We start from the raw sequence: 144,179 nt of genomic DNA on the forward strand, positions 1-144,179 counted from the left end.
GCCAGTCAATCAAAGAGGGTCTGTACAAACATGTGCAGCTGTGTATATGTTAATGTCAACTAGATTCACCAGGAGGTGTGATGAATTGCTGGCTGACGGGGAACATTGTATATGAATGAAAGAGTCAGGGTAGGGATTCCCAGCATTATACACCATTCAGAAATGGGCACAACTTCCATTTCCCTTCATTCATTTTCTAGGGATAAAATATTTTGAAATGAATGCTTGTAGGACTTACACTACTAATAAAATATGTTAGGTCACACTTCTTTAGATGAGAGCCATCATGATGTAGTGGGTAAGAGCAGCAGAAGATTCAGGTTTGATTTCCTATTCCTCCACATGAAGACTGCTGGCTGACCTTGTGCCAGACACAGTTCTCTCAGAATTCTTTCAGTCCCACCTACCTCACAAAAGGTATGTTGTGGGTAGAGGGAGGGAATACAGTTGTAAGCTGCTTTGAGGGTCCTATCAACCTTGGTCAACCTGAAGATAATAAATGTGTTTGTATCTGAAATTCATTCTGGAGTAAGTGGTCAACATTAGGCACTAACGTTTTGTGAAAAGATATAAATGCTTACATGAAATCATTTGTCTAGCAAATCAAAGAATTGTATTTACAATTTTATTCACTATTTTTTGATTTGCTAGATAAGTGATTTTATGTAAGTATTCATAGGCTTTCACAAACATTACTGCCATTGTTGACCAGTTATTCGAGAATGAATTCCAGATACAGAGATATCTACTGTGTTCAGGATGGCCTTGGTTGATAGGTCCAAAACAGGTGAAAGGGTTATTCTGCCTTGGATTACAGAAGAAGACAGTCTTCTGGTTCTTTCAAGCTTACTTAGGAAATATTGCAATATTTAACAACATATTTAACAATATTTCAATAAATCCCTGATGGCAAAGACTACGGGAGTTTCAATGGGAGAACATCTAATTATATTACTCAGATGTTTGACAAGAACATATCATCTCAGTACCAAAGTTTTTCCTTGGATAAAAAACATTTAAACTAAATACTTTGAATAAATTAGCTAACGAAAATACATTAAGAAATACTCAAATGATAATGTATGTGAAAAATGGTCTGATTCTTTTTCTAAAAAAAATTATTTTATGAAAGTAAGTACATTATGAAAAATAAGTACTGGTACATTGATCAATTATGTCTTCAAGACATGGTATTCATTGTTATTATCTTTTGTCTGTATATGAGGCTTAGGAAATGGCTTGACCAGTCTTGAACGCCTCCCACTCCCCATTAGTTTTATTTAATTGATTTCAAGAGTAGTCTGATATAGTTGGGATAAAGCTGGGTGGTGATGCAGATATTTCATAATGACTCCCAAATATCCATCTTTCTAAAGCCACCCGAGATGTATCTATAATGTCATACATCATATAACAGCTGTGGGGCAGAATACAGTTGAAAAGACACAGACATTCATTAGAACTATTAACCCATCAATATTTATATAGGACAATGGGTGACCATAATGTCTGAAGGCCAGCCAGGGACACCTTGGGGGGGGGGAAGGTAGGGGTGCGCGCGCGCCGCCGGAAACAGGAAGTGATGTCACTTCCGGTGATGTCATGCCACCGCCGGAAACAGGAAGTGGCACCACTTCCTGTGACATCATTTCCCCGCGTCACCTGCCGGAAACGGGAAGTGACATCACTTCCTGTGACATCACTTCCCCCAAATGACATCATTTCCCCCAAATGACATCATTTCCCCCAAATGCCACTGCCGGAAACAGGAAGTGACTTCACAGCACTTCCTGTGACGTCCCCAAAAATCCCCCAAATATCACCGCCAGAAACAATTTTGTTCTCAAATCCTGTATATACTTCATCAGTATATGGGATAAGGCACTTTCTCAACTGTGCTGCATAATGCAGCCTATTTATTTTGTCCTGTTTGCTCTGTTGGCTCTATCTGCGCCACCTTCATCACTTTCGGGGTGTGGATCCGCCAGTGGGGTGGTCTCACGACTCCCTCCGCCGGCTGTTTCTGATAGCCCTGCGCCCCCTCTTTCATTTGATATGTGTCCCGTGCGGGTGCCACCCTCCCGCCGGGAGATGCCGCAAAATGAGCCCCCTTGAGGCTAATGACAGCAGGGCTCGGGGGAAGCGAGCTAGACTGCTGTGCTTTTGAGGGGTTATAGAGTGTTTCGAGCCCGTCCCTGTGGCATCGGTCCCATCACTGTGGGACCCAGGGGGCCGGCGCAGCGGCACGCCGAAGCAGCCTGTCACTAATAACACAGGTCGAGATGCAGGACAGGAACCCGGAAGTGACCGACAGGCTGTTTCAGCGTGCCGCTGCGCCGGCCCCCTGGGCCCCACAACGATGGGACCGATGCCACAGGGACGGGCTCGAAACACTCTATGACCCCTCAAAAGAACAGCAGTCTAGCTCGCTTCCCCCGAGCCCTGCCGCCATAAGCCTCAAGGGGGCTCATTTTGCGACATCTCCCGGCGGGAGGGTGGCATCCGCACGGGACACATATCAAATGAAAGAGGGGGCGCAGGGCTATCAGAAACAGCCGGCGGAGGGAGTCGTGAGACCACCCCACTGGGCGATCCACACCCCGAAAGTGATGAAGGTGGCGCAGATAGAGCCAACAGAGCAAACAGGACAAAATAAATAGGCTGCATTATGCAGCACAGTTGAGAAAGTGCCTTATCCCATATACTGATGAAGTAAATACAGGATCTGAGAACAAAATTGCACCAGAAGACACAAACACAAAGCTCCCTTACACTGAATCAGTGCTTGGGTCCACCAAAGTCAGTATTGTCTACTCCAGTCACAAACACAAAGCTCCCTTACACTGAATCAGTGCTTGGGTCCACCAAAGTCAGTATTGTCTACTCCAGCCACAAACACAAAGCTCCCTTACACTGAATCAGTGCTTGGGTCCACCAAAGTCAGTATTGTCCACTGCAGTCACAAACACAAAGCTCCCTTACACTGAATCAGTGCTTGGGTCCACCAAAGTCAGTATTGTCACATAAGAACATAAGAGAAGCCCTGTTGGATCAGGCCAGTGGCCCATCCAGTCCAACACTCTGCGTCACATAAGAACATAAGAGAAGCCCTGTTGGCTCAGGCCAGTGGCCCATCCAGTCCAACACTCTGTGTCACATAAGAACATAAGAGAAGCCCTGTTGGATCAGGCCAATGGCCCATCCAGTCCAACACTCTGTGTCACATAAGAACATAAGAGAAGCCCTGTTGGATCAGGCCAGTGGCCCATCCAGTCCAACACTCTGTGTCACATAAGAACATAAGAGAAGCCCTGTTGGATCAGGCCAGTGGCCCATCCAGTCCAACACTCTGCGTCACATAAGAACATAAGAGAAGCCCTGTTGGATCAGGCCAGTGGCCCATCCAGTCCAACACTCTGCGTCACATAAGAACATAAGAGAAGCCCTGTTGGATCAGGCCAGTGGCCCATCCAGTCCAACACTCTGTGTCACATAAGAACATAAGAGAAGCCCTGTTGGATCAGGCCAGTGGCCCATCCAGTCCAACACACTGTGTCACATAAGAACATAAGAGAAGCCCTGTTGGATCAGGCCAGTGGCCCATTCAGTCAGGAAGGGAGGAGGGAGGGAGGGAAGGAAGGGAGGGAAGGAAGGAAGAAAGGAAGGAAGGGAGGAGGGAGGGAAGGGAGGGAGGGAAGGAAGAAAGGAAGGAAGGAAGGAGGGAGGGAAGGAAGGAAAGAAGGAAGGCCAGCCGCCCCCCCCCCTCCGCCAGCCGCCCCCCCCCCCGCTTTCGGCTTACCTTGATCCAGGGCGGTGGCGGCCTCTCCTCCGGGCTGCTGGCGGGGCTGGCGGCGGCTGCGGAGGCCGGGAAGGCGGCGGAGAGGCCGGCGCTGGTCTCTGGAGGCCCTCCAGGGACCAGCGGCGGCCTCTCCGCTTCCAGCGCTGGCCTCTGGAGGCCTCCAGGGACCAGCGGCGGCCTCTCCACTTCCGGCGCTGGCCTCTGGAGGCCTCCAGGGACCAGCGCCGGCCTCTCCGCGGCCTCCGCGGGCCTCTGGAGGGCCTCCAGGGACCAGCGCTGGCCTCTCCGCAGCCTCCGCTGGCCTCTGGAGGCCTCCAGGGACCAGCGGCGGCCTCTCCGCGGCCTCCACGGGCCTCTGGAGGGCCTCCAGGGACCAGCGGCGGCCTCTCTGTGGCCTCCGCTGGCCTCTGGAGGCCCTCCAGGGACCAGCGGCGGCCTCTCCGCGGCCTCCGCGGGCCTCTGGAGGGCCTCCAGGGACCAGCGGCGGCCTCTCTGGCCTCCACCACCGCTGCCGGACCCCGCGCGCGGGCGGGGAAGGCGGCGAGTGAGGCAGCCAGCGTCCCTGCGCGTGCGCACACCGCCGTGCGCACGCGCAGGGACACTGGCTGCCTCACTCCCCGCCTTCCCGGCCCGCACGCGCGGCCCGCCGGCTCCCCGCTGGCTATACCGGGACTTTGTAATGGTCCCGGTATAGGCAGCCCGGGAGCCGGGAATTGGTGGCCAGAACCGGGAAAGTCCCGGGAGACCGGGACGGTCTGGCCACCCTAAATGAGGCACATTTGCTGCCTTGTGAACTGCAGCCACAGCTCAGAGGAAGAGCAAATGCTGAAAATCAACCATACAATACCCAGTAGCTTTCATTAAAAGTCTCTTGGGCAGAGGTTTCTGCCAGAGAGACTGCCTATCATGGTAGATACTACTGAGCTAGATGAACCAATGGGCTTAGTAAGATGCAGTTTCATCTGTCCGGCAGCAATCAAGGCTAGCATACTCTGATGTAGTAGGCGATCTCAACTTGTGTTCAACAGCCCGGTACCATTAACAGAGATCCATGCTGTAATTCAAAATGCATTTACTTGGAAGCCCCATTAACATCAGTGAAACTTCCAAAGAATAAGATATTCAGGATTACATCCCTGACTCTCCCATCCCAACCATGCTTATATTCAGTTTCACTGAAATTGGTTGGTTAGGCTACATGTGGTTTTCAACTTTAATACCCATGTTCTGGTTTAGATGGTTTGTGGACCATGCCTGGTACAATTTTAAATTAGGCTGTAGCTCTAAGTGCAAGTCTGCACATTATAGGGAGGAGGGAAAAGATCCAAACCTCTGACATTTCTTTGAGGTCCATAGACATGAATATGGTCACATACATGCAACATGCACAAGGCAATCTCATGATCCTGGTTCCCAGGTGTGTTCTAAGTAGGACAATACATCTACTTCTCTAAAGAAAACATCTTTCCGTGTAACATGTGAATCAGCATGAAGGCAATTTTCACATATATCCGGAGGACCATGGCAGGAAAAGGTAAGGCAGCAGGCTATAAAAGGCTAGGCAGTGGCTTTCACACCTTGATCCATGCCCCCTCAGGCAATTTATGGGATGAAGAAGTTATTGAAACCAAGTGTAGTATGAAGTGCAACTCTCTTAATTCCTGTCTTTTCAAACCACAGTAATGATTTTGGGACATTCCTTCATAACCTGGTGCCCCGCCCATACCTATTCTAACTCCAACTTCCACCAGGTTGTCCTATTAAGGCCTCTTTCAGGCATATGCCATGGTCCAATCCCTCTGCTCCTTGAGCTCATTAGTTGTTAGTCCCCCTCTAGCCAATGGCTTGTTTCCATTTGCTAGGGAGCACCCCCCCAAGCTAACCACCCCAGCTCAGGTTCTTCATACATGGTCAGACCTACACAATTGATATCTCCCCCTCTTTACAGTCCAGGAATTTGGATCTCTGTCAGAAGGAATACTGGCTGCTTTTGTCAGCTCCAGCAGGTATCTGGCTGGATAGCACCACAATGGGTCACTTACACATACATTATTTGGCTACATTTGGAAGCTTTTAGAAAGTGAGTTTTTCCCACTTCCCCGCAGCCTTGTAGAGCATTATGGGTGTCCCTTTCTGTGATGTTTCCCAAACCTATTTAAGCATAATGTTTTGAAAAAGATCACACCAAAGCCAGGCTACCCACCTTGTGAGTGGGAAAGTCCAAATTTTCCCAGTCCCACACAAACAGGAGCTATTTTCCTATTCCGTCCCAGGCACACATACACACACACACACATTGCCATGGGAAGGGATTTAAAAGTTTTTCAAAATCAATAATTGCTATTGTGGTATATTGATGTGATCTGGTGATTTTTTTTAAACCCACCTGTGCACTGGTGTGTGTGTGGGGGGGTGATCACCGAAGGGCCTGACGCAGGGAATAAATGCAACAAAAGCCACCATCTGGGAGCTCCATGGCTGCTGTGCTGTATGGACACTGCATGGGCAGCCACAGTGACACAGGGGCTTCCACAGGAAAGAGAGACCATTGGGAAAGACCCTTCTACTTTTACCACATGCAACTACTTTTCTTAATACATGACAAAATGCAACACAAAGCCATTTTTATTCCTATGTACATTCATTCTTGCCCAGGTAAGTTTTACATCACTTATGGATTGATTAAGCCTCCCCCATTAAAATATCATTAACTGGAGTAGTTTTGCTTGAATCCATAAGAAGACCCTTAAGCAGTAAGTGCAGCTGCAGATCTACCAGCCTGGTCAATTTGATGACCAGGGCAGGAGCCTTCACTTTAATTAAACAATTGGGGGAAGTTAGCCGAATGGTAAATTCCTGGGTAGGTTTAGCGGGATTTTGTTTTCTTTGTAATTTTGCTGCTGTAAAATAAGAAAAAATGCAGTGGAACCCCTTCAATCTTTTTGAATTCTGCATGGTTGAACATTTGAAATGAGTTTGTGTCTGGCCCCCAGGCACTGATTCAGTCTTGATTGGGACAAAGCAGGCTCCATGTGCTTATTTTTACACACGTCATTTGGAAAGTTATATAGCCAAAGGAAGAGAAAAATGTGTTCCTCACCTACTAAATTATCAGGTATCCCTTACTTAAACGGGGAGGGCACCCTAATCAACAAGTTGGGTGACCTCCGCACAATGGCAATGTCAGATCAACTTGGGAAAGTGCAGCAACAAATCTAAATACGTGTGTGGGGGGGGGGGTTTAAAAAAGGAAAGGAAACAACCAACAATCCTTATAATTATCATCATCTGCTGCTTTCCCCTCTTCTGGCAAAGAAACACGCCATCCATTTGCAGAAATCGCCTGCGGAAACGTTACATCAAAACTAATCACAACGATTAAAATCAGCTTTTCTGTGCAAGAGGAGAGTAAAACGCAAGTTGGAGGCTGAAATGAGACTGTTTCCCCCCCTTTCGCCAAAAGAAAATGGGGGGGGGGGGTTTACATGCTATTATATATATATTTGTATGCACGTTGCGAATGAGATCAATTTTATGCCCGTGCGATCCGTTAATTTAATTTAAGTTTTATTTTGGAGATTGATTTAGACCGGAGGTAGAGACATGAGCTAATTGTATCCTGATCCTTGCCTTGAGGGGTTTTAAAGCCCCTGGAGCAACTATTCTCTGTATTTTGTTCTGTCTACCTTAGCCAAGCTATTGCATTTCTCTCTGGTGTAGCGAGGAGAACAGATCGCTGCTGGGAGAGAGAAATATCGGAAGTGGGGAGGCAAAAAGAGAGAAAGGGACCTGGATAAAGAGAGAGACGCACAGTTTGCGGCTTCGATGTTTCAGGTAAGATCTGACTCTGTTTGTTATTATTTGCTAAGGAGGGCACGGTTGGGACTCTGGGCGCAACTCGCTTTTACGCATGTGCCAGGCGATGGGTGAGCGCCGTACTCTTCTCGAAACACAGACAAGGAGAGACACCGAACTGGCAAATCTCCCACCTCCCCGTTCTCTGGCACTGGGGCGATGCGGGTTTGCAAAGGCGGGCTGGGCTGAAGCCGGAGCGCCGCTGCCTCGAACCACTCTCGTGTGCCTGCCTCCCTCCCGTGCGCGCATCGTCCAAGCGGCTACTGCTTTGGAAGCGAGCGCCTCTCAGTCTCTCCCCCCCCCCGCATTCCCAGCTCTCCGCTCCACACCGCCCCCTTTCCAGGGGTGCAGCCAATCCACCCCGTTGCGTGGCGCCGCCGCCATGAGCTGCTCCTTGTGCAATTAGCCCAGGCGCTGCGCGCGCGCCGATGAGTCCGTTGCCACTGAGGTTCCCGGGAGGGGTGGGGGGCTTTTGTTTTCTTTCTTTCCGAAGTGAAAGGGCGAAGAGTAGGGCTTCTCTCTCTCTCTCTGCAACCGCGGCAAGTACGTTCGTCATCGTGTCTCTCCAAATGCCCCAGCTGTCTGAAAGAGAGGCGCCATTGTGTGTGTGTAGTATGTAAGAGCGCGCGCGTTCCGAATTTTGCCCTCAGGGGCGCTTGGCTTCCCTGTTGTAGGGGAAAGCTTTCCAATTGGCGAGCGCGCGCGGTGGCGAGCGCGCGAAGGGAAAGGACGGCCCCTGGTATACTCTCTCCTCCCTACCCTCCCTCCTGCCCCTCGACTTTTCATGCCCTCTTAGTTCTCCCTCCTTTTTTGGCCCCTTCGAAGTTTGGGCTGTGCTGCTCTCCCTGCTGGTGAAGGTGAAAGCAGCAAGTAACGGCCTGAGCTTTACACCAAGCAGCCTCTACGGGCTTCTTCAAGGGCCAGAGGAGCCGCCGCTTCCCCCCTCCTCCTTCCGCTCTGGCGCTCCGCTCGTGGCCGCCCTCGGCTGACCAGGTTCCTTAAAGGGCCCGCGGGCTTCCTGCTGCTTCGCTCGCCTGCTCTGCAGGGCGCTGCGGGGCTTGCTCACCGGCGTCCGAGCTGTGCGCCCTGGTTCCTTAAAGGGCCAGAGCTCCCTCGTGGAAGCTTCTCTCTCGCCCGCCTGCGCGAAGGGACTTTGGAAGACGCCGCCTGAACAACTGGCGGCGCTGGTCTGCGCTTCCCTGTCGCCTCGTCCTGCTGCCACTCTCTCTCTCATTGCGGTTCTGGAAGGCTGGACAAGGAGTTGTAAAGCAGTTTCGAAATCAGTGGGCAGAAATCCCCACTGCCTATGAAGAGGCTGAAACTTTTTTTGGCCCGGCTGGAGCTCGAAGGGTACATGGCAGTTGCACTCAATCTCAGTTGCATTCAGTCTCACTGAGTTCCGTGGGAGTTAGGAAACCCTTCCCTGTTTAGCCTGTGTGGGTGGAAGGGTAAACGTAAGCTGGGACACTGGAACGTTCCGGAGCATGTGCAGAGTTATCGTGCCCTTCCCCGACGCTATGAATGAAGCTGCCTTGTATCAAAGTCAGGGTGCTGTTTGTTGACTGGCAGTCGCTCTTCATGGTCTCATGCAAAAGTCTCCTGATTTTGGTATCGGGGATCCTTTAGGTGTTCCTTGGTATCAGGGATCTTTTAGGTTGGAGATGCCAGGGAGTGAACAACCGGGGACTTTCTTGTGTACCTACCTACCATGACATTTTGCCCTGTCTACATGGTTTTCCTCTCTTTTACTCTCACAACAACCCTGTGAAGTCGGTTCATTTGAGAGAGGGACTAGGCTAAGCTATTGCCACCCAGTGAGCTCTGTGGTTGGAATCTGAACCTGGCTTTTCCTAGTCCTACACTGCATGCACCCTGGTTTGCGTGGTCCAGGCTTGGAAACTAAGTAGGGTCAGCTCTGGTGAGTACTTGGATGGAAGACCACCAAGGAAATCCATAGTTTCTGTGCAGAGGAAAGCTATGATAAACTACCTCTGTTAGTCTCTTGCCTCAAAAGTCCCACAAGAGGTTGCCGTAAGTCAATTGTGACATGGTAACATTTTACACACACACACACACACTGCATACTACTGAGTGATGGTGAAGTCAGACCATCAGAGGGTGTAGTTTTAAGAAACTTTGATTGCCCCTCTCGTTTTAGAAACTACCTGTTGCATTTACCATTATGTTACCGTTAGGTGGATCTGTAACTGGTTGACAGATCGCACCCAAAGAGTGCTTGTGAAAGGTTCCTCATCCTCTTGGAGAGGAGTGACAAGTGGAGTGCCTAAGGGATCTGTCCTGGGACCTGTTTTGTTCAACATCTTTATCAATTATTTGGATGAAGGAACAGAGGGAATGCTTATTAAATTTGCAGATGACACTAATTTGGGGGGGGGGGGGTTGCAAACACAGAAGAGGACAAACAGGATACAGGATGACCTTGACAGGCTGGAAAACTGAGCTAAAAGCAATAAAATGAATTTTAACAGGGATAAATGCAAAGTTCTGCATTTAGGTAGGAAAAATCCAATGCATGGTTATAGAATGGGGGAGACTTGTCTTAGCAGTAGTATGTGCGAAAAGGATCTAGGGGTCTTAGTCGATCATACGCTGAACATGAGTCAACAGTGTGATGCGGTGGCTAAAAAGGCAAATGCCATTTTGGATTGTATCAACAGAAGTATAATGTCCAGATCACGTGATGTGATGGTATCTCTTTACTCTGCTCAGGTAAGACCTCATCTGGAGTATTGTGTTCAATTTTGGGCACCACATTTTAAGAAGGATATAGAGAAGCTGGAACTGGTCCAGAGGAGGGCAACGAAGAAGGTGAGGGGTCTGGAGACCAAGTCCTATGAGGAAAGATTGAAGGAGCTGGGCATGTTTAGCCTGGAGAGGAGGCGGCTGTGAGGTGATATGATCACCATCTTCATACTTGAAGGGCTGTCTTATAGAGGATGGTGTGGAATTGTTTTCTGTGGCCCCAGATGGTAGGGCCAGAACCAGTGGGTTGAAATTAAATCAAAAGAATTTCCGGCTCAACATTAGGAAGAACTTCCTGACTGTTAGAGCGATTCCTCAGTGGAACAGGCTTTCTTGGGAGGTGGTGGGCTCTTCTTCCTTGGAGGGTTTTAAACCGAGACTAGATGGCCATCTTACAGCAATGAAAATCCTGTGAATTTAGGGGGAGGTGTTTGTGAGTTTCCTGCATTGTGCAGGGGGTTGGACTAGATGACCCTAGAGGTCCCTTCCAACTCTATGATTCTATGATTTGTTTTCCTTCTGCAAGTTTAATAGTGCTTTCCCAGTCTGGATGGGAATGAGGCTGAACAACAAAAACAAAACATGCAAGATTGATTTCCACCCCTTATTTCAAAATGTCACTTAAATGTGTGGGAGAACTGTAGATTCAGATGTGGTCTAACTTGGAAAGTAGTCATGTGTGGCAATATGATTTTGAGGGATGCCATCAGCAAAGCAGCACATGATTTGAAGTGTGTTTTGTTGTATATTCCACTGAATGTCTCAAAGAATATTCAGGAAGGCCCTGACCTGGATAGCCCAGGCAAGCCTGATCTCTTGAGTTCAGCTAAGCATGGTCAACTGTAGTTAGTACTTGGATGGGAGACTGTCCTTGAAATACCCAGTTGGAAGGCAGAGGCAGCTTTATTCAGCAACCTTCCTGAATATCCTCCAGGCCCCCAATAGAGCTCAGTCACCAGAGATCAACATGATTTCCAAGTGTACACACATGAAAAATAAAATTTAAAAAAACTCTTATGGAAGGCCCTCTTGATTAAGCGGCCAAGGCACTTTAAAATGACCTGGGCTGGTCCTGTGTGTTTTGAGACTTGCAAGTAGGATTGCCAGAGAAGGAGAAAGTTTTAAGAGGGGAAGAAGCTGAGTGATAGAGCCCACTCTTCAGAGCTTCTATTTCTTCCAGTGGAATTGATCTCTAATCTGGAGACCAGTTGTAACTCCAGTATGACTCCAGGCCCCACCTGAAGGTTGGCAGCCTTGCAGGCTTTCTACAGGAGTAAGGTGGGGGTGTTTAGAATTGGTGTATTGCAATAAAAGCCCTTCAGTTGCAAATGGAGGCTGTTTGAAGAAAAAGAGGAGCAATAAGGCAGGAAAAGTGCCCAATATCCCCTTGGCTTTGGGTTCTCTCTTCAGTCTCAGTGGCCCAAAGTAGTGGGACAAAAGTAAATTAGTACAAATACAGATAAAGTCAAAGTGCCCCCCTTTGCATTGCCTTTTCTGAATTCATGCAAACTTAGCTGCTGTCAAATAAGACCCGGATTGTTTGCTTTTTCTCTCATTAGTTTACTAGTGAAAGAAAGAGAAGTTTTAACATCACTGTTCTCTAAGAAATGTTCGCTTTCTGGTTTCAATCAACGAAGCTGGCAGACACATACAAGTTTATTTGAGAACCCTCTGGGTACCAAGCATGCTTGGATTGTTTGAGCAAATTAAAAACGGGGGAAATGGCTTTTACCTTCTCAGCAGTTAGACTCCTTAAGAGTCCTTCCATTCTGAAAGCAGAAAACAAAACAAAAAATGAGTTGGGGGAGTGAAGGAGATTTCCTACTGTGTCTCAAATATACTATTTTCCCTAAAAATGCACAACAATCATTTGTTTACATACATGGACTATGCAAGAGTAGCTTTCAGTTGCACAACATGACCTGCACACTGAATTGGAAGTGAGTTTCTGTGAAAGTGGGATTTACCTTGAATAAGCCTGCATAGATCATGTCATAAGTAGCTAAATTAAATCCACTGCTATCTAATGCACATTTTTAGGCTGTTCAGATCATGCCATATGTTTATATTTTTGTATGTTGCAGTAAGGTAAGTTTAGTTCACACAGTAGGGAGCCAGATGTTTTTTATTTTGCTTTGAAGCATTACTCCTTACCAAAGGAGAAAGGGTTTAATTGGAGCTAAGGTTCAGTCCTGCGAATCCTTTTTCTATGGGTGGGCTCAACCTTCTGTTTGTGAAATAATAAAGAAAAAAAATTGTCTCTAGACATGCCTGTCCTTGCAGCCACACCAACCAGTCCCCAAATAACTGAGCAGTAAACTAACTTCTAGGGCATGCCTTCCTTGATTTTAGAAATTATACATACAGAGTCAAGAAAAATCTCATACCCATGGGAAACAAAATACTGCACATTTGGACAGAGCTTTATTTTTAAAATATTGATCTAGCAGACATACAAGAATCTATTAGGCAAACTCTTTGTGATCCTGGATGTAAAGATCTGAGCACAAAAATTAGGGCATCAGTGACCTTTTCATCATTCAGCTATAAAATTGAATCACTGAAACGGATCAAACGTCATGCAGGAGTTTTGGAAATGCAGGCGAGTTGGTTTCTGCCCAGTCTCCACTCAGCTTCAGACTGATGCCAATTGAGTTAAACCACACACTTAGGAGGACATTTAAAACTAATTCACTCTGAGAGACGCTTACTGAAATTTAATATCACATATTCAGAACGACTGCGGTGATTTTGGTGTATTAATTATGCCTGAAGCACAGCACAAAATGTTCTAGCACACACTAGAGGTCTCTCTCGCAGCTAAGATGTATCTGTGTTTACAGTTCTTTCTGATCTGAGAGTTTGAATAACTTCTAACTAGGACTGCAACCTTAAAAAAAATACTTCAGTGTTGTTTACACTGTAATGAGTACAGGATTGTACCTGCACTTATGGATTCAATGCATTTTCATTAAAACAGTGAAGAATGACATATACAAAGTGATGTGACTGTTTGCCTGTCTCTGAGTCCAGCCATGTATGAAAGATTATAATATGTTTACTTAAAAATCTCTTCACATGGATTAGGTATCCTTCATTTTTTGTTGGTTTTTTTGTGTATGCAAACTGTCAGATATCAGAGAGAGGTAAAAACCGGTTTTGTACATATTTGTACGTTCATGTGTGAGGTGAAGGGGCAACTGTCAGTAATAGTGAAACTTAGCCAAAGGATGGCCATTCTAGATTAAAACAATGACATTTGTCTAAGGCAGGGGTGTCAAGCTAATTTGTTACAAGGGCTGAATCTGACATAAGTGGGATTTTGTGGGGCCAGGCCATGCATCATAAAATCTAGTGGAGATATACTTTGTAAAGGATACAGGAAATACACAAAGATATTATTTTACTTAATTTTTATTTTTATTTATCTGGGATTTATATCCCGCCCTTCCCATCGAGTGGCTCAGGGCGGCTTACAACATATGTAAAACTAACATAAAAATAAGTTACACTGTAAAATTAACATTTCATTAAATAATTAAAATCCAACGTTTGTTATAAATGTACATGTCATTAAAATCAGACAGCGGTCGTAAAGCTACACTCTATTCAAATTCAAATACTGATTCGGTATACCGTCTTCAACATTTCGATGTTCCATATTCGATATTCAGTAGTCGGTATACAGGTATACAAGGATACAAGGCCGGTTAAACTACAAACATGCTTAAAACTCTTGCAATGTTTTATTTAAATTAGGAAGGCAGGGAAATAGTGGGATTTGGCAATGCAATTTTAAAAATAAAACATAAAGAAAAAGCACAAGGATCACAGTTGAAACTAAAAATATAAACCAAAAATATAAAACATGAAATGTTCAGGAAAACATTAAATGACTGGGCATTGCAACAAGCTTCTCCCCCCTGCCCCCAGGTCTACTCAGATTGTCAATGGCTCCTCAGTGTAATAGCCCCCTTTGGTTGTGGATTCTCATGTTAGAGTACTCACTAGGCAGCCGTTCTAAGGTCCATTCAGCAGGGACATGCTGGCTCAAAGCACAAACCTTTTATTTGCAAGGTCACACAACTCCAGCAAGGGACAGCTTCTAACTGGTCATATAAATGTTGAAAAGTGAAACTGAGTCCCACTCCATTAAAATAGATTGCAGCACAGAAAAAGCTGCAAGGAAAACATAAAATGGATTTTCCATTAAGGGAGTAGTCTATCTGGGCACAGAGACCTTAACAGAAAGTCCATTCCACATTTTATTTGCAGCTTTGCAAACCCAGAATTACTTCCTGCTTCAGCCTGCAAAGGTGAGGAAGAAGGAGCTGGGAACTTCTGCAGCCACAGAGCTTTAAAGGGTGAGGACAGAAGGGGGGGAGAAAAGAGCCCTGGAGGCGTAATTAAAGCACTGGGCAGGCTGGTTGTGGCCCATTGGCCAGACATTTGACAGCTGTGGTCTAAGAGCTGCAAGTGCCTCTATTTGGTGGATGTGGGTTCTGTAACTGAAAACCAGAGTACTTTCAGAAACACAGCCACTGCTAAGTTTGACAACATTTAAGTGGCTCTTGATTCTGTGCCTTTCACAGAAGCAGCATCTGCAGATGTAGGGCTATTCCATTTGCTATGAAAAGCTGGCGCTCTGTGGCTTTGAATATTGCAGATTTATTTGCATTTGTACTCAGCATTAAGAAAAACACTTCTTAGAGGCCAAGCTACATATGACATTGGTGAGCCATGCTCGGACCTTTTTTTAAAATAGCCAAAGAGAAGTGTTCATGTCCAAAGTGAGACTGTGATGCTAGGCAGGGGAAAGAGTGAACTTCAATCCACATCAAGACCTTCCCCTGGTTTTTTGAGGAGATCCAGTCATGGGTCTCCAACATAACATCCAAAGAGCTCTGTTTTGTGATACAATCCTAAGCAGAGTTACACCCTTCTGCATCTGGCCAAATCAATGTGCGTAGCAGGGTGTAACTTTGCTTAGGATAGCATTTTTGTGTGGAAAAAGTCCAGAAGGAACTTATTTGCATATTAGAACACACCTCTGACACCAAGCCAGCCAGAACTGCATTCCTGTGCGTTCCTGCTCAAAAAAAGCCCTGGATAGCATTGTCCTCTGTTTTGAATGTAAGCTGGATACATGATTTAAGAATCACTGCCCCTCCCCTGGAATTAATTCTAAGATTACTTGTGTTTTAAACACACACACTACTATGAAACATCAGAATAGGCAAATGAATGTCTGTTACACACAACTGGAGAGAAAGTTTAAGAAAGTTGCTGCTTATACTGTCTTTATATGTGCTTCTAGGGAGAATTCATTATGGCACACCTTACCACTGTGTGATTTAAGAACAGGTGTGCATATGGTGCTTTCCCCTTCATCCTGTAGAGAATCACAGGCTCTGCTTCTTATGGTGCAAGAAACTCAATATACAGTGGGAAAAAAGCACACTGGGGCTGCTTCTACCCAGTGGCAATTCTCCATATAGCTCTTGTTGCTGCTGAGAATGCATAGGCATTTGTAGTGGAAATGGAGTGTCCACCTGGTTGTTTTCCCTGTATTTCCTTGCCTCAGTCTCCTACTTTGTTCATTCTCCCTGTCAGGGGGTAGAGGCTTTTTTTAAAAATGGCAATTGCTGAATTACCATTGTGTTATAACACTAGGCTTCCCAACCCCCCCCCCTGCCCTGGCAGGGGACCCCTGAATTTGCAGCCTCCTCCCCCGCTCTCCAAAAATCCAGAAGCAGGGGGGGGAGAACATGCGTGTAGGCATAATATAGTTGTAGAGCTCCTGATCCGTTTGTAAAATGTATGCCTTTAAGGCTGCGCGGGAAACAGGAAGGGCTTCATTGGAAAGGGTCAGTAATAGTTTCCATGGAGAACGGCCCCTCCCTTTCTTTTGCTTTCGTTTTCACAGCAAGTAGAGTTCTGCAGGAAGAAGATCTAGTAAGTATTTGTGTGTGAGAGAGAGGGAGGGGGCAGGGGATTCCCTGGTTTGGAGGCCCTCCCCCCCTTTAGAAAGCGTGGGGGGAGGGAAATGTCTATTGGGCACTCTATTATTCCCTATGGAGAACAATTCCCATAGGGAATAATAGGGAATTGATCCGTGGGTATTGGGGGCTCGGGGGGGGGCTATTTTTTGAGGTAGAGGCACCAGATTTTTAGTATAGCATCTAGTGCCTCTCCCCAAAATACCCCCCAAGTTTAGAGAATTGTCTTCTCAGTTAAAATGTTATTTCCTCTGACAGGCAGCAGCTCCCTAGTAGTGAATGGTTTTCTCCTTACTTGTTCCTACCTGTGACATTTCAACCAGAGATGATGAGCAATGAACCTGTGCTGTTACTGAACCACAGCACTTTCCTATAAAATGAATACTGAAACTGTAATCTTGAACACATTTCGAGTCTCAGTGAAATAAAAAACCTGGAGATAAACTGTATGTTCAGACATATTTCATGGTAATATGGATCACTGGGATTGTACTATTGCAGAAGTAAGTGAAGAGCTGCACACTCGAATATCATTCCATATCAAAAATTCTCTTCCTGTGGAAAGCTAGCATTTCAGAACCAAGGCCTCTAGCCCCATCTTCTCCTTGATGTGCTGGTTTTCTTTGGGCAGAGTGGAATTTAATGTGTGAAAATATTTATGTAGTTCTGCATCGCACTCTGAAGTATAATAATCCCTGAGAAGGTCATACCATGTGATCCTTAGCTATCACTTCCAACTATATGTGGGGTTAAGATGCCGCTGGGGTCTTTCTATCAAGGTTGTTCTTGGTTTCTCCTGTTAAGCAGCACTTTGAGCAACTGCCAGCATATGAATAGAGGCATTGCCAGTACTTAGGAGCACACAGCTGCCTGGGGTGTGTGTGTATGCACATGAGAAACACTGCTTAACTGGTCTGATGATGATGATGCCTACAATATTATGCAAGTGGATGTTGATTTCTACCCTTCTATTTTAGGGTAAGTATCTTTGAACACAACCATTGTTATACAATGAAATCTCCCATCTATGTATGAAGAATGGAAAACTTCCCTTCTTATTCACAAAGGATGTGCTACATGCATAATTATCACAGGATTCAGTTGATTTCATTATGTGAAGGGAAAGAAGCTTTCACACTTATAAATTTATGTTACCTCAACCTGGCTCTCACTGGCCTTGGTTCCAAACTTCATACAAATATATAATCATGTTAAAGTTATTGAGATGGACATTTTTTTCAGGGTACCTAAATAAAATTAAAAGCAAGAGAAATATTATTTTCTCCTGCATCAACAACTGTACTTCTCTTACAATATGTTCTGTTCACCCTGCTTTTGAAGGGGAGGTGGGGAGTTCATTAGAAGAAAATTTTCTCTGAGACACTGGCTGCTACTTATTTTGGGTGGCTTTTTTGCTGCTGCAATGCAGCCAAGTTGGATCACTTCATAGGAAGAAAAACAGTCTTTGTTTTCACAACCTTAAGTATTTATTTTTAAATAATTTTATTTGAATGCTATGTTGTATGCTGAGCAATATTTTATTTTTGCATTCTGATCTCATTCAGTTTTCATGTAACTCAGTTGCTAATATACCAAGAATTAATTTGCCTATCTCCATTAAAATGCATTAGTCCCTTGTCCTACTTTTCATAGACTATAATCAAATCTTGCCAGTTTGAAAGGAATTAGTCTAAAATGCACATTTTATTCTAATTTCCTCTTCCTAACTTTGGTGAACAGAGCATCTACTTTTATTCTTAAATGCCAAATAAGGAGCAATGAAAACTTGCAGCAATTTAAGAATTCTCTTACAAAGCCCAGTTATAAAAGCAGCTCATACATTTTGCATACAGTGTTCATGTTAATATGAAGCTAGCATGTTCGTATTAATTGAATTTTAATTGTGCTTAAGAACAAAGTGCAATTTATGCCATTTTACATTGAACTGTCGCATTCAAGCCATCTCATATAAACTAACCTGAACATTTTAATGCTTATTAAAGCTACCATTAATATTCTTCAGGTGAATCCCTGGATCTGCGGAGTCTATAGAATTATTATATTTCCTTTTATTTTTTCCAAGTAACTTCCCAGTGAACACATAAGATACACTCTGCTGAGAATAATTCCAGTCACAAAGCAAGTTCTGCTGAACTAAGTGAAAGTTACTTGCAAGCAGGGGTCATTTTGTAGAAAAATAGGTGGTGGAGATCATCCAGGGATTGTTATGCAGCTGCACATACTATCAATGGAAAAGGAGATGGAACTCTCAGAAGGAGGAAGTGGAACTCTCAGAAAGGTTCAGAAACTGTGTTCCTGTGAGCTCCCACTGAATCTGAGGCCTGCTTGCAAGAAAAAAATACTTGTTTGCTTGTTACTTTTTATCCCACCATTCTTCAATGGGACTTATGGTGTACTTTATTCTGCTTAACTCATTACATCCTCACAACAGCTTTGTAGGGCAAGCTTAGCTAGGAGAGACTGATAGGCCCATGCTCACCCAGCAAGCTTCATTGCTGAGTGGATATTTGAACCTCAGTATCCCTTGCCAAGAAAACCCCATGGACAGTAACAAAAGGCTGGAAGATATGGCACTGGAAGATGAGCCCCTCAGGTTAGAAGGTGCCCAGTATGCTTCTGGGGAAGAGTGGAGGGCAAGTCCAAGTAACCACAGAAAGAATGAAGCGGCTGGGCCAAAGCCAAAAGGATGCTCAGCTGTGGATGTGTCTGATGGTGAAAGAACAGTCTGATGCTGCAAAGAACAATACTGCATTGGAACATGGAATGTAAGATCTATGAATCAAGGAAAGCTGGATGTAGTCAAGCAAGAGATGGCAAGACTGAACATCGACATCTTGGGAATCAGTGAACTAAAATGGCCAGAAATGGGTGAATCACTACATCTATTATTGTGGGCAAGAGTCCCACAGAAGAAATGGTGTGGTCTTTATAGTTAACAGGAGAGTGAGGAAGGCAGTAATGGGATACAATCTCAAAAATGACAGACTGATCTTGGTCCATATCCAAGGCAAACCATTCAATATCACAGTAATCCAAGTCTATGCTCCAACCACTGCGCAGAAGAGGCTGAAGTGGACCAGTTCTATGAAGATCTACAACACCTTCTAGAATTAACACCAAAAAAAGATGTCCTCCTCATCATAGGGGACTGGAATACCAAAGTGGGAAGTTAAAAAAAAACCTGACAAGTTTGGCCTTGGAGAACAAAATGAAGCCGGGCAAAGGCTAACAGAATTTTGTCAAGAGAACAAGCTGGTCATAGCGAGCACTCTTCCAACAGCCTAAAAGGCGACTCTACACATGGACATCACCTGATGGGCAACACAGAAATCAGATTGATTATATACTCTGCAGTCAAAGATGGAGAAGCTCCTTACAGTCAGCAAAAACAAGACCTGGAGCTGACTGTGGCTCAGATCATGAGCTACTCATTGCAAAATTCAGGCTTAAACTGAAGAAAACTGGGGAGGCCATTAAGTCGTTCAGGTTTGACCTTGATCACATCCCTTATGAATATACAGTGAAGGTAAAGAATAGGTTTAAGGAACTAGAGTTGATAGACAGAGTGCCTGGCTGTCTGATGAGGCTTTACAAATAGCTGAGGAAAGAAGGAAAGCAAAAGGTAAAGGTGCAAAGGAAAAATTCACCCAACTGAATGCAGATTTTCAGAGAACAGCAAGGATTGCTAAGGAGGCCTTCCTGAAGGAACAATGCAAAGCAATAGAGGAAAATAATAGAATGGGAAGGACAAGAGATCTCTTCAAGAAAATTGGAGAAATCAAGGGAATGTTTCGTGCAAAGTTGGCCATAATAAAGGACAAAAACGGTAGGGACCTAACAGAAGCAGAAGAGATCAGGAAGAGGCAGCAAGAATACACAGAAGAATTATACAAGAAGGATCTCAATGTCCTTGACAACCATGACAGTGAAATTGCTGACCTTGAGCCAGACATCTTGGAGTGTGAAGTCAAATGGGCCTTAGAAAGCATTACTAACAACAAAGCGAGCGGAGATGACGGTAACCCAGTTGAGCTATTCAAAGTCCTAAAAGATGATGCTGTTAAAGTGATGCACACATTATGTCAACAAATTTGGAAAACGCAACAGTGGCCACAGGATTGGAAGAGATCAGTTTATATTCCAATCCCAAAGAAGGGTAATGCCAAAGAATGTTCAAACTATCACACTATTGCACTCATTTCACATGCCAGCAAGGTCATGTTAAAGATCCTACAAGCTAGGCTTCAGCAGTATGTAGATCAAGAACGACCAGAAGTTCAAACTGGGTTTCGGAGAGGTCAAGAAACTAGAGATCGAATTGCCAACATTCGCTGGATTATGAAGAAAGCATGGGAGTATCAGAAAAATGTCTATTTCTGTTTCATTGACTACGCTAAAGCCTTTGATTGTATGGATCACAACAAACTGTGGCAAATCCTTAAAGAGATGGGAGTACCAGACCATCTCACATGTTTCCTGAGAAACCTGTATAAGGTCAAGAAGCAACTTTCAGAACAGGATATGGAGCAACTGATTGGTTTAAAATAGGAAAAGGAGTTCAAAAAGGATGTATATTGTCACCCTGCTTATTTAATTTATATGCAGAGTACATCATGCGGAATGCTGGCCTGGATGAAGCAGAAGCCGGAATTAAGATTGCTGGGAAAAACATCAACAACCTCAGATATGCAGATGATACAACTCTAATGGCAGAAAGAGAGGAGGACTTAAAGAATCACTTGTTGAGGGTAAAAGAGGAGAGCACAAAAGTAGGCTTGAAACATCAAAAAAACTAAGATCATGGTATCTGGCCCCATCACACCTTGGCAAATAGAAGGGGAAGACATGCAAGTAGTGACAGACTTCACATTTCTGGAATCCAAGATCACTGCAGATGGTGACTGTAGCCATGAAATTAAAAAACATTTGCTCCTTGGGAAGACAGCTATGGCGAACCTGGGCAGTATGATAAAAAGTAGAGACATCACCCTGCCAACAAAAGTCTGTATAGTCAAAGCGATGGTATTCCCAGTAGTAATGAATGGCTGTGAGAGCTCGACCATAAGGAAGGCCAAGCGCAAAAGAATAGATGCTTTTGAGATGTGGTGCTGGAGAAGACTCTTGAGAGTCCCTTGGACTGCAAGAAGATCAAATCAGTCAGTCCTGAGGGAAATCAACCCAGACTATTCCCTGGAAGGTCAGATGTTTGGGGCAGGGCTGGAGAGCTGGCATCTGTAGATTGTGTGTTCTGTGGCAGGGAAGCTGGCACCTGGGTGAGAGACCCAGAACCAGCAGGTTTGTTGTGGCCCGTGTTGTTTGGGACAGGGCTGGAGAGCTGGCATCTGGGTTTGCTGCAGCCAGGTCTGCAGAGCAGATTGTGTTTTGTGTGGCAGTGACGTTGGCAACTGGGTTTTATATTGCTTCCAGGCCTGCCCTGCAGGGTTAGAGTAGATAGAGGGATGTAGTGCATTTGGGTCCTATAGAGATTCTCTGATGTGGTTAGGTTTGGCTTTGGGTGCCCCAGGAATTGGACCACCTGGTCCAATTTTTTTTTTGGCCTTGTGGGTTTTGTGTGGGACAGTGCCCTGAAGCTGCACAGCAGTTTGGGGGGCTCTCCTCAAAACCCCCTGCTCCCCAGAGCCACTTTTCCCACGACAATTACAGTGAGGAAGTGGCTAATTGGGCTTTCCCCATCATTGTTAGCAATGGGCCTTTTGGGGAGCCCAAAGACAGGGACCCCCTGGCCCAATCTTTTTGGGACTTGGGGGGGTTGGAGGGGAGAGTCCCCTGCAGGTCCCCTGCAAATTTGGGGGCTCTCCCTCAAACCTCCTGCCCCCCAGTAGCCTCTAATTATGCCCTATGTTGCCATTGATTTCAATGGCCCATAGGGTATAATGATGGAATAGGGGCACCCTCTTTGGGTGCCCCTGGAATGGGATCCCCTGGCCCAATCTTTTTGGGACTTGGGGGGCTTGGAGGGGAGAGTCCCCTGCAGGTCCCCTGCAAATTTGGGGGCTCTATCTCAAACCCCCTCCCCTCCATGCGGCTTCAAATATACCCTATTTGCCATTGATTTCAATGGCCCATAGGGTATAATAGGGCCGTATATTCGGTAATAGCCGTGCATCTACCGTATATGCGGCTATTCCGAATGCGGTATTCAGGAGTATACGGGGATTCCGAATCCCCCCCCCCCCGTATACTTCCGAATCCGTGTCAATCTGAATTTTTTTTTTTTTTTTGCACATCCCTATCCTAAGGTAAACCAACCCAGACTGTTCCCTGGATGGTCAGATGCTGAAGCTGAAACTGAAATACTTTGACCACCAAATGAGAAGGGAGCACTCTCTGGAGAAGATCCTGATGCTGGGAAAGACAGAAGGCAAAAGAAGGAGGGGACGGCAAAAGATGAGATGGCTGGACAGTGTTACTGATGTAACAAACACAAATTTGAGCAGACTTTGGAGGATAGTGGAAGACAGGAGGGCCTGGCGTGATTTTGTCCATGGGGTCGCAAAGAGATAAAGGATTGTTGAACAGATAGCTGAAGCACATAAAATATTCCTTATAAGTGCTAAATATTATTATTCCATTCTTCCCTCAGTTTTGGCAAATATGTCACACTATACACAGAAGATAAAGTTATTACAACTAGTTGTAGTAATTACTTTTGTCTTTATAAAAGCTTGAGATATATTGGTTCCCCTCAAAATCAATTCAGAAATTCCAGTTGGTGGAGAACACCACAGTTTGGCTATTCTCAGGTGCTAGTTGGGGCACAAAAATACTCACATCCTGTAATTGCTCCACTGACTGTGCATGAGTTACTGGACTCAATTTAAAGTATTGGCTTTCACATATAAAACCCTTCATGGCCTTTGATCCTCATAGGGTTGCCAATCCCCAATTAGGGCAGGTGATGTTCCAATTTAGAGCCCCTCCTCCACTTCAGGCCTATCAGAAAGCCGGGTGGAGAGTGGAAGGATCTAGCCACTGAGCACTGCCTGGAATGGCCTGCCTGAGGAAGGTTCCCACTCCCCTGGCTTTCTGCAGAACTGAATTATTCAAGAGGGCTTTTCTACTCAGACATCAGGGTTGCACTGTACTAAATGATTCACAAAGTTGCTTGAAAAAAATATTTGTAGTGTGGTGGGATTGTGGTGTATACTTACTGTGTATAGCTTGCTGAAACTAGAATGCTATGATGTAATTTTTGCATCATTTAAAGTGTGTTTAATGTGTCATGTCACACTTTGCTTCAGTTTCTGTTTTTAGGCTTTTGGTTGGTTCTATAACCCTATTGCATAGTTTATTTAATATCTCATCCTGTCTTTTCTATTTTCTCACTGTCATCTGCCTTGAGTTCAAGTGAGAAAGGTGGACTATGAATAATGTAAATGAAATAAAGTAATGAAACTATAACTAGGCCTATTAGAGCTGTTTCCATTTGCACCAGTGAAAAACACATTTCCTGGCATAATTTTTCCATTTTTTGCCTAGGATTGCCAGGTCCTACTTTTCTGCTGATGGGAGGAATGGCATGATGATATCACCTGGAAGTGATATCATCATGCTGCTGATGTCGTGTGGCAACATTTTGGGTTTTTGGCAAAACACTACAGTTTGAGCCTGATTTTACCATAGAGTTTTTTGCCCAAAAACTACAGCATCACTGCATATTGTTGGTGGTGTAATGGCATCACTTCCAGGTGATGTCATGGTGCTACATTTTGGGGCATTTATGGGTGGTGGTTCCCCCTCCCAGCCAGCTGGCCAGCAGTGGGGAGGAACCCACAACAGTGGAGGAACCCCCACCCAGACTGGAAAGCTGGCAACCCTATTCTTGTACAATTGGAATGAAGAATCTGGGGATTATATACTTCACTCAAAAGATCCTCTGCAGGCAGGGGGTGGGGCATCCCCCCACCATGTATTTTAGAGTAAATGAAAGATCTGCCTTTCAAGGATAGCATGACAACATTGGTGCATTTCCTTTTTTTCTCCATGATGCTGAAATAGTGGGATAGTGAGAAGAGTTGGGTCTTTTTTTACAGAAATGGAGTGCACAGAAGAGGAAAATTAAATTCTTGGAACTCCTCACCATTGCTTGTCTCCCAGTCCTTCAGTGTTTTCAACATTATTTTTGAGCTTGCTAGTTACAATGAAAGTCAGCTGGGATTGGTGGGAGGGGAATGCTGGAAGTACCAGAGTGAAGGGTATCCAATCTGTGCACTACCATTTCCTGTTCCCGTTCAGGAATTCAAGTGCCAATGTGCCAACACACTACCATTTTATATAATATCTTGATTCTTCACACTTGAACTGGTGTTGCTTGAAAGTTTCCACTACCAGAGCTGAGAGCCACTGGAGAACAGGAAATTGTACTGGGGAAAGGGTGTGGCTGCATGCATCAATGCTTTTCCATTAAAATAAAAAGACATCCACTGTGATCTCTGAAACAGGATCCTCATCACTGCCCTTTGAAGTAAAGAAAGAATTTGGGTCTTCCTTCACCCCAGTTTGCTCGTTTTTTTTCCCTTCCTTTGATCGTGGGAGAGAAGTATTGTTCTAGATTGTTCTTAGCTATTTATGAGCGGCAGTGCTTTTGGTGGTGAGGGGGAGGTAACAGAAAACATTAAAACAAGTGGGTTGCTCTTCCGTGACCATCTGACCAGGCCCACTTCCCAGCAGAAGGGAGCATAAGCAAAACCTTTGACTCTCTCCGCTGCAGGTGCAGTGCCTTGCCTGTCATAGTGGGGTCAGGTGAGGAGGTACAGCCTGGCTGGTCTCTGCCTCTGTCCCTCCTCCATCTGCAAAGCAGGAGGCAGCCTGAATCTGTGCCTCAAGCTCTTCCCTGACCCGAGCCATGCATTTCTGCTTACCTGCTAGTGACTACAAGCAACACTATGTCCAACATTGCTTAGCAAGATGGGCACTGCCTTGAAAAGTGAAATACAGTCACTCACATAGACAGGCTTCATACTTACACAGAATTTTAAAAAATATCCCAGTGCCAGTGATGGTGCAGATATGATGAAAAATGGAAAACTGCCTTGGAACAACGATAGGAACAATCCTTTTTAACAGGAACCTTTTGTAATAGGACAGTGTATCACATACATGCATGCGCATACATGCTAAGTTACTCTCTCTTCCTGTTGCTCCTCCCACCTACCCACAGGAAACTGAACCCGTGAAGGACCAGAATAAGTGGGTTTAAAAATATTTAATTAGAATACCTCACCTTTCTGCCCATTGGGGACCCAAAGTGGCTTACATCTTTCTCTTCTCCACCATTTTATCCTGACTGGATCCAGACAGCTTCTCTGCAGAAACCAAAGGAGGAGCAGATCACTTTGAGAATCTAAAAGGCTGTGCTGGGGATCATGGGATCTACCTGGACAAATGGGGCCTGGTAAAGAGGGGAATTAGGTGAGTGAAAAGGCTGCTGGTGCCGATACATTGTTGGGTCATAAATTTTTTGTCTGCATGTGATTGTTGGGTATACAGCTTGTTCAGATTCAGAGTTTTTAAAGCATTAAAGAATGGGCATAATTTGAGTTGGGTCTTGATTAGTTAAGCTCGAACTCCATATTGTTATCCAAAGCTGTGATCTCAAGGAACTATGGCCAAATGGTAATTCCTTCTATGACTATACCTACTGTAGTGTGTACAAAATGAGATACATGTTACGAATATAAAATATAAGTAGCTTTAAAGAGAGAGAATTTGTTTGAACTATTGAGCGATAGAGGCCAAGAGGAGTTTAGATCTCCACATCATCTCCCTTCTGGCATATTGCCAAATCCTTTCACTCAGGAGTCTTTCACTATTGGTGAAGCTGCTGAGGGGTAAAACCTTAGCTGCAAATCAATGGATTCTCTCAGATTTTCAAACTTTAGAAATAGGGGTCCTCTTTGGGCATCTTGCCTCAAAGTGTTTATGTGAATATTTTATAAATTGAGAATGGACTTCATTTGCTGTTTCACCCAAGCAGTTCTCTCTCTCTTACACCCATTTACTTAATACTTTAAAATGTTTTTTTGACATGAAGTTAAAAGGCATCCATTACAGAAAGCAAGATTCCTCACCCCAAGCCCTGACTCCTTGTAAATGTATTTTTCTTTCTGGTTTTGATCATTTCAAACACTTTTCAACAGGCAGTCAAGAGTTGGTATTTTATGAAATACACATGTGTAAAGCTACCTATTTTAAAAGGCTTTGCAATGTATGCCATTTAAATAGAACATTTCCTTGCAAACATATATAGTTCAATGGAGGAGGAATGAATTATACTTATTTTGTACTGATTTTGTACATTAATTGTACTAAAATTCATGTTGAACTGTGTAAATCTTGATGCCTACACATACCACCTTTCTTTAAAGGAACTACAGAATCAAGTCTTTGAAACTTTACATACACAAGTGCCATCAAGTCACAACCAACTTATAGTGGCCCCAACAAGTGTCTTTCAAATGAAATTAGAAACAGAAATGGTTTGACATTGCCTTCCCCCTCACAGAGGACAATGTCATGAATACTTTGCTCCAGAACCCAATCTTTTGGGGAATGCATCATGGAGTGATCAGATATTCATAGCTTTCTTTCAGTGCCTTGAGGAGAGGAGAACTCTTCCTGGATCACATTTTCCTTTCCCCTATATTTAGCAAGTATCACACCTTCAAAGGTCTGTGGTGAGTGCTTCCCTTGAAGAAAAGAACTCTCAGTCATAAGAAAAGACCAATGTAATATGATCTATTATACTGTATTTGTAATTATACTATATATTGTATTATACTATATTTGAAATTTCAAGGCAAAGTGCCCCATGCCTTGCTCAAACCCACAGAGCCAGTCATGTGCTCCACTGTGCTAAGAAGCAAATCTGCCAGAAGGAAGAGGAAGTTAAGTGATTAAGGGAGGAAAGGCTGGTTGGGGGAGCAGCAGCATGTGCAGTTTAAAAAGTCCAAAAGGTTAAGTAGAAAGCCATTGCCCAAGAACATTGAACAACAGTGTCACTACAGAATCATCCAGACCATGGCATCTACAAAAGGCAAAGTATTTTAAAGCAATAGTCTGGCTCCATCATTGGATCGCATGCCTGACCATAATTGCTGACCTTTTGCTTTCTGTTTGGTTCCTGGGTTGTCTGCTGAGGAAATACAGTTTCCCTTGGTCAAAAACACATTTAGTTAAGAGATTCTTCCAGTTGCCTTTGAGATCAGTGAAGAGGAATGACACTAGATACATGATCTTTTGAGTATCCCAGAAAGCCTTTCTTAAGATAGAACTTTAATGTAATGGAAGTATAAAATGTTGGTACCCTTTGGATGGATACAGTATTAAAGAGGTTGGTAAACAAGTCCCAACCATATAAAATATTTGACTAAGTTTTGGAATAGACGAGGGGTGAAGTAGGATGTCTCATGGACAGTGAAATGTAGCCCAAAGAAATACTTTGAACTTGGGGGAGGGGAAGAGTGGAAAAGAAGAGGAGGAAATTAAAATTCTTAGACTCAGCATGGGACTACTTAAACTCTAGCATAATGAGTTGCATAAAGTATGCTCACTGCTAAATTAACAACATGATAGAAAAGGAAGACCTGAATGAACTGAACAAGAAATTTTCAGGAAATGGAAATTCATATCTGGTGCATTTAAAAAGAGGCAGAAAAGAGAGCAAGAATATGCTCAAAGGATATTTGTGTACAATGGAATTCAGTAATTTGGTTAACAAAGAATAATATTTTTTTTAACACTGATGTGCACAAAAGCTTGTATTTTATATCTTGCTCTCATGAGAGCCAGTTTGGTGTAGTGGTTAACTGAGTGGACTCTTATCTGGGAAAACCAGGTTTGATTCCCCATTCGATATCACATTGGTATAACCGATTCCCCACTCTTCCACATGCACCTGCTGATATAACCTTGAGTCAGCCACAAGTTCTCTCAGAGCTGTTGTTGTCAGCAGTTCTGGGAGAGCTCTCTCAGCCCCACTTATTTCACAGGGTGTCTGTTGTGGGGAGCGGAAGGTAAAGGAGATTGTAAACTGCTCTGAGACTCCTAAGGGTAGTAAAAGGCAGGGCATAAATCCAATCTCTCCTTTTTATCCTGCTCTTTGACCAAATAGCTAAGGTGTAACACTTATGGTTCTTTCCTCCTCTATTATACCCTCAAAGCCAATGAGACTGCTTAGACTGAGAGTGAGAAGTTTGGCCCAAGATCACTCAATACGTTTAATGGCAAAGTGAAGATTTGAACCAGGGTCTCTCCAGCACAAATCTCTATACCAGGGGTGGCCAACGGTAGCTGTCCAGATGTTTTTGCCTACATCAGCATGGCTGATGATTTATGGGAGTTGTAGGCAAAAAGCATCTGGAGAGCTACCGTTGGCCACCCCTGCTCTATACCACGTTGGTTCTTTGGTGACCCTGGCCAAGCTGACAAGTACTAGACAACTTTTTTGGCTAAGGAGAATAGTAACATAATTGTGTTGTTGGTGGCTGATGTTGCTCTATTTATGTGATACAGAACTCCATTGTCTTCCTTGCAGGGCTTTTTTTTTTAGCAGAAACACAAGGGAATGCAGTTGTGGCTCAAAAAAAGTCTCCTTTAGAGGAAAACATTCCCAGATTGTGTGCTCCATCCTCCCTTCTGCCTACAGCCTCCAATGGGCTTGCAAAGAGAACAAGAGATGCCCACGAGCACCCCCTTCTGGGAGAAGCTGGGCCTGCCCTCTGCCCACTTTGCTGCACATGGCTCTCTCTCTCCAGCCCTGTTTGGGGAGGGGGAACAAGGTTTCTCATTGCGCTATGTGAGAACACAAATGCATGAAATGCAGCTGATGACACTGAACTGTTCTGTGTCAATATGCGGAAAATAACTGTGAATGGGAGACATCACTTCCAGTGACATTAGGGGATGTAGCCTAATATGCAAATGAGTTCTTGCTGGGTTTTTTCTATGAAAAAGCCCTGCTTTCTTGTATGTGTGCCTCTGCAGTCATTACATGTTCCTTTCTCCCTTGCCATGCTTAGGTGTAGGCCCTTATTAATGAGCAGGAACTTTCAGTGAGCACCCTACAGTTTATGAGGGTCAAGGAAGGCATCCAACAGGAGGAGTTGCCTGCTTGCTATCTCCATGGTAAGGCTGTGTCTTTCCTTGTTCTTCTGTGTCAAGGGGTTTGGAAGATGTTACATTCGCCCGCTTTTTGGCTGTTGCTAGGGTTGCCAGCTTCCAGGTGGGGCCTGGAGATCTCCCTTTTTTACAGCTGATCTCCAGCAGGCAGAGATCAGCTCCCCTTGAGAAAATGGCTGCTTTGAAGGGCAGACTCTATGGCACTGTGCCATGCTGAGGCCCCTCCCTTCCTCAAACCCCACCCTCTCCAACTTCACCCCAAGTCTCCAGGTATTTTCCAACACAGACCTGGCAACCTTAGCTGTTACATAAGCATTGTCTGAGCAACTGCTAGTAGCAGTTTGAATAATGTGAACGGTGAACTTCCTTGTGGTGAACTGTGAAGCCATAGTGGCTTGCAGCCCATCATTTTAAAATTACTGGACTAAAAATACCATGTATAAGGACCAGATAGCAATAATTATTCTTGAATATCCTTCAGACTGTCCCCCAAAACATGGTACTGAATCCAAAGGAAAAAAAATACTTTTTTTAATATGTGTGTTTTGCATTTGGATGCTATGCCTCTGTTGATACACCCTAAGATCTCATTAGCGTTTTTTTGATGCTGCATCACACTGACTACTCATATGTAGCTTATCGTCCACCCATGCCCCAAGATCTTGTTCACATGCAGTGTTGCACAGAAATGTGTCCTTCCAAGTGGTAGCATAGCAACTAGAAAGTTTATCCAGTGGCTCCAGGGTATCCCTCTCTACCTTGTCTGCATTTTAAACGAACTACTTTTGTATTTTTGAAGGGAATTCAACAGGGAGTCTTTCTCTGATTCTAGACTTTGCAACTCATTCTTTAGATAAGGACCATAAAAGCAAAATCTTAAGAGTGGGCAAGAAATAATTTTGAGGATGCTTAGATTATGGAAGCAAGATTTTGATTGCTATATTATATAATCTTTCCTTTCTCAAGTTCCATTGAAAACAGTCAATCTTACTTTTGAGTAAATGTGCAAGATTGGGCTGCATTTGTAGAAAAAACATGATAGCTATGTAATTAGTAGTATGAGTTTGTACATAAATAAATTGTAATACCCCTGTAGTCATTGCTATCTCTGGATCAAAAATCCAGGGGAAATCCAAAAGAAATCAAATAGTATTTGCTTCTTCTTGTTTAAATAGTGTTGGTTACAATCCAGGACATAATTAGGCACAATTACAGAAAAATGTCCCAGCAAACAAAATGCAGCATATTTCAAGTGGATATTCATAGTATTAGGCTGCATGTCTTACAAGCATAACTTCCATAATAATTGTGTAGGTTGTAATTTACATAATGTTGCTCATTCATTTAATGGAGAATCTGGATGATGATGTTGGTAACCTGTTTAATTTTCTGTTCCTCCATTCCCCTTCCAATTATTTTCAAGCCTAATTTGTGGTGATTTTTAAAACTTAAAACACAATTGCAGGACAAAGTGCTACTGGAATTTCTCAAGGCTGCTGTCTCCTTTGTTCCTGCTTCAGCCTTAATTGATTGCATCCTGTTCTCTGGGTACCAGCCACAGCATTCAGAATTAATCATGGATTATCAATTCTTGTTGGGAGAGAGATTAAGTACTGTTGCTCACTTTGTAGCCAATTGCACAAGTACAATAATAAATTAAATAAACAATAATAACCAATTATTTTATTTCAAAGTCAAACACGGTAATTAAGCCTGTCACCTAAGCAAGAGTGCTTAATTATTTATTGATTCACAAATGCCATGTAAACAATACATAAATTAAGTAGAATGAGGAACAAAAAAAAAATGTGGGGAGAGTGGAATCTTGACTGGATGGAAATAACTTCTGATGGGGATGCTGGATTTTTATGCAGAATATAGAGCTTCTGTCTACAAACCCCCAGTTTCATTTCTCCTTGGGGCTCACTGTGGAAAAGTGTACTTAAATAAATAGGACTTAAACTAGTTTAACTGTGTGTTGGTTTATACTCAGTGTGTTTTAAATATCTACACAGACAACAAAAAAGTGGATGAAAAGGTGATTTTTCAAGTTCTCGCATTCTGAATAACATTTTTGATGGAGAGAGTGGTTCCTATAAGCTTTCTGCTCATGAAGATGGCTCTCTCCCAACCTTCCTGTTTCTTCAGCAGCCCCCAGGATATCTTCTGCAGGGGATGCTCATAAATAAAATGTGTTGTAGCATGGGGGCCTGCAATAAGGACAGGGAATCAGGTGAAAACACACACCATCCTCGGGTGAAACCGTTTATAATGTTTTCTGAATTATGACATAGTCCTTTGAGTACACAGGCAGACAGTTTACCTCTTGCCCTTTGAAATACTGCTTGCTGTTTTATATGTTTTGAATTAATAGAAAATCTGAAAGTCAAAGGTTCAAGCCCAGTTCATGTGAGGAGAGGATTAGTGAGATTAGTTCCATCCCTCTTCTCATTCAGCTGGGCAGCCTCATCCTGGCTATGTTTGCTCAGAAGTAAACCTCATGGTGGTCAATGATTTATAGGGTTGCCAACTCTTTGTTGGAAAATCCCTGGAGATTCCTGGAAGGGGGTGGGGGTTTGGGGAGGATTGGTATATAATTTCCTAGAGTCTATCCTACAAATCAGCCATTTTCTCCAAGGGAATAAATTTCTGTTATCTGGAGATCTGTTGGAATTCTAGGAGGTTAGCCACTCTATCAGTGAAGCTTAATCACAAATAAGTACGCATAGGCTAGTATCCTCAGTTTTTGCAGGCCTATAGTTGATATCAAATATACATGGAAATTATGCAGAATGGAATTGTTAGATTTACTATACAGAAACCTTGGCACTCTTCAAGGAACTATTATGTTTTCTAAATGGAATTGCCAGAACATTCATACATTTCAAACATGACAGATGGGTGGTGGCAGGATGGCAGAAGTGAAATTTATTACTTCTGTAGTTAAACAGTATAAGAAACTGAACCCCTAATGTTGCCAAGAAGCTCAACCATTAATCTGTCATTCTCTAAACCCATGCTTGAATGTAGTTTGGGGGTTCTGTTTTAAGTGGTGACATTTTATGGCTTAGGTTGAGAGAACAAGGACTGAGATGATATAGTTAGGAAGAACATAAATGGGATTTTCAGTCACATGGACCTGAGTGTACCACCTCTGGAATAGGCTTGCCAATCCCCAGGTCCCAGCGGGGGTTCTTCCGCTTTCCCAGGCTCCTTCCCGCCCCCAGTCAGCTGGCCAATGGAGGGAAGCCCTGCCCCACAGGACCATGTGCCTTTCCACCTCCGGAGGCTTCAGTCTCCGATTGAAAGGCTTCCTCCTGGGATGGTGTGTCTGTGTTACTTTGAAGAAGTTGGCAGCAACTCGTGAGTAGAGAAGCCAATCCCTTGCTTCAGAGTCACCAGAAATGGGGGTGGGAAGGGAAACGTCTGCTGAGCACTTCATTATTCCCTATGTGGAGATCGATTCTCATAGGGTATAATGAGGAATTGATCTGGAGGTTTCGGGGGCTCTGTGGGAGCTGTTTTTTTGAGGTAGAGGCACCATATTTTCAGTATAGTATCTAGTGCCTCTCCCCAAAGTACCCCCCCCAAGGTTCAAAACAATTGGACCAGGGGGTCCAATTCTATGAGCCCCAAAAGAAGGTGCCCCTATCATTATTTCCTATGGAAGGAAGACATTTAAAAAGGTGTGCTGTCCCTTTAAATGTGATGGCAAGAACTCCCTTGAAGTTCAATTATGCCTGTCACACCCTTGTTCCTGGCTCCCCCCCCCCCAAAGTCTCCTGGCTCCCCCCCCCAAAAAAATCCCCAGATATTTCTTGAATTGGACTTGGCAACCCTACTCTGGAATAAAACGCCAAGTATACAGAGGAATAATAATCTTATACTTCCTCTGGTCACATGCTGCATTATCATTACAGGTTTTTGCACTGCAGAAGAAGGCACCCGTTAGAAATCAGAATGCAAGTAAGAATCCTCGAAAGTGTAGTTAGCACTGCTGATATGAAGTGTGGCTCCTAACATATCAAGGTCCTGTTAGACAGCTGTTTTTCCTTCTTCTGCACTAGGCACCTATGCACTTTGGGACTTGGGCCTGACAAGAGTCATACAATCTATATTTGTTGACTTTGTGCCATGAACTCTTAGAATCATAGAGTTGAAAGGGACCTCCAAGGTGATTATAATCCAATCCCCTGCACAATGCAGGAAACTCACAAATACCTCCCCCATACACATATATCCCCTATGACCCTTGCTCCTTGCCCAGAAGATGGCAAAACCCTCCAGGATCCCTTGCCAAACTGTCCTGGAGAAAAATTGCTGACTGACCCCAAAGTATCAATTAGTATCAATTTCCATAGGCATGTAAGAAAGGGCCACTGGTGCAACCCTTCCTGCCCTCCTCCTCATGATCTGCCTAATTCGTAGAATCAGCATTGCTGTCAGATGGCCATCTAGCCTCTGTTTAAAAATCGCCAGGGAAGGAGAGCCCACCACCTCCCAAGGAAGCCTGTTCCACTGAGGAACTGCTCTGCCAGGAAGTTCTTCCTAACATGTAAGCTGGAAACTCTTTTAATTTAATTTCAACCCATTGAGTCTGGTCCAACTTTGTGAGGCAACAGAAAACAATTCTGCACCATTCTCTATATGACAGCCCTTCAAGTACTTGAAGATGGTGATCTTATCACCTCTCAGTTGTCTCCTCTCCAGGTTAAACATACCCAGCTCCTTCAACCTTTCGTCATAGGACTTGGTCGGCGGACTCCTCACCATCTTCATTGCCCTCCTTAGGACGCATTCCAGCTTGTCTATATCCATCTTAAATTGTGGTGCCCAAAATTGAACACAATACTCTAGGTAAGGTCTAACCAGAGCAGAGTAAAGCGATATCATCACTTCACATGAACTGGACACTATGCTTCTGTTGATACAACCCAACACTGAATTTGTCTTTTTAGTCATCACATCATACTGCTGACATGTTCCCGAGATCCTTTTCACACATATACTGTACTAAGAGCCATGTAAACTCTTGGAGGAATGCCTACATCAGGGGTGTGTGACCCAATATGCAAAGGACTTCCTGCTACAAAAAAAGCCCTGCTACTGCCAAGACAAGTCTCTCCCATCCTATAATTGTTTTTGATTTTTCCTACCTAAATGCAGTCCTTTACATTTATTTCCATTAAAATTCATTTTATCTGTTTTAGCCCAGTTTTATAGCCTGTCAAGATCATCCCATATTCTATCTTCTACTGTATTTGTGACCCCTCCCAATTTAGTGTCATCTGAAAATTTAATAAGCATTCCCTCTGTTCCTTCACCCAAATCATTTATGATGATGTTGAACAAAACAGGTCCCAGGACAGATCCTTGAGGCACTCCACTTGTCACTCCTCTCTATGAGGATGAGGAACCATTCACAAGCACTCTGGGTGTGATCTGTCAACCAGTTACAGATCCACCTAACAGTAGCAAGATCCAAATCACATTTTACCAACTTGTCAACAAGAATAGTATGTGGAACCTTATCAAAATCCTTAGTGAAATCAACATAAATTATGTCTACAACATTCCCCTGATCAAGCAAGGTAGTAACTTTCTCCCCCCCCCCCCCCAAAAAAAAGAGAGATCACATTAGTCTTACATTTGTTCTTGAGAAATTCATGCTGGCTCTTAGTAATCACAGCCATCCTTTCTAAATGTTCCAGGACTGACTGATTATTTGTTCTAAAACTTTTCCTTGTGTAGACATCAAGCTGATGGGTCAGTGGTTACCTGGATCCTCCTTTTTCCCCTTCTTGAAGATGGGGACAACATTCACCCACCTTCAATCTTCTGGCAACTCATCTGTTCTCCAAGAATTCTCAAAAAAAAATAATGGACAGAGGCTCAGAAATTACACCTGCGAGTTTTTTTAGTACTCTTGGAATGCAGTTCATCTGGCCCTAAGGACTTAGTTTAATTTAAAGAAACTGTTTATGTACTACCGCTATGCTGATCCTAGGCTGCAAATCCCTTCCCTCATCATATGTTCTATTTTTGCTGTGTTGAGCACCATTTCCCTCACAAAAGAAGACTGATGAAACACATTAAAAGTTATCTCTGTTTGATAGTACCTTTATGCACTACTGGTTTAGTATACGCACACTGGTTTAGTACATGCACACTGAACCAAGCATGAGACTCTAATACCTGAATAACCTTGTGTGCTGATAATAAAATCTTGCTTAGGAGTGCCTAACCTTTATAAGGCACAATATGTTTATTGGAGGGGGGGTGACTTTTCTTTCTATTCTCTGTAGCTCAAATGCCTCTAATTTCTTTTGATCTTGTTTATGGCCTGTTCAGATAAAATGTGCTTGTGGTGTGTGTCTTCTGATATTTGACTAATGATGGCAACAGAAGTGCTGATGCCAGGCCCAAGAGCTGTACTTAAAACCCACAGTTTTCTTGCCTTCAAGCTCAGAACTAACCTAATTTCTGTAAGAGGAAAAGATGCGATCGTTTGGCTCCTTGTCCACATATCATTGTTCAGATGACCTTTTCCCTCTGAAACTGATGGGCAGTAAGGCAAAATGGAAGACGGCTGTAAGCTATTCTTGTTACTCCTTCTCTTTCATCTTGCACTTCAAATGTTTGCCCCAGACAGATGCTTAGATCATCCTGGCTGGTTCACTGCTGCTCACACTTTCATATGCACACAAATGCAGCTTCAGCCAATGAAAGAAATGGGAGGCTTGCAATATTCCAAAATTTACTGTTGGTTTGGGATTAAGTGTACTGTTCCGTAGACAGGACTAACAGATTGTATTGCCTAGAAAAAAGAAAAATGAGTTAAAAAAAATTTATTCCAACGTAAACTGGAATACCACTGGACTCCTGTTTTATTTTGCTGCTACAGATTAACATGGATTATGGTTTAGAAATACTCTCCAACAATCTTAGAGGAATTTTATTTTTTATTTATTTGGAAGATCTGTATGCCATTTATCTCATAAATTCAGTTTTTAATAAATGATGTAAATAAAGAATGTCTGATATAAATTGCTGCTTAATACTCTTAATTATTTGCCATTAATACTCATTAGCATCTTCTCTCCATGATGCTGCTGTTAGCTTTGCTTGCTTTTATTTGAATGCTGCCAGAGATTCAGAGTCCAGTTGTGCAGATTTCATTAATGTCAGGAATCACAAAGGCCAGTTGAAACTCCTCAGTTTCGTGAGCCAGTTTGATGTAGTGGTTAGGTGCGTGGACTCTTATCTGGAAGAACAGGGTTTGATTCCCCACTCCTCTATTTGCACCTGCTGGAATGGCCTTGGGTTAGCCATAGCTCTGGCAGAGGTTGTCCTTGAAAGGGCAGCTGCTGTGAGAGCCCTCTCAGCCCCACCCACCTCACAGGGTGTCTGTTATGGGGGGAGAAGATATAGGAGATTGTAATCTGCTCTGAGTCTGATTCAGAGAGAAGGGTGGGGTATAAATCTGCAATTCTTCTTCTCTTTGATATATCCAGGGCTTTTTTGTATCAGGAACTCCTTTGCAGATTAGGCCACATACCACTGATGTAGACAATCCTCCAAGAGTTTACAGAGCTCTTAGTATAGGGCCTACTGTAAGCTCCAGGAAGATTGGCTACATCAGGGGTGTGTGGCTTAACATGCAAAGGAGTTCCTGCTACAAAAAAAGCCCTGGATATATATCAGACCTCAAATGCTTCCCAAATTGCCAGGGCCTGAAGACAGCATCTCACAGGGCATTGCTCTTTTATAATAGGCTTTTCATGGCTCACTGGAAAGTTTGGTAGAATCAGGTAGGATGAAATTTATGATAGGTGAGCAGATGCAGTTCAATCTTTGCCCTTCTTCCACCACAGACACACACATAGACACCCTTCACCTCCCCCTATGGAATTATCTCCAAGCTTTTGGTTTTTTCCTCCTTTGCAGTATGAAAAGGAAGACTGATAATAATGTTTGATATCTCTGTCCAAGACTTTCTGATGTTCCAAATGCTGATGCTACTCCCTGATAAATAACATATCTCTTATGACTTGATTGTGTTGTTCTCCTAAGAGGCTGGGCATGCTGCCTCAAAAGATAAGTCACATTGAGTCCAGTAGATCCAATAAGCATGCAGAGTTTCCCCTGTGAGTAGCCTAGGGAAATGTGCACAGCAGGTAGACTTTGTCAGGATGGCAGATACAGTGATGGAAGCATCAACTGAATTTCCTCCTGTCATAGAGCTATTAAATGCACAAGAGCCTTATCAGAAAAAAAATGTTTTGCAACTTTAGTATGTATTGCAATATGGCATAGCCTTCTGGATGGCTGGAAGGTCCTGCTGCTAGAAACCCTTTGGATAGCATATTGAGGAGGTACAAAACAGAATGTTTATATTTTGGGGGATTTGCTTGTAAAATAACTCCATGCTTGTGGCAGAATTTTGTTTGGATTGGGTCTCTTATGAAATGGGCAATAAGAGTTCTAAGCTCTTCAACACCTTAAGCATCTATATTTGCTGTCAGATAAAAGCATAAGTGGAGAATCTGGGTCAGTGTGTGAAAGTTGAAGTTGTCTCAGGGCATGAATTGCCTTATTTGGTATGATCCTTATATGATACTGGAGAGAAGCAAGAGAATTAGCCTACTAGAAAGTAGGTAAAAGGGAACCCAGGGCAATCACAGCCTGAAATGTTTTGATTTGGCAGTATGATCTTTGAGATTAAGATGCAGCTGGAGATCAGATACTATCTGATAAGAGATGGGTCCAAGCCTTTAAAGGACTTTGGGCAGTAAGCTGCTGGTCTGCACCAGAGGTTTCCTCTGTGTCAATCATGCCAAGCTAAATTGGGACTTAGACTCTGGACTGGCCTGCATGAGAGACCATCTCTCTGATGGTCAAGCCATGAATTTAACTTATTAGAGATCTCTAATATAGAATGGGACTTGGGACTTTAACTGAGAAAATGTAGACTAACAGGAACTTAGACTTTTCATAGAATACTTGACTATAGAATGCTTTACTATAATAATAATAATAATAATAATAATAACTTTTAATTTGTATCCCACCCTCCCCGCCGAAGCAGGCTCAGGGCGGCTCACAACATAGACACATCAACAGTTAAAAATACATATAAGTACATACACATTATAAATCATACTACTATAAAATTAATCATTTTGTAATTTAAAAACTTCTAAGATTAAATTGGTGCTAAAAACTTGACGTTATGCATCATACATTTTTCCCCTGGCGACGGTATTCCTTCAACAGTAAAATTAATTGCTGTGAAATTATTAAGCGAAAGCCAGTTGGAAAAGAGCAGTCTTGTGGGCCCTGTGGAACTGGGCAAGGCTCCGCAAGGCCCGCACCTCTTTTGGCAGTTGGTTCCACCAGTGGGGGGCTGAAATCGAGAAGGCCCTTTCTCTGATGACTTTCAGTATGGCCTCCTTCAGCCCGGGGATTGTCAATAGATTTTGAGAACCAGATCGCAGTAACCTCTGGGGAATATAGGGGGAGAGGCGTTCCCTATGGAACTATGCTTGACTATGGAACTGAATTCTAGCTATGTAACTGTATGAGCAACTGTACTAATGTAATTTAGTTTTGCCTTTCTAACTATATTTTAAGCCCTCTGTCTAAAGGAGAAATTTAGAATCTAATAAAGCCTATTTGTTATTAAGTGTGTATTAGCCATCTGATAACTGCAGGTTGTTTTGGTTTCTGGGTTTTAGTTTTGGGTTTGTGTTGCTGGGGGTACAAAATAAATCCCTCAACAATGCCGTAACCCGCCCCCCCCCCCAATATAAAATGCAGAATCTCATATCAGTTAATGTAGAGTAATTTTGTATTATGTTTCTCACATTTAGTCTTGGCTGAAGTACAGCATTGCTGCAAAATATTGCTGAAATATAGCCAGGCTGTATTTCATAGCCATTTTACATATTGTGCAAATTTGCCATTAAGCCGCACACAGCCTCCTCTGCCAGTTTACCCTGTTTGGTGTAGTGGTTAAGTATGTGGACTTTAATCTGGGAGAACCGAGTTTGATTCCCCACTCCTCCAATCCAAATACACCTGCTGAGTGGCCTTGGCTCAGCCACAGTTCTTGAAAGAGCTGTTCTCTCATATGTAGTTCTTGAAAGAGCTTTCTGAGCCCTACCTACGTCACAGGGGTGTCTGTTGTGGAGAAGAGGAAGAGAAATGAGATTGTAAACTGTTCTGAGACTCTTTGGATTAGAGTCCACTGCTCTTAACCGCTACACCAAAGTTAACTACTACACAACACCATTTCTTCATTCTACCCGGTCACGGTGTATTTGCAGACGCCCTCACTAGGTGCCTACAGTCACTAATGGGCTTGGTGATAGCTTACAGTAATTCATAAAAGGGTGGGTGTGTGATTGGAGAATAGATAGTACTCAACTGGTTCTGGATGAGGTTGGGCTTCCACTTAAATAGCAGGTTTACAACTTGTGGGTGCTTTTAAATCTGGTTTTGCACTGGATGTTTAAGTCATCTCTGTTGCAAAAAGTGTCTTTCACCAGCTTCAGTTGGTGAGTCAGTTGCTGCCCTTTCTCAGCATAGTTGACCACAGATTAGTGACATCTAGGCTTGAGTACTTGGATGTGTTATTCACAAGCTGTACTTAAATTTTTTTAAAAATTCCAACTGATCTTGAATACAGAGATAAGCTTGTTGACCAGGGCAGGACAAAGTGCCAATATGGGAACACCCTTATGCTAGGAACAACTGCCTAAATGGTCTGAGACCAGGTTATCAATAGGATGCTTCCTTCTGTATGAATCTGATCAGAAACTGAGATCTTCAGAGTCCTTTTTGTGTGTGTCTGGCTTTCTGAAGTTAGGCAATATAATATAGTTGAGATAACTTACTCTGTGGTGGCTCTTTGGCTCTGGAGCACCCACTGAAAGGCATTTACTTAATGCCATCTCTTCCATCATTTAGGTACCCAGTTTTGCCTAGCCTTTTTTGCCCAGTCTCTTAGTTATAGCTTCTGCTGCTAAGATATTTTTAAAATGTTTGCTAGATTTTATGTTTGTTTTTCTTCTTCATTTTTTTATTGTTCTATACTTAATTTTTACCCTTGTAAAAACCATCTTGAGGACTTTAAAAAGGATATTTTGTTAAGTCTGGTGTCATCAATCTGCTGATGTGATGACATCTAGCTGTATTTCTCCTTTTCATCTGATCCAGGTGGTGGTCAAGATTTTGAATGAGTGCTTGGAAGTTATGGTGGACTGGATAAGAGAAACTGAAATTCAATCCAAATAAATCTGAATTGATTATAATATAGTGGGTTCGATGCATTGATGAAGCGAAGTGATAGTGATCAATAGCTCTTTATTAGGTACAACATAGCATAGGGCTGAACTCCAAGACTGGAGAACTGGGCCAATGGGGCCAACTATATACAACTCAAGGTTCCCACGCAAGTACGTTATTGGATCATTCAAACCAGCAGGGGGCCTGTGATTGGTGCAGGGCAGCAGGGATTTAGAGTGGTAGTGAGCAAAGGGGACAGATTGGGGGCCCTCTGATGGAGGGGCCATACAGTTGGAAGGGGGTGGGGTTTGAAAGGATGGGCCTGGCCCCTCTCAGGCCCCCCTGTAGCTATGGGCCTGAACAGAGGGTGACTCAGTAGACTGGCTGGCTTGAAGGGGTAACGCTTGTTCTAAGTAGAACTATAGTCTCCTTGAAGGATCAGATTTGGTGCTTCTGAACCCAGCCTTGCATATGGAAGAATCTAAGACCATTAGAGTCTTTTATCAGTTTCAGTTCATTCACCACCTCCACCATCTATTGTTAGAACATAAGCGATCTAGCTACTGGCCATCTAGGTTTACTTATTATATATGGAATTGTCATATAAGTGTATCCAGAAATCTCAATTGGTCTAAAAAGTTGCTATTTTTTATGAGTATGGACAGAGAGGAGTAAATTTCTTCAGTACTCCATTGATTTATTTGATTACTGATCTTTGTATGGATTTAACTGCATACCATTCTGCATCTCCCACTGAGGTACTGCTCTGGATAACATCACAGGTAGATTTGCAAGAAGGAAGGCATTATTCATTATCACTACAGCATCATAAAACTCCTTCAGTTCTGCTTTTAGAAGTCAGGTAAAGATGTAATTCTTCTGCCAGGCTTTTAATTACATATTATATTTTGATTGGTTTTATTGATGTTACTTACAGTGCCACCATAAACAGCCTTATGCCCTTCTAAGACTATTGTCTTTGATTGTTTTGTTGTTGGGTTGTTTTGTCACTGTATGAATCTGTACTCTTGTCTGTGAATTATGATTTATTTCTATTGATTTTCATTTGTTTCATTTTTTTACACAACTTCAACTATTTTAACCACAAAGACAGTCAAGAAAACTAGTGTATAAACACCTTAATAAATAGCTTTAAACTGTGGCACCAAGATTACTATAGATCTCTGTTCAACCTAGGAAAGATATTTCCCCAATTTAACCCACAAAATGTAATGAAAATAACAGCCCTTGAACATTTTACTGGTCCTGTTATTATGCTGGAGGGGCTAACAGTATTACAAACAATAGGATGAATTGCTCCTTAATGGGTTAATTCTTTCTGTGGATTGGAGTAAGCTACTTGAAATAACCTGACACATCCTCTCCCAGGATGTGTTAATGGAGAAAATCGGCACCTGCAAATTTTAATTGCAACATGGTGTTTTTCCAAGGTTCAGAAAGTGATAATTGTTGTTTGCTTGTATAACAATGGGCTTGCAACTCCTATAAACTCAGGAGCTGTAATCAAATAATTCTGCAACACTTTCAACCCAGACATTTGTGAACTGATAGCAGTGAAGCAGACAAAATTTATTCTATGCAGCAGGGTTACCAGATGATAATTTTTAAAAGAATAATGATGGAAGAATAATGATGAAAAGAATTATTTTTTTTTAAATCATGATGAGTTTAAATAATTCAGGATTGCCACCTTTTCCCTAACAAGCCTCCAGTACTTTCGAGGGCTGTGTGATAACACATGCTCAGCAGGTGAAGCTGTCCCTTCCATGTATCTACAAGCCAGGGGAGAATTTTTGCTTGTTATAGGGCTAGCTCCCTTCCTGAAATGAGAAATCCTGAAAAGTATGCTGGTACTACTGTATGGGATTGCCAGATTTTCAATTGATTTCTAAAGCTGTACCTGTTGTTTGCATCTATTAGTAATATTTTCAGTTTTGAAGATGTAGTGATTGAAAATGTGTTGAATATATGTTTGTATTGCAGCTACTAATGGCACTGCCAGAAAAGAATAGGCAACTTTATTTTCCACAGTTGAGTAATTATACTATGTAAGACTGTTGTTGCTCAACTAATTTTTAAGCCATTAAGTGATTACAGCCTATTTAATTGAAATACATGGGCAACACTTTATTTTCAGTACAAAAATAATATGTAACTTCTTTATCTTCTAGTCAAATTTTGTTTTTATCTAATGTCCAGTTTTGTGACTTGGTTATATATATTGCTTTTCCGTACCCTCAGCTGCTGATTTTCTTGGAAGTTGGCGAACAAGTATTGGAATTACATGTTCTTTCATTCATCTGCCCTCACGCTGCATTTTCACAGTTGTTGAGTCAGTTTATTTTCTTCAGCACATGTTTTAAATCAGAGGTGTTGAACTCATTTGTTATGAGGATCTGACATAAATGTCACTTTGTTGGTCCTGGCCAGGTGTGCCATAAGCCATAATGCTAGGTCCCAGAGATATAAACTTTATAAAGGACAGCAGCTCACAAGCTCCAAGTTGGTGTGTCCTCACTGCAAAACATCATGGGCTGGAAGAGGGTATAGAGGGAAACCACATGGGTGGACTGAATTGCCAGTGGATGCAGCTCTCAGCAGATTGTCCCATGTTACTTGACTGCTGCAGGTGAAGTTTTTCCACCATGCTGAAACTGCAATTGGAATGGCTCCACCTACTCCCCTCCTTGAGCAGTCTTATGTTCCCTCCCTTGCACCTGTTGTTTGTGGGCTGCATAAGAGCCCTGGATGGGCCAGTTCTGGCCCCCTGGTCTTATGTTTGACACCCCTGCCTTAAATAATCAGAATTTTGTAGGGAGAGTGCATGTTTCTATCACTGCTGCATTTTAAAAGGGACTAAAATATCAATATACTATTATAATGGTGGCTTAAGCACATTCTCTGAAATCACAGTTTTTGGAAGCTGGGAATTCAGAGAATCTACTTAGACTTTCATTACATTGTTGTAAAAACCAAAACCACTCATCTTTGGAGTCCAATCATAAAAAACTGGGCTGAAGGAGCGTATGAGGTGGTGGGACAAAGAAAACTGACAAACATAATGCAAAAGGAAAAAGGTGACTTAAACTTTGCTTGCAGAAAAGGATTGGTGAAAAAGTGGCCTCAAAAAAAACTGGAAAGGGGGGGGGGGGAAGCAAAAGCTAACAGCACAAAAATGCATGCAGAAATCAGGAGATAAACCAAATCAGGATGAGGCCATAACAGACATTTTAATAACCCATGCAGAAAACACCCTACTTTTTTGTTTATTTTAAAATAGTTGAAGAATCACATTCTAAATTATTTGTGGCCAGGGCCGGCTCACCCACTAGGCAAACCAGGTGGTTGCCTAGGGCACCGGGAGGGTGGGGGCACCAAATTGGGCTCCACACCCCCTCCCGGTGCCCCAGACAAGCACCTAGTTTGCCTATCTCCTCTGCCTGCCACCACTGCTGCCACTGTCCACCCTTCCGCTCTCTTCCCTTCACCTCACCCCTCTCCGCCACACCTCCTCCTCCTCCCTCCCTCCCTTCCCCACCCACCCCACATAGATTTCAATGCCGGAACTGGCTCTAGCACTGCATTCCAGCTATCTAAAGCCCCTCTCCCCCTGCCCGATCACTCGATCGACAGGCAAAACCATGCCGTGGGCTGGGCTGCACTCACAGTCTGTCAGGACCAGCGTCCTGAAAGGGTGGCCCTGCTGCTGCTTCCTCCTCTTCCCACTTCCTGGATGGGAAAGGAGTCAGCGGCAGTGGGGCTGCCCTTTCAGGATGCTGGTCCTGACAGACTGTGAGTGAGGCCTGGCCCCGCGGCGCAGTTTTGCCTGTCGATCGAGTGATTGGATGGGGAGAGGGAGGCGTTAGCTGGAATGCAGCTCCAGTTCCAGCATTGAAATCAATGTGGAGTGCGGAAGGGTCAGGAGGGAGGAGGAGGAGGCATGGCGGGGAAGGGAGGAGGCGCAGGGGGGCATGGTGCCGTGGGTGGGAGGCGCAGGGATGCTTTTTGGAGGGGCGCCAGGCAGCGAGCCTGCCTAGGGCGCCATGGAGTGCCGAGCCACCCGTTTGTGGCAACAGGCAAAACCTGTGATTTCAATATGATGTAAGTATCTTTTTTTTTTTAATTATAAACAATCTTTTATTGAAGCTTGTACATGATACAGAAAACTTGTAATATCAGATTAATTCAAATAGGAAATACATTACAGCAATCAATACACCCCCACCACCCTTCCCACCCCATCACCAAGAGCCTAAGGGGGGTTACCAAAACATAAATTCAAGTTCCTCATTTCGATTCCCACACTTTTTATCCATAGATACAGCGGGTTCCAAATTTCTTTAGTAGTTGAATAAAACTGTCCTCTCAGTTTCATTGTTAAGATATCTAATTCTACTGCCTCAAATAGCTTTTGTACAAACTCGTCCCTTCTTGGGATTTCCAGTGAGTTGAGTAAGAATGGATATTTTATTGGTAAGGTTCTATCAAATGGCAGGTTAGCTTAAAAGATTTACAGTGTGGTCCTAAACAGAATGACATTCTTTTAAGTCCATTGAAGTGAACAGGCTTAGAAAGGTCTATCACTGTTTACTTATATAACATTTATCCCTTCCAGCATGGGATTCAAGGAAGTATAGCTAGGGTTCCCAGGAGCAGTGATTTCTAAGCACTAACCAGACCCACACCCATTTAGCTTCTGCAAAATTGCTGTGCCAGACAATAATGTGGAATATGCTGATTTATCTCTCAAAAATGCATTTTTACTTACAACTGAAACTTTTGGCCAAAGTTATGTGGGAGAGCCAGATTTGTTTTTAATTGTAAGCAACCCCAGGGGCTACAAGTGTACAATGGCACCTAATTATTTTCCCTATATTATCTTAACAATCTAACTCTTCATTGTGGACACTAGATTTGCTAGCAGCAAATACATTAAGAAAATATTGCAGTACGAAGTGTTTAACACATCATCTCAACTGTTCCAGTAATTTTGAAGCCTCTTGTCTTTAAAAACAAATATGTTGAGAGATTTTCTGAAACTTTCACAAGGTTCCATATTCTCTCCCACTAGGAGAGATCATTCAGGGACCTGGAATTGTCACTAGGTATGCAGATGACAGTCCTCCTTTCATTTGAGAACCTGTGGATAATCTTAACTGGGCTCTAGTAGCCATAGGATGTAGGCCAACAAACTGAAATGAAATCTAAATAAAATAATAGGTGCTGTGGATTGGCACTAGAGCTGATCGGGGAACAGATGTACAACTTGCACTGCATAGAGTGAACTTACAGTCTGGACATGTTTTTGGATGCCCTGTTGACCAGGCCCATAGCCAGGAATTTTTAAGGGGGCATTTAAATTTTTCAGGGGGCACTTAGCACTGGCTAACTTAAATAATTCCATTATGAAATAAATAATAAATAATGAAAGCTTACACACTCATCTACTAACAAAATGACCCCACCAACCCAGAGCCCAGAGCCATCCTTCCCTACAGGCTCCTCAGTCTTCTCTTCCTTGGCTTGTGAAGTGGCTCCCCGCAGCCCTCTGCATGAGGTTTGCTTCATCGGAAGCTGCCAGGCAGAGTGAACGGAGAAGAAAATTCTCCATTCTCCACCGTCCGCCCCTGGTGGAATGCAGCAGCACAACGGCCCTGTCTGGAGCGCAGGACCTTAAAAGCACCACAGCAACTCCAGCTCAATGGGTACATATCCAAACCATCTGGATCTGGAGGCCAAGGCTTTCCTGAGGCATTGAGGTCAAAAGAGAAGCTTGAAGCAAGGAAGCTGTTCTTTTTGCAAAAGGGAAACAACCCTTCCTTTTTTTACAGAACACCTTCCCAAACCCTACCCTATAGCCAGTTTCCTGTTTTTCCTTCCCAAATGTCAATGATGGAGGGAGGGAAAGTTCCTGCAGCCCAGGAGAACCAAGCCACAGTGTGCTCACCTCCTCTCCCTCCAGCTGGACACTTCCCCAGCAGGGCCCAGTCAGGTTGCAGAGGGCTTCACCCACCCCCTAGGGCTGTGATCCCATGGCACTGCTGAGCTCCCGGAACATCTTTGGTGGCCTGCTCCGCTTTAGTCTTCTGCACAAGGCCAGCTACATTCTCCAGAGTGGACCATTTTCTGCTTTATTTTGCCACTACAGTCTTCACAGAGGACCCCCAAACAAGTGCTGCTATTTCTGTGTGAATTCTCGCCAGCATGTGTGACTTTCCAGTGGCTTCACTTCCTATTCCTGAAGGCAGTGCAGGGGGTGTTCATGTCAGGGGCCATGCCTTGCCAACTTGGGTGGCCTTTGAACTAAGTTGAGGGCCCAGCCCCCAGATGCCCCACCATCATTATGGGCCTGCTGTTGACCCTAGATGCCCCTGTGAATTCCCATGTAAAATTTATTTATAACATTTATTAGTTGGCTTTCTTTCTTATGAAGCTCAAGACGGCTTACTACAGAGATACAATACTTAAAATAAAATACAAAACCCAAAATTTAAAAACCACAACTTGACCAAGTGCAGTCCTAAATAAAACCATCAACAATGAGGTGGCCAGGCATATCTCCCTGGGGAGGTTGTTCTATAATTTTTTGTTTTATTGTTTTAATATTGCTTACTGTTTATTTTTTGTTGTTAGCTGCCGTGAGTCTGCATAGAATAGGCAGGATATAAATAAAACGTTAATTAATTAATATAATTGTGGAGCTGCCAGTGAAAAGGCCCTCTCTCATATACCCACCAAACAAAGTTCTGATTTAGTGCTGGCCCTAGGGCACATGGTGCCCCAGGTAGGCTCCCTGCCTGGCGCCTCCCTGCCGCCTCCTGCCCTCCCTTCACAATGTTGCATTCCATTGCCTGCCCTCTCCTCCCCCCCCCCCCTGAAGTGTGACAAGGCTGGGAAGGGGCTGGTGGTGGCTGGCAGCAGTAGCAGGGGTGGCAAGCTTTGGGGTAGGGGGAATGCGGCGGAAGGCAGTTTCACCGCAGAGTGATTCGAATTACAGTATGGCAGTCTGATCGATAATATCCAGAACAAAGATATTCGGAACAGAACTGGGTCAGTTTAACACGGACTCAACACGCTGTGTGAACAGGGTCCAAGAAGACCAGAGTGCATCTTTCCAGTTTAGGTTGGTTCATCTATTGCAGCCTGGTAGGAAAAAGACTGACCTGCCTACAACCACCCCTTCTTGGGTAATATTACAGGTGGAACACAGTAATGTGATCTGTGTGAGGTTGCTTTTAAAGGTTTGGAAGCTTCAGTTGATTCAGAAGGTGGCAGCCAGGATACTTATGAACAAATTACTCCCATCATGTGCCAGCTGGTTGCTACAGTGCTTCCAGATGCCAATACAAAAGTCTCTAAATTGCTTGGCTGCAGGGTAGCTGGCAGACTGCTTCCACCTAAGGCAGGTGTGGCCAAACTTGCTTAACATAAGAGCCACATGGAATAAATGTCAGATATTTGAGAACCTCAAGACAGGAAGGCAGGCAGGCAAGCAAATGGATGGGGTGAGGGGAAGGTGGAAAGAAAGCAACTTTAAATTCATTCTCCAAGCCAACTGACGGGGCAGTGGGGGCTTCAAGAGCCACAGTTTGGCCACCCCTGAACTAAGGGGAGGAAAATATCCCATCCCTTTAATAGAGGATTAATAGAATATTATTTACTAGGTGATATTACTTATCTCCATGCAGTGAAATCTTTCAGTGGCCCATTTTCCTTCATTAAGTCTGTACTACAGGGGGCAGGATCTTTTTCTCCAGGCATGTTGGCAACCCTACCTCCATATGTACGTGTGTGTGTACATGTTCTTAGATTAGTCGAAGACTTATTGTAAAAATCCCATTGGCGAAATCTGATCAGTATGAGACTATATAAGGGCTTCTACATCAGTTGGCTGCTTTTTGGCAGTCACTCTCCCTTTGCTATTTGTCACTGTCCCTTGACATACATATGGTTTCTTCTTAGAGACCTTCAGAAACATCTGAAAATACTTTTTTTACCTCCCCTTTAATGAATGGTGGTCCTTGAAACCATAGCTTTATCATGATTTTCCTGTTTAGCCATGCTTAGTGGCCCCCTCTCACTGAAGTGATCTTTCTAAGCACTCAGAGCAGTCTTGTTGGCCATTTGGACTCCTTAAGAGGGTCCATTTGCTTAATGGAGAATTATACTCCATGGGGGGAGAGATTAGTCCTTCTCTTCCTGCCCAAATCTTGGCTTTTGCCCATTCTGGAGAGAAAGTGTCATCAATCTCAAGTGAGGGGGCAAGGGCTTTGGGCCAAAGAAAGCAGGTGAACTAGGGACCAGTTCAAGGGAGTTGTGTTAGGGAATTATTTGTGATGTTCTTGCCAGGCTTCACTGTACTGTTAGCCCAAGGAAATATTTTTCTGTGATCAAAGTTCAGGCAAACTGTTCATTGTTTTGAGACCTGCAAGTTATTAAACAACTGTTGCATTTTTTGTTTTGCCTTACATGCAATCCTTTAATAAAAGTTTTTACGCCCATCTGAGATTTATTTTTTCTTTCTCAGGCTTGGTTCCATATCTAGGCAGCATTCCCCATCCACACCTTGTAGGAGGCAATGGTCTAGGAAGTAAGCTCAGGATGGACAAAAAGAAATACTGCTTTACACAGAGAGTGATTAAAATGTGGCATTAGCTGCCTGAGGTTGTAGTGGCAGCCACAGGAATAAACTGCTATAAAAGGGATTTAGATAGATTCATGGAGGATAAGTCTGTCAATGGCTACTAGTCATGTTGACTGAGGGTAACTTCCACATTCACAGGCACTAAGCCTCTGAATCCCAGGGCCAGGAGGCAACATCAGGGGAAGGCCTTAACCCCTATGCCCTGCTGTTGGCTCTCCAGAATAACTGGTTGGCTACTGTGTAAGACACAAAATGCTGGACTAGATGGACCATTGGTCTGATCCAATAGAGCTCTTCTTATGTTCTTAGGTAGAAGGGAGTACCCTAGGTCCTCTCCAAGTTATAGTAAAACCAGGTTGGTGGCAGCAGAGTAAAATACCTGACCTACTTCAAAGGTTAATGGAGTAGGAGAAAGAGTGGGGAGAGGTTCATGTTTGTCCTCTGCTGGAAAACTGTTTCCTCCTATTCAAGTGCATCCTGCTTCTCTGACATCAGAACACTGCCTTTAGTTAAACCAGGGGTGTCAAACCTATGGCCCATGGGCCAGAATTGGCCCACCCAGGGCTTTAATCTGTCCCACAAGTGGGCCTCTCTTCTCCCCCCCTTTCCCTGCCCATTCTCACCCTTATGAATTCAAGCTGCCTCAGTGCAGGAAGCAGAGGATGGGGCTGCAAAACTTTCCAACTTGCTCAACGTTTTAGTGCGTTTCTCTCTGCCTCCTCCTCACAGATAGGGTTACTGATAGCGTTGCTTCTTGTTTTATTTTAAAAATGACATTGCCAAATCCCACTTTCCATTTTAGGCAGGCATCTTTTAACGGTGGTGGGAGGGAAGGTTTAGGACCAACCACAGCTAAAATATAGAATTCTATAAATTCAAGGAACTCCAGTTTTGCAGAGAAATATTAGTTTTAACACACACCCTCCTAATGTGGGGTTCCAGTGGAACAGCAGAACAAGTGCTGAAAAGGTCAACCAAAATTATTATCTCAAACCACCCTGTAAACACCTAAGAACCTGGAGAGCCACTCCCATTTTTTTAGTAGACCAGAAGAGAGAGAAGCTTGCAATGCTCAGCCATTTCATGCTCTCCCCTGGATTCTAGGTTCAAAGTATTTATATTTTTAGTTTCTGCTGTGATCCCTGCACTTCTTGATGTTTTAAAGTGGCATTGCTAAATTCCAATATTTTCCCACCTTTCCATTTTAGGCAGGTGTCTTTTCTGGGGGAGGGAGGGAAGGTTTTGGACCACAGTTAAAATATAGTTTTACGAACACAAAGAACTCCAGTTTTGCAGAGAAATATTAGTTTTAAACACACACACACCCTCCTAACATGTGGCCCCAATGGAATATCTCCACTACCTGGCATTACATTTTATGACACACATGGCCCCAGTCCAACAAAGTCCCATTCATGTCACATCTGGCCCTCACAACAAATGAGTTCAACACCCCTGAGTTAAACCTTGTCCCCAGTGTTTGTAAGTTTTTCATAGCTGTTACCTATTTTAACCGGTGTGTTTGAATTTTAATAGTTTAGCATTGTAAGCTGTCTTGAGTATTTATCTTTAAATAGAAAGATGAAGTATAAATATTGTAATAACTATGAAGTGTTGCTGTCCTGACCCAGATAGACCAGGGAGACCCCAAGGAAGTCCAGAGTCGCCACGCAGAGGCAGGCAATGGCAAACCACCTCTGAACATCTCTTGCCTTGGAAATTCTACAGGATTGACCTGGCAAATAAATAAAGTGTCACTTTTTAAAGTTTCCCTTAGGGATGATCTGCAGTGGAAAATTGACTAGGGAAACTCTCATTGATTTGTCTGTGGCTTATGATGGCATCAGTTATAATATCCTTCTGGGCCATCTTGGTAGGCTGGAACAAGAAGAGACTGTGTTGCAGTGGTTTGTCTTTTCTGTTGGCTATACCACAGAAAATGAAGGCTGCTGTTTTGATCCACAGCCTTAGTATTACAAGGTTCCATTTTACCAACTTTGCTGCTCACAGCCTTATGAAGCTACTGGGAGAGGTTGTCTAAGGATATGGGATGTCTTTCACTTTCACCTTTCTGCCTAATTCTAAGGCAGTGGAGACTCTGAATCTATGTCTGGCTGTATGTTATAAACTGTATGGGATTGTTGTTGCTCTTCTGAATTTTTAGAAACCTTGCACACACACACACACACACACATATATATATATATATTAAATTCACCATCAGGGCTTCATATCAATAGTCCTTTTTTGCAAAATGTTTTCAAAGTCCCAATGAACCTACTGGGAATTCTGAGGAAACATGAAAACAACCCTAAACATATTCCATTGTAATTTATAGGGGCCCTCCTGTTTAGTATAATTGTTCCTTTTAACTCAGCATTCAATTTGTTTCTTGAGATAGATTTCAGCTCTCTTCCTTTCCTGTCATAACAAAAATTATGCTGTTAGCTTGACTTTAGAATATTACTGTTAAGTAATTTGCTCGGATTTCAAACAAACAGTCCTGCCTTTGGTCTTTTTAAAATGTTATATGGCCTTTCCAAAATGTTTTGCATACTTTTGCAAAAATACACTTTCTTGCTGTCAAATAACCCTTGAATCATTTTAGGGATCAGGCCAGCAATAAACTGTCATCTCTGACCCTATCTGTGAATCATATCTGGGATGTTGTGATTGCTGGTTGCGACTTGTCAGTAGTCTGACAGGATTTCCCCACAATTTTGTTCCAGGTGAAAGTACACTACTAAACAGGAGGGGGTGAGACTGAATGAAAACTTGTTCACTTAATATGAACTACAATGCAAAGAAATAATGTTGCTAGTTTAGCTTTACCAAGAAGGAAGGAAAACTGTGTGCATATGTGTGTGTGTGCGTGGGGAGAGGGCAAATTCACAGAACATTCCCCAGTCACAGATCCTGGATACTCACATACGCATGTCTTGTTTCTCTTAGTATCAATCTGCTTTTGTTGTGAATGAAATTGTCCCAGTACCCCATCCTCCTTTCGAAATAAAGGGGGTAAAGTATTGAGAAATGTTAACAGGAGCTGGTTAAAAGTACTAGTGCCACAGCAGTAGCTTAAAGTTAAGGAGGGATTTGTGGCATCTGGAAATGTTTTTGGAAATGAGCTTCAAAGAGGGAGGGGAGAAAGGAGGGAAATTGGTGATTCCAATGGGTACTAACTTCAGGACGGATTTCGGCAGTGTGAGGGCTTGCAGAGTCCCGTACAGCCGGAGGGGGAGATGCCTGTTTGAAAACCTAGAAATTGGTGGGGTGGGGGCAGGAATGATTGGGGAGGGGGGTAAATGAGCCTGTGTATGTGTGGGAGAGAGAGGCAGAGAATGTTGATGGCTATGCTCTGCAGGGCGAGGGCTGTGCCGTGTGTGTGCCTGCGTTGCAGCTGCTTGTCCCCGCAGGCTAGAAATAGCTCTAGATTTGCCTCTTGGCTGCGGACTGTGTGGGTTTTACTAGCCCTGGCGGCTTCCAACGCTACTTGCTGCTAGCTTCCTACAGCTTATTAGCGCCAGACAGGAAACAAGCGGGCTTCCTTCTTTTGTACACAGCCTGCCTGGAGTACTCTAAGAGGCTCCGAATCTGCAGCGACGGCCCCTTTGGAACGCCGCTTTTCCTCGGTCCCTTTCCGAAGAGTCTGCTTGTAGTCTTGCCAGATCCGCCGCCTCTCGGTTCCAGCCGCATCCTAACGGCGTCTGCCTCCCTCGAGGCTGCTCGATGCCTTTGCCGTGAAGCCAAGGAGGAGCGCAATCGACACGCCTGGTATGCAACCAGTGTGGCTTTTTTTTTTTTTAAGGGGGGGGGTGGTAGGTGGGATGGCCGGGTAGAGACAAGGGAGGGGGGAGTGAGCGAGTCACTCAAAAGTGCTGACGATCCGAGAAGTTTCTCTCCTACCGGAGCGAGCTGAGCGCCGCGCCAACTGCTGAGCCTGGACTGCGATGCCGCCTTTCCGTGTTAGGCTGCCAGAAGTCAGCGGGGAGGAGCTGCCTTGTGCGATAAGCTGCCTGCCCCCTCGCTCTCCCGGTGGATCTCACCTGCTGCTGCTGTTACAGCTGGTGCCCCCGTAGTCCTCGTTCCCCAGACTCCATTCCCTTCCTTCAGTTGCAGAATCTCCCTTCCCTTCCTCCCGTAAGCAATGAGAGATTGGGGGCTGGCGGGCCGCTCTTCAGGCATCACTTAGCGGACAGCAGCTTGCGCCACACTGGGGCTGGGTAAGTGAATCTTTCATGCTCAGTCGCCCTTTCTGCCGGATAGCATGCACGGGCCAATATAAACTAACTCTTTGCATTGCGTTAGCCTTGTGTGTAGTCCTAGATTGGGGAGGGGAAGACTTCCAAGCTGCCGTGCCTGTCTGTGGTTCCGTATTTCTTTCCCCCCCCCACCCCATTCATCGCATAGCAGCCACAGCCACTGGGAGCGCGGCCCCTTTAAGAGCCCAGCTTTGCCTCCCGGTAGCTGAAGGTCATTAAACACAAAAGCTCTCCAGCGCTGCGGTCCAATATAGCGCATGCGCCCTGCCCGAGGACTGGCAGGGAGACGGCAATATGGCGAGAATGCCTGGCAGCGGCGGCGGAGAGTGGAGCACCGGGGGCGGCGGCAGCAGCGCAGGAAGCGGCGGCGGAGGTGCAGGTGGCGGCGGAGAGAACAATGCGGGGGACCGGCACACCGGCCGGGCTGGCCCCCACCGGCCCCTCCACTATTGCAGTGCTGGGGAGGACGAGGACGGGGAGGACGAGGATGAGATCCAGGAGGTGCAGATAACGGGGGACGAGGAGGCAGCCGATGGGGGGATCCTGCTCCTGGACGAGGAAGAGGAGGAGATGATGATGGGGTTGGAGTGGGACGCCGACGACCAGCCGGGCCATATGATCCGTATGGACCGGGGCACCGGAGCGCTGCTGGACTCTTCTTCGGCTGCCGTGTGCAGCGTCAGGGGCCGCTTCGCAGTCGCTAGGGGCGGCGGCACAGGCGCCAGCAGCGGCGTCGGGGCTTCCGCAGGAGGTGCCCCTTCGGTCCCAGTTAGCGCCCGCGGCGTTCCCGCCTCCGTCGCGGGCAGTGTGGCGCCCGAGGACTCGGACCCGGAGGCGGAGCTTTTGCTGCAACGTCCCGAGCGGGCCCGGCTGAGCGAGAACACCCGCCTGGCCACCCGCTACGCGGTGCGCATCTTCCGCGAGTACCTGAGCGAGAAGGCGCAAAGCCCGGACTTCGAGACCATGGACAAGGGGGCGCTGTGCCGGGTGCTGCGCTCCTTCTATGCCGAGGCGCGCTCCAAGAGCGGCCAGCTCTACTCCAAGTCGTCGCTCATCAGCATCCGCAGCTCCCTCAACCGCTACCTCAACGAGCCTCCTTATTGCCGCACCCTCGACCTCACCAAGGACCCGGAGCTGCGCGCCGCCAACCTCACGCTGGCCGCCGTCATCCGCAAGCTGGAGGAGCAAGGCGCCGGCCCCGTCGTGCAGAAGCAGGCCATCACGCGCGCCGACCTGCGGAAGCTCTACACCTGCAGCGTGTTCAGCACGCAGAGCCCCTTCGGGCTCCTCAACAAGGTCTGGTTCGAGACGTGCATGTACTTCTGCACGCGGGGCCGGGAGAACCAGCGCGAGCTGGAGGAGGATTCCTTCGGCCTGGCCATGGACGAGGACGGGCGCAAGTTCGTCTACTTCAAGGCCCTGGGGCCCTACCACAAGTCGCGCTCCTCGTCGTGGAGCAAAAAGCGCGCCGAGAGCAGCGACGAGGAGAACCTGCCGCGCATGTACGAGACGGGCACCGAGTTCTGCCCTTATGCCAGCTTCGTCAAATACCTGGCCAAGCGCAACCCGCTCTGTAAGGCCTTCTTCCAGCGCCCGCGGGACCACTGCAGCGAGGGCGACGTCACCTGGTACGAGAACAAGGCCATCGGCAAGAACCTGCTGGGCACCCGCATGCAGATGCTCTCCAAGGCCGCCAAGCTCTCCAAGACCTACACCAACCACTGCATTGGCGCCGTCTCCATCGCCACCCTCAACAGCATCGCCGGTATCGGCACCAAACTGCCCCCAGGCGCCCCCGCCGGAGAAGGCTGCTACGCCCTCAACGGCAGGGCCCGCCCCTCGCCCCTTCCCGCCAACTCCTACGTCCTCCCCAAAGACGGCGACAGCGCGCCTCACGTCAAGGCTGAGACGGCGGCCGCTGTCGTGCCGGCCAAGCGCTCCCTCTATGAGGTGATGTACGCAGCTGGGGGCGGGGCCGCGGCTGGGGGAGACGCCTGCGGCCCCTCCTCGTCCCCCAAAAGACTCTGCCTGAGGCCCGCCGAGCCTTTGGACGCCGCCGCCTCTGTGGTGGTGGTCTCAGTGAAACACGACCCTTTGCCTCTCCTCATCCCTGAAGCCAATTGCCACAGAAGCACCAACTCTCCCACAATAATTTCACCTGCTATTGTTTCCCCCGCACAGGTAACAAAAGATACCCGCCTACCCTTGCTTCCTCCCCCTCCCTTTCTCTATACACATCAGTTCTTTTCAAGTTGCTTCAGTCAATCTAATGGAATCACCTGCCCAAAAGGTTGATGCGTGTTGCTGTCCAGGCAGGCAAACAGCTGCTGTTGCTGAGCCTGCACTGGTGTTTAGATCAACTTTGGCTGCTCAGTAGGCATGAAGTTATTCTGATGCAGGCTTGGACACTTTCCTAGTCCTCCCTCCCCCTCTTGGGACAACTTCCTGTATTCTGGTTTTTAGTTTTGGACTTTCTAGGAGAAATAATTTTAAATTTAAAATAATCACAGACACCACCATCCCCATCTCGCCCCATGCAATTTATGTTGTCCCAGATCTCTGCTAGAATTGTGCATACACATTCATCTGTTGTGCATACACAAATGTGTGTTTCCAGATACAGGATTAATAGTTGTTGAGGAATGTTGGCTGCTTTCTTTCTTTAAGAGAGAGACACAATTTAGACAGTTCCTAGATTAATATTTTAAGAGTTATATTATTAAGCTAATGAATTGTTTAATTTTGAAAGTGCAGGAAACAGATTAGAATAATGTCAGCAGAGAAAGCAATTTTAGCTCTTAGGAGGGTGCTGATGCATTTCTTTTTTGTCAATGGTGCTTGTGTTTCCAGATCTTTAAGTTACTTGACTTTAATCATACACTGTCCATTCCTGTTGTATCAATATATGCAGCAAGATGAGCTGCTTGCTGTGTTGCTTATCCCAAAGTCTTAAGACTGTGGGGCAACAGTTTTAGTTCAAGCCACTGCAGTTGACTCTGAAACCTCCTGGTGGTCTGGACTCCAGCATTAACAATGATTTCAGTCTAAACTCTGAAAGAGCTGTATTCTTTGAAATAACAGGTAGACATGCCTGAGCAGTTTCCGAAGTGGAAATACCAGTTTTGTACAAACTGACCCTTTCAGAGGAGTTTGCCAGCTAATCAGCCAGCCTGAAGGCTAATTGAAGACAGGGTCTTTTTGTGAATGGCTGCATCAGCATCCGTCTTTTGGTAAAACACACGTGACCTCCCTTTTACTGTTTGGAGTTTGGGGCCTCTGGAGTAGAGAGAGTATTGTACTTTGCTCTCCTACTGTGTATATCTTATGGTCATGAATAACTGGAGATCTGCTGGTGTGTAGATAATGTCTTTACTCATGCTTGTTGATGAAAAAAACTACCTTCTCATTGTATTTTTAGCATGAAATTATTTAATTCCCATTGTTGGGATGGTGGTAAAAATGTGTTCCAGAGTAGTGTGTATTGCATTGCATGACAGTAAGCAAGAAGAAATAGACAGTCCACCTTAAATTTCTATGCATGTCAAGTTTGTTAGCAGTTAGTGAGAGGATCTGCTCTTCCAGCTGAGGATAATCTAATGTTTTCCCCAATAACCAGTTAAACCCAATAATTTATCACTATATCCCCTGAACTACATGGAAAGCTTACCTAAGGTGAACTTCATTTGCATAGTGATTTTAAATGTTAATGACTCCTAAGTCAGACACTTCAGATAGGGGGAGAAACCAGACAGCTTGAGAAAATTATATATGCAGTAGAGAGAATAAAGACATCTGCTGTTTCTTGCTGTTGATTATTTTTCCTTACTCAAAATGAGCAGTTAGTGGCAGACTACTAGATATTAAAGGTAGTTTAATACTAATGTCATTTAGTTTTAATCTGGCTCTTGATTATTTGAGATAATTTGACTATTCATTTCTGCGGGGTGCAGTAAAAGTGTTCTTCTTTGGTTTTGCATAAAAATGTACGTTTTATTATTTAGCAGAGGAAACAATTTGTTGCTTTTGCTAACTATCTTAATAGCAATTAATTTTCCTCCAGTAATCACAACTTTCTATATTCGCAGAAATTAGAGTAAACTTTTAAAAGGGCGGAGGTAGGAAATATTGGACACATATTTAGAAAGAGTATTGTAGGAATGAAAATCTCAGCATGTTTAGAAAAATGAATGACTGTTTGGCTTAATAGCCTAAAAGTGTTGACTTGGGCAATCTACTCTTTCAGCTGATCATTAATCCCTACAAAGTGACCTGACCCACAAAGTTACTGCTTAATTATAAACATAGACTTCAAGGCCTTATTACCAAGTTGATTTCATGAAATGGCATGCCCCTGAATTCCATGGTTGACAAATACTGCTACTTTCATTACAGTTTCAAGATCTTGAAGGTCACACAGACTAGACTGAGTTTTATTGACTGCTGGTGTTATGCCAGTGTTACATGATGCTACCCATAGGGCTCTAAAAATGAACAGTGCATGCAAGTTTTAAGTGAAGATCAAGAGTGAAATATAATCCCTCAAATTAGGAAGGAAAAGATTTACTTGATTAATCTATTTGATGTCGACCTATATCTGCTTATAGTAACATGGGCATCCTATGTTTATGATATCCGAAATGGGCACGCATTGCACTGAAATGGTAGGTCACAACCAGTGTTCCCTCTAAATTGAGTTAGCATGAGCTAGCTCATAGATTTTTAGCCTCCAGCTCACATATTTTTGTCTTCGCTCAGGAAGGATGACCCCAGAACACAATAATCTATGCAGTAGCTCACAACGTTAATGCCAGTAGCTCACAACTTCAATATCAGTTGCTCACAAAGTGGAATATTTGCTCACAAGACTCTGCAGTTTAGAGGGAACATTGGTCACAACCCCAACATTTTTTGTATGAAATTTAAATGCGTTACATCTGGATTTCTAGTGGCTCATGTGGATTTCCAATGGCTCATCGTGTGGTACATTTCTCTTCTCAGAAAAGATTTAACTGCTTGTTATACTGGTCATTCCTGTATAGATTGCAGAGTAGTGTATTTTATTTCCCAGGTAGTTTCTTATCCGTGTTCTGACCTGTTTAGCTTTTGCAATAAAACTATGTTGTGCATGTTTAGCCCCTTCTCTCAGAACAGAAAAACCATATATGTATGTACTGGACCATAGGAGCTCAGGTACTGCATGTAAGCAAGGGTAGCCCCCCCCCCCGGCAAAACCACTATATAGAAGAGATTAATTGCTATGTGGATATTAGTATTAACCAGGGCTTTTTAAAAGAAAAAGCCCAGCAGGAACTAGTTTGCATATTAGGCCATACAGTCCTGACTCCAAGCCAACCAGAACTGTGTTCCTGCTCAATAAAAGCCCTGGTGTTAACACTAGTGTTTTTCACAAAAATCATGCAAATATGTTATCCACATTTTACAGCTTTAAAGATCTCTGTACATATGGTGTTCATAGATGGATGAAGGAAATACTAATATAACATCAGCAGTGCTCCCTCTAAGATGAGGAATCTTGTGAGCAAAAATTCTATATCATGAGCTACTGGCATTAAACTTGTGAGCAAGCAGTTTGGCTACTGCATAAATTAGTTTGCTCTGGAGCCATTTTTCCTGAGCGAAGGCAAAAATGTGTGAGCCAGATGCTAAAAAACTGTGAGCTAGCTCCCACTAACTCAGCTTAGAGGGAACACTGAACACTAGGATATGTCTAACAATTCTGTTTGCCCTTCATTGTATGAAACCATCTTAAGGAAGATATTCTTGGAGCTTGTATTTTTAGAATTAAGGTACCATTATGCATTGTGAGAGGTGAAAGTGAGGATATTTTAAACAAGTTGGAATTTCAGGAATGTTGCATTGTCAATCCCTGTCGCTGTTCTATGCCCATTTTTTTGTTTATTTTTGCTTGAAGATGCATGCAAGGTGCAGAGGCGCTGTAGGAGACAGTAGGGGTGAGGGGGTGGTATATTAAATGTTTCTTTGATTCAGGTATTGCTTTAGGTAGCAGATCCAGGAAACACCACAGTATTTTAATCATACAGGGATGACCCTGCATGACCTTGACTTCAGTTTTTACATCTTATGAGGTGTAATGATGTTCAAGCCCCAGATATAGTGGTTACTTTTGAGGCTAAGGATTGGTTAGATGACTATTTGTCTGTTGCGTAGTTTTTGTACATTAATTAATTAAAATATAATACTCCACTTCGTCTGCCATCCACAGTGGCTCAAAGTGACTTGTGCATTAATTTATCAAGATCAAATATTACAGTATAGCAACTCGCATGATTTATAAAATCAGTGCTTTTAAAATTTAGCCACAACACTTAGAAAGTATCCAAGAGCCTGGATTCACCTCAATCAGGGTCACGATGGCAAGGTAAGGTGCAATTTCTACTTTGCTTCTCTAGCCTTAAGTGTGTTGTTCTGCTACTTCTAAATATTTACTCCATGATTTTTATAAAGAAGTTATCAGATGTATGGTTACAGTAAACAGCTGCTTAACATTTCACTAGTTCATTCTGTCATTGGGTACTTAGGGGCAGAGAGAGACCCATGCGTAACTATGTTGAGCTCTACATATAATGAAAGAAGATAAGCATGACTGCAGTGATGCATATTTTCCAGTTAATTATTTGCTTTGTTTGTCCAGCACTATCAACCTAGATATTGGAGATGACCAAAGACAATACATAGCATTAAGCTTGATGGGATTCATAACAGAAAACAAGAGTAACTATTTGAAAATGGTGCATAATAGCATTTCAAGGTCTAATTAGTTTTTATGTGTGGATTCTAAGCATGGTAGATTCACTCTTCATTTCAAACTATGAATGCAGATAGTCTAGAGACGAATTTCCACAACTATATGGAAAAAGCCTGCCTGTATCTTGAAAGGCAATGCGATGTAGTGATTAGAGTGTTGGATTACAATATGAGAGATTCAGGTTCAGATTTCTTCTGTGTCATCGAAGCTTTGGTATGATCTTGGGTGAGTCACACATTTTTTCAGCCTAACCCCCCTCACAGGGTTGTCATGAGGATAAAATGGAAAAGATCGTGATGTAAGTCAGGGATGTTAAGTGTCTGGCCTGTGGGCCATACCCAGCCCACCCAGGGCTTTAATCAGGCCCCTGGGGCTCTTTTCTCCCCCCCTCCTGTCCTCCTCCTTTGAAGCTCCAAGGCTGCCAAACTTCCCTTTCTGCCTTGCCTTTGCCAGCTGCAGCAGGAAGCAAAGCTGCAAAGAAACTGCTGAGTGGATTTTCCATTAATGGAAATCCATTCCATGTTTTTCTTGCAGCTCTGTGCTGCAGTAGGTTTTAATGGAGTGGAGCTCAGTTTAACTTCCCAGCATTCCTGTGGCCAGCTGAAGCATCCTGGAGTTCTGTATTTGAAAATAAAGGGTTGATGCTTTCAGACAGCTTTGTCTCTGCTAAATGGACCTGAGAACTGTTGCCTAGTGAGTACTCTAACCTGGGAACCCATAGCCGAGGGGGAATATTACCCAGGAGAGCCATTGCCAATTTGAGTGGAATTCTGGGGGTGGGGGGAGAAGCTTGCAATGTCTAGCCATTTCATATTTTCCCAGATTGAGAGCATTTTATATTTTTTTGTTTCTGCTGTGATCCTTGCACTTTTTCTTGCATTGCAAAATCCCACTATTCCCCCACCTTCCCATTTTAAAATTGCAAAATCCCACTATTCCCCCACCTTCCCATTTTTAAACAAAATATTGAAAGAGTTTTAAGCATGTTTGTATTTTAAGTTAAAAAATTATGTCTTTAATTGTGTTTGCCTGTGTCATTTTTAAAGTTTATATCTCTGCTATCTGGCATTACATTTTATGACATACATGGCCTGGCCCCACAAAATCCCATTTATGTCAGATCTATCCCTTCTAACAAATGAGTTCGACACTCCTGAAGTAAACTGCTTTGGTCCCCTTGGGAGAAAAATAGGTGTAAATGGATAAATAAATCACATGAAGTTGGATGAACCCACGGTGAGACAACTGTCAGTGGTGGACTGGCCAGGGTGTCAGCTTGCCCGATGGCAAGTGGGCCCCTGATGAAGTGGGCCCATTAGACATTAGACAATATGTTAAAAATGTTAATTTCTTTTTAGTAGCTTGAAAATATAATAGAAGTTCCAGTATTACTGTAATGCAACTAAAATTTACATTGTATTTTGGGTTGCCAGCCTCCAGGTGGGGCCTGGGGATCTCCCACTTTTACAACTGATCTCCAGCTGGCAGAGATCAGCTTCCCTGGAGAAAATGCAATCTGTATTTACATTTAGTATCTACTGCATACTGTCAGTAAAATGTACAATATATGTACACTGTAATTACTAAAAACATATATACATTTATTTCACAAAAGTTTTAATTACACCTTTTTTCCACTTATGTGTTTTTTGAAAAAAATTATTTCTTATAAAAATTAAATGATAGCCTTATAGTTGTGGGTGGGCCCCCTTTGTCTCCTGGCAACCAATATTTTTAGACCCAGTCAGCCACTGTACATCAACATACACAGAAGTTACTTTTAGTTTACTGGTTAGTAGTGTGTCAAAAATTGAACTGAAATCCCACACTTGTGGGTAAGATTCTGATTACTTGATTAACTATTAGATCACTCGACTGAAAGTTGGGACAAGATTGTTTTTTTTCTGAGACTGCACAAACTGAAGTGGCTGTTAGAATTGGCCCTAAATTTAAACACAGACATAAAACTAATAGACCTCTGTGGGTTTTTTGATCAATTTTTCTGTTTCTGTAGTATTTATTTGATAGATTTTTATTCCTCCCTCCCTGCTAGCGGGCTCAGGTTGGATCACAATACAGTTGTTAAAAGTCTAGTAGTTCAGAAATTAAAACAGGTAAAAGCATCTAATATAAAATCAGGTGACAAAATGAACTATCAGTCTTTTTTCTCTACTTCTTAAAAACAGGTATTTAATAGGCCAGAGAAGCCCAGTATTATATGTTTAAAACAATGAAACAGATTGTAAATAAGATACTGTTATAAGACTGAGACTTTTGTTGGAACTGTAATATGTCTGTCTTTTCCCATTGTAAAGAGGCATAGTAGCATCTCAACAAACAGCAGGTACGACTGGGCCAGTTATGGGACTGAATTTGTACTGCTTTGGATTAGTTGAGAAAGCAGAAGGCCAACAAGTTGTTTGGTGGCAGTGTCCCTACGATATAAAATATAATTAATCTTCTGTATCCTTTCATCTGTGTGATCCTTTTCATAAGCCCATTTCTCACATATATCGAATGCAATATTTCAACTGAACCATTTCCCCCCTATCTTCAATGGTCTTTTTAATAGCCATTTAGCTATTGTGTTAGAAGTTGGATCCTAATTAGATATATTGTTGATTTTTCAGCCATGTTGGACAACCTGTCCTCCTTTTTTCCTTTTTGTTGTGTCAGAAGGATGTGCAATTTTTCTCTCCTTTTTAGAAAGGAGAGAAAGTTTAATCAGACTTGAGTGAACTTCATGTTACCATTGGGAAAGGAAAGGAAATTATAAATGCTGAAGAAATACCTCACCAATCCCCTCTCTTCAAATAGTTAAATAATTCACTGTCCTTAGTATAGGAACATCAAAGCCCTAATGCATAAACTAGAATGGTAGGTGCCTGAAAGCATTTTCCTTATTAAATGAAGCTTCTCTGTTTTTTTCTGTGAAAAAGGCTTCTCTTTGCTCACTGTTCTCCTTGCAGAGACCCAAAGATCAGAAAATGCTCAGTTTTAATTGATGAATCTGTATGACAGTGAGATGCTTTATTTTATGTATGGTCTAGAAATAAATGAGTAGTTAAACCCTTTGAAATACACCACTGCTGCAAAAGCCATGGGCTGTAATTAAATTGAATGTGGGGTTGTATTGTCTGTTGCCTTTAGCTATAAACTTGATAATAGACCCCAGTACATCAACTATTGTGTTAGAAGTTGAATCCTAATTAGATATATTGTAGATTTTTCAGCCATGTTGGAAGACTGGCCTCCTCCTTTTCCTTTTTGTTGTGTCAGAAGAATATGCAATTTTTTCCTCTTCAAAAGAAGCAAGAAGTGAGTGTGACTCTGAAATCTCAGAGTGCCAGTTACTGTTTATGTGCTACATGTTATAGATTCAGCAGAGGTGATATCAGTACACTTTGGATTCAGTATCATTTGCAGAAAACTGTCAAGTGTATGCCAGAGGGAAAACTGTTATAAGGTTTGACTTTTGTGCACCAATTTTCTAAATAAATGGTAGCTGTGTATTATACTTAATATTGCCCAGTTGTGTAACTGTGCAGGTTTTAGCATGCAAAAGATTGAAAAACAGGATTTAATATGAGCTACTTTCTTTCTCCTTGACCATCCCATCAGCCACTATGTTCATAGCTTGAAAAGGAAGGTTAAATAAAAACTTAGATGTTCTAAACATCAGAATCTTGAGGCATGAGCAGTTAAATGCTTTTGTTAATTTAATTTGTGTTTAATCTGAGGTTGTGCAGAGATGGTACAATGGATTTGGAAGAATGCAGATGGTCATTTACCACCTGGTGACTTACCACTGAAGCATGTGAGAGAAGTTATCTGAAGTATCCGTCTTAAGTGCTGAGAATTCTACTACATACTAGGCTTCCCAATCCCCAGGTCCCAGCGGGGGATCCCCTGGTTTTACAGGCTTCCCCCCTCCCCCAGCCAGCTGGCTGGCGGGGGAAGCTCCACCCCCACAGTCATTATGCACCTCCAGGAACAATTCCCATAGGGAATGATGGGGAATTGATCCACGGGTGTCAGGGGCTCTGGGGGGGCTGTTTTTTGAGGTAGAGGTGCCAAATTTTCTATATAGCATCTAGTGCCTCTCCCCAAAATACCTCCCAAGTTTCAAAAGGTGTGAGCCCCAAAAGAAGGTGCCCCTATCCTTCATTATTTTCTATGGAAGGAAGGCATTCTAAAAGGTGTGCTGTCCCTTTAAATGTGATGGCCAGAACTCCCTTGGAGTTCAATTATGCTTGTCACACCCTTGCTCCTGGCTCCCCCCCCCCCCGATGTCTCCTGGCTCCACCCCCAAAGACCCCAGATATTTCTTGAATTGGACTTGGCAACCCTACTACATACTCACATCTCAGAGAAGCGAGGGAGTGGTAAATTCTCTGCACAATGTAAGAGGATGCTTACAGGTGACCAACTCCCCATGAAACATAATGCCCACCTTGGTAAGTGACTGCTTAGCAAAAAAATTCACAATTTGTTTGTGAAATTATGGGATAACTGTTGAACATTTGAGTGAGAGTTAGCATTTGGCCTTATGCTGAAATTTTCAGAAAACACTGTCTCTGCAGTTCATTAAAAAAAACCCAAATAAACTATGCTGCACTGAGACTGAGATCCCAACTATATAAAATAGGATCAGCTTTGGCCAACAGCACAAACAGCAAGTTGTGTGACACTCTGTTAGTGTAGTGGCCTTACTTGCCTCAGAGTGCATGATCTGTGGTTCCAGTTGCAAGTCTCTTATTAAATAAATAATGTTAGTTAGTTCTTGAGAAACAAAGTACAGCAATGTGAAACAGTTCAGTGGCACCTGAAAGGCTAACAACATTTATTCCCACATAATAAGTGTTCATGAGTTAGAGCTCACGTGGTCATAAGTTATTTGCATCTGATATGGTGAGCTCTGACTAACGAAAGGTTAGGAAGGATGGAATAAATGTTTTTAGTCTTTTAGGTGCCGCTGGACAGCTATCATATTTTGCAGCTGTAGCCTAACAAGGTTACCCATCTGAAATTATGTCCAATAAAAATGGGAACTTCAATCTAGATGGGAAATCCTTCAAATATATTGGTATAAAGTTAGGATGTAGCATTAGAGAGATGATTAACTTTTTTGTAATAATTGGTAATTAATTGGTAAGCCATTTTTACTCCGCTCCAAGCTCTTTTCATCTGTCTCTTCTGAGAAGCCTCTGGCTTTTAGCCTTTAATCGATTAAGTTCTCCGCTGCAAATCATGCTAACATTAAACCCCATATAGCAAGCAAAGAAATATGCTGAAGATCCATTATGCCATATTGTGTTTCATTATGCAAGTGTAATTGAGACAAGATTTTTATTTATTGTTTGCAGTAAATCATACAGTGCATATGAGCTAGTAGCTAGCTATGAATGATGTGTATGATGTTGTAAAAACAGCATCACAATGTTCTAGGAAGAAACTAGGCCATCAACAGGAAAAAGATTCTACTTGGCTTCCCCTGAAAGCAAGAAGTCCTGTTAAAACATTTTGGAAACTAAAAGTAAAATGGGGGTGGCCATACTACATTTGGCTTTGGCTACTTTATTTCCAGCCTCCACTTTTTGGCATCATGTGTTCATAGGGTTGCCAGCTCTGGGTTGGGAAATAGCTGGAGATTTTTGGTGTGGAGCTTGAGGGGTTTGTGGAGGAGAGGGACTTCAGTGGGGTATTATGCCATAAAGTCCACCTCCCAAAGTGATAATTTCTCCAGGTGAACTGATGTCTGACCCTGGAGATTGTAATTCCAGATGTTCATTTACCACCTGAAGTTTGGCAACCGTATTAAGCACAATGTATTATATTATCAAATGGGCCAGGATTTCTGTGCATATCCATCATTAACAATATTGTCAAATAAACAGATTTTTAAATGAGGGAAAATAGGATAATTATGTTTCCCTACCCCACCCCACCCACCCCTGGTTGCTGTGTTTGGGTCTGAGATTCTCAGATGTGTGAAAATAATAAACGTTTTCTTTGAGTTTGCTGTTTATTGCAAAATTAGTCTCAACTCATGCCATAATGATCACAGAAATAACTTCTTGTTGCTAGTCTGTACATTGATGCAGGGTGTTCTACATTAGTCTTTTTGGAGAGAAAAAAAGGATACACTAGTATGTATGTAGTGGAACAGTATTTGAATGATCAAGGCTGTTTCAATATCAAAATTTTAAATTGTGGGGCCATTAAAGCATTGGCTGTTTTTTTAGTCCTGTGCATCCATTATGGAGTGGACGAGCATGCTTTTTTTCTCTTAAAAATAGGATGATTTGACATAGTTTACATATTACCTTGTTGAACTACTGAACTTATTTGTTTGTGTATGCTTCACCTGCTTTCACCTGTGGTTATGGTGGTCTATTTATAACACAGTGTTGGTCTAGCAAGATGAATTAAACTGGTTCAGTTGCTTAGCCAAAATAGTTTCAAAACACATTTCCATTATTGTGGATAAACCACATTCACAATTCACTGAAGGAAGAGAAACTCCACTGATATCTTCACAAGTATCTGCACATTGTTTTATGTCTGATAGATATTTCAAATTTATGGTATCTTAAATCATGCACTGAAAATTCCCAAATATTGTTTTGTGGTTCAGAGAAAACTGTGAAACAGGCCCACAAGTTGTTATCCATCAAGTCCAACACAGCGCACTAGCTATGTATGGTGACTACTGGGGGCTCAGTGAGCATTCTAATTTTGTTTCCTGCCTGGACTGTAGAAATAGAAATGTTTTAGCTTTTAGCACAGCATATGGTTGATGGGCAGTTTGTTTGTTTGTTTTATTCAATTTTTAACCCACCCTTCCCGTAGAACAGGCTCAGTGCGGGTTACATTATAAAAACAATCAACAGTAAAAAAAAATTTAAAATACATAAAATCTAAAATTACAGAGTAACAGTAGGTACTAAAATGGCAAATTCTGCCTCACAGACATGGCCTGTTGTCCAGGTTCAGCAGGTCTTTTAGCACTGGGATGGAATGAAGGGGGGAGACCGGTAACAAGTGATGTCCCTGCTTCAGCTGAAGGCCTGGTGAAAGAGCTCTGTTTTACAGACCATGAGGAATTGAAGTAGATTCCACAGGGCCTGGATCTCCTGGGGGAGCTCATTCTACCAGAAGCCAGATGGACGTCTCTGGGGCTGGGTATCACCAGAAGTTGTTGGGCTGCTGATTGTAACGACCTGTGGGGCTCATACAGGGAGAGGTGGTCCCGTAGGCAATGTTCCCTCTAAGCTGCAGAGTCTTGTTAGCAAAGACTGTATAAGGCTTTAAATCTAAGTACCAACACCTTGAACCGGATCCAATACTCAATGAGTAGCCAGTGCAGTTCATGCAGCACAGGATGAATCCATGCCTGTATAGGCGATGATGTCAACATCCGTGCAGCAGCTTTTTGCACCAGCTGGAGTTTCCAGAGGAGGGTCAAGGGCAGCCCCACGTAGAGAGAGTTACAACAATCTAGCCTGGAAGTACCATCACATGGGTCACTGTGGCCAGGTCACGGAGGGCAAGATACAGGACCAATTGTCTGACCCGCTTCAGAAGGAAAAAGGCCAATCTGGCAGTGGTGGTAACTTGGGCCTCCGTAGTCAGAGAGGCATCCAGGAATACTCCCAAGGTCTTCACCCTCTACGTGGGCATCAGTAGAGCCCCATCAAAGGATGGGAACCTGTTTTCTGATTCCAGCCCCCTGTAACCTAGGCACAGGACCTCGGTCTTCGATGGATTCAGTTTCAGCTGGCTCTGTTGCAACCAACCAGCCATGGCTTGCAGTGTCCTACCCAGTTGCTCTGGGGCCGAATCCAGGCGGCCATCCATCAGCAGATAGAGCTGGATGCCATCTGCATATTGATGACACCCCAGCTCATACCTCTGGATAATCTGAGCAAGGGGGCGCATGTAGATGTTGAATAACATTGAGAAAAGACTTGCTCCCTGCAGCAAACCACACTGTAATGGGTGCCACTGGAACAGTTCACCCCGAAGTACCACCCTCTGTCCCTGACCTTGGAGAAAGTTCCATCTTTGTAAGTCACAAGCTGCAAAAGCCTGCTATAAATCTCTGTTCTCTGACTTGGATCCATCTCAAGAAACATTAAACCATCCTCTGTAAAGTGTTTTTTGCTTACTTGTGTTAGTTATCTGGGGCCATTTGCTGTGCACAAAGTCCCAAGGGTACTTGTAAGATACCTTTAATATAATTTCTTTTCAAACATTCAACATATTTCTTGCCCACACAGGCTCTTCTTCAGGGAATTCCAAAACTGCTACCAGGGGAGCAGTTTTGTAAACTTCTGAATGCTGCTGAATGTTTGCAAAGTACCTTTGGGGTTTTCCTGTTTTTGTAGCATACATCCCTCCTTTTCTTTGGGTTGTTTGCTGTGTAAGCACCTTTGCTTAGGGATGCCAGGTCCTTTCAGGAAACTGGTGGGAGATAGGAGAGTGACCAGAAAAAAGAGAAAGGTTCAGGCCATGTCACTGGTGTCATACAGGATGTGATGTCATCCCTCCAATGACTTCCAGGCAATGTTCTGGAAAAAGCTCTATGGCAAAACTGGCTTCCACCATAGAGTTTTTGCTCAAATACCACTGTGTTGCCTGGAAGCGTAATGATGTAACTTCTTGTGCAATGCTGATGACATAGCCTGGGGCATCTTCTATTTGTAAGTCCCCGTCAACCAGCTGAGCAGTGGCTGAGGGTCAGGGCCTGGCAGCAAGGGACCCATGCCACATCTGGCAACCCTACCTTTGCTGCATATGCTGCTTATGACACACGGGATAGTCTAACTGGAGCATCCTTTCTTTGATGGGGACAGTTCTAGAAGGATTCTTGTCTTCTTTCAGTTTTGTGAGTCTTTGTAAAATGATACTTCAGATCAAGTAAAAGTGATAGTGAATCATTGTGCTCTTCCATAACAGTTGGTGTACCACATTGCAGGAATTCATTTGCAGTCAGAGGAAGATGTATTACTCAGCCAAAAATCTTCAAGCTGGCTGGCAGCAGTTGATACTGATGCCTTACAAAGAAATTTCATACTAAAATATTTGCAAAACATTGTTTTAAATAATGGATAGTGGACTATCAACGTTTCCCTTTATAAAGGTATGCACAATTCTATTTTTTAAAATAAGCTCTTTCATGTAAAATTTACCAGACTGTCACAGATGACAGGGATGGCTTAGACATCTGAATATCTACAAAATATAAACACTCTTTTGTAATAAAGATGCGTGCTTAGCTGCAAGAGATGAACTATTTTTTAAAAGTCATTAAGAAAGCCAGTATTTCCCATCCTTGATGGATAGTTGCAAACTTCTGCATCTTATGTTACCATAACACATTAAATGAGAATAATTTTGGTAACAATTAATGTGCTATAGTATGTTTAATTATAATATATTTTAAAGAGTTTGGTGATTTCAATGTTACAGAGTTTTACTCAATATCCCAATATACTGGTAGTCCTGGTTAAGCGTATACAATAATACATTTTATTTTGTTTACCAGAGAATTGATTTTCTACCTTCCACTTTTAATTTTTCCTACTTCTCAAAGTCATTATCAAAGATAAACATTTTAATAAACATACTGTTGAAAATGTATTGCATGTGTCTACAGTAAACATATAAATGATCTAATGCTGCATATTGTCTTACATAAAAGTTTTTATAAAACACCTTGAGTAAAATCTCTTTAGAAGCATTTTATTCATTCTAAAGAAAATATTTCACAGGATTTTTTTAGCACATTCCAAATTTACCTAGTTTTCTATTGCAAACATTTTGAGTGAAAATGTTATCACAAGTAGCATTTCATTCATTCCAAAAGAGAATGTATTTCATAAGAGTTTTTTCCAGTGCTCTCCCAAATTTCAGTATCCCTCCCCCCTTCTCAGCCTTTACATCACTAGAGCAGCAGTAACATTACTGCCTAACTGATTTCATTTATAGCCTGTCTTTTCTTTCTGAAACTCAAGACAAATTATACAGCGTAAATACAGTGCAATCCAAAAAGTGTGAGACATCCAACAAACTAGGATCTCAAAAATTAGAAACAACATATCAGGGCTTTTTTAGTAGAAAGAGCCCAGCAGGAACTCATTTGCATACTAGGTCACTCTCCCTGATGTCACCATTGTTTACATAGGGCTTTTTGTGGAAAAAATCTTTAAACCTTAAATGGCTTAGACCCAGAATACATGAAGGACTCTGTCTCCACCTGCATCACCCAACTCAAGACCAGGGATCAGCCCAGAAATCTTTCTCCAGGAGGAAAACTTAGAAGAGGTTCATTTGGCAGGAACCCTGCTTTTTTACCTATTCCCCCATACTTCGATAGTTCCTCCTGCACAAATTGAGAACAACTTTTTCTCTCAAGGCTTTTCAGCCGTTGTTTATTGATGGTGTTATGGTAGAACAGGTGAAAGAATGGAAATTTTTGGGAATTACTATGAAACAGGATCTAACATGGGGGGCAAATACTTTAGAGAAAAAGGCCCAGCAACGACTATACTATTTAAGACTCTTAAGATCACAACAACTGTCAGGGAGTCTGCTGGTTGCCTTTTATCGCAGTTCCATTGAGAGCATTTTATCTTATTGCCTCTGCGTGTGGTTTGGGAGCTGCACGGAAGCAGAGAGAAGGGTGCTCCAAAGAGTGATGGTAAGAGCACAGAAGATTTGTGGATGTTCTCTCCCCTCATTGGTGGATCTGTATAATAGGGGATGTAAAAGGAAGATACAAATGATCTTAAGGGACCCTTCACATCTGGGCCACTTGCTATTTGAGATCTTACCGTCAGGTAGGCGATATAGAGTGTTGAAGGCTAAGACAAATAGATTCAAGGGCAGCTTCTATCCAAGTGCCGTGGTTAGGCTAAATGCAGGGTTATGAATGGTTATTTGTTTTTAGATGCATTTAAATGGTCTATGTATATGTCCTTTTTGGGGGGGTGTTGATGCGTTGGTATGTTTGTGGAAGAGCACCTCATTTCGTTGCTCTCATTTTCTTTTTTGAGAACAATGACAATAAATTTATCTATCTATCCATCTATCCATCTATCTATCTATCTATCTGATTTGTTTTTTCCAGAGGTTCTTAGTTAGATCAATAAGAATGCATGATGGACATGGCTGTGTTGGAAAAATTGATTATAACAGAAGTTCTTATTGTGTATAGTGCTATAATATAGTGTTGTAAATCAGCTTGGGGACTTTTTAAAAGTCGGACAAGTTCTGTTGTAGTTTATTATTCATACTTTAACATGTAATGTGATGCAGTTTTCACATAACTCTTCAAATCCACTATTTTTTTTAAAAAAAACTCAGACTAATGTGCTTCTGAAAATGCTCTTTTGTTTGGAGATGCAAGTTTACTGTTATAATGGGGACCCAGGAATTCAGCTGGAGGTCACTATTTGGTGCTACTGAGTTCACTGACCGTATTTCGCTTCTAGCAGTCCCAGCTGTGGCCCCTTTACACAGGTCATTGCCATGCTAACCCCATTCATTACTACTCCTCAGTCTGTTTAACATAGTTCAAAATGAGAACCAAAACCAACAATTCTAATTAGAGCATCAACAAAACTCAAGCAGTATGATTTCTTGAGGTTGGTTTTAAACATTGCCCCCCAATTTCAGATTAATAGACTTTTGAAGACTTATTTATGGATTATGTAAAGTGGCCGCTTTATAAGGTTGATAGATTCTGTGGAGCATAATCTACTTTGGAGTGTTCCTGGTTAAGCCTTATTGAATGTTATTCATCTAACTGGGGCTTGTGCCAGAAAATGTTTGATCCTTGACTCTGGACACTTTTAAGCTTCAAACTGAAGGGTGACTTGTATATTGTATTATCTGTTTGCAAGCTTAGAACCACACAATTGGTCATGACACCTAAGAATGATTTATTCTTCACTTTTAAAATTTTATGTTTTTATTTATAAATGCTGAAGTTACTCTTTCAGCATGGTCCATAATGGCAGAAAGTAAACTGATGATTCAGACTTGCATTTCTGGAAGTTGGCAACCTTCTTGTCATGAACTCTGCCTCCATTGCCCTCATATCATTGATTGACAGGACAAAGCAGACTGGTTTGGATTGGTGGAAGGCATGTGACTGTGCAATACTGTCTCCCATTCTTTGATGGGGGGATTATTTAAAGAAGATAATGGGAAATACTATTGCAGCTTTCAGCATAATCATTGCTTCCTTGACCCTGTAGTCCAATTTTGGCTTAATAGTTTGCCAAGAAATAGCTTTGAGCCTTGCAATGATGATTTTTTGAGCAGACCATAGCTGAGCTCTGCTTTTGTTCCCGATCCCAGCTTGAGCTGCACAGATATGTGCTTGCTCTCCTTATGGCCTTGGTATTAGTATCTGTGTGCTGTTTGGAGTATGTGCTGCCCTGTTGCTTTTGCAGTTTTAAAGTTTGTGGGAAAGGAAGGTGTGATGGACTGCACTTTCTAAAAGCTTAGAAGTGCTGTACAAACAACTAAGGGGCTGTGAAGGGTAAACCTTGAGTGACAGGATGCTCCCAGCAATCTGGTTAGCATAAACTGAACAGAGAAAGACTTCTGAACTAGATGCTGAAGAGAATTCAGTCTGATTTCAACCCCAGTTGAGAAGAGTTGAGTACTGACAATTTCAGAATTCAGCTCTGACTTAGAGCAGTTTAACACAGACAGGAGAACTGGGGGAAAGTTGGCAAGGAAGTTTGGGATGTAGGAAGACTCACCAATTAAGCTGAAGAAATGGGATAGATCTTCTAGTAAGAGGCGAATTTCCCTACCCAGTCTAAACAAGGTGATACCACTGAAGAGTGTGGAGATCCCTGGTCTGGTGTAGTTAGAAACTGCCTGTGCAAACCTTAAGAGTAAGTTAAAAACTCAAGATGAATACTGGTGTTTCAAGAGAAGGGGTTTGAGTACTGGAAAGAGTGTACCAACCTTCTAGAAACCAAGAGAGTCGATAATAATCAAAGTGTACTAGAGTGTTTGGGAAAACACTGGAACAAAAGCCTCTCAGCATAATGATTTAAGTAATTATAGCTAAAACAAACTCTCATTAGCCTGAAATACAAGAACTAAAATCTGTTCATGCACTAGTTTTACCTCAGAGTTATCTATATTGAGTTACCTCAGAAATTTCAACCCCTGGTTTCACTTGATCTTCCCCTTCTAGGTTGAATAAAATATTTTATTAATTTTGAACTTCAAAATGTCTCAAGTGACATTGTCAGTGGTTTAAGGGTGTTTCTGACTCTTCTCTCAGGTTTCTGGGCTGAGCCAGCAGTAAAATACAATACTGTTGCATAGTGGGACAGCCAAAGCTATTCAGGAAAGAAGAAACCAGACCATTAGGGCTGCTCCATCAGAAAGGGAAATAAAAACGGGAAAATATTACCTCTGAGGGACGGATATGGACAAGGCCATCATAGAAGGCCTTTATGTCCTGCTATTTTTATGCAAGGCTAAGTGGACTAAATCTATGCTATTCTGCTCTGCATCCACATGTGTGCTTCTTGATCTATATAACTTCATATGTTGGAAAGAAATCTATTTACAATAGCAGTTGTGAACACTAAAAAGACATTTCTCTCTTATTATATGCAAGATTCTGATACCTTTATGAATGCATTAGCAAATAGATTTACATTTTTATAGAAGTTTAATTATCATGCAGTCCTAAACAGAGTTCCAATCTTTTAAGCTCATTGACTGCAGTAGACATAGAAGGGTGTAACTTTGTTTAGCCTTGCACTGGTAGCTGTGCTATTTTCCACTTATATGTTTTTTCTACTGTTTAGGAAAGTACAGATGTGAAACAGATAATGATGCAGTATCATACCATAATGCAAGTAGGAAGCATTTGGAGTGGCAGTCAGAAATGCAGCTGTTTGCAGAAAGCGGTCTTTAGTGGTACATTCTACTCTCGTGTATGCTGTATATGTACTTATATCAAAATGCTTCTGCCACTGAACTTAATATTGTTGCTGCAGGGATCATTTGAAATATGTACATTAATAAGAGCCAAGAAAAGAAGAGGCTGGTTGAATCAAAGGGAGAGGCTTTTAAAAAAATCTTTATTATTTTAATATGTATGATTCAAAAGAGTCAGTGGATTGTAAAGACAAGGCCTCTGTCACCCCAGAAGCTTCCAAATCAGCAACTTTCCCAGGGTGAAATTATCTCTTGATGCTTTCTCAGCAGAGATGGCAACTGGCACTGTTTATTCCACTTCTGAGGGTGAAATTGCCAGGGGGGAAATAAACATCTAATACGCCTCTGGAAGTTTTATGATGGGTGTTAACTATTTGCTAGTAGGTAGATTATCTGGAACAATCCCAAGGGGATGTGCTTATGAAGATCCAAAAGAAATCATATGTGCCTTTTAATGCTTTATAAATGTAGACAAAGATAACACTTTTGTGAAAGGTTGGGAGCGTTAACTGGTTGTTACAAGGCAAGAGGTAGGCCTCCCATCCCAAAGTCAATCGGCATTTTCTAGAGCAGAGTGAAATGAAAGGGACTCAAGATTCACAAACTTTTTTTTCTCTTGAAAAGTGCTCCCTATCTTCAGCAAGTTTGTGATTCAGCAAGAGGTTAGAAGTGAATGTGTGCTTCAGTTGCAGTAATAACCCAGAGGAAACTTCTTGCTATTTGACAGCAGTGAAAACTTTTGCAGCATTGTAAAACAGGCACATTGGCTGAGATCAACATCAGAATGCACACTCATTACTGTTGATGGAATGTCTGCTTTGAATACATATTCCAGAGTGCCACAGTGGATTAGGGATCAGAGTGAGCATGATAAAACTTTGACCTAACTGATGCTGCCATATAGCCCAAGCTAGGGTTGCCAAGTCCAACCCCAGAAATATCTGGGGACTTTGGGGGTGGAGCCAGGAGACTTTGGGGATAGAGCCAGGAGACACTGGGGTGGAGCTAGGGGGGAGGGGGGAAACGGCACCGGGGAGCGTGGCAAGCCGCCCCGCAGCTGCCGCCTTTTCTCCGCTCGCCGTGGCTGCTCCTCCGAGATGGGCTCAGGCTGAGCCCATCTCGGAGGAGCAGCCACAGCGAGCGGAGAAGAGGCGGCAGCGGCGCGGCGGCCTCACCCGCTCCGCCTCTGGGGTGGAAGCGGAGGGGGGGTGGAGGCGGGCCAGGGGCGTGGCGAGCCGCAAGTCCGGGTCCTAGAAGGGCCCGGATTCGCGGCTCACCAAGCTCCTGGCCTGCCTCACCCTCCCCTGCGCTGCTGCCGCCTCTTGGCTGCTGCTCCAAGATGGGCTCAGCCTGGGCCCATCTCGGAGGAGCAGCTGTGGTGGGCGGGGAGGGGGCGGTAGTGGCGTGGCGCCCAGGATCGGGCGGCTCGCCATGCTCCCTGGCGCAGTTTCCCTCCCCTCGCTTCCATTTTTGGGGGGAGCGGGGGAAGAGGGTGGAAACCCTGGGGTCCCCCGCCAGGGCGGGAGGGTTGGGAAGCCTAACCCAAGCTGTGGAAGGTAGGGTATTTTAAGATTTTTTTTTTTTTAAAAAAACAAGTTTTTAAGCAAGCTCAGTAATGGTTGAGATTAGACAACCACAGCTCTGTTTTCAACAGCAGCATTTTCTAAAGCTGTTACTAATTTCTATTCGACTGGTACCACATGACATATTTAAAGGTTGGAACCATTCAGTTTCTATGTCATGAGTCTTTCATTGATTATAACAGTTAAACTTACTTTCATACAGAACAAAGAACTGACTGCCATTTGGTTAATATGTTTAGATTACAGGATAGAAGAAGAGACAATTTTAGACATAAAGTCAAAAGAACAGATTTTGCACCTCTAGAGGTAGTTTATTATTGCCTTCCCCCTAGCTGCCTCTTTCGATCACTGAAAAGGTGATAGTGAAGAGGGACCCTCATGGCCAAAATCTGAGATTGGAAAACTGCACTAAATGGGGGGGGGGTATCTGGCAAAACTCCCCCCTTCCTCTTCGACCATTGGGGAGGTTGGAGAAAGGTCTGTGCTACAGCAAGAGACAGAGGATCAGTTTTCCCCAATCCCCACCCTTTAACTAGCCTCCCCCCCCCAATCCGGGTTGCATGACATTTTGTCTGTACAAGTCTCTTGAGCTGCTGGATGAAGGGGAAGTAAAATGGATTAACCAAGAGGATTCACTCAAATTCATAGCGTCCAATCTGTATGCCTCTGGTTAATTCTTTTCTTCCACCTCTACCTGAAATAGTGTAAATATATTGTTATATTCTATAATGAGGTTCAGTATTGAAACTACTTTGGTGGCTCTGGCTCATGATTTCTGTCAGGAAGTAGATGGGAGGAGTGTGACCCTTTTGATTCTCTTTGATCTTTCAGCAGGTTTTTTTTTTAACCTTGGTACCCTTGGCAAAATCAGCTGAGAGATATGGGAATTAGAGGCAGTATGTTAACAGAGGGGTTTTTTTGGGGTGGGGGTGGGGGTAGACTACTTACGAAGACTTCCAGAGACTGTTATTTTCCCATGACCTGTAACATCTGCCCAGAGCTGGTCATCACATCTGGTGTTTTGAAATAGGTTGTCATCATCATGAGGGTGGCATTCAGCTCTATTTCTGTTTTACATTGAAATCAAATGAAGTTTATAGTGGTTCTGAACAATTGTTTGAAGACAGTAATGAACTGTGACAAAAAATCAAACAATGCAGACCAGGCAGCATTGCCTCTACTTGGTAGTCTTACTTTGGCAAAATGCTAGAAGTGCCTATTAAGTGTAGTTATACTCAGAAGATCTGGTTCATAGTTTGTGCACACTCTTGTATCTGGGTCTCCCCTTAGATTTCAGGGTCAAGACGGTCAATCTTCAGCTGACTGACTGACTGTGTCCTTTCCTGAAACTGATGGACTGAGGCATGCATTAATAATTTCCTGGTTGGAATACTGTAATGCAGTCTGTACCAGGCTATACTTGGAGGCTCTTTGGAAGTCACAGATGGTATAAAATGTTGTTGTCATGGTAATATATGGTGGTAGTTGCAGGATATAACACTGGTTTTATACAAATATTCATTGGCTGTAATGTACTTTTGGACTATCAAGGTGTTTTTAAAAAAACTTTTAATGGTTTTGTCCTGCAACATTTGAGGGATTGTCTTTTTCCATGTATTCCTTCATGTCAACTAATATAAGGTTCAGAAGTCTCTTGAAAGTACCCACCTCCAACTACTGGAGATTTGATCAGTGACTTGCAACTGCATATATGTTTCATTCTTCAAGTTTAAAAAAAGACTTCAAAAACTTTTCTTGGGAAGACATAGCCAATGTGAAAAGGAGATGCATAGTTTAGCAGAATAGAATGGCATTTTAAAATAAGATGGGGGGGAAGGGCAAATAGTACAAACAGTGGTTTGTTATATATCCTATTGGATACAAACCAGTATTTTAATCCCAAATTGTAATCAGTACAGCCTATGATTTACTATATCTGAACCAAGTTAGTGTATTTACAAAAAGAAATTCATTTATAAATAGTCAGTCTTAAAAGGATCCATTATATTTTTGTCTGTGAAAGGTGTTTTTTAAAAAAGATCATCATTTAAATGGAAACATCTAAATACATCCTTTAATGAAAAGTTAAGATAGGATAGGAATATTGGTTCCCCCTCTTTATTTTTCTGTTGACTTTCTTTCTTTCATTGGGGAAATATTTAAGTAGCTACACTTATATTTAAGAAGTAGCCAAAAGGTAGAGTAGTAGGAATACTGAATACTGAAATTCACAGGTTGATTGGAAATTAATCCTTTGGTTAGAGCAGCAATTCTGCCTTATTTATTCATGTAAAAATTCTCTTCCCATTCAGAAAGAGGAACAGAATTTGCCAGTATGGTCACATGATTAGAGCAAAATTTTTCAACATTCTGGCATATTTACACTTATTTTGATATCAATGTACAGTTGCACTCAGGGTTTTTCCTTATAGTTTGTAAAGTAATCTCTTTATACACAGCAGTATTATGTATATGTATTATTAGCAATATAGAGAAACTCTTAGTGCAGTTGCTTTGCACTGTAGCAATTGCTTTGGCTTCTAGGATCATGCAAATCAGGAAACGGAAGGATTTCACATTTTAAAAAAATTATATTAAATATTATATACTTACATGAACTATGTCAATCCTGATAACCAGCCTGCTTGTTTTTGTAAAAAAAAATTGAATAGAAAATTGAAATTAGTTAATAGTTTTAATTCTTCACACCTATTTGCCTGGACCTTTTTTTGGGGAGATGCCAGGGATTGAACCTGGGACCTTCTGCTTCCCAAGCAGATGCTCTACCACTGAGCCACCGTCCCTCCCCAATTCTTCCCTGTGGACTTCCTATTAGTGTTGGGAACTTTTGGACTAGTGCGACCAAATATGTATATATACCTGGCAGCATTTTTTGTATGTTAATAATATATTTGCTTTTTTACCAGCAATGGAATAATTATTTTAAAAATATTTTAAATGGCTTTTGCAAGCCAAGCTGCGCATGAGTGAACGTGAAGCAGCGTGAGTTTTCTGCAAGGCTCTGCTGGGGACCCACTATCAGAAAGGGGGGGGGGGGGGAAGATCTCAGATCTCCCCCCCCCCCTTTATTCTGCTGGCCTTGGAGACAGCTCTCCCCAGAGGATCAGCTCCTTAGTGAGCTCTGTTAGGCAGACCAACTTCAACTGGGCAGCCCAGCAGAGCCTGCAGGGACAGTTCTCCCCACAGGACCAGATCCTTAGCAGGTTCTGTTGAACAATTCAGCTTCAACCGGGAAGCCTAGCAGAGCCCCAGGTGAGCCTGTGGGGAGAGTTCTCCATGTAGGATCAACTCCTGGTAGGGCTATGTTGGGATGTCCAATTTCAACTGGGCAGCCTAGCAGACCCCAGACAAGTCTGCAGGGAAACTTCTTTCTTCTGGTAGTGGGGAGCTAAACCAGTCCATGAAATGGCTGCCAGCCATTTATACCTGACAATCCAACAAATCTGCCCATCAGCAGCTAGGTTTAAATGACTGCCAGCTCTGTAACACATCCAGGATGGAGTGAAAGAGATCACTGAAATGTCTGGCAGCCATTTTAGCCTAATGGGGCAGATCCACCTGTCCACTATTAGGCTAAAATGACTTTTCAGTGCTCTGTTTCACTCCCCCTGCTTTGCAAGTAAGGAGGGAGCAAAATCGGCCCATGAAACAGCTGCCAGCCATTTAAACTTGACAGCCCAATAGATCTAACCGTCAGCTGTTAGGTTTAAATGGTTGGCAGCTGCTATTCAGTCTTACTAATTAGACCCGAACAAAAGCCAAATAGTTTTAGCTTTTATTCAGGATCAGTATATCAGTAATGGAATCAGATTATCAAATCTGATTCAGTTTAGGAAATACCTGAATAATACTGTTAAGGTATTGTTTGGGTGTTTATTAGGTTCAGTTTGGAGAACCAATTTGGTGTAGTGGTTAAGTGCATAGACTTTTATCTGAGAGAATTGGGTTTTATTCCTCACCCCTCAATATGCAACTGCTGGAGTGACCTTGGGTCGGTCATAATTCTGTCAGCATTGTTCTCTCAAGAACAATTTCTGTCAGAGCTCTCTTAGCCCCATCTACCTCACAGGGCGTCTATTGTGGGAAGGGGAAGGAGATTGTAAACCACTTTGAGACTGGGAGGTAGTGAAGGGTGGGGTATAAATCCAATCTCCTTATTCCCCTACTACTGCTACTCTTATGTTGAATGCACACCCCTAATCCAGATACATTACTATTATGGAAAGTTAATTCCAAGGTTTATAATGAATCAGATGTTCGTGTAGTACTTAAGCTGTGAGCCACAAAGTGTCTTCAATTTAGAATTCAATAGAGGATCTTAGAGAAGTTCCTATATACAACACAGAAGGCAAACCACTGAAATGTTAGAGCAAGAGTCCAGTAGTTTAATTTAGGTTAGTTGATTTGATTTATATCCCACCCCCTCTGCCAAAGCAGGCTCAAGAGTGGCTCACAAAAAGCATCTTAAAGTCTAATAAAATTTGAGGCAAGGTATATGTTTTCATGAGTCACTGCTTACTTCTTGATCTGTCTCCACAGAAATGTTGTAAGCATGAATGACAATTTACAGTACGCATTCAGGGAAAATACTGTGCAAAACATAAGGTATTAGTATTATATGAGGGATTGCAACGTTTGTGACAAGATTAAAACAGGAGCATGGTAGATGTCTATAAGCCAGTTTCTGCATAGAAATATGAGGCCGTAGTTGCAAATTGCAGTGGGGACTTCCTGGGTGGTAGGTATTTATCCTTATTAGAGCAGAGAGGATTTAACACTGTTTCAAAACTCTTATGATAAAATCATTTAATCCGTTCACTCAGCAATGAACAGATTTCTCCAAGATTCAGGGAAGTGATGACATTCATCAGAACTTGTCTATATTACATAATATTTGCATGTAGGCACTGGAACATGTTGTGTATATGTGTATTTGCCTGAGGGTGCAGAACAGCATGAAATCTGTCATACTTTAAGATGTGCAAACATCAGTTTTTTAAATATTTATTGTGTATGCTTACTTGGTCAAATTTTCAGTTTCACATATAATGTAGTTTTTAAAATGTGCAGATTATTGTTGCAAAGAAGCATGCAATATCAGATTAAGAAATAAATTGAGATGGTTTGGCATGGACAGCATTTTAGAGAAAGAGTGTAGAATCAAACACACTGGAACTCCATTAATCAGAGTGAACAGTGAATTTGATGGTGATATGATGGTAAACTTTTTTCTTTAAAAAAAATGGAGTAATAACCAGGATTTTGCAATCCACCTAAATTTTGCTACTTGGGATTTTTGGTTTAAGTATCAGTGTCATTTCAGGTGTTTATTTTTTTGCAGCTAGTTTCATATACAGAAAGCCAAGTGCACTTTTTAGATTCCATTGACCACTGACCATTCATATGCGGCTGTTATATTTAGCTTTTTAAGTGGTATATCTCTTGCATAGTATACTACATTGTAAGATTGCTTGCCACTAATGCAAAAGTTCAATGCAAAAAAATTTCATTATTTGCTGCTGTATATATTTGCAAATGTGAAGTGGAAGCAGGAGTTACAAGCTACTTGTGGGAGACAGAATTTTTCTTTGTTTTGTATGTTGACTTTGACTGGACTGTCAAAGACTAAAGCGGATTACCCGGGAGAGTTCAGATAGGTCCAGGGGTCATGTGCACCACCTAGGTGCTGCCCTCTTTAGCCAGAGCGGCGCAGCTGCAGTACCATTCTATACTGTGGTATTTATAGTGTCATTGCCAAGTGTACTTAGAATCTTATGGTTGTTTTAAAGCTGGGTGTGCATGGAATGGGCATGATCTTTTTTGTGTTCTGGGGATAGTTGTTTGCTTGTAGTGAGAGGCATCTCTTCCTGGGTCTATGGTTGTCAGTAACATCAGATTATTAAAAGATCATAAAAGGTATGATGGTGGGAAGAGTGTAAATGCAGAGAGATATTCTAGCTCATTGCTCATCCAGTCTCCATTTTATTCTTGAGATGAGGGAGTGATGACTCCCAAAAGTTCCCACACTTCAGCTTTGATGTTGTGTAATGCTGCTTCTGTAAGGAATAAGACCTTATTAGCATATAATCTCCTACAGGAAAATAGGATAGGCTTGGCATGATTGATGGACACCCGCTGAATGAGACAGATAATGTGATTTTAATTCCGTGAACTACAGCTGTGTATGCTGTCGTTAACCCCAATCTTTGGAAATACAGGGGGTCTGCTTAGTCCTTTGGGTGTATTTGCCTTCTGCAGGATCTCAGTACCATCTATTTGTGTGTTTGTATGTATTTTGCATTGTGTTCCAGGGAAAGATTGTGTATCTTGCTGGCGTACCACTTGGCTATTTCTTCAATGAGTGCTTTGTCTGAGCCTGCAAAGGTTATGTCTTTTCTGGTGTGCAGACCCCAGGAATTGTGCTTCTTGAGGACTTGTTGAATTGGTTAGGTTGATCCATCCCTGGAAAACTGGTTGGCTTCCAGAATGTTCTGAGGGATTTGGAGAGTCTTACTAGTGACTTGGTTGATGCCTTTATGTGGGCCTGGACAGATGCCCCCTGCTGCAGATTATGGCAGCAAAACTGATACCAAGAGTTAACCACCTTACATACATATCCTGAAGTTTGAAATCTTTACTCTGATTGCCAGTTTGCCTTTGTGTTCCATTCAGGGCATTGGTTTTAACCTTAGTGCTTTCACAACCTAAGGACCCTCATATCTGAGTTGTTTTCTCCACCTGTATGCATCCATTATGGCAGCTCTGATTGCTATCCCAAGGTTTGCTTCTGGTTCCAGCCATCAGGACAGTTTTGGCTCATGCCAAGGGTATTTTAAGTGCCTTCTGTTCTATGGAACAGATTCCCTGAAGTGATGGGGAGAGATCTCCTCTTCAGAGATCTGAATGTTGTGTAAAGCTGAACAGCTTAACTTGGGTGATTCTTGAGTAAAAGATAGCTATGCTGTAGGAGGAGCTGTGTATTTTTGTGCATCCTAGTTTTAAATTGTAACTAGAATTGGCTTTAGACACATACATCTTGCTGCAAATTTTCTGAGCAGTAAGCCTTTAAGCTTTAAGTTGACTTCGGATTCAGTGCCCACCTTATGCACCATTCTTTTCCTCCAGAGTATTTATTCTGCAGCTACAATTAAACACACACATGCACTTTTCTAACTTGTGACATATGAGGGGTGCTGTCCAAAGGGTTTAAAAAAAAATTATACAATTGCCCTATTGCAGCTGCACAATAGTTTCCAGCAAGTGCTTTCTATTTAAATCCTCATGGTTCAAGTATTGTGCATGCATTTTTGTATTCATTTGTTGAATGAAAGGAAACAGAAAGAAAAGAAAGCAAAAGAGAACCCAATGTTGAAACTGGACAGACTTTTTTTTTTAAACTGACAGGCAGCTGCCAAGCCCTATTTCCATATTGCCAAGCACCAGGGCAGGGGTGTCAAACTCATTTGTTACAAGGGCGGAATCTGACATAAATGAGACCTTGTAGGGCTGGGCCATGTGTGTACCAATTTAAGATTAGGTAGCAGAGATTTAAACTTTATAAAGGACACAGACAAACACAATAAAAGATTTTTTTAAAAAAAAAAAAATTAAAACATGCTTAAAACATTAGCATTTATTGGTCTTAAAGGTGTTTTCTTTATATTTCTCCAATGGCATCCAGGGAACTGGGCAAAGGAAGCTCTGGCTTTTTCCTTCCTTCCCTAGGGAACCAAGAGGGGGAGGAGCCCCAGCCAGTAGAAGGAAGAGAGGCTTGGCTCAGTAGCTCTGCTGTGCGATTGAGACAGCCTGGCAAAGCAAGCTATCCCTCCCACTCTTCCTCCCCAAGAGAGGAGCCTCAGCCAATGGAGACAATAGAGGATTTGCTCTGTATCTCCTGTGCAATTGAGCAAGCCTTGCCAAGCAAGCTGTGATGCAGAAGGAAACAAGAAAGATAGAGAGGAAAGCAGAAGACAGCCAGTTAGTTGGGGGCCTAATAGGAGCCCTCCAGGGGCCTGATTCAGCCCCTGGGCTGCATGTTTGAAACCCCTACACTAGGGGATTCTCTGCTGTGTTATAGGCCACTGTGAAAAAAGAGTCATAGTTTCATAATATTGGGAAACAAATTGAGTGTACAGAAGCCATGGTAGATCTCACTGACATTGTAAGATGTGATCATTGGCAATTGGTGTGTGTGTATGTGCCTGTGCAAAGTTGGCTGCAACTCCCCCACAATTTGCATTGACCTGCATGGGGGAGGATTCCTCTGGCAGAAGCTCTAGAGAGCTTTTTTACTCATGTCACTAAATTGTGAAAAATGGTATTATCTGCACAGTAACATTAATTTCCTGCCCTTCCATGCAAATAGACATGGTTTTCTCTTTATGATTCTCTAATTCGATTCTGCTTGTTGGCTGTGATCTTGGCAGTTTTTTTTAAAGACTCTCCTGTGCCAATTGCAGTATTTCCTCCAAATGGATTGATTCCAAACAATTTCTAAGTTCAGCAGTTTGCAGAAGATCCATGTGACTCAGCTGCCATTTTAATGTTAGGTTTCCTGAGACTGCCAAAATGTCACCCCTTCCCCCCAAAAAATTGTTCACTAAAGCATTAAAGGGGAAAATGTTTTCAAAGTTTTAGGCTTCCCATGCCAGTATCTCTCTCCCTCTATTTTACATCTCATGTCAATTTCATTCTGCATTGACGAGTTCGTTTTTATTTTGTTTGGATGAAGCACTGAAATATTTTTTTTTGCACTGGGAATACTGCCCTTTGCCTTCTTTCCAGTCCCCCTTTCAAGTTAATACCAGCAGGGAACTAAACCTCGTGCAGCTCTTTTTAAACTTCCCCTGTCATTTTATTTTTTTTATTTAGCAATCTGAGACTAGCAATAGTTTCATTGCTAGATTTATGCCACTTGTAAAAAAAAATTAAAACAATGAGGGAAAAATAATCAATGGAGTTTGTACACTGATGAAGGGGGGTGGGTGGCAGAATTGCAGAGTGGGAGGAACTATCTTGAAGTGGGCAGGGGGGTTGACCGAGGGGCGGCAAAAGGGTGGGAGGAAATCCAAGGGAATCTTTATGCTTTTGAATGACCTTTGGATTGGAAGCACAACAAGGGGGGAAATAGGCAAAAAAGCATTCTCAGAAAATTTGGGGAAACAGCAACCAGAAAGTGAACTGAGCACTGAAGGGAAGAAAATCAGTGCAGAATGACAAAGAAAACTTAATGGACATGCATGGTGAAAACGAGGGAAAACACCCATGCATAAGAGGCCAATATTTCAATTGTTGACCCTCTTGTCCTTTTTTGTTTAAGCCAACATCTTGTAAGAGTAGTATTATTTAGTATTTTCCTTTTAAGTATTCCTTTATCTCTAGTATAGTACAAACTGGACAGTTATGGTTTGTCCAGTATATCCTGCTGCCTCTTGTTAGGGGACTAGAGCAAGAGCAACTGTCCTATGAGGATCTATTAAAATTCTTAAGGCTGTTTAAACTAGGAGAAAAAACGTGAGTAAGGGAAGGCATGATGGAGGTTAATAAAAATTATGCATGGCATGGAGAGAGTGGACAGGGAGAAACTTTTCTTCCGTTCCCATAATACTAGAACTCAGGATTGTCCACTGAAGTTGAAGGGTAGGAGATTTAGGACAGACAAAATAAAGTATTTCTTCAAACAGAGTATACAATTTGTGGAACTTGTGCCACAAGATGTGCTCATGGCTGCCAACCTAGAAGGTTTTAAAAGGGAAATGGGCAAATTCATGGAGGATTGGCTACTAATCAGGATAGGTATTTATTCCCTCGAGTACCAGAGATAGTATGTTTCTTTAAATCAGTTGCTGGGGAACACACAGACAAGATGATGCTGTCACAGTCTTCCTGTTTATAGGCTTCCTAGATGCAATTGGTTGGCCACTGTGAGAACTAGGTTGGTTTGATCCAGCGTGGTTCTTCTTATGTAGCCATTACATGATCCAAACAGTGCATACTTGCTGAAAATACAGGCAGATCATTAGGAAAAATATTGATGCTCCATAATTCTGGTGCAAGAATATTTTAAATCGTAAGCCTGCAGGTAGGGATCCATCTTTTAAAACAATTTATTGTACAAAGTTCAGTAATTTTAGATGTTTCACAAATATTGTGCAATGATGAACGTTGTCATCCTTCCCAATGTACAGTAGCATAAGTCCTATAGCAGAGGTGGCCAGCGGTAGCTCTCCAGATGTTTTTTGCCTACAACTCCCATCAGCCCCAGCCAGCATGGCCATGGCCGGGGCGGATGGGAGTTGTAGGCAAAAAACATCTGGAGAGCTACCATTGGTCACCCCTGACCTATATTGAGGCTTAAGATGGTTTTATCCATTCCACAGTACCTATAGTGCGCAAAATGCTGTACAGTTCTGGCTTTACAGTACAATCCTATGCATAGCTACTTCAGACTAAGCCCAAGGACAAAGTAATTGCATCATGAAAGTAAAGTAATTGCAAAGTAAATCATGAAATAATTTTCATGATTAAAGAATAAAAATTTAGATTCAAAGATCATAACATAGCCAAGGGAGATCATATTTGTGAAAGTTTTGAACCCAAGTGCATGGACCACTTGCTTACCCACTAGATCATTAATCTTTTGATTAAATGGATTACAAGGCAAACAAAGCATATTTGATAAATAGGCATGTCTGAATTAATATTTTGCTGACAGCCTAAATGGGGAAATTTGGAAAGTGATCAGTATTCTCTGCTAGCATGTTCAGGTGACATTCATGAGAGGATATACTGGGAGGAAGTCAGGTTGTCTTCGAAATGTGGCCAGGTTTTGTTTTGTTTACATTCCAGAACTTTGAAACTGGTCTGCCTTGCTGGCTTCAGCAAAGTGCTTCGCTTCGCTCTGCCCCACCCTAACGTTGTGCACAGTTCTAGAGCTTGCAGTTTACTGACATTGCATTTCCAGTTTGACTGAAGAGTTGCTTTCACCTGCATCTGCTTGTGTTGGTCCCTTTGGGAGTTTGCTTTCTTTGAGAAACTGCTGGGAATAGCAGCCTAAATTGGGTGCAGAGGGGCATCTGTCGCAACTTATATAATACTTACATGGAAAATGTCTTTCTCAATGGCTCTCGGTGCCCCATGTTTTACAGTACATGAACAGTGGGCTAGTCCAGGTGTTTCCTCTTCTGTTTGCGTGATATGTGAATTGGAAATTCAAGAGAAGAGTTGGCAGAATGGAAGAGCTAAGGGTTTGTATTTACCTATTCTAACTGCATAGCAAATAAGAGGGTTTGGGGCACAGCAAAAATCCTATCTTTTCCCATATGCTGATAATAAATTTGTTTGATCTCAGATATAAAATAATTAGAACCTTAATGATTTTAAGAAGCTCTAAAAAGAAATGTTGTCCTGTTCTTAATGAAAGCATGAATATATTGTCTTTTTATAGTGTAGATTGAAGTGACACTCTTTACTCTGCAAGAGAAAAATTCAGTAACTACATGTCTCAGAAGCTTAACTGATAGTTGTAATGAAACTGCATTTAAAGAATGAGACTCAGTTTTGTGTTGGCAATATTTTATTTTTCCTGTGTCCGTTTTCCTGTTTGTGATGTAGTTGTAGCTTTCATATATAAAGTAATATTCCTAACAATGTTTGTGTGTCTTCGCAGGACAGTCGGCCCAATATGTCAAGACCTCTGATCACTAGATCCCCTGCGTCTCCTTTGAACAATCAAGGCATTCCCACGCCAGCACAGCTAACAAAATCCAATGCACCAGTACATATTGATGTGGGTGGGCACATGTACACCAGCAGCTTGGCTACTCTTACTAAGTACCCTGATTCAAGGTAATTCTAAGGACTGTGTTGCATGTTTCTGGTCACTTTGTTACTTTACCCACTTGTCTCCTCCAAAATATACTCTTTACACAGTGTAAAACCTCTTTCTTTAAATTTGAATTCCCTATTTCTTAGTGCTTTGAAGTAGTGATTGGAAAACATTTTGTTAAATGAAGCACAGCAACTGAATTCTTTTTTATCTTCTCTCAGTGCCACATACATTTTGGGTTTTGGCTTTTGGCTAGCAACTGGAGAGTTCTCCCAAATGGCATGCAGCAGCTTGTCCTACAGACTAGTACTGTAGAGACTATGGCAAAAGGATTTTCTGGAGCAAGCAAGGAGAGGAGAAAAGGAAAAGGGCAGAAGAACAGCTTCTCAAGCAGGATAAAAAGCATAGAATCAAATAATTGACATGTACTATTAGAATATGGTACTATTATTTGGAAAATTCCAAATATTATATATTTAACATTCATCTACTGAAGGTTCAGGTGGATCCTGAGTAATGTTACTGAGAATCCACAAATTGCATCTCAGTCATATTGTCAGCGTTAATAACCTGTTCAGTGAGGTGGAGGCTAGCAAAACAAGTGTAGATTCAGTCTCTCACCACCCACCCACAGGTGATTTGGCAAGTGGTGACTGAAGTTGTATGTACAGTATCCCTTTGCACTTCACTTCCAGCTGGGAATCTGCATGCAGAAGCCAACTTCTGCATAGTTGCATAATCGGGCAGATGTATGTAGTCCAGAGATGAAGACAAAAAGCATCCAATCAAAAAAGGAAACCTGAATCTATTTAAGTAAAGTGATATCCAGAATGACCTCATATGTTTAGTATAGTCTCCCATGTTGATGTTGTAATTTCTCTTTAGATCACTATAAATATCAGTTGGGCTTTCCTGTACAGTGCATTAATTGAACTTGTCATAGTCGGATATTTTTTTAACATATATTTTAATCTGGTTACAGCAATTGTGTAAATAATGAAATTGTCAGGTGACATGTTATACCCTCTGCTTCTCTACTGGTAGAAAATAATTGGAATGATTCAGACTAATTGAATATGTTATTATGTTACTGTCTCCCCAGCATGATACCTTTTGGTTTCATGGTGTCCTCAATATTTCCTGGTTCCCACTTTCCTAAAACATCTGTTCCTCAAACCAAAAAGCCCAACCTGACTTTCTTCCATCTCATTGAAGCAGGAGAGGCTTCAGAAAACCCAGGAGGAATCACCTATGTGTCTGCATGGAGCACCTGTTCAGAAACAGCTACTGTATCATAGCAGGACACCTAGCTTGGAACTTCTCATTATTCTGTGATTGGCCCCATGGCAGCCATTTTGTGGTCAACTGTACCCCACAGATCACCACCATTTTGTGGTGGTGCCCACTGGTTTCAGAATCCAAAAATACTCACAGGCTTAACAAAGTTAAGAACCCCTAAAATAAAGAGTAGATTTTGAGAAAGTTTTAATAGAAGTCATAATTATTCAGTTTTTGATTTGGGGAAAAATTTGGTCTTTTAGCATAAGGTGTCACAAGTGGAAGTTTTGTCTCACATTTAAAATTGTTTTATTTAGTCTGAGTAACTTCTTCCTATATTTTGAGATGTTGTCTATGTATTTTGTTGCACAAAGTAACAATTATAACTCAACAGTGTGGGAATGAAGGCAATAGGCACATTAAATGTATGAAAACTCTTAACAATCTATTGGGGTGTTGTTTTTTGAGGAACAAAATTGAATGGAACAACTAATAATAATAATAATATTTAATTTATATCCTGCCCTCCCTGCCGAAGCAGGCTCCGACTGTACAATATGTATATTTTCAAATGTTAACAGTTCATCTTTCACCTAATTGGTGACTAGCAATGTGCACTCAGTCTATACCGAGCCAAATAAATACCTGAAAATTGCCTTATTGGTATTTGGGGGGTATTTATTCAGCCAAATCATATTAGAGAATCTGATTCAGGTACCAAAATAGCTACATACAAATAAAAGCCAATATTATTCAGGTGCATCTAGAAGGCATTTAAAGTTTAAAAGCCTTCTGAACTCAGAGTCGTACCGCCACCATGGCATGACTTGGTGAGCGGACTCATTACTTCTGAATTTCATTATACACTATAGGGATGGTCACCATAGGGTATAATGGAGCTGAGTGAATTTGAGTTTCCTGAATATATACCCAAATCCCAATACAACACCAATATTGGGATTTGGTAAGATTTGGGAATACAGATATATTTTAAGTCAAATATTCCTGAAAAATATTCATAGGTTTGGGTGAGGTTTTTTTTAACCTGATAGCTATTGCAATGACAGAATATTTTCAAGTACCTATAACATCTTGTAAGTCCATAGTGTAACTAAAACTGATCTGGTTTCTTGAAACAGTCATATACCACTTTGTGCTGGCTGTGAATTGTAATCCTATCTTAAAGACATCATAGTAACTGTGAAATTTTGTATACTTTTTGCATTTATTTCCTCTGAGTGGTATGATTTCTTCTTGTGGAGGTATACTTCTTAGAGATACTTGGCATGTTTGTCGGAATTTTTCCTCTCAAGCACTGGCTGAGATCACATTTTTCTACCCTAGCTTGTGAAGTGCAGGGCTGACAAGTATTACTTTAGTAACTGTTGCCCTTTAAATCTCCAGCTGACATGGCAGAAGAGGCTCTTGAATTCTCATACTCATTTCCGTCCGTATAACCACAGCAGGTAGAGTGAGCAAAGAGGTGGGATGTCTATTTTCCCTTCTTGCAACAGGGAAATATCTACTGTCACCCTGGGTAAGAGGTAGCCGCTGTTTAGGAGTGAACAAAACATGCTTGCAAGACTAGTGTCTGGAACTCTTGGAAGGAAAGAAGCATAGCTGTGCATGTGTTGCTGTGTGGTCTGTCTTGGCGCTGTGTGGTCTGTCTTGTCCTTGCACAGGAAAGGGACTTCTTGAAGAGGCAGAAGTAGGGATGTTCTATTGTTATTATTTGTTGTTATTTTCAATTTCTATACTGCCCATTCCCTAAATAAGGTTCGGGATGGTGTACAAATAGAGTTCTCTATTTTAGAGAGCATTTAAAATCTATCATCACCAGACTTAAGATAAGGTTGGCTGCTGCTTTTAAGACCTCCAAGTATTTTGGGGATGGGTGGGGAAATTCTCTTTACCAGAAAATGAAATTAAAAGTTATTTTGAATAAGTCAAGGTTCACAAATCTAATCAGGCTGCAAATCTGATCACTTGATGGGCACCTTTATTAGGTTATCTTTTCTGCCTTGTTAGGAAGTACCTTAAATGGGACACAATGCCATATGCTCAGTGTGGGGAATTAGATTTTAAGGATGATAGATATTTTAAATGACTTGCATTAGTTTATTATCCTATTAAAACTTATGGTAGATTCACTTTTTTTGCCCATTTTCTGTACTGAAGAAACATAAAATTCACATATTACTTCCAAATGAAAAGGCTTCTACTATGCTGATATCTCCTAAACTGCTGTATAGTTGCTAAGGAGTTTAATATACACCACGTGTGTAATTGCAGGACTAAACAGACTCGGCTTCTAGCTTTGCAGCCAACACCCTTGGCCACCCACAGGGCATGTTTGAAGCTTCAGGGTTTAGCTGCCAAGTTCTAGAATTTTTGTTGCTGGCTGTGTTCCATTTTTTTGCTGGCTTTGCATTTGGAAAGGTTGCCATTTGTGGGATTCCTTTTTCAGGAAAGGAATGAAGTGAGGAAGATACTCTTGGATCACATAGTGTATTATCTTCAAACTCATGTTTTATGTAAGAGTTCTTGAGTAGCCTGTTCACAACATGCAGGTATTGTGATGTAGCACATTGGTTGTCCAGTAAAATGATATTACATCTCTTATCTCTGTTTTTGTATCCAGTGTTTGGTTTCTAGTCTCATTTCCCATTCTACTAATATCTGCTGTGTTTTTTCATTATCTTTGTACATGCAGACTGTCTTGGTTTTTGTCCAAGACATTTCTCTGAATTCCATGAGTACAGTTCTCAGAGAAACATGATCATATTCAGATTCTAAGCCCTTTTGATTACTAGGTGGTTAGATTTGAATTCTGGTTCATATACAAAGGCCATAAACCAGCTCATGGCAGTTTATTTATTTTCTTTCTTACTTGATAGTTACCATAATTAGTGTCCCTTCCTGTCCTGGCATGTGCAAAGCTGAACGTGGCTGGGCTGAGCCTTTTCATGCTCAGAGTAGAGAGGAGGGCAGGGATTGTTCATCCACTTACGTTATGCTGTGAAGATGTTCTTATGAATGTCCATGTGACATGGGAGGCAAGACCACATTAGTAGCACACATGAACTTTGGCTGGCAGTGAAACCCGACCAAAAGTTGTAGATCTTTCATCAGCTACAAATGGTTTGTGAGATTCCATCAAATGATTTCTTTGTCATGAACCAATGTTTGTGGCAGATTTTTTAAAAACTAACTTTATTGCATCAGTTAGTTGACTTAGTTGACATTAGTTAGTTTCACAGAGCCTGTAAAATGGAGCTTTTCTTCCAGGACTCTGGTTGAGGTGGCAGACATCTAATTATTTTGCCTCCCTTGCTAAAAACTGCCCTATTACATCTGCCGATGTAGACAGACACTATTATTATCTTTGCTGTGACTCTTGTTCTATCATCTGTCCAGCTTATACAACCTATAAATTAATGTATATTTCGCTTTCATTTGATTGGTTTTTAAGTAATGTATTGTGATAAGTTGTTTTAATTACTTTGTAAGTTTTGTTGTTGTTATCCACCCTGAGCCTGCTTGGGGGGACGGTGGGATATAAATGTAAGAAAGACTTAAAGAATTGGTCTTACTATGTTTTTATTCTTTCCCTCTGTTCCCTGTAAAAATGTATAATTTCCACTGCCACAGTTCTAATCATGACACCTTCCTGCATCTTTCCTGCTTTCTTTCTTTGGTGTAGTTTGGTTGGTTAAGTAAGTGCGTGGACTCTTATCTGTGAGAACTGGGTTTGATTCCCGACTCCTCTACTACTGCTGGAATGGCCTTGGGTCATCCATAGCTCTTGCAGAGCTGTTTTTGAAAGGGCAGCTTCTGTGAGAGCTCTCTCAGTCCCACCTACCTCACAGGGTGTTTGTTGTGGGGAAGGAAGATAAAGGAAATTGTGAGCTGCTCTGAGATTCAGAGTGATGGGCGGAATATAAATCCAATATAATCTTATTATATTCATTGCTTGTTCTTGATTGCTTTCATCTGTTCCTCCCTTCTATCCCCACTCCGTTTTATTCTGATCACCTCTTCACTTTTAATCATCCATCCATATTTCAGAATAAAGATAATGTTTTGTTAAAAGATAGCCAGTTTTTCTTTTTAATAATGTTAAGCACACAGGTATTAAATGTTAATAAGCATATAGTATTAGTATATTGACACTGGAAGGTATTCAAGATGTATATAGTATTTTCTTAAGAGCAATGATAAATTTGGGTATTACAGTTATGTGCTCCTTATGTAATTTGAAATATTACTCCTTTTTTATGACCTAGTCAAGTTTTGCCTATTCAAACACTGTTAACATTCTCCAAAAATCTATAATTAGAAGAATAGACGCCTTGGGGATCTGGTGTAATGCAAGACATGGGCTACCTAAAAGGTTTTTTATTTATTTAAATGTCAGAGTTCTTCCTTTAAGAATAGAGAAGGTATTATAACAACTGTATAAACATATATTACCCAGTGTATGTTGAGATGATAGGATGAATTTATTTATTAAATATAACTGCTTCCTTTCTATTAGAAATAGCCAGTTTGTTTACAACAGTGTCTAGTAAAGTATACAAAAATAAAAGTATATCAAATCTAATCATATTAAGGCAGGGGTCCCCAATGTGGTGCCCATGGGCATCATGGTGCCCACCAAGAGTGTATATATCTTCTAATTGGCCACTTTGAAGATACGTCAGCTGTAGGCGTGCCAGTCTCCAGGTCCCAGCGGGGGTTATTCTGCTTTCCCAGGCTCCTTCCCCAGAAGCCCCGCCCCCAGAGGACCATGTGCCTTTGGAGGCTTCAGTCTCCAATTAAAAGGCTTCCTCTTGGTCTGTGTTACTTTGAAGAAGTTGACAGCATCTCGTGAGTAGAGACGCCAATTGGTCGCTTCAGAGTCACCAGAAACGAGGTGGGGGGAAGGGAAACGTCTGCTGAGCACTTCATTATTCCCTATGTGGAGATCGATTCTCATAGGGTATAATGGGGAATTGATCTGGAGGTTTCGGGGGCTCTGGGGGAGCTGTTTTTTGAGGTAGAGGTACCAAACTTTCAGTATAGTATCTAATGCCTCTCCCCAAAGTACCCACCAAGTTTCAAAACGATTGGACCAGGGGGTCCAATTCTATGAGCCCAAAAGAAGGTGCCCCTATCCTTCATTATTTCCTATGGAAGGAAGACATTTTAAAAGGGGCTCTGGGGGAGCTGTTTTTTGAGGTAGAGGCACCAAATTTTCAGTATAGTATCTAATGCCTCTCCCCAAAGTACCCCCCAAGTTTCAAAACGATTAGAACAGGGGGGTCCAATTCTATGAGCCCCAAAAGAAGGTGCCCCTATCCTTCATTATTTCCTATGGAAGGAAGACATTTTAAAAGGTGTGCTGTCCCTTTAAATGTGATGGCCAGAACTCCCTTGGAGTTCAGTTATGCTTGTCACACCCTTGTTCCCCAATGACTCCTGGCTCCACCCCCAAAGTCCCCAGATATTTCTTGAATTGGACTTGGCAACCCTAGTCAGCTAGGCAGATTAAAATAATATTATTCCAGTGGCAGCTGCTACCACCATGTTGGTTTTATTCTTTCTCTCACTCCTCTTTCCTTGTACATTTTATACATTACCTCCCCTACCCTTGGGCTTCCTATGCATGTGTGGCTCAAGCTACCATGGCAGCCATTTTGTGGCTGCATCTCTCCCACAATGTGTTAGAACTCCAAAGGTGCCCACAGCCTCAAAAATGTTGGAGACCCCTGGATCCATCTTTTTGTTCTTTAATCTTAGCAACAGACAATTGAGGAGAGATGCTTGTTCACTGCTATTATGTCAGGTAGATACAAGAAGGCAGAACAAAAAGTTATCTATGCAAAAGTAGCTGCATACTGTAGAGTAGGCCTTGACTAATCTTTTTTGGCTTTATGACCCATCCCAAATATTTAGGAACCAGATTTATTTTTGTCTTGTGGAGTTTTATATTTTAATGACCATACTTTCTAATTATAGCTACCAAAAAACCTAATCCTAAACTCCTCACAGTTTATTGTCATTTTAAAAAAAGCTTTGACAAAAGTGTTGTAGTTATAATTAAATATAGGGGTAATGCTGGTTGTCATCCCAACAAAAAGCTAACCTCTATCCTTTATCTAAATAAGGTTTGTACTTTCTTTGAGAACCACCAAAAAGCTCTTACGATAAATGACTGCTGAAAATATTAGGTGCCATAATGAAACTTCTAGATGCTGTGGCATCCTAGTGCCTGGGATTTATCAAGGCCAGCTGTAGAGGATGTATATGAATTGTAGTTGCTACAACAGTTACACAAATTCTGAATCCTTTTGCGGCAAGAAGGTGTCTGTTAGAAGCAGCCTGAATATCTTGCACTGGTGCATATCTTGAACAAGGTGATCTTGGGGAAATCCCTGTTCCAGATTCATATTTCTGTGGAATGTTCTTGTCTGTCACTTGGCATCCAGCCAGGAGAGCTGAGAACTGTCAGCACTTCAGAAATATGGCATTGGAGTGCTTTGTGTTCCTTCTGTTAGAATCTGCCTGCAGTCATTGATATTGGGCAGAATTTCCTGTCAGAGTTCCATCTCAGGAACAGAAGATACTGTGCTTTCTGCACATCCTTGTAGCATGCATCTAGTTTTACTTTTATAGCAGAATTTAATTTTGGAAAGGTGCTTTATCCTCTAGAGAGCTTTTGGCTTCTCCCTGAAATAACTTGAATATAATTGTTACAGTGCAGTATATTATTTATGTACCATGTTCACAAGATAATGGTTTCCTCCCTTTAAGTTTCAAATCTGGTTTGCATAGTAACTACCTTTCCTTTTATCCTCATTAGTGGTAACAATTAATTTGCATTCTTGTGCAACTAGATAATATGTCTCAAGTATACAGACATTAATTTATGGCTTTACTTAAGGAGCCATAACCGCAAATTCTAAACAGTAGCAACAAACATTTCCAGCCTACAGAGTTTCTCTGCTGAAAAGTAGGTTCTCAGCTTGCCTGGCCTTGTTGAGATTCAAATTGAATGAAGCCCAGAACTCCCTACTCAAGTTCATTAAGACTCTTCTGGGCACCTTTTATACATCTGAAAAATTGATTTCTTTTTAAACTGTTTAAAAGGAAGCCTTAGGGCTTTACAGCTTATATTTAAAAAATGGAATTTATTCCTGTCTTGGAGCAGCACAAATAGTCAATACTAAATTGACAAATGATCCTTTAAGTTTATCCATTGAAACTATTCTCTTCAGGCCCCTGTATAAGACACTTCATCAAAAACATCAGCATCTTGATGATACATAGCAGAAGAAACCAGGTGAAAGATAACTTGCTTCCTCTCCTCCCAAGTAATTACCATTACAGAGGGCCATGATGATTGGGGTAAACTGAGAAAAGCAAGAATATGTTAAGAGGAAAAGGTTAGGATTGCTTTCCGTTCTTGCTGTTAATTCCATTACATTTAAAGTATTTAAAATAGAAAGAACGTAATGGGGTGAACCCAGTTTATGTGGTGAAAGGCACTTGAAGTCGTGGACATTTGCTGCCTCCCCACTCCTTCTGTGAACCTTGGAACTCCTTCAGAGAAGGGGGGGATTGCTGTGGGAGGAGAGATGTATTTTTTGCTGTCAAGATGTGGTAGACAGAGCTTGAACATATGAACATATGAAGCTGCCTTATACTGAATCAGACCCTTGGTCCATCAAATTCAGTATTGCCTTCTCAGACTGGCAGCGGCTCTCCAGGGTCTCAAGCTGAGGTTTTCCACACCTATTTGCCTGAACCCTTTTTTGGAGATGCCAGGGATTGATCCTGGGACCTTCTGCTTCCCAAGCAGATGCTCTACCACTGAGCCACCGTCCCTCCCAGCTTACTGTCCTCCTTCGTTAAATTTCTGCCTTTGAAGTTTTTAGATGTAGTTCAAGTGAGCCTTCAAAGAACAAATTGCATTTAAAACCAATTTGAAACATTGTATTCTACATAACACTAGCATGTCAGTATGGCAAACAGTCTTTCTTGTGCCTCATAGTTTGGATTCTTGATTCTTTAAATTCAAGCTGTTTTAGCATTAGTTTTCCAAAAGGAAGATAGAAACCTGTAGTGCTTTGGTTTAGGCTCACATGCCAGATTTAAACTCCTGGGCAATGATTAGGGATTAGTAATATAAAACCCACTGATATATTACAAAGTTCAACAAAAGAGTAGTTTTGAATTAAACCTTCCATGGGAAACCTTTCCATAGGAGAGATTGGCAGAGAAGGGGGTACAGGGGATGGATGAAACTGGACTAGGATAGAAAGAGTGCCTAAAAGGAGAATAAAAGACTGAGAATGTAGGATTGAGGATAAGAACTTATAACACCAGTGAGCCAAATGATCACTTCCCTATTTGCCTTCCAATTAAGACCCTGTTGAAGGCTGCTGTGTCATCCTGAATTCTGAGATCTGGCCCAAACTGGTTAAAGAGAGGAACACTATTTATTTCTACCAAATTCTATCAAAAGTATTTATTTCTTTCAAATTTCCTCATACAGGCCCAAGCCCAGCATAGTGATAGGGTGGTATGTAAAGAGCGTACTAGCAGTCTTTCTCTATGTACAGATTTGTGGGCTCCTTACTGTATAAACAGGGCTGGAATTTCTGAGTTAATAATTTTAAAGGGATAGTGGAAAGACTGAGATTTTTGTCATTAACTTTGCTTGGCCACAAGTTATGTTTGGCTTTCCTCTGTCTTCTTTATGGCTACATGAAAATTTCATATAGAAGTGACCTTAGGGTAGAAAGCAAAATTAGTATAAAGACTTGTGTTTTCCTCCATTTTCCATATCTTCAGTGTATTTTCTGTTAACTGAATAAAGCTGGAAAGGGGAGGATATCGTTTTTAGAAAATATTGGCAGCTGACATATTTCTAGAAGATCTATGCAGCTCTCTTCATTTTGAAATATTTCCTAACCCTTATTTATTATTTGTTCATTTATTTATGGGCTTTCTTCAAAGATAGCCTTTCCAATATAAATCTTTGATCTTGTTAAATCTGTGAACAGTCATTTGCCTCTTGGGCTGCATTTTCAGTCTGGCACAGCTACTTTCTGCCTTGAGCCACAGTAAGTCTGACAAAAATTATCTGTTTCCTTGTGCCGGTACTTGGAAGTTCAGAAGCAGATGTTAATCTGGGTCAGATGCATGTGAGAGAATGACCTCTCGAGGAGGATGAGGTGCAGAGAGAAGTAGAATGGAGAAGGGAGGCATAAGCACCTAGTTGAAGGTACCTGATCCTGCAACTGTGAGAGGGGTGAGTAAACAGAGTAGCACTGCAAAGAAATAAATAACACTAGGTCACTGAAGCGGACATAAAAGTAGTCTGCCTTTTCCACAAAGGAAATCATTTGTTAAGAATCTCCTTTTGACCCAGAGTTAATGGCAGGTCGCTTTCTACTGCTTGCTTTATCAAGCTGAGCTGTATGCTTAATAGAAAAGAACCACAGACCCACTACAGATGGAGGGTCTGTGATACTATTGAGGTGAATAGTTTTTGCCTTCCAAATGTTAGAGGTTCAGTACTAAGCATTCATCTCAGTTTACAAATGGAAGAGAAATAACATCATAAGATTGGTGTACTATAATCTCTCTTCAATATATCATTTGTTGAGTTGTATCCAAAGTAGAGTTGAGTTGTATCCAGAGTATTGCAACTAAAGCACATGTTCATGGATCAAAACTTTCCTTCCTCAGTCTTCCCTCTGCACACCTAAAATGCTGTTTCTGAGGATCAGGGTATTCTTGGAAAAAGGTGCTGGGGTAATGGAAAAGTGTGCAGTGGGAAATCAGCAGAAACCACCTCTTCACCACAGGTGGAGGTGCCTTGCTGTTGGGGGAAAATAAGGTTAGAATTCAACACATTATTGAACACTAGTGAAAGCCCAGTGATGGTATGAAATGAAGGAAGCATGGTTTAAGATGTAAACCACAATTATATGAAATTTTAATATCACAATCCCTACTGGGCGGTTTCTGTTTGTTTTGTTGTTCCACTACCTAAATTGATAAACAGCTGGGAGTAAAATAAGAGACCCATTGTTGTGTAGTACCTCAAATACTGATTAAAGATCCAAGTTCAAATCCCTGCTAGTTCAGAAAGTTTGCTGGGTGGTTTGGATAAACCATTATTTCTCAGCCTCACCTCCTTATATGGTTTATGTGAGGATGAAATGAGAAAAATCCCACGGACAGTATCTGGAAGTCTTAGAGTGAGGAAAAGATGCAGATGTGACAAATATATAAGCAAAATTAATGATTTTTCTCTTTGTTCAGTGTATGGCGCAAGAGAAGTCTAACCTTGCATCAGAATTAAACAAGTATTTAAAACCAACAGAAAAATAATTTCTAATCCCTTCTGTTTATATATAAGCTGTTTTCATTTAATTGAAAGTAAAAGACTATTAAACATAGTTGCTGCTACATTGACTGATATGTCTGCCCTGTAGCGCAGAGTGGTAAAGTACTGTGGTCTGAACTCTCTGCTCACGACCTGAGTTCGATTCCGGCGGAAGCTGGATTCAGGTAGCCGGCCCAAGGTTGACTCAGTCTTCCATCCTTCCGAGGTCGGTAAAATGAGTACCCAGCTTGCTGGGGGGAAAGTGTAAAAGACTGGGGAGGGCAATGGCAAACCACCCTGTAAAAAGTCTGCCATAAAAACGTTGTAAAAGCAATGTCACCCCAGAGTTGAAAACGACTGGTGCTTGCACAGGGGACCTTTCCTTTCCTTTTCCTGATTTTACAGTGATGGTTCTGTTTTTTAGAAGTGTTTGGAGCCGGTTAAGTGCCACTCTACAACATATAATAATTACTAGGCTGTTTTTTTTCTGGACAGAACTATTAGCATTTTAAAAGTGTTCTGTTTTGATTTGAAACAGTCTTTATTTCTTGACTCATATTTTCCTCCAGTGAGCGAGCAGTGAGTATGGGAGAGAAGGAGCACAATCTCAAGAACTGAAACTTACATGTCCAGTCTGTAAGAAGCAAACACAAATTATTACCAGACCTCCCATCCTTGGATTACTTTGGTTCGGAGAGGAGGTCTGCAAAAATCTAAGCCTGGAGGGTTTATTTGCAAGATGTTCTAAACAAGTTAACATCTCTCTGCATGGATGGGAGTACTTAACAGGGATGCACTTTCATCCAGAATCACTTAAAAGCATGTTTGAATAAACTGTGGAAATTGAGATATATCTTAAAACGATCTTCTCATTCCATATTGCTCTGTTCTCATCATAGTTTTGGCATTTTTATCCAACATAAAATCTTTTTATTGCTATTACTATTATTATTATTATTATTATTATTATTATTCACTTTTTCTGCCCATTGTGCTATGTTTCATTATAACAACTTTTTTTCTTCCACTGAACTCTCTTACTACTGACCTTCATCTGGTGCATAAATGTGGAACTGAGAAATTTGGGTGGCCTTGGTACTCAGTAGCTATAATTTCCTCCTGTTAACCTACAGCAGATTGATGTTGGTATTGACTTCTCTTTCATTTTCAGAATTGGACGGCTTTTTGATGGCACAGAGCCAATTGTTTTGGACAGCCTAAAGCAGCACTACTTCATTGACAGAGATGGCCAAATGTTTAGATATATTTTGAATTTTCTTCGAACGTCAAAACTTCTTATACCTGATGATTTCAAGGTGAAACTTTATGCATTGTAATAACATTTTAAATGTTTACTGAGGAGGCAATTTGGGTAATCAAAACTAGTGAGCAAAGGAAGCAATGTTTGTGGGCTGCATTGAAGGATGGCAGAGATGGTTCAAAGTGAACATTTAGAATTTGCTGATATAAAATTGATCTTCTTTGTGGTCTCTGCGCTTCACACTCATGGAATAGAGCGCCTGTGTCAATCCCCAAATCGGTACCTAAAAAGCCCGGGATTTTTTCGCACTCAGCACCAATGGGCATGCGCAGGCGTCCCAATGTGCATGCTCACCGGCGCCAGAGCAAGGATCCCGCCAGTTCCTTTCTGACCACTGCGCTGAGAGGATCTCCTTTCGTGTCCCTGGTCGGTAAAGTAATCTTAGATTGCTTTTTTCCTGTTGTATATAGCCTATTTGTTATTTTCTTAGTGTAGTTAGTTAGTTAGTTGTTAGATAGTTAGTGTTGTTTAAAAAAAAAGAGAGAAGTTTGTTGGACTTGCCCTTCGGGGCTCAGTTTCCCCCCATGTTTTCCCCCTCAGAGACTTTCCTGGGTGGGTTTTTTCCCTGGGCGTCTATGGAAAGATGTTGGGGTTTTTTTAAGAGGTGCCGCTCCTGTGGGAAGAAGATTGCCCCCCCTGACGGCCATTCCCTCTGCCTCCTCTGTCTGGGCGAGGGACATCGCATTGACTCTTGCATGCACTGTCTGAGTTTCTCCAAGCAAACTCGTAAGAATCGAGCGGCGAGGCTTTCAGCGGCGTTGGTCAAGTTGGCACTTCGTCCTCAAACGATGGCATCGGGCCCGTAGGTATCGATGGGAGAGGCCGCGGCCCCTACGGTCACATCGGCTGAGGTTTCGCCGATCAGGACCGAGACGCCAGTCGAGCGCGGGCGTTCCACAAAACGGCCTTCTGAAGGGTCAGTGGACACCCCGGCTAAGAAGCGTCGGGATGATTTGGGGACCCAATCATCCGTGCCGAAGAAGGTGAAATCGAAGGAGAAGCAGAAGAAGAGACCATCCCGCACCCCTTTGCATGACGCTTCAACATTGACAGCTCCACCGAGGAAGATCTTGGCGTCCCCACGTTGAAGCCCTTCAGTGTCAAGAGGCAGTGCTTCGCAGCTGCGCCTATCGGCATCGGAGCAAGAGATTGACCTGACTCAGCATTCCCACTCTTCAGGGTCCAGGCATCGCAGCGAGAGCGACTTGGGCTTGGAGGTAGAGGTGTCAGCGCCGATGGAGCCTTCGGCACCAATGGATCAGGCGAGAGGTCAGAGAGAGCTGGAACCGACTACAGTAGCTTGTCACTTCCCACCGCTTCCACCATGGGAGCAGTGCCAATGGCCTCCTTATGCCTATCCCTACCCACCGTAGGTACCCTCCTTGCCAGTTCGCAGACTGGGACTAGCAGTCCGAAGCATCCCATATGTCCAGGCTGTCTCAACACACTAGATGGTGTCTTTGGCATCGATCTCTGTCCCGCCTGACAGACGCGGCATAGTGGTGGAGGAAGTCCAACCTCGGTCGTTGGTGTCGATCCAGTCACCCATCAGAAGTCAACGCCGGTGCTCTCAGAACACTCTCTACGCAGAAAGTCTTCATTGTCGGACTCTGAGGTTGGTACCGACGATCTGGACCGGGCTTTGGAACCTTCGCCAGTATCTCATACAGCTGAGGATCTTCCCATCTCACCATCGGAGGATCTGAAGTCATACAGGGACCTGGTGAAGAGGATGGCACTCTCCCTCTCGCTTCCAGTGACACAGCCGCAACCCGTTGTAGACGATACCGTGTTCGACATCATGCAGCGGGATACATCTACAGCGGTTGCCCTGCCGGTGACGAAGGTCATCCTACAGGCGGTGAAGGAGCCCTGGGCGAAGCCTGCTTCTACACCCATGTCATCGAGAAGGTTGGACCATATGTACCGTGTCCAAGAGTCCGGGGCTGAGTTGCTTTTTACACACCCAAAGCCCAATTCGGTGGTCGTTTCCTCCTCATCAAAGGCTCACAAGACGCACTCCTCTCCACCAGACAAGGAGGGAAAGAAGCTGGATAATGTTGGGAGGAAGTTCTACTCTGCTGGGGCGCTGGGAATAAAGGTATCTAACTGTGCCGCGTGCATGGCTAGATACCAGTACTCAGTGTGGAAACAACTTACCCCCCTCCTGTCTTCCCTGAGTGAGGAGAAGAGGTCGGCTGCAAAGAAGTTGCAGAAGGAAGACTCTGCTGTAGCCAAACAACAACAAACAGCAGCAAAGCACATGGTCGACGTCTCAGCAAGGACCATCACTTCTGCCGTCTTCCTGCGTCGCTACTCCTGGCTCTGATCCACGGCTCTCCAGCGGGACACCAGGGCCTTCATTGAAGATCTGCCCTTCAAGGACGAAGGCCTGTTCAGCTCTACCACTGACAGTGCGCTCCAGGAAATGGATAAAACTATAAAAACTTCCAGGAACCTGGGCATACCGGCATCTTCCAGAGCTGCAAAACAGAAACAGTGGCATAAGCCTTGGGCAAAGAAGCCATACCAAAAGTTCTCCCTGGAACAGCAGTGGAGACCTCGCTCTGCTCAGCCTGAGAGTAGGTCCCCATACAGGGGGAATAACAGAAACCGTTACGTTTCAGCACAGACCACCAGCAAGTCCAAGGGCACTCGCCCTCAAAAGCAGGGCCTTTGACTTTCTGGCAGCACACTTCACTGTCCCCTGTTCCTCTTCGCCTATCCACCTTCGCCCATTCCTGTCGGCCTGGGAGTCCATCGCTACAGACAGGTGGGCGCTTTCCATCGTAGCGGAAGGCTACGAAATAGATTTTGCTCAGATTCTGAACCAATCTGTGGTAATTACCACTCCTCCTTCCCCACCTCTGCTAGCGGAGGTGAGCAACCTCTTACAGAAACAAGCCATAGAGAGGGTCCTGATGGTGGCCAGGACAGGAGGCTTCTACTCTTGTTACTTCCTGGTTCCCAAACGTGACGGGGGTCTAAGACCAATCATGGATCTTCGGAATCTGAACAAATTTATTTTGTACCAAAAGTTCAGAATGTCCACTCTGCAAACAATTCTGCCCCTCATCAACCAAGGGGATTGGATGGCAACGCTGGACCTCAAGGATGCATACTTCCACATCAGCATCCATCCTGCATTCAGACGTTTCCTTCGGTTTGCAGTAGGTTTTCAGCACTTCCAGTTCAAGGCTCTTCCATTCGGTCTGTCCACTGCGCCTCAGGTGTTCATGAAGATGATGAGCGTTGTGGCTGCCCATCTCCGGCTTAAAGGGATAGTCGTCTTTCCATACATCGACGACTGGCTCCTTGTGGCGGAGTCGAAAGAGAGTTTGTCATCCCACATTGCCATCACTCTTCGTCTTCTCGACACCTTGGGTCTGCAGGTCAATTTGGAGAAATCACACCTTACTCCATCAAGGACAGTTCAGTTCATTGGGGCTTTGCTGGATACCACCTTCATCACGCATTTCTGCCTCAGCAGAGAGTGATGGACATTATCAACCTTGTGGAACTTCTGCAGAGTCTAAAGTGGGGCACGGCGCAGCATCTGCAGCAGATGCTGGGGCTGATGGCGGCAACTACAAGCGTGCTGCTCTTTGCGAAGCTGAGGATAAGAGGCCTACAGCTGTGGTTCCTTCATCAGTTTCACCCGTTAAGGGACTCACCTCGAAAGAGGTTTGTAATTCCACCTGTGACACTTCAAACACTGCAATGGTGGAAGTCAAAGGACAACATTTGTCAGGGAGCTCCCTTCCATCTACCTGCACCAACTGTGACTATCACAACAGATGCGTCTTTATGGGGTTGGGGGCCCCACATGGACGATCTCTGTGTGGGGGGTCCTTGGCCTTTGAAATTGACTGCCACATAAATTACTTGGAACTGCTGGCAGTTCACTTTGCTCTTCAGTCTTTCTGCCCCATGGTGGCGGAGAAGATTGTTGCTCTGCTAACAGACAATACCACTGCCCTGTGTTACATCAACCGACAGGGAGGGACAGTCTCTCGACAGCTTTGTGCGCTGGATCTGTGGTCGGAGTGCCTGGATCACAACATCTTTGTGAAGGCAGCGCATCTCCCAGGGGTCTTCAACTTGCAAGCAGGCTCTCTCAGCAGGGGTGCGGCTTCCTTGCACGAGTGGGAGTTACAGTGGCACTTCCTTCAACCCTTTTTTCAGCTCTGGGGGTATCCTCAGGTGGATGTCTTTGCCACAGCCGAAAACTGGAAGTGCCCTCTGTTTTGCTCCAGAGGGGGCTCAGATCCAGAGTCATTGGGAGATGGTCTGCTGTTCCCGTGGGAAGGTCGGTTCCTTTATCTGTTCCTACCTCTGCCACTACTGACAAGGGTGGTCAACAAGATTGTAAGAGAGAGACCATGCTGTATCCTGGTGACTCCCTGGTGGCCTCGCCAGAACTGTTTCCCGATCCTGCTCCAACTGGCGAGGGGAGTCTTCTACCAGTTTCCGGCGGAACCAGACCTTCTGTCAGCTCAGGACAGTCATGTACTCCATCACAACGTGCCCCACCTGAAGCTGGCAGCGTGGTTCATCGACCCTGTGGGTTCTCTAGCAGAGTCCAACATGTTTTCTTGAACAGCAGGAAACTTTCTACCCGCGCTTCCTATGATAGGAAGTGGAGGAGATTTCTGCAGTTCTTAGTTGATCCCTCAGTTTCACCCTAAAGGGTGGGATTGTCGGTAATTTTTGAGTTTTTGTTATCTCTGGTGGATGCTGGCCTTGTTTTTTCTTCCATCAAGGTTTATTTGGCAGCAATTTCTGCGTTCCATGAACCGGTTGAGGGGCACTCTGTTTTTGCACACCCTCATTCTAAGAGGTTTTTGAAGGTTTTGCTTAGGCTTCATCCTCCATCGAGATCACCCCCACAGTTGTGGGATTTGACTTTAGTGTTGGACAGGCTGACTTGACGTCCTTTTGAGCCGATGGCCACATGTTCATTACAGCTTCTATCTTGGAAGACTGCTTTTTTGGTAGCCATCACATCAGCACGCCGTGCAGGGGAGCGCATGGCTATGCGTTGTGACTACCCATATCTAGTTTTCCAGGAGGCTGGAGTGTTGTTAGCTCCTGATATTTCTTTTCTCCCCAAGATGGTTTCTCAGTTCCACCTCAACTTAGAAGTTTGGTTGCCCACTTTTCATCCTACACCTTCCTCGGATGAGGAACGTAGGTTGCATGCTCTAGATGTGAAGCGTGCTTTATTGTTTTATTTAAGTCGCTCCAAGAGTTTTCGTAAGGACCAGCAGCTTTTTGTTTCTTATGCTGCGCCTAAGTTAGGTTCCAGGATATCGTCTCAGCGACTTTCGAAATGTCTCACTGAGACTAATAAACTGTGTTATTTGTTGGCAAAGAAGCCGTTACCTGGGCCTATTCACTGACACTCTACAAGAGCGATGGCAACGTTCCTCTCCACATACCTTTATGAAGCACTACACGCTGGACGTGCATGCTCAGCAGAGGACTCGTTTGGGAGCTGCGGTGCTGCAAGCTCTTTCTTCCGGTTGACCGTCTTAATACTGGTTAGTCAGCAAGACAAAGATTGTGTGGTTTATTGAATAGTGGTTTGCCATTTTAACCAGAGGATTTTGGTTCACTCTCATTGCCAAGTTTCTGAAACCAGAAAGTTTGAAAATGTTTTTATGCTTCATAGAATATTGGCTATCAGTTCTGTCAAACGTTAAATACTATGGCATGTCAGATATCAAATACTGAATATCATGTGCCAGATCTTAAAATCAAAGACAAATATAATTGGTTGTTAAACACAGATACAACAATCTAGGTTTGTTGCGGGGCGGGGGGGGGGATATCCAAGGCCTCTTTTTTTTTTTTTTTTTGCTGTACATACATACATTCCTGCCTAAATGTCATCATTATGAATCTATTTAAATAACTAGTTTCTTTTTTTATATGCTTTTCTGCTTGTTAGGACTTCTGTCTTATTGTTATTCTTTCTCTGGTATTGCTTTGAATTTGAAACCTACCAAAATTAATCTTTTCATATTCTTAACTCATCTGCTTTTTAGAATGATGTGCCCTAACATGGTATTTGTTAGCATTCAGATGGGATTTGTTTATAATATGGGATAAGGGAGGAACCATGAAAAAAGGTGAAGAATTTCAAGATATTGTGTAATTGTTTTATTCCTGTTGCTTAAGGGCCATATTTTCCAAAAAGGTTTTGTGTGAGAACTTCCAAAAAGCCAGCCCATGGTTATTTAAACATCTGGCCCTATTTATCTACACAGTAGGGAAGTCTAAATGTGTTTTGACTGATGAAATGTGCTCAAGCTCCAGTTGCAGAACTAAGCTGCAGCCTGTACAAAAGTCTGTAGTACCAGCTTGCCCTTCACAAGCATTCTTAGGGCAGACTTTTCTGAATGGCACTTTGTTTCTAAAAATAGCTTATAAGCACATATGTCCTCTTGAGACTCAGCATCTGTTTCTCCACTGACCCTAACGGTTTTCTTTCCTGGAGGTAGGTCAATCTTAATTTTTTTTCAAGCATCCCTTTGTGTTCAGCCATTCATGTTTGGTTTTGATGCAGGTAAAATAGAAAGCTAACTTAGACCTTAAGAGTGCTGTAATGGCCAGAACTATTTAGACAAAAGGGTATCCTTGGTATTTGATCAGCCAGCCAGCTATTTGAAAAAGTCTAAATGATATTCTGCAGTGTTTTCCAAGCAATATACTCCATATTTAGTCTTTTAAAAAGCGGTTAAAGGCAGTTGTTTGCCAACTTCTGTTTTTCTGGGAACAGCTGATTGTTCCACCTCCATTTTCTTTTTGTTTCTGAAAGTTGCATTTTCCTGTTTTCTGTTATCATAAATATTGGGTAGAATCAAAGGCACTTTTCCTCAAATGGAAAGAGGACAAGCCCCCCCCCCCCATTTACATCTACCATTGTAGACCCCCAAGTTTCTGTTAATACTATTCTTAAGAGCCCCCTATACCCCAGGAACAGCATTTTAGGAAGCACAGTGAGCTGTAGTGGGGTGAGAAAAGCAGGAAAGTTCTAACATGTGATTTCCATTAAAAGGAAAATTACCTTTGGAATTATTTATTTCCATGTCACTTCTCCAGATATTCTGTTCAAGGGAGCTTATGAACTTAATAAAAGCACCATAAAAGTTGTAACTATTAAACCAGCATTAAAAAACCACCAAGAGCATAAAACAGCCTAAAACATAGAGCAACTTAAAATCTCATAAAATACTTCTCAGGCTAGAGTAAGACTATATTTTAAACCCCTTTTCTTCTGGCTGTTTTTGATTCCCCCCCCCTTTGCTAGTAACTTCATTTAATACAAATAACTCACAAATATATTAACATTTGTATCCCAATCTTTCTCCAACGAGTTTAGGACAGCATGCATGGTATCCTCAAGTGTGTAGGGCTACAAGATGGTGACTTACTTTAGGCCATCCAGTGAGCTCCTTGGGAGAGTAGGAGTTTGAACTCAGTTCTTCCTGATCTTACTCTGACACTAGGCCCAGGGCAGAGTCAGCAGCACATAGTGGTGCTGCCTGGCTGAAATTAAACATAGAGTCTGGTTGGTAGCTGGATGGGAAACCATCCTCCTTGACTTCCATGATGGAAGAAAGGCAGGATGTAAACAATACTGGCTCTTATTTACATCAATTTCATCAACAGATTTCTTTTAAAAAGAGAGTTTATAGATTTAAGTGGAACTTATCCTGATTTGGGCATGTCTCAATATGGCTGTTTTTTGACTGCATTATCTGTCTCTGTCTGTCTAACTATCATCTAGCTATCTAACTTCCCTTCCCTTTTTCCCTTCCCCCTTTCCCTTCAATCAGAAATGTTCAGTATGCTCAGCATCAAAAATATATATTTAGTTCTTCATTTTTAAATATAATGTTTAATTTTGTTTATTTGTATTTGTTGTACTGTATCTGGAAATTGCTGAGGCAGTGTACAAACCTTAAACGTGGATAGGTTTTAGCCTATTTGTTGTTGAGGAAAAAAGGTTCCTTAACTATGCTGCATGGTGACATTTTGCACTTTGAATTGCATGTTTTTCAGGATTACAGTTTGTTATATGAAGAAGCAAAGTATTTTCAGCTTCAGCCCATGCTAGGGGAAATGGAAAGGTGGAAACAGGATCGGGAGACAGGCCGATTTTCAAAGTCCTGTGAGTGCCTGGTTGTGCGAGTTGCTCCAGATCTCGGAGAAAGGATAACAATGAGTGGTGACAAGTCCTTGATAGAAGAAGTTTTCCCAGAAATTGGTGATGTGATGTGCAATTCTGTCAATGCAGGGTGGAATCATGATTCAACACATGTCATCAGATTTCCTTTAAATGGATATTGTCATCTTAATTCAGTTCAGGTAGGTAGTCATTTATAACATCAATTTATGGTTAGGCTGGTGAGTGTTCGAATTGGGGTTTTTATTTAACATGTGTAATCTGTTGAGTTTTTAAGTACCCATTTATAATCTTGTAGCACAGGCTTCTGAGTTACCTACTGAAGGATTGGATTTCTCCAAAACATTTCTGGAGCACCTGACCCCTCTGCCTTTACCTGAAATGGTGGACATACATTTCAGAACAATCCAGCTGACTTGAACCAGACGTTGAATCCAGGTTTTTTGGTTTCGAGGTCCATATCCAAATTGAGGATTTTCTCCCTGCAAACCCTCTGTTTAAAACGCAAAAAAGGTTATTAATAAAGCAGAATGTTTTGAGTACAGACTGTACCAACTCACTTTTATAGAGAAAGAAGCTTCAAAAATTGCCCACTTGGCAACTAGTTTGCCTTTCCATTTATTTTTAAATATAAATAATGATACCCAAACTGCTTGGAGCTTCAGTTATAGTTTTCTTTTCATTACATTAGATTTAATTGCATGTTTTATATCCATTCAGTGAACAACGGAGTATGCAGATAATTCTGAGAATCCTATGTGTTTCTGGAGTTTCTAGAGAGTGTACCAATATCATCATCTCCTTGGATAATGTTTCTGTTTTATGATATATGGAGGAATCATATACCATGTATCATACCTTGGCTTAGTAAGCAAATGTTACAAATAATCAGTTGGAAGAATATTTAAATAGTTAGGCATTGACAGGGATTAGAAAACTTAGAAAGCTAATTATTTATGGAATGACTTATAGTGATATCTTCCAAATGTGTTTTGTTTGGTTGCCACATCAAGAACCTAAAATCTTTGTGAGCCCAGTAGGTCTATCAGTAGACACCTTTGTCCCTTTACCCTACAAAGCCTGGGGAAAGAAATTAAGCTTGCTACTATGCCTGGAGGATCAACTAGCTGTTATAAAATTTCATGCATAGTTTTGCGATGAAAGAATCCTGAATGAGGATCTGATTGGGACTGGTTAATACTCATCACCTATATTTTAAGCAGTTACATTTTGAATGGAGTCTTTGCTGGGCCTTTATTCTATTTTTATCAGTGTATTGTTGATTACAGTGAACTAAAAACATTAAATATTTAAACCTGCAGACCTTCCAGCCACAATTAAAACCAAGCCTAGACCATTTAAACTTGGCCACTAAATGTTCCTCCAAACAAAAGAAATGCAGAGCATAGAGGGCTAAGGCCTCATGCCCCAGAAAATATTTCTGTGGCCACAGAAAAGAATATGAGAATAGTCTAGCTCTAATTCAGGCATTATGGGTATCTGTACTACAGTTCACAGTATAAAAGTAAGAACACGCACAGTAAATCCACAGTTAAGGAAGGAAATTGCTAGGAAGTCTAGAATCAAATGGGGTAATGGTAAGTAGCTAGCCAGTAAAAGCATGTTCTGCATTTTTTGCCTTGTGTTATGGCAAAATTGGATGAGGCATTTGCGGTTCCAGTAACATTATCCAGTGAATCAAGACTGCTCATTGTGTGTCAGAGCAGTTGAATAGTGATTATTGGGGAGAGGTCAACCAATATTTTTAATTTATGGAATTAGAATTGAAGAAGTAGAAAACACAGTAAAAAGCAGTAAATGAAAAAAAATACTATACAGCAAATGGGGCAAACGGTTTACAATGTGGTATGTTCCAGTGTGCGAAGTGTAAAAAAATGGCTCTTTTAAACATGAATTTGAAATACTGTTTTCCCATTCCACATATCTCCTGTTAGAATCTAGGAGCATGGACACTGCATGTATAGATGGCTGGTAGACCATGTTCTAAAAAATGTGTTTCCTTCTCCTGTTTTGCAGGTACTTGAGAGGTTGCAACAAAGAGGGTTTGAAATCGTTGGCTCATGTGGAGGAGGGGTGGACTCTTCCCAATTCAGTGAATATGTACTTAGACGAGAACTCAGAAGGACATCTCGTTCATCCTCTGTCATTCGAATAAAACAAGAGCCTCTGGATTAAGGAGATTTTTGTTTTCTTACACAAGAACAAAAAACAGGGACCTTTTCATGTGCAGTTGGGACACCAAAACAGCCCTGGAATGAAAAAATGAATAAAGACACATTTATATTGAATATAGAGACCATACCTGTATTCATATGGAAGCATTTGGAATAGTAATAATAACCTCAAGGTGTAAAATATGTATATCTGAAAAGTTAGATAATGCAAAAAGAAAAAACCTAAAAATGGTAGGTGAGGTTGGTGCTGTGATGGCCATTAAGTGTCCTAGGCCTTAGCTAAGCCTAATTTAACAATAAACAAGCCATTGCTGTTGAGGAAGACCACAACTACTTTTCATTTTCCTTTGCCAGCTGGCAATCTGGCTCTTCAGTGTATGCACCTTGACTCAAGTTTGTTTGCAGATGTTTATCATAGAGGTGACTGGGCACAACTTCAATCCATCCATGACATAACAAAGTTCATCAATGGGAATTTTAAATGTAGCTTGTACAGAAGTCATACCCTTCCATTGGCCTGACAGATGTGAACATTTTTCATGTTGGGGGTTTTTCCCCCAAAAAGGAGCCAGAATTTATAACTACTTGGTAGAGTTGCTCTGGTTTGAGTCCAGTGCTTTTGTAAGTTTATTCAAACTTTATAATACATAAAATACAATAATTTCTGTTAAAATGTTCTGTTAAGCCAACACTAGCCAAAAAATATAAAATAAAAACTCAGAATTAGCTTTTAACTTGCTCTGTTATGCATTTGATATGTTCAGTGGACAATAGGTGATGTTGAGTTCTGTGTGCAACAAAAATATGAAGGCATAAGAAAGTGAGTTACAGAAAAATGATGTGCTTTATTTTTAGTATGTCATAGAAACAGTTCTGATGCACCTTATACTTTCTTTCCATCAGTGATTTTTCCAGCCTTGTTTAATAATTTGACAAGTGGTCATTTTAGAGGAGCTTTTCAGTTCTGTACAATATTTTATAAGTGATTAAATTGAAATCTATACAACTAATTTTAACTGCTTCCAACACTAATGTCCTTGCCTAGGATATTCTCAGCACTACTCATAAAGTCAGATCCCTGTAGTTCATGCTGAAACTTTCCCCCCTCAGTTTTTCAGCCTGTATTACTTGCTGTGCACAGTTTCATCTAAGTTACTGTCTTGGGGTTGCACTACATGTGACACTTTAAAAAACATTTGGTCCAGATTTCCTGGACCCGACTCATTTTTCCCATAGCCACATGGCTTGCGACTCTGGCGAGAGGGGAGGAGTTGCTTCTGCCTTCCCTATCCAGCTGTTTCCTGAACTGAAATGGCCTTGAAATGGCTGCACATGTTCAAAAATGTGGAATACCCCTACCTGCTCACTTTAAAATGTCACATCTAGTTCAACAGTTAATGGGAAAAACATAGGGTTGGATCCAGCCAGCTTTCTCATTGTCACCTAATTCCTTCCCTTACTACAGCCTTTTTTTCCATATGGCTTTTGCCCATGCATGCATGTCCCATGATTCTCAGAACAGAATTCTTTGGAGGACATGGGGAATATCTCTTCCCCTTTTCAACAGTAGAAAAGCTAGTTGAATCCAACCCAGGCTTTTCAGCCACTAAGTGGTAATATCCAATTTGGCTTCTGTTGAAGGGGCCTATACGTTCAATTTCTGCTACAGAGATGTTTGAATAACAGCTAGGTTTTATAACAAAGTTAAGAGTCCAATGCCACCTTTAAGACCAATGAAGTTTTTATTCAGGGTGTAAGCTTTCATGTTTGTGCACACTTCCTCAGACAATGGAATGGAAACCGAAATAATCTAACATATACAAGGTGGCCAGTAAATTAGCATATAGAATAATGAAGATGTTTTTAACAGATTAAAAGAATAATAAGCTTTGTTATATAGACATCACCTGTTAGGGTTCAACTGAAGAGGAACAACATCACAAGAACATAAATATGTCAGCATTGGAAATTGATGTGTCTTTGTTGGTGAAAGGCTGTCATTAGGTTTCTTAATCATAAAGAGTAATACATTTCGAGTTCCGGTTTATATTTTTGAAGTGAAAGCAGCTATTAATTACTTGCCCAAGTACACCTTAGTGTATCCTTTGATTTAATTTTGTGCGGACCCAACCTAATCTAATCAGGAAGTTTCCTAAATTACTATCTAAAGTCTGTAATGTATGTCAGAATGGCTTTCACTATGCTTTCTACCAGCATCTTTTTCCCTCCTCATTTTGCATAGCACACTGGGCTGTATCCTGCAAATTAGTTCTGGTGGTAGAGCTGCCTTCATCCATCTAGTGGAAGGAGCTTTCCACTAACACAAGATCAACTTACTTGGAGAAAGCCACATTCTGCTGAAAAATAGCAACTCTTCTAACAGAATGGATCTTTGGGATCCAACCCTCTGGAAGTTGCTAAAGTTTGGATTGAGTTCAGGTTCAAAAGTTTGTTTTTTTAACTCTCCAGGTTAATTTTGGTCAGATAGTAAGTTTAAAAAATAGTTTGGTAGCTGTTTCAGTAACTTTGGACTAATTCATTTCATCTTAGGAAGAACATCACAATTGCCTTACAATAGTCTATAAAATGGGTGGGAAAGGAAGCTCAGTTTCAACTGGGGACCAAAGTGAGATCATGTTAAGCCATTTTAACCTGATTATTTTCTTAATCACTTGTAACTTTACTTGAGGCTCTCCTGAGGGACTAAATATTTCATCTTTGGCCACTATCAGGGTGCGTTCAGACATGCCTTTAGTGGCGACACAGCTCCGTCTCGCTGACGGATTAAATGTGTTCATCCAGACATCCACATCTGGCAATCGAGCGTCATCTAGGGTCATCCCGGCTTGCTCCAGATCAATGCCGCGTTAATTTGATAGCACAGAAAGTCCGGCGCTTTCCTGTTTGGTCAGCTTACTATTCCTCCCACCTTTTTTTTTTTTAAAAAGCCCCAGCAGACATACGCATTGCCAGATCATCTGGGAATCTGAAGTGACACTTCTGCTTCTCTGATCAACACAGGATTTTTTTTTTTTGGGGGGGGGGGGAATGTTATCCCACTATTCAGAACAGGAAAAAAATCTTTTTTTTTCCAAAGTGGAGGATTTCCAGATATCGTCACTGCCAATTTCCAGGAAAGTAGTTCCTGGCAGTCCCCTGGTTTGAATTGGCAATGTTAATTCCGGAAACTTTCTCCCTTCCCCCCCCCCACCTTTGAAGCAGTGTTTGATTTCCCACCTCCAAACAGTTGGGCGCAATGGACCCCCCACCCCTAGGAATCACCATCTGATCACTCATGCTCCAAGAAAAGAGTGTGATGGTATTGGATGTCTGATCGCTCAACAGGATGAGTCGCATTCTTGGATACTCGTCTGATTGGCCCTGCATCAAATCAATATTCAGTGGTTCAAATTTGAGTGCTACACACCCACTTTTAATGTTACGTGTGACTGCACCCTCAGAGAGACTTTCCACCCAGGAGATAATCATTGCATAGTGCTTGCTTGGGTTTTGCATGTTTTGTACAATTTGTAATTTCCTGTTACATAAATCTAGTTATTGAACTATATGCAATATTAACATAATGTCACAATTCCTTTTTTTCCTTGAGCCTTGATTTTTTACTTTGTCTGTGCTTCATGTATTAAAACAGCTTCTGCACCATGAACCTTTAAGCCTTAATTTTTTAAAAAGTAAAACAAGCAATATGCAATTATAGTGGGAAAGTCTCTCCTGAAACCCAGAGGTAGTTTTAGGCATAGCCAGCCAGGTAGGTCTTGAGCAAAATAACAAAGATTATTTTATTAATCAGCTTAAACCAGCTAAACATCATCTTCCCCCCACCCTTTCTCCACTTTTACATAGCATGCCTTCCTTAAAAAAAAAAAATGCTCCATACCCAGCTCCTTAGGGCACTCTCTTTTCTTTCAAAATCCCTGCTGTTGGCAAAAAGGGGGAAAGAACTTACCCTATATAGGTAGGGTGGAATGACTGCAAGGAGAAACTACAGAGCCAAGGACGCACAAGAGCCTACTAGCCTCAGCTCATGAAACCTTCACACTGAGGCCTTGTTTTTGCACAATAGCTCTGGGTGGGCAAGCCTCTACTTGAGCACCAAGAGGCCTACCAATCTCTCCCTCTGCTCCCTCACTTCAGAAGATTCACTGGGAAATACAGTTTCTCCAAATATAACCAGAGCAAAGAGGAAGCTTCACCGCCCCTCCAAAGAGTCTTCTGAATGCCTGATTAATTGAACCACTTATTTTGAGTTGATTGCCACATGTTTACATTTAAGAATTTGGTTCTGTTTTGCAGCAATCAGGAGATTTGAGGTTAAGTTTCATTTCACTGAAAAACCTCTCTAGACCAGTTTTTGTGATGTTGTCTTCTCCCCTTCCCCCAGTTCAGAACCAGCATGGCTGTTTGACATCCCCTTTGCCTGTTACTCCAATTGACTACCAACTTCATTTATTTTACCAAGAGATTACAGAGTAAATGTTCCACAGAAGGCTTAAATTGTTCATAGAAAGATATTTTGATGCATAACACTTAGCAACCCCTCCCCCTATTATCCATCCTTTAGTTACCTTTTTATATGCAAGACTGCATTATTTGACTACACAATTTTTTTTTGTAGCACACTCCATTGAAACAATGGTGCAAACATTTCATTCCTTTCAGTAAGATTTTATTTGGGAAAAGCTGAATATAGAGCTCCATGTCTGCATAATAGACATCTAACCAAAACAAGTTAAAGGTTAAACTGTTCGTTTAGTTATATATTTTCACAGAAAGTACAACAGTATGGAGAATAAACCCACATAGAACTATTCAGTGTGTTGTTAGCAAAAGAGTTACATTTGATGTCCCACAAGGCTATGTTTATAAAATAAATGCAGTTTTGTTTATCCAGTGTGTCCACACAGCATGATTAGTATAAAAAACCAGATAAATGTGCAGTGACATTAATGTAGAGATGCACTAAGAAATGGGCTTGAGTCAATTTGGATGTTCAAAGGTCTGTCAAACTGATATTTTTGGATCACTATTAACCCCTTGAAGTTTTCAACAATGACAACTAGTTCTGATGAAATAAATGTATGTGCATTTTTATTTTTATTTGCACTGAGGTGAAATTGAAGGAATCTAAAAGCTAGAAAATCAGCTTTTAAAAAATTGTTCTTAGCCCGTGGGAAATTCTGCAAAATATTAGAGAAAATACTAATTTAATATCTTCTCTTTAAGGAACATTGAGTGTTACACCCTTGCCCCACTTACCTTTAAAAAAATGGCACAGAGCTGGAATTGAAGAGTGACTGAGGCTCCTTGAAAAGTGCCTGCTGTTTGGGGCCAGCAGGCTGTGCTTGGTTTTGAATTCTGCAAGGGGAGGAGCACTATGGCACAAACTATTGTAAGGATTTGTGCTCTATAAATGCTGCAGCTTAACATTATTGTTGCTTTTTGTGTGTTGAATCTGATAAAGCCTTGAGGTCCTTGTTGGGTTTATACATTATATATACCTGTTCAGTTATTGGAAGCAAAATTAACATCTTGCTCTTTCCCATATCTCTAAGTAGATAATCACGTCACTGGATGTTGTTCTATGAATTAACTCAAAAATTGTGGAGGTCTGGAATGTTTACCATGTTGTACCTTAGGTCATTGTCATGGAATCTGAAGTCATGAAATGAATAAAAATGATGATGCAGGGGTAAACAAAATGTAGACTTGTAGGTGAAACAAATTAACCCTATACAAAAAAGCAGAATTTTTAACTATGTGTTAAATGTCATTTATTAAACCCGATCATTAGATCTGAGCAATAAATATATTGAATAAGAAAAACTTTAAAAGGCAAACAGCTCTCTTTTTACAGGTTAATAATATTGTGATGCACATTAGTAATTTATCAAGGTTTTAATAACACAGTTGCATTTTATAAAATCAGTGGCTGCTATATTTTGTGTAACACATGGAAACATGAGAAGGAATGCCGACATTGTGTGTTCTGTTCACATGATGAAGGGGTAGCAAAAGGACTCTGAGAACATACACTGGAATGGCATGTAATATGTCTTTCCTTGACAATAAAAATACAGCTGGAGGTGGTGTGAATAAAATTAGGTTCCAAATGCCAATGAAGGCATTGTTGCTTGTACCAGTTATCAATACAATTTATCAATACAAATACCTCTTTCTAGCTCACTGTGTGCTCTGATTTTTTTCCCCTTTATCAGACTACTCTCTCAAGTAAAAATTTTGAAAACCCAGTCCCAAATGACAGCCTGATCTGATCACAATCTATTTTTTTTGTCTGGGTGATAATTCAATGCATAACTATTTAGCATGTCTGTTCTGGACAGCATTAATGATGGGAAAATGCAATGGAAAGTAAGCAAGATGAAAAGCTGCCAAACTACTGTGTAGTCTAGTTTGGCGGCAGGCATGACAGAGGACAGCACTGCTGGACACTGACTAGAAGAGGGATAATCTACATAGGTGCTGGCTGGTAAGGGATCTCCAGTTAGAGGGCATCAGAGTGTTCAATAGGACCTGCTTTATATTTGGTTTCTCCTCACTTTTGTGCTGTATCGGCATGTCTGATGCTTTCATTCTGCTTGATTATTGTGTCAGTCTTTGTGGGATTAGATGGACCATACAGTCCAAATCTTATTTGCTGTTTGGTATTTTCCAAACTTAAAGTACTTCATTTCCTCATTTTCTGTCTGGTACTGGTGGAGGCAATTGCCTCAGCCACTTGGAAACTGAGTAGATTGGACTGAATAATTAAATTTTCCAGTCTTATTTTGCTCCTTCCTAAAGATGCACAATGATATGTTATAACCCTAACACTGATTTATAACTAAGTAGTTTATACAACCTCAGAGGATACACATTGACCGATTCCCCACTAGGCTTGTTCGGGAGTCAGAGATCTTTTCCCCCAGTGCTTTCGTCCGATTTCACACAAGCTGCCCCAGGGCTGCGACTTGTCTCTTTCGTGCGGCAAGCAAGATCCTCTGAAAACCAGTTTCTGCTTGCCGCAGGAAAGAGGTGGGACGAGTCACAGCCTTGTGGCAGATTGTGCAAAATCGAACAGAAGCATCAGGGGGAAAAGAGCTCCAAGCCTAGTGGGGAATTGGTCAGTATGTTTCTTAAATGTAACAATATTTTACTAGAACTCTTTCATAAATAATTTTTTGTGTGTAGAATTATCACTGAAACAATTGTTCAGGAGGACATTTTTATAAAGGTAACATATTTATTATAATGGAATGGTTTGAGAGGTTTTGAAGGAAGGGAATGGGCCTGTGGACTTTACTACTGTGTATTTTGTGTGTTATCTGTTGCTACATGCATTATCTTGTTCTCACTGCATTGCATTTCTACTTTGTGTAATACCATCTATTGTTTGTTTAACATGTCATGTTTAATACTTCTACTTTGTTCAAGATTTCTGCAACCCCAGTCCTATTACATTGCTTCTTAGATGTTTCATCCAATTGATCACATTGATTTCAACTGTGTAATCCACCTCCAGTCTCAGTGAGAAAGGTAGACTATAAAATAAACAACAACTATTAAAGAGAAAGAAGGCAAATTCTCTATGGGACTGGGTGGCAGCTTAATATTCTAAAAATGATGCATACTTTTGCCCTCTGTTTTCTGAAGATATAATGCAGTAATTTGTAGTAAAGCCAAATATTACGAACCAACTCCATCTATGATAAAAAAATTCCAATTATGGTGGAGTATATTCCCACCATAAATCAATGGGGTTAATATTTATGCAGCATAAATATTACATTCTTGAGATCTATCTTTGTTGGGAGATGTTTTAAGACTTAAAAATTTTTTCCTGACAATTTGTCATTAAAATGTTGGTTTCCTGCATGTGTGTCTACAGGATGCAGTTACATCCCCAGCCACTGGGCAAGTACATCAAAGTATGCCTTGGGGTTGTTACCCTGGTCAGGAGTGGAATGGAACAATAGAATGGCACACATAATTGTTACTGTTGTGTGAACCAGCATTGATGACAAATGAGTTCCTCTGTAATACACAAAGCGTACTATATTATGATGTTTGTCAGCAGTAGTTTTCTCCAGGAAAATATATTCTGTTTAGGATGCCAAGTCTTGCCTTGTGAACGCTAGTTCTAGCAGCTCATGATTTATAGACATGCTGCATGTTGCCTTTACTTTGCACCCAGTGCATGCATCCAGCCTGTTTAAAGCCTACCTTGGCCCTGCTGTCCAATATATGGACTATTTGGTGCATTCCTAGTAAGTTGGGGTTGGGTTAAATTCAAATTATAATAAAGTTTGCATTTGTGGTTGGCAGGTCTCATTTTGGGCAGGAGCTCACAGGAGCAGAGCTCCAGAACCTCTAAATTTCATTGTGCTCTTTCTTACCCCCCCCCCCCCCAAAAATTGCTTCTGGGCTCCATCGTTCAAACTCTCTGTGAGAATTTTGCTGAACTCGTAAGATCTGACAATCTTTCTAATATTGAAATAACCAAAACATATAAAGCAAACGGATGGAAATCTTCATCATGCCATTGCATGGGAATAAGGTTTTATTATGACAATGATAATTCAAGAAGCATTTTAAGGTTGATGCTGAGCTGATATAATTTAGTACACCTTCCAGTTATGTCAGGGGTGCGGGGCATACGCAAATGAATTGTGCTAATGAGCTCTGGCACTTCCTTTTCTACAAAATGAACCCTGATAGTTGGTAGTTGCCTTAAATGGAACCAAGTGATATGACTGCCTCCCAGACACATTTTAGTGCTTTTTTTTCTTAAAAAATTATAATCTTGGATATACTTGGCAGCTCCATAATAATGTGAGTAAGAAATAGATAGTGCCAATAGACAAGTTATTTACATCTTCAGAAAGATGCACCAATTGCAACTTAAATAAAATCATTGCAGCTTCCAGATGAAGTAGGTGACATTATACTTTTAATGGAACATAGACCAAAAATGGAAACTAAAGTGACTCATCATATTTGCAGAGCAGCTTTGATGATCTCGATAATAGCTTTTACAACATAAATTCACACGAGTCACTTAATGCACTATTGGTGAGCCCTTATTCAAAACAAAAACAAATAGGCAGTTCTAAATGCATGCCTATCAGGTGTCTTGTGTGAGGAAAAACCATGGGGAGGTCAATTTATGATTTTATTTTAACTTTCCTGCACTTCACCATTCATGTGTGAATTTGGTCATAGTCCTAAGTTTAGAAAAAAAGATTTTTGAAGTGCTACAGTTGATTGAAGCTTTTACCGCAGTGGCATAGCTGAACATGTTATTGGAATAGCTGAACATGTGTCAGCATTGTTTCTTCTATTTTTAGCATCTTTGTTCATAAACTAATATTATATCTCTAACGCAGAATGACTAAATGAAGCTGGATATGAATTAGCATAAACAAATTGTTTAAGGACATCAGAAATTTAGGAAAATGCAATTAATAGAGGTGTGGCTTAAGGTTTGGTACATGGAGCGGGGATAATTTCAGTGCAGTGTTAATATATGCAATTCAGTGCAATATATGATTCAGTTTCATAACTAGGGATGGGCATGAACCGGGAAATGTTGGTTCATGATGTGACCTGTTCATGAACCACAGACTCAAAATTTTTTAGCTGCTTTATAAACTGGTTCAGTTTGTGAGGTTTGTGACCCAATATAATGCCCTCCCTAATACGTTAGAGGTGCCAAATTTGCAGGGGATCTCTGTTTGACTATCCTCTACCTGTGCTACAAGTTTGCTGAGGACTGGTTTTACACGGTAAGAGTTTTGCCCCCCCCCCCAAAGGAAGTGCCCTCAGGAAACTGCTTTCTGGGGAAATGACTGCCCGTCATTTCCCCATAAAGCACTTTCCTGGAGGCACCTTCCTTGGGGAATCATAGCTCAGATTTCATAAATCTAATCATCACCAAAGTTGGACAGCAGGTATAGAAGAGTGAGATGGAAATCTCCTGTGAGTTTGGTGGTTGTAGCTTGCGCAGGATCCGTTCTATATGCTCCTGAACATTCTGAACATGCAGCTGTCAAAATTACTTTTGACAGGCAGTCATTTAGACAGGTGCAGGTTCAGGAGCATATAGAGCAGATCCTGTGCAAGCTAGAGATAATCTTGGAGGACATGTAGAGGAGCATCCACAGGAGGTCCACTGCAAGTTTGGTGTCTCCTAGCTTGCATCTCCTGGATGCTCCTCTGCTTGTCCTCAAAGTTGTTGCTTTGAAGTTCAGTAAATGTTTTGATTGAGCAGAGACTTCACTCCACTCACAAACCTGCACATACTTCCACAAACAATATCAAAGTTTGTGCCAAACCCCCTGCCCTGAACTTGACTTTGTGAACCACAAACAGTAAAATTTGTGAGGAATTTTTTGCTTTTTGGTTCAGTTTGTGCCAATCCCTATATCTGTTATTTCCTGTGTCTATAGATACTTGCATTCTGCAGACTAAATAAACTCTCTTCTGTTCCTTTTTTATAGATCAGAAACTGAGGCTGAGAGTCACTTGCTCAAAGCCAGCCAGTGAGTATCCCTTATTTTGCTGGCATTTTTATTTTTGTCTGTTCTTTTTTTTAAAAAATCCGTATACTCTCTCTCTCTCTCTCTCTCTCTCTGTGTCTTTCTCTCCTGGTGCACTATTGATCATTAAAAGTTAAAGCCACAAAGCTTGCAGCGTTATCAAGCAATATCTACTAAATCCTGGAAGCATGGAAGATAACTGAAATGTAATCTACTACATAGCAGCTCTGCCAGTGATGGATAGTGAAAGAGAAGCAGGACTAATGAAAAATTAATGAAAACAGTTAGTTCCATAAGAAAAATGATCTGTTTTCTTCCACCTTTGTATTGATTTTAACTGCCCCTGTAATTGGAAGAGTATAATTTTATCCTACGGTAAATCAGAGTGGGGGTGAAAAAGGGAGCATAATATTCTGGCTGTGTTGCTGACATGGTTTTAGCTACACAAACCCAACCTTTTCCTTGGGATGTTGGGCCTCATGTGTATCTAGATTTAAGGTATTTTTGTTTCCTGTTCAGGCAAACTCATGAAGCTACCTACTGCACAAACAATAGAATTTTAAGTATGCAACAAAATATTGTAGGCATTTATTTTATGTGGCATGATGAGTTTTAACATTTGCACTCAGGATGGTAGAAATGCATGCCCATACATGGTTGAAATGCATGAAAGCCTTCAAAGACTTTGCTGGACCACTACAGTGTGGCTGTTATGAGAGAAAGCAATCCTAACTAACCCTTGGTTGATCATTGCTATTGATTAGCATGTTGTAGTTTAATATCCCCCCCATTTTTGTTATGCCTACCTGTACTTTCATACTATTTTTTTGCCTTCATAACATGAGCCACTGTACTTTTTCTACAGTCTGCCTAAAATTGTGCTCACTGTTCCTGAAAATGAGGTTATTTAGCACAGTGGTTTCCAACCTTTTTAATACAGTGACCCATCTAGGGTTGGCCCGATGATTTTTGGTATCCTAGGCAAACTATGACCTTGGCATGCATCTATTTCAGCATTATATTTTTCTATAGTAACCAACCATGTTTTGAAAAAACAACAAACATCGCACAAAGGTTGTAGCTGTCCCAAGATTAACTTCAAGCAAATAGTTCATCTCCTCCTCCTCTGCAAGCTGAGCCAGAGCTGGAATTTAAGGAGGGTTGCTTGGGGTGTGCTGGATTGAAGAGAGATGTGAAGAGGCAGATGGCAGGGAAGAGGTTGGTGGCAAGGGACTTGGTGCAGTATCTCTTCCACAGCAGGTAGAGGGAAGTGAGGACTGCACAGCAGTTGGCAAGAGGTTGGGCTAGTAAGGAGCAGCACCAACATGCAACCCACCAGGGCTTTTTTGGTAGAAAACACAGCAGGAACTCATTTGCATATTAGGCCACACCTCCTGATGTCGCCATTGTTTCACATGGGGTTTTTTGTAGAAAAAGCCCAGCAGGGAATCATTTGCATATTAGGCCACACCCCCTGATGCCAAGCCAGCTGGAACTGCGTTCCTGTGCGTTCCTGCTAAAAAAAGAGAGAGAGAGGAAGAGCCCTGCAATGCACAAATGCTCCTCTGGTTTTTCCATGGCATACTGAACAGCTCCCACCTACTCTCCAACCTTTCCCCTCTCTTCTTTCAACTACTACTGTAAAGTTCCTGGTTGCTGGATGGGCTTGAGATTTTAACCCTATTTAGAGGGCAAAGAAATGGAGAGAGATCATCTTTACACTGTGTGTATTTGAGTAGTTTTGTTGATTAAAAATTAATATTTAACGGTCTCTCTATAAATGATATTATATATATTGTGTAGAACAAATTCTTAGTCTGAAAAATACTTTACTGGAATCTGGCAATTTATATCTAATTATTTTATAACAGTGCTACCAGCAGTGGACATTTCTTTCTGGGGAATGAACTGATGAACATCTAATTAAAATTAGATATGTTAGTAAAAGTATATATGTTAGTAATTAATTCATTAATAACATCAGACAATTAATGTTTTCATCCCCACTAATCACTTATACTTTGTAACCCAGAAATCAGCAAGGAGGATATACTTAACATCTAAAATTATGTGATTTACAGAGCCATCCTAAACAGTTACACCCTTCTAAGCCTATTGACTTCAACATACTTAGAAGGGTGTATAAAATACATTCTAAGTCTTTGATATTTAGTCTTCTGCTGAAATTCAAGTATGAATTATTTCCCTTACTTTCTATCTGTCAGGGCTTTTTTGCATCGTTAAAATGTCACAAAAGAAAGACTACCCTGTCTATTCAGCAAGACACCAGTATGGATACTAGTATGATTCTGATTCTGCAGTGCTTCAAAGCTCTGCTGACTATTATATTTTTGAGAACTTCCAGAGAGAGAAGTCTTGGAGGCTTCTAATGTGGAAGTCCCTTTCCCTAATTCCAGATGTATGAGAGCTGTTCATAGTTATTGGAGAAATGCATCTCAGAGATGCTTTATTTATATGGCCTTCATCTGAGCCCTGGCATTGGTATTTGAATGAGTTCTGGTTCAAATTAAGCCATGTCTTGGGAGGAAATAGTAATAGTAATTTGGAATGTGTCTTGAGCAAAATGCTTTTGATTCTGCAAAATGACTATGAGGGTTGGAATAAAGTGGCAATAGTGTAAAACAGGCTATCCTTTCAAGATGAATGAAAGAACAACAGCTTTAAGCCTATAAATAGGGCATGATTAACATTTAAGATAAACTCCTAAATTTAGAGGGTGACTTTGTTTAGATTTTCTGTCCTGTGGCCTCTTGTCTCCCTTAAAATTCTCAGGACATGGTATGGAACTTGTGGTCTTATTTTTGATTTGTCATGTTTTAAATCATGGTAATCTGCACAGCAGTGCTTCCCCATGAGTCATCTCTCACTCCATGCATTTCCTAGTGCCCACTTCCTCAAAACACCTCTTCCCAAGAGCAAGGAGTCAATTTTCACTGGGGCAGGAAGTGCTTCAGAAGATCTAGGAAGAACCATGTTTCGGGGTGCAGGGACCATTTGGAAATAGGTGTCCCGCATAACAGGATGCTTGGCTTGGAATCTCACAATCTTTTTGTAATTGTCCCCCCACGGTAGCCATTTTATAAGTTATGCCTCCCAAGGCAGCAGTTTTTGTGTGGGCATTTATTACCCTTTCTCAGAACTCCAAAAATGTCCATAGCTCAACAGCTGTTGTATAGGGTTAGGTAGGCTGTCTGCATTGTGGCTTCTGGCCTTGCACAAGGGCAAGTAGAAATCAAGGCATGATATACATAAACCAGGAGGTTAATCCAATGCAGTCTGCACAGTGTAGAGTCAGAGATGCCCAAGAGTCTTGACAACTGAAGGGAAGCCTTTGGTCCCATCAGCTAGTGCTAAAGCAAATGGAGTAGTTGGAATTCATCATACACAGCACAAATCACCACAATGAAAATAACTATGTGCATGCAAGCATTTCAAGGAACACATTTTAAATTGGTTATGTTCAGTTAGAAAGGCCAGAGGTGTTACAGCTCAATTGATTTGGTTTCTGAAACACCAAAATGTTTTATTTTCTCAGCTGTGAATCCACAGTGGATGGGAAGCATCCATCTTTGCTGGCACCATTTATTCTGTCCAGCATTGACCCATGCCACAGGGGCAATGGCTCAGTGATAGGGCACTTGCTTTACATGCAGATGGTCACAGATCCTATCCTCAGTTAAAGGATCTCAGATAGCAGACACTGGGAAAAGCCGTCCTCTGCCCAAGACTCTGGGGAGTGGCTGCAGTATTGAGGTAGAGGGACCAATGATCTGACCTGTTGTAAGGTCCAAAATTCCAGGGCAGGAAATGAAGGGACACAAAACAAACAGCTGCAATGTTCTGCCAGTGCCTTGAACAACAGATTTCAAGCTTGAGGACCTGCGAAGCATCACAGAAAGGTGGAACAGTTTTGACATCCTATTCACCCTCAATCTCCAATATTCGCTCGAAAGCTTGAGAAGGCTAATTCCCCTTGACCTTTACATGACTCTGACCTGTTCTTAGTATCAATTGTTCCTGAAACATGTTTAATTCTCATAAAACCATTCCATCCTCCCCTTTAGGTTAATTTGGGAAGACAGTTGGACTGAGATCTGGTAACCTTTGATCCCTGTCTCTGCTCTGCCATGAAGCTCACTGTAAGACCTGGAGCCAGTCATTCACTCTCAGCCTAACTTACATCACGGCTGTAGTGTTACACCTCAAACAACTTTTTATTGGGGAATATTAATATTTCTTAGCTCAAAATGGTAGGCCTACGAGAGGTGAGGTGTATGGGATCTATGTCTTTGTCTACGGAGATAGACCACTGAAAATCCTTTGGTTAATAATGGATTTTATTATAGCATAGGTTTCAAATAGTTACATCTCAATCAAACAATTTCAAGCATACAAGAGGAATACAAGAGGTTAGCTGAATAAGCAGGATGGGGGAGGGTGATACAATACCTAGATCTTTGCAGGGTAGACTCAGTCAGAGGAAAATGCAAGGCTTCTGGAGGGAGATTTCTCTTGAGAGGAAGGGGGGGGTGAGGGTAGGAAGGGGGTGGAGGGAGGAGAGGATGAAGGGATTCCCTTTTTCCTTCCTTTTTCTTCTTCTGCAACCAGCATCCACGAACCCTAAACCTGACAGGTTGGGTTGTCTGTTTTCTAGGGTAAATTACGTCACATCACTCAATTCCACTACCCAATGAGGGGGCAGAGTGTCACACCAATGGAAAGTCGGGGTGTCATATGTGTAATAGCCAATCAGAGACCATTCGTATCATAGATCCATACCCCAACATAGGCATTTTAATTACACTGGCCAAATGACTTTATGGCCTTGTTTTTCCCAAAACTGGTTCCTTTGAAGCTCCCCAAAAGTGATAGATTTCTCTCTTAGTGTCAAACATGGATGGGCATCCATCAAGTGGTCAGGGGACTGAATGACTTTGATGGCCTTAGCAATTAATTAAAGAAAAATAGAAACTTTGTTAAAAGTCAGAATTGTGAGATCAGTTTACAGGTTATAACACACATTCACAACAAAAGGAGTGCTTGGCCTCTAACCTCGTGTTTCTGCCATCTTGTCCTGAGGATTACCAGATACAAGCCATTTATTTGTGTTGGAGGTTTCCTGGGTCATTCTTATTTCCTTATGCTGTGATAACAGGACTTTTAAAGGTTGCCAAAAGTGAAGGAATTTTTATGGCACTGCCCACACCACCTCTCCGAGCCCGAAACTTTTTCACTCCCAGGAGCAGAAAGATGGACGCTTCTCAACCTTTCAGCTGGCATCATGTTGTTCTGGCCTGTGAACCAGAATCACATTACAGACCTGCTTTGGGGTCAAGAAGGAACTGGATTTGTCTCCCTTATGTGCAAGAAAGACCATTCCAATTCAAATGGGCATTGCTGTATCCAATTAATATTCTAGGGTTACATTGCAATATCACATTCCAGGGGTGCATGGCTTGGGAATAAGTACAGGGGTGTCTTCCTGGGTATCAGTCCCCCCCTTGAAAATGGAGACGAACTCTCAGTGAGACTTCTTTTTCACATCAAGGTACAACCATTCATACAGATATAGAAAGAGAAAGAAATGTCAGGCCATAAAATATGATTGAGAACAGAGAGAGAGGAGAAAAAAAAAAGGTTATGGGAGCTTTAAAATTTTGCAGCCAATTAAAAGGTAAAAAAATAATAATAATAAAAACTGCAGGCCAGTTCAAAAATTAACTGGAACCTTTAGTGGGTTAAGCTGAATTCATGGGGTGTGCATATATGTTTCTGATAATGAACACTGAGCCTCTGAGGTTGCATGTACAAAGAACATGGGAGTCAAAACCATATTTGGATAGGTGCTTAGGGGGAAGACAGTTTCTTGCCTTATAAAAGTGAGAGTATACATTTTTACCAAAACCAATCCTCCTTCTATACTATACTATGCATATATATAAGGTCACTTAATAGCTAATCATAAGTTCTAATATAAATGAAGTACAAAACAGTAACTAAACTTATATTGCTAATTAACAGGATATCAAAAGTTGCATAGTTACACACAAAGAAAAAAAAATGTTCAAAATATATGCTCAATGTTTCTAAGCTACCAAACAGGCAGTTATTAACTCATTGCTAAAATATTCTTATCAAACTTGAAGACAAACATAGAATATCATTTTCTTGAGGGGGAAGGGGAAAGAACATAGGATTCTATATTAATCTAACTCTTAATGTGACAAGTACAGCACAATGGGGTTCAGTAACAGATACATAGGTACATTTACATTGACATTTTCCTCTTGTAGGCTTTGTATATGCATCTACAAAATTAACAGGCACATTTGAAATCTGTTATTCTTCCCCGTGTATTCTTGCAGCAGGGATGTATCTGGAACCATCATTTCCGAAGGGACAGGGTTTTTTTGCTGCACACCTTTGTTTGGGCAAACTGAAGTCTTCAGGGTCATTTTTACTGCTGGCGTGTGTGTAAATGAGCTGGAAGATATAGCACATGAGGTTAAAATGCCCTCTGTTTCTTCAGGGCCATTTGTAAAACAAAAGGTTGCATTCCTTTAGCTACATGCCACAAGTAGGCAATTCATTGTCCCAGTGGGACTCCACCCATTTCCTGCTCCTCTTCTTCTTCAAAGGACAGAGGAAGAAAGATGGCTCTGAGCACATGTGTCTCTGCAATGCTGGTATACTTTTTGGTAAAATTTCCTGTTTTTCCTTTTAAATTAAGTCAGTCCTGCCCCATACAAAAATGTGGGTTGCAGGGCACTTTTTCCTTTTCTCATTTTTGGAAAAAGAGATGGCTTTGTCTTTCTCTATGATTTTTTGTGATCTAGAGAGAAAAAGCAGTCTGTTTTTCCTTTATTTCCTTATTGAACAAAGGATTTGTTTTCCCTGCATGGAGCAGAAAAAAAAGGAGAACACAAGGAGATAAGAATTTCAAAACACCCGGTTCTTTTGTAAGTATAAACGTCATGCAATGGAGGGGGGAAGAGGGAAGCTGGTATCAGCCATTGCCTGGCTGTGAAATCTGTAGCAGCATATGAGAGGCTTAAAAATTCTGCTTGCAGTTCCCAATTTCCAGCAAGGGGAAATAAAAATTGCTTTTGGCTGTTTGCAGAGAAAAAAAAATGGTCTTAATTTAAAAGGGAAGGCATTTAAAAAAAAAAACTCTGTTCAAACTTGGGTTAAAAAGAATTTCCTTTCAAAAATACTAGATTCTGTTCAAAACTCATTGGATCTATTCAGAAATCTATTCAAAAATCTCACTGGCTTCCATTCAAAACTGGATCCATTCAAAAATCCCTGACTTCCACTCCACAGTACTAGATTCCTATTCAAAAATCACTGACTTCCCCCCCTAGTTTTTTTCTGTACTTAAGGGAGAGAGGAAGAAAAAAACTCTGTAGTTCTTTGCCTTTCCTTTGTCTAAGGTATATCTCTGTGCTGACCACATGGTCACTGGTCTTTGTTTTAATTTTAAAAAGTTTTTCTGTGGGGGAAGTTTTGTAAAAAAAAGTCTGGCTGGGGTTTTCAAAATAATGCTGTTTGTCTGTTTGCCTTGGCATTAAGGCTTTTTGGACTGTTTCTCTGTTCTCATTGCACACACGTGCTGTTTGTACCTGGTCTGCCTTGCAGGGTTGGCGTGCAAGTACAGAGCAGAGTTGTTAGCGATGAGGGGAGAGAAATGGGTAGGTGTGGCAGTTGCTTGTAGTTCCTGCTAAGCATGCAAGGGAGAGACTGCAGAGAAAAGGGGGGGGGGAGAACATGTGGGATTTCTGAAAAGGGGGGAAACATGGCTGCTCTTGTTAAGGTTGCCAGTCTCCAGTTGGAACCTGGAGATTACTTCCTCCAATATTATATCTTATGCTTGGAGTTTAAGTACCATGTGTCTTTGGGGAAAAAGGGCTTTAAGAAAAATAAGACACCATGTGTTATGGTTTTTCCAATGCAGTCTTCAAATATTTGGAACCTCCAGGCTGGAGCTGGCATCCCAAAGTTTCACTTAGAGCCAATCCTTTGCTAAAAGGAAATGCTCAGAGGTTTTTTTTTTTTTTTGGTTTTTCTCTTTTGAGTTTTGAATACTTTCATTGGCTGCTACATTAAACACAAAATCCAGACTTCATTTGCATGTCTCCAGGTCTCGGCTGGAGATCTCCAGGTTTGCCCTGGAGGTTGGCCTTTTTTAAAAAAAAAAATTCCTAAAAAAAATTCTGTTTGTTCTTAGGTGTATATGCACATATGCCTAAATATATGCATATATAGATATTTTTCTGGAAATTGCAATGCATTCATAGTTCTTCTGAGTGACTATATTTGATTGAGTTTGCCAAGGCTTCTAGTCTATTGAATTGACGCCTTAACCAACATACCAGATAAATTAAAAAGACTACCATGCCAGCTTGTATGGCAAGGATTATCACTATGGGATGCATTACAATATTTAAAAATTTAAAAAGAAAAACAACCTGGTCCTGAAGTGCAATCCTTGGAGGAGAGTGTATTCTGTAAGGGAAAAGGGTTATGCCTGGCTGCATAGTACTTCTAGCTGAAGATCAAGAAATAAACATATACACAAATAGCAGAGGCTTGCCCCCCCCTTGCTTGCTGCTGGGGTGCAGGGTCAAGTTTCCTATATTTACATAGTAGCTCAATGCTTGTAGCCTCAGAGAGCCACAATAGTCTCAGCCAGATCAATCAGAGCAGGTGTAGGAGCATAATTCAGCGAGATCTGTCTGATCTTTATAGAGGAGGCTTTTCCAGGTTTATCTGGGGGTTGCTTTTCAGAATTCTTCTGGGGAGAAGTTGGAGCAGAGTTGGCCACAGCGTCAGGGGGTTTCCCTTTCCAGTCTTTCAACTGAGAGCAGTGGAAGAACTTGAGCCAGGTACCTCCTGACTTGGGGATGGCAACTTGGTACACAGCAGGGCTGATCCTCTTTGTGATTGGGACTGGTCCCTTCCATTTGGCAGTGAGGGCATGTTCTTTTTCAGAAAACTTTCTGTACATTACAAGTTGACCCTCTTCCCATTGTCTGGGGTTTCTTACCCATCCCAGTCTTTTATCCATTGCTTGACGGGCTATGCCTAACTGCAGGGCAACCTTTTTATGAATGGCAGAGATTTCAGTGACCAGGGACCTTACCCATGCATCACTTATTACAACTGGTTCCAAGTCTGATGGGAGGCTTGTATCTAACCAAAAAGCCTCTGGGAAAAGCATTTTTCTGCCAGTCATCACTTGATGTGGTGAGAAACCATGAACAGCTTTAGTACCTCTAAGGGCCATGAGGATGATGGGGAGTTTTTCATCCCAGTCCCTGCCAGAGGATTTAACCATTTTGCACAGAGCCTCCTTGAGCGTTCTGTTTGTACGTTCTATATTTCCAGAACTTTGGGGATGACCAGCCACATGAAATCTTTGCTGTATGCCTAATGCTTTGCATAATTCCTTTGTGATGTCACCAATGAAGGCTCCGCCCCTATCACTATCAATTTGACGACTTATGCCCCACCTAGACCAAACATTGTTAAAAAGAAGGCGGGCTGCAGTTGCTGCTGTGTTATTTCTGCAGGGAAATGCTTCTACCCACTTGCTGAAGGGATCAATTATTGTCAGACAATGGCGGTTGCCACGGGATGTGAGAGGGAGGGGGCCTATGAAGTCAATCTGAATCCGTGCCCAAGGACCCTCTATTCTCTGGTGTTGTATGGGTGCTTTGGCTCCTGTGTTGTCTGCATTAACCATTGCACAGGCTAGGCAGTTGTCTACCCATTGCTCGATGTCCTGTCTCATGTTTGGCCACCACCCTGTGTCTTTAACTCTTTCTAGGGTGAGCTCTCTTCCTCTGTGTCCTTGTTCATGGGCAAGTTGAATTAAATCACTTCTGACTTCTACAGGGACTATCCAGTGCCTGTTGCAGTTCTGATTGCGCATTCTCCACCACTTTTGTTACACCTCAAACAACTTTTTATTGGGGAATATTAATATTTCTTAGCTCAAAATGGTAGGCCTACGAGAGGTGAGGTGTATGGGATCTATGTCTTTGTCTACGGAGATAGACCACTGAAAATCCTTTGGTTAATAATGGATTTTATTATAGCATAGGTTTCAAATAGTTACATCTCAATCAAACAATTTCAAGCATACAAGAGGAATACAAGAGGTTAGCTGAATAAGCAGGATGGGGGAGGGTGATACAATACCTAGATCTTTGCAGGGTAGACTCAGTCAGAGGAAAATGCAAGGCTTCTGGAGGGAGATTTCTCTTGAGAGGAAGGGGGGGGTGAGGGTAGGAAGGGGGTGGAGGGAGGAGAGGATGAAGGGATTCCCTTTTTCCTTCCTTTTTCTTCTTCTGCAACCAGCATCCACGAACCCTAAACCTGACAGGTTGGGTTGTCTGTTTTCTAGGGTAAATTACGTCACATCACTCAATTCCACTACCCAATGAGGGGGCAGAGTGTCACACCAATGGAAAGTCGGGGTGTCATATGTGTAATAGCCAATCAGAGACCATTCGTATCATAGATCCATACCCCAACATAGGCATTTTAATTACACTGGCCAAATGACTTTATGGCCTTGTTTTTCCCAAAACTGGTTCCTTTGAAGCTCCCCAAAAGTGATAGATTTCTCTCTTAGTGTCAAACATGGATGGGCATCCATCAAGTGGTCAGGGGACTGAATGACTTTGATGGCCTTAGCAATTAATTAAAGAAAAATAGAAACTTTGTTAAAAGTCAGAATTGTGAGATCAGTTTACAGGTTATAACACACATTCACAACAAAAGGAGTGCTTGGCCTCTAACCTCGTGTTTCTGCCATCTTGTCCTGAGGATTACCAGATACAAGCCATTTATTTGTGTTGGAGGTTTCCTGGGTCATTCTTATTTCCTTATGCTGTGATAACAGGACTTTTAAAGGTTGCCAAAAGTGAAGGAATTTTTATGGCACTGCCCACACCACCTCTCCGAGCCCGAAACTTTTTCACTCCCAGGAGCAGAAAGATGGACGCTTCTCAACCTTTCAGCTGGCATCATGTTGTTCTGGCCTGTGAACCAGAATCACATTACAGACCTGCTTTGGGGTCAAGAAGGAACTGGATTTGTCTCCCTTATGTGCAAGAAAGACCATTCCAATTCAAATGGGCATTGCTGTATCCAATTAATATTCTAGGGTTACATTGCAATATCACATTCCAGGGGTGCATGGCTTGGGAATAAGTACAGGGGTGTCTTCCTGGGTATCAGTAGCTGAAAGGGAGAACCACATAACCCACCCCCAGCTCTATGGAGGAAGGATGGGATCAAAATTTCAAAGCTTCAGCATACCTATGGAGTCCCTTTAGTATGCAAAGACCCCTATCTTGCCTTTGCTGCTTTCATGGTTGCCATGAAAGCCACCCATAGTAGTTTTTGACATGAGGACCCAGCACCTCGTACAGTGTAGTGATGTGAATGGCATGTATATACTAGACCTTTCCAACTTAAAGCAGTGGGGCCTGTCCTGCACTGGCAGGCTTACTGAAGGCATCAGCATCCCCACCCCCCACCTGTTCATATTGCCTTCTTGCTCAACAGATGATTCTGCATAATCAGTCAAATCATACTACGGACACATTAAAGCCCTTTGCCTGATAGTGCCACAACTGCCTTTTCAGAGACAATAGCATACTATCCTGCACAGTTTCCTGCAGGATGCCTGCTGCTCTCTTCCCTTCTTCAGTTGGGCCAGGTGCATACTTAGGCAGGAAAAAGGGACAGCACTGTGTCCAAAACATTCAGGTAATGATTCATACAACTGTACAAAACTGAAGGCTGGAAAGAGGAGTCCTGCTACAGTTTTGCATTTAAATATTACCCCTCTCCTGGAGTTGTAGAGTTGGAAAATGAAAAGCTTCCAGAGGAATCAAGCTAATATAAATGTAATAAAAGAGTCAGCTGATGGATTGGGGAAGAGTTGGGCCAGTCACTCCTAATGGCATTTAAAAAACAACCACCACAAAGTTTGCCAACAATACTTTAGCAAACACATTCCAATTAGGGCTTATGGTAAAAATGAATGTATTACTAGAACAGGTATGTCTTTTTCATTGCAGTCAATACACTGCATGTAGTTTTAACAGAAAATTGCCTCTGCAACAGAAGGAAATGTGAACTAGGTGTAACAAAAGACTGCACCAATGGCAAGGCTAGATTGGGAGGAAAAAAATCAGTTCTGGATAAGGTCTCTGTGCCCTCATTTGCCCACAAAAAAGTGGGAGGGAAAGAACCACCAGTCTCTGGCAGCTCTGCTGGGCCCTGCACTTGGTTTGCCTGGGCTAGAAACAGCTTTTCCTGGACCATGCAAGGTTCACACCAGCCAAGAGCTGCTTTCCCTATGTCAGGTGAGTCTTGTGCATGCTGGGAACCACTTTCCCTAGGCTGTGAGCCATCTTCACCAGCCTGGCAAGGCTCTGCCATCTGGGGCTGCTGAACCTAGTTGGGTTCCACATCCCAACTGAAGGGGCACAACTGAAATTCCCTAGTAGCTATAATGGCCACCCCCCTAATGAAAGGTTGCTTAATATCTTTGTTTTGAGAACAAGCCAGTCTCCCTTTTAAGCTCCCTGCTGCCAGCACAAAGGTCAGACTTCTGGGTCACACCTTCCTCTCAGCCCTGCATGTATCTTTAGTAGTTCAAAAGCCTCACACCCCACCCCTTCTTCCTGTGTTGCTCCATCTCTTTCATCCCACTCTTGCCTTGTGGCTGTTTCCACACCACTCCCCATGTGTGGTACAACTTGCCATTCAGCTGTACTAAGCTTCCATTTCCACAATCATTCTTCAGGCACCTCCCAGCCTCCGTCTTCTTTTCCTCCCTCCTCCTGATTCTGTACAATTATGATTCCTTACTATCTTTTTAACAGATCTTGTCAGTCTTTAATGTCTAAAATATAAAGTATGATGAGATCTTATTCCGGCTTTGTAGGCAACCATTTATTTATGATAGTAGATGACATGTTTTCACAAGCAATGTATGAAGATGCTGGATCATCCCAGTGGCCCATTTAGACCAGCATCCTATTTCACACCAGTGGCCAACTAATTACTATAAGAGGGCCAATAACAGGACAGAGAAGCTGAGGCCTTCCCTATTGTTGCCTGCTGGAACAGCTGTTCAGAGGTTTACTGCCTCTGAATATGGAGGTTCCCTTTAGTCACCATGGCTAGTAGCTGCTGAGGGGTCTATCTTCCATTAATTTACCTAACTCCCCTTTAAAGTCATCTCCACTTGTGGCCATCTCTACATCCTCTTGCAGTCAATTCTACATTTTAATTATTTGTTGAGTAAAGTAGTACTTTATTTTGTTCATCCTGAATCTATTGCCCCTCAACTTCATTAGTTGCCCTCAAGTTCTAATATTGTCCACTCTCTCTGCCCCATGCGTAATTTTATAAATCTGTCATGTTCCCTCCTCAATTATTTCATTTGAATTTTACTCAGTCATTTCACTTAGCCTTTCCTCCAACCCCTTGCTTGTATTGGTTGCCCTCTTCCATACTTTTTCTAGCTCTGCAATGTCCTTTCTGAGATATAGCAAGCAAAATTGCACAGAGTACAGGCAATGCCCAGTAGGGTGGGGCATACAACAAGGTATATGCTGATTGGGTTTAACCTTGGCAAAAACTGAGAGGGCTCTTGAGACTTCATAGCTCATATCAGCCTGCAAGGGTGAGGGAAAGATGGTGTGTTCCTGGGTGCTTATTTGTCTGTGTGAGGTTCAAGCTATTTTGCTAGCTCCAGCGAGAAAGCTGTTCAGTGCTTCCTTGCATGGAATCAAGCTCCACCCCAGCAGCACTAGCAATACCACAGTGGCATGTCAATACTTTCTCCTCATTCTACCCAATGGTTTGCAAGAGAATATCTGGTCTGCCAATCTGAGGGAACATGATGTGGAGAGATGCCATGAATTTTGCAGAGAACATAGACGATAGCTGAACATACCAGATAGGTGTGCTCACCTGTGAGCTGAACATGTAATCTGTTTGCTTGTCCATTGACCATTTTGAATGACTGCCAAATAGCTTTGAAGTAGTAGCGTTGGTGATGGAATTTCATTTCCTTGCAGTGGTGGAATTTAATTTCTTTGCTTTATGAGAGATTTGCACCCAAGTCAGAAAAAGTCATTAAATTATATGAGGGGAGAGCGACACCTCCCACAAAGCTATGCAAAAATGCACGTGTAAAATAATGTCAATAATATAGACTTAAACAAACACTAAATGGTAAGATTTTTGGTTGTTTGTAATGGAATGTTCAAAACATTGAATGCTGGCTGGCTGATATTTGTGCTCATTGTTTATTACACCATTGTTGCTGAATGGAGTACAATGACAGCAATGATAGCAAGTCTGTGAGGGAAGAGGGGAAAGTAGGACTGCCATTGGGTTCTGTGCAAATCAGCATGCATGAAACACTAGTGATGTCTCTGTACTGTATTTTCTCATTGAATAGTAATGAACAGGCTCAAAATGATTGCCATCAATGTACAATCAGCTCCTTGTTCACTGCCTGCAAACAGATGGAGCTGAATCAGGTGTTTGAGCATCTCTAATGGAGTGCCTTTATTTTTACCTTCCTGAAAACGAATACATCACCTGAGTTTAAAAAGAAAAAAACACAAACAAACAAACAATCAGTCTTCAGTATTTGTTTGAGTGCATCCCTCAATCACATGTACAGAAACAAATCCTAGGGGCTAGTTTAAGAGGTTTTTGCATTATCCTTAATGATCGTTTAAACTGTTTAAAAGATTAGGGCATTTTGACATGTGCCCATTTAAAATGGCTTTTGCTATTATTGATTCATATTATACAATCAACACTACCCAGAATAATCCTTCACATCTGCCACTGTTCTATGGGAACACTGGTCAGATGTTAACATCTGTTGTTGTGAAACAGGCTCAAAGGCTACTAAAGTCACCTAGGAATTCTCTCAAAATTTCTAACTAATCATTTTTTTCTCCATGCTGTTGCTAAAATATGTCAATAGGAAGACTTTGTTCCAACAATAGTGATAACATGTGAGTGCAATGTTAGCATTTGAGAGGAACAAATCTCTGGTACAGTGCAGTACCGTAATCTCTGGTACAGTAATCATGTGGCTACCATTAGAAACAATTTCTCTATATTAGCATCTGAGTTTGTGACTGTGACATGGACCAGCCCAGTTACATTTCTACTTCAAGGCCGTAATTTAGATAAACCACCAGTGCTGGCATGATAGCACTTATCTTTGACAGGCTGTTCTGTGGAGCTCCACTATGTTGAATCATTTTTGTTCTCTTCCATCTTGATGGTCTTAAGTCTATAAAGAAACATCAGGAGATCTTTCAAAGTCTACGTTCAGGTGTCTGACTCTTGATCCTTAATGAAATACAAAGGAGAGACTGATACAAACAGCACTGGTAGTTCTACCATGTGCTACATAAGCCATAATTAATAACACATGACTTTTGGTGTCCAAAGGCTGGATTCGGCAATAATTTTTCCTATCTGAAATGATTTCCATCAGCTCAATGGAAGTTTCTTGCCTCCTCATCCTGATGTTGCCTAAAACGCTGCTCCTGGGGGACAGGGGCCTATCTAGGAACAGCATGAGGGGGGCAGAAGGTCTACAGCAAGAAAAGTGAATTGGCAAAATCCTCCCCCTTCCCTTACCAGTAATCTATCATTAGATGCATAAGAATATGTATAGAGTATGTTTATATGATTCATGAGTGAACTTGCAAACCATTGACAACAGAACTTCATCTCTTATTGACCAGTTATTTGGGATAGGGCTATGGGTTGGTGGTCGAGTGTGTGCTTTATGTGTGGATGGTCCCAGATGTAATCCTCAGCTTTTCCAGTTACAGGGATCAGTAGCAGGAGATGTGAAAGACCCTGAAGAGCTGCTGACAGTCAGTGATGACAATTTGAAAGAATAGTGGTTTGATAAGGACATACCTCTAAAGAAGATTATCTGTGGATTACTAGGCACTATAGGTCAGCCACCACAGAGGCCAAAGCTCACAGTGAGCTAAAACTGGCCAGGCTTGCTACAACAAGAAAATCTTCAGATATGTGAGGAGCAAATGCAAGATAAAAGAGGCGATGGGCCCACTGTTGGGTGAAAATGTAGACACTCCAACAAAAGACAGAAAGAAAGCAGAGAGGCTTAATGCCTATTTTGCCTCAGTTTTTTCCTTGAAGAAGAGAACAGGCTCATATAAAGATGGCAGCAGGCAAAGGGCAGCATCTAGGCTGCTGGTTGACAAGGAAAAAGAGGTAGTTGAGAAGCACCTGACTGCACTGAATGAGCACAAATTCCCTGGGCCAAGAGTGCTCAAAGAACTTTCTAGAGAGCTTGAAGAGTCTTTGTCTATCATCTTCCAGACCTCTTGGATGATGTGGATGTGCCACAAGACTGGAGAAGTGCAGATGTTATCCCAATTTTCATAAAAGGAAGGGGAGGAGGGATGACCTAGGAAACTACAGGCCAGTAAGCCTAACCTCTGTCCCAAGGAAGATACTGGAGCAGATTTTAAAGGGTTCAGTCTTTGAACACCTAATGATAACTTGCTGATCCGGGGAAGTCAGCACAGATTTGTCCTGTTTTGATCAAGCGGTGAGATTACTGGATCGAGGGAATGCTGTTGATGTTGTTTACCTTGGAGACCAAGCCCTATGAGGAAAGGCTGAGGGGAATGTTCAGTCTATAGAAGAGGAGGTTGAGGGGGACATAAGTGCTCTCTTTAAATATTTGAGTAAATATTAAAGCAGAGGAGAGGCCTCACAATAATTAGTTTAAATTAAGGGTGGGAAGGTACAATCTGGATATTAGGGGAAACTTTTTAAAAGTAAAAGTTGTTCAACAGTCAAATCTGCTACTGAGGGAGGTGGTGCGCTGCCCCTCACTGGCAGTCTTTAAGCAGTGGCTGGACAAACACTTGTCGGGGATACTCTAGGGTGATCTTGCACTGAGAAGAGGGTTGGACTAGATGGTGCATATGGCTCCTTCCAACTGTGATCTTATGATTCTAAGACTGTGTAAGGCAGCTTCATGGGTATTAAACTGAACTTGCCTTGCTGTCTTCCAAGCAACTGACCTGTAAATAAATAAAGTGCTTTTTCTGCTTCATGAACAATAATTCTCTGAGGTGGATGGTGTGGCAATTGTCCTTAAATTCCTGCCTCTCCTCCAGGACTCTGAGCCAATTCTTGTGATTTTGACTTCATGCAAATCCAAATGATTGTCAGCCAATCAGAGCCCATGGCCAGAGTGGGGGTTTGGGCATTCTTCAGGCCAGAAGGCAGTTGCCCCAGAGCCTCCCCTCCCCCTCTCCCCATAGCCACCACAGATTACCTGCTGTCTGATCCTTTTAACTGGAGATGCTGAAGATTTAATTTGGGCCCATGTGTATGCAAAGCAGATTTTCTACCACTGAGCCACAACCCCTTCCCTGCAGTAAGAGGGGAATTGCTTTCCAGAGGCAGGAAGATTATGAATTGGCCAAGGCTACCCACAAAGCAGGGATGGCCAGCTTCCAGGTAGGACTGCCATGCAAATTCCAGTCACCTGTATCCATTAGTGACTAGAGCCAGCCCAAGCACTTTTTGTGCCCTAGGCATGCCACAACCTGGTGCAGGCTGGCTAGTGGCTATCCACCCCATCTGGCCTTCAGCCTCATGCTGCTTCTTGCCATGGCCTGTTTCTGGTGGCTTGAGGGTGCAGCTCATGCTACAGTCCACCTCTGGGTACAGAGGGAGGAGGATCTGGCCCAATTGCAGCAGCCTGCTGGAAGAGCTCCAGGTCCCACCTGCAGGATAGCAATCTCCTCTCTATATTAGTGGAGAAAGGCAATTGGGAAGGCCTGCCCGTTTATTAGTAATGCCAGGTGAGGATGTATATTCCCAAAAGATTTGTCCAGACACTTCCACTGGGCACAGAGGAACATTGTTCTATGTACATCTGTATCCTCATTGGCTGTACATGTGGAAGTCAGAATATGTCACTGGCTGGATACAACAGAAGTTCTGAGAGCTCCAGTGGCACATTTTCCAAATAGCTGGACTCCTGGCATTGGACTAAGAAATGCTGCAACATTCAAAAGAAATTCCTCATCAACTTTAACTATTGCAATATACTTTGCCCATGATAACAGTGCAATCTGACTTGATAAAGTATTATCTACCTTTTCTTCTTTATACTTTCCCAACACAATGCAGAGTCATTGGCATATGGCATTAAAAAGGATTTTTGTACTCTTACCAAATATTGCAGCAATTTGTCTATGCTATTAGTAAGACCCTTCTATTTACATTATCTGTGTTCTTCAAGCAAAAATAGAAAAAGGGGGACCTTGTTTCCAGTTGTTTGATAAAATCTGACAGAAAGTAACCCAGAACCTCTGATTCCCCCCCCCCCTATAATGCTGTAGGAATTGCTAATAAAACACTTACATAAAAAATAAAAGGTTTGAAAGGGGGAGGTTCTGACTAAAAAAAATCAGCTTGTGCTAAGAAATCTGGGACAGAAAAGGACACACCAATTGCTGCTGCTTGCACAAACATCGGCTGGCTGGAGCCAGTTTCACTGGCAGTTGCCCAAGGACAAACGCCACAGGGCTGCTGACTCTATGATGCCCTTTGGTGGTGTGCCTGGGTAAGCCAGACTCTCTTAAAAGACGAGCTTGGCATAAAGGGAGGCAGAACTATATTCTTTAATGCCAGCTTCAGAGGCTTGTGTTCTTCAAGCCTCAATTAAAAATGCCTCAGTCTTGTTCTATTTACTTGCCAGAGGACAGGGTGGAATTTGCTTTTCTTCTATAACTCCTTAGATTGCTTTTTATGAGAGAAAAGTTGGCATTTGCCTGCAGCGTGGCAAAGCAAGAGAGAAAACCATTCTGGTTTCAGGCTGTTTACTCCCCCCCCCACCTCCTGTACAGTATTACAGAGAAGTGAAGGTATTTGATGTGCTGTCTTGGAGAAGCACTGCAAAGGGCTAAAAGTGCAGTTAATTTGCAGTGTTTTTCAAAAGCAGTGGCTTTTTCCCAAGGAGTTCAATCTAACAGCAGAGGCAGGGCTGAGGTAATGATGCTGAAGCTGTGAATGGTAGTGTGTGCGTGGTTTTTTTTTGGGGGGGGGGGGGATGTTCCTCTTATGTGATCTTAAAATCCTATCTGATTAAGCAGGCTAGCATTGCCAGCTGCACACTGCAGTTATTTTATATATTTTGGCTATAGCAGCCTGAGGCAAAGGTTTTAGGATATTTCATAAAGCTATCAGGATAACATGCCTTTTTTGTATGAGCAAGGAATGTGAAAATAAACCTCTTGTTTGTCTATATTCTATGCAGAAAGAAAGAAACAGACAGATCTGGTTACAACTAAAGTTGCCAAAGTCAAGGGCTTCTGGTAGACAATTCCCCTTACTGTAGGAAAGGGGTTGTGGCTCAGCGGTAGTAGATCCACTCTGCGTACACATGGTCCCAAATTCAATCCTTAGCATCTCCAGTTAAAAGGATCAGACAGCAGGTAATATGAATAACCTCTCCCTGAGACCCAGGAGAGCTGCTGTCAGACAGAGTAGACAAGACTGAACTTGATGGACCAAGAGTCTGACTTAAATAGGTGTTGACAATTGCCCACAGAAACAGCATCTGACACCTAACCACTGCACCACATGATCATGGTGGAAACATTTTCAGCCATCAATTATGGCTTGCTGGACTCATGGTTTGCCTGTCCCCATGTCATGTTTCTGCAAGCAAGCATCACCTAGGGAAGGAAGAAGGCAAATCATATGGGAGATGTGGTATTGTGTACACTGCTCCTTAGAGCCACTAGAGGAGAGACTAATGTTACATACAAGTATCCAATGTCTTAATTCAGCACTTGTCATTGGTTTATCACAGCTGCACCTGCTTGCTTCCACCATTTGAACTAGGCTGTCACTTACTGAAAACAAAAGCATCAAGTTTTCCTACATGTTGTTTTTGTTTTAAAAATCTTTTCATTCCATCCTAACAGTTGCTCAGATTGAATGGAGGTATTTATTCTCATCTGAAGCCTACCATAAATTGGGAGGGAAGGTGGAGCTTCTAAAGGCACAATCTTCCTCAATGAGCAAAGACGTGTCACTTGACCTGTCTCCAGGGCTCAATAAAGGTACACAATTTCTTCAGTTCCCATCTTTCTATGGGGTATGGGAGCCTTCGGGTTTGTAGGTATTATCTCTGCTAGGGTTTGGTGCTATACCACCATTATTTGTTCAAGATATTCTGACCAGTTCTGGTTACATGCTTATATAAACTGTGTGAACTAGTAGCTCACAAACATCAAACAGAAATTACTGTAATTCGGATAGCATATGAAAACTGCTTGGCTACACTGCAGTGATGAAGGGAAACAGAGCAAAAACTCTTATCTCCTTCCTTCTGCAGGCAGCAGAAGGGTGTGTGAGCAAACATCCTGGGGGAGAGGCAAGGAGGAGGGGATGAGGGGAGGAGGGAACTTTATTCAGATTACCCTGCTCACTGAAGCCCTGTGGGTCTTGTGGCATTTTGCCCACATGACACCCCAGCCTCAGAACTGGCTTTTTCAGGGGTCATGCTGTCTGTGTGGGGGCGGAGGGGTTGGCTGAAGGACTAGGAAGGTGAGTTAGTAATCTGCCTCCCCAAGTGCCTTCTGCTAGTAGGATCTAATGCACTGTTTTCAAATAAACATGTACATACAGTGCTTATAAAACTCTGGCTACCACATTCATATTGAAATAGGAAAACCTAAATAAAGATATTTTCACCAAACTCTTCTTTAAAAGTGGAGTAGGTCTTATTGTTGAGAGGTGGAATAGGAGGAAGAATAGGAAGAGTGGTGTATTAGGATAGACAGAGACTGAAGCCAAGAAGAGCTGAAAATTAGAGAAGGGGAGGAATAGCCAGAATGCCTAGAGAGAGTGATGTGAGAAGGATGAATGAGAAGACAGACAGGTAAATAGTTCAGTTGAATAGAAAGTAACATTGATTGCCAGTTGCTGGCCTTTGGATCTTCTGCTCTGTTGGATCTTCCAGAGCATATAGCCAGCCACTGTGAGAAACAGAATACTGGACAAGACAGACTATCAGTCTGCTCAAGCAGCACTGTTATATTTTCACAGTACATTTCCCAGTAATCCTCCCATCACATTAGGGAGACGGGTGGTGTTAAGTTACAAGGCTTGAAGTAGTGCTGAGGTTTTTGCTTCACTCTGAACCTATTAGATTGAATATCAGAGTGGTAAGTAAGGGAGGGAGGGAGGGAGAGAGGGAGAGAAGAGGGCATGGTATAGCCCAATCCTGGAAACTAAGCAGGATCAGCCCTGGTTAGTACTTGGATGGGAGACCTCCAAGGAAGACTACAGAGGAAAGACTGGCAAACGAATTCTGCTTCTCACTTGCCTTGAAAGCCCATTGCTGGAGTCGTTACAGGTCGGCTGTGACTTGACAGCACTACACGCACACACACGGGAGTGAGGAAACGCCTTCATGCAGGACCTTGGAAGAGAATGTCAAGAACAGGATAACTAGGTGAAAAAGGAAGGGGCTGATAAGTCTTCAACTGTAACACAGAAGAACTGACACAGAAAAGACTTGTACACCCTATAAGGCACAGTATTTGCTTTAGGTAACCCGAGGCAGGAATAGTGCGTGTAAGTGAACTGTAATATGCTGCTTAGCATAAATTTGTATAATATTCTCTTGTCACTAATTTAATTCTCCTAAGTTTACAATAGTTCATCTGCATACTATCTCCCTCAGCAGGTTTGCTTTCTGGCAAAGGCTCACTTTTGAGAGGTTGTAACTGGCCCAGCTTAGGGCCTAACAGATGTATCTGAGCTGGTGCATCAGAACAAATAAACTGCTATAGTGAGAGAGAAAATAAAAGACTGTGTAGAAAACTAAAAGAAAACAGAATATGTTAGAGCAATAAGTTCTGGGGAAATACATCAGACAAACTCATTACTCATGAAATTCTGTTTTAATAAGACTCTCTCAGGCTCCCTGACTGGTTAAGTATCTACTTAATTTTAAAGTCTTCAGCCTCAAAACCTTTTACTGCCCATCCTCTACCTCAGGCAGGTGATGTTTCCTTTATCCCCTTTCATATCTCCTTTTCCTTATTTGTACAATTTTACAAACTGAAACAGAGGATGGCAGAATGATTTTACATGGTGAGG

At 42.2% G+C, this 144,179-nt stretch overlaps 1 protein-coding gene across 4 annotated transcripts; it reads left to right on the plus strand.

Moving 5' to 3' along the window:
- Positions 1 to 7,106: 7,106 nt before the first annotated feature.
- Positions 7,107 to 112,373, plus strand: KCTD1 (potassium channel tetramerization domain containing 1). 4 transcript variants are annotated; one of them, XM_060243870.1, is made up of 5 exons: positions 7,107 to 7,633; positions 87,836 to 88,014; positions 100,825 to 100,969; positions 109,045 to 109,350; positions 111,206 to 112,373. In XM_060243870.1, exons 1-5 carry the CDS (start codon positions 7,625 to 7,627, stop codon positions 111,362 to 111,364), a joined length of 798 nt encoding a protein of 265 aa, XP_060099853.1. In that variant the 5' UTR covers positions 7,107 to 7,624; the 3' UTR covers positions 111,365 to 112,373. The 4 variants fall into 4 exon arrangements, with proteins under 4 accessions (XP_060099853.1, XP_060099854.1, XP_060099850.1 ...); XM_060243871.1 differs by lacking the exon at positions 7,107 to 7,633 and adding an exon at positions 53,647 to 53,754; XM_060243867.1 differs by lacking the exon at positions 7,107 to 7,633 and adding an exon at positions 54,001 to 55,974.
- The last annotated feature ends 31,806 nt before the right edge of the window (positions 112,374 to 144,179 follow it).

This window comes from Heteronotia binoei, chromosome 7 (genome assembly GCF_032191835.1).
Source record: "Heteronotia binoei isolate CCM8104 ecotype False Entrance Well chromosome 7, APGP_CSIRO_Hbin_v1, whole genome shotgun sequence".
Lineage (NCBI taxonomy): Eukaryota > Metazoa > Chordata > Lepidosauria > Squamata > Gekkonidae > Heteronotia > Heteronotia binoei.

What these genes read in the sequence shown, in the direction of transcription:
- KCTD1 (XM_060243867.1), top strand. Translation starts at nt 54,088, where the DNA reads ATGGCGAGAATGCCTGGCAGCGGCGGCGGAGAGTGGAGCACCGGGGGC. An exon ending in ACTAAGTACCCTGATTCAAG is followed by an intron (nt 88,015 to 100,824) that starts GTAATTCTAAGG and finishes TTTCATTTTCAG; the next exon opens with AATTGGACGGCTTTTTGATG. An exon ending in GTCATCTTAATTCAGTTCAG is followed by an intron (nt 109,351 to 111,205) that starts GTAGGTAGTCAT and finishes CCTGTTTTGCAG; the next exon opens with GTACTTGAGAGGTTGCAACA.